The following is a 144,179-nucleotide window of genomic DNA, read 5'->3' on the forward strand; positions in this document are numbered from 1 at the left end:
CCAGCTGGGGCGCGTTAGCCGGAGAGCCGGCGAATCAAAGCGGAGCAGGAAAAGAGAGATGAGGCGGGCACTGGACCATCACACAGATGCGTAAAGAATCTGTTCCAGAACACTCCTGAACTAACATTCCTTCTAAAAATACGCGCTGCCGAGGTGAAGGTCCAGCAAGCGTCTTCACGTTTCGCACGGTGACGTGTTGAAATGATCGATATGGTGCCGAACCGCCGCCGTCGGCGACGCGCTAAAAACCGTGCGCCGCTTTGATCGTCCGATTACAAGAACCACAGCGCAACCGTTGTCCAAACAAGCGATGAAAGGGTTTATTTTACCACGAGGGGAAAATTCAATCTATCTCCATCTCCTGACCTGCAGGGGGCACTGCTTTGATCGGGCCCCTCAGGACGACGGCCCACTGGTAAGAAAAACAGAACGAGCTACGTTTGGAGGCCAGAATAAGCAGCTCCGCTGGACGAGGTGGGTCGTGATCTCAGAAGCTCCTGCAGCTCCACGCCTTGATGAAGTGTAAGCACAAGTAGGACAGCAGGTTCTGGAGGACCGGGTCTCCATTTGCTGAAGAAACACAGCCATCCAGAAACACACGCCCAATTTGCTCCCAGAATAACTAGAGTAAGCCCGCCGTGTGAGTCAGAGCACACTGTGATCACTTTCTGTGAACACTTTCTTACAAACACTCTTCAGGCTTCTCAGGTGACCATCTCGCTGTGCGGCTCTGATCTACAGAACCAGTCCGAAGTTTGGACCCGCCTGAGTGAGCTTACATGTTTCTCATTAACTGAAAAATCTCACATCACTGCAGGCCAAACTTTTCATTCTTCAGATTTTTAGAAACCTGAATTGCTTACAAATATGGTCTTATTAGAAAAGAGAGACTCAAGGAATCAAGGATACCTTTTACAGAGGTCTGAAAAGGTTTGGACACCCCTGATAATTTTCATGATTTTCCTTTATAAATCATTGTCTTGTTAGATCAGCAATTTCAGTTAAATATACCATATATCAGATGAACACAGTGATATTTGAGTAGTCAAAATGAAGTTTATAGGATTTACAGAAAGTGTTCAATAATTCTTTAAACTAAATTAGACTAAAGTAGGCTCATTGACCCTTGACCTGCATACACAGGTGAATCCTGAGAATTATAAGAAAGGGTTAATGTGGCCAATTGCAAGTTTTTCTCCTCTTTTTCTGCATCTTCTCTGAAGAGCAGCAGCACGGGAGCCTCAAAACACAAAACTCTCAAATGACCTAAAAACAAAGATTATTCAACATCATGGTGTAATTAGAGGAAGGATACAAAAAACTCAATAATCTTAGAGATTTCAGCTGCAGTTTCCACTGTGAGAAACAGAGTGAGGAAATGGAAGAACCACAGACACAGTTCTAGTTAAAGACCTGAAGCTGCAGAACAAGAAAAATCTCAGATAATCAGAGGAGAAGGATGGAGAGAACAGTCATAGTCAACCTACAGACCTCCAGACCAGCTACAAACACCTACATCATCATCCTGCAGCAGATGGAGTCACTGTGCATCGTTCACTATTCACTATTCAGCGCACTTTACACGAGGAGAGGCTGTATGAGAGAGAAATGCAGAAGAAGCCTTTTCTGCGCCAAAAACACAAAGAGTCGCTTGAGGTAAAGCTAATAAAGCTAAAGCACATTTAGACGAGCAGCTTCTGGAATTTTGGAATAAGGTTCTGTGGACTGATGAAACTAAAATTTGTAGAGTTATTTGGAGGGCGGTTATTTATGCATGGAGGAAAAAGAACACAGCATTCCAACACAAACACTTTACTGCTCCCCACAGTAAAATCTGGTGGTGGTTCCATCATGCTGTGGGGCTGTGGGATCAGTGCAGGTACTGGGAATCTTGTTAAAGTTGAGGGTCTCATGGATTCCAGTCAATATTAGCAGATTCTTCAGAACAATGTTGAAGAATCAGTGAGAAAGTTGAAGTTGAAGCGCCGGGGCTGGATACTTCAACAAGACAATGACCCTAAACACTAAACACTAATCACTAAACACTAAACACTAATCACTGCACTTCATCTCAGTCCCCAGACCTAAATATTATTGAAAATCTGACTGAGAATTTTTGACTGGTACTGTATCTGATCTCATAATGAATTTCTGAGCAGGAGCAGCTTGACAGATTGTAATTGTTTAGAGGATGTTACAGTGTGACAGTTAATTTATTGTGATCATTAAATCCCATTAAACTGTAACCTTTAAAACACCAGCCAGATAAAATCCTATACACACACTCTGAATACACACTCGCTCATTACCCTCACACACCCACACACACGTTTATATACGCTCTGTGCTTCTCCTGTTTATTCTGCTGGAAGCGGCGGACAGACAGGCTGATTAGCATTAAACAGTGTGTGGGTTAGGTTTATAACACACACTCACACTGTGGACTTCTTACACTATTGTAGTTTTAGGGTATTTTCACACTTCAGATCCCAAATGAAGTGAAGGCCAGCACATGCCTCCTCCGATACATGTGAAGTCCATGTGACTCCGCCTCTCTTTGAACTAGCGTAGCGTGGAGAAAATGCTCTCGGAGGAAAAGCGCAGCGACTCGGTTCTGATACATCAGCTCACAGATGCAGCCTTGTGCTGATTAACATCAACCTAGGGTGAGGAAAGAGAGGAAAGAAAGAGCACCATCTACTGTACCCACCCAGAGAGAGAGCAAGGCCAATTGTGCTCTATCAGAGCTCCAGCAGTTGATGGTAAGCTACATGATCAGGATTCAAAAAAGGCGACCTCCTGAATCTTAGGGTAGTTTTTTATTACTTACGTTTAACTGAGAGGTTTAATAGAGGAAAGAAATGCTAGTGTATCAGCATATTCTACCTTCAACAACCTGGAAATGTGCCATCAGCTGTGTGTGTGTGTGTGTGTTAAAGTGGGTTTGAGTGTGTGTGTGTGTGTGTGTGTGTGTAAGAGAGAGAGAGAGAGAGAGAGAGAGAGAGAGAGAACCTAGTATTCTTCAGTTCCTGGTTCTGGAACCTGCTTTTGTTGGTGGAAATGCGGTGAATGGGATTCAAAATTAGGTTCTCAAAGCAGAACGGTGCCGGTTTCACAACTTTAGAACCATAAGGACATCTCTTCTGTGGTCTCTTTTTCTCCCTCTGGGGAAAATGAAGGATGGTAACAGGATGGTAACAGGGTGGTAACAGTACATTAAGATAATATGTGTATATGATTTCAGACAATCTACTGCTTTAAGCTTCCACCAAACCTACGATAGACCTACCTCGATCAACTTGGGCGTGTCTGCAGTCTGAGGTTTGCTGCAGACCACAGTAGAAGACAGGGAGGAAACTGGCTGTGTTAGATGTTTGACCTCTGTACCAGTGAATCTGAACATTTCTGGCAGGAGATCTCCCACACTCTGTTTTCTATAGCCTCATTCATACACATCTGTTACGAGCCTCACTCTCAGCAGGGCCACATTTCACCCCCAGCGAAGACCCCTGACACCGTCATATTCAATTACAGGAGTCCAGTTTCTCCATCTGACTCACTATCACACATTTATTCCTCCTCTACAGCCAGAGTTACTCACTTAGTCAACAGACTGACACAGAAACGCCCTGCACCACTGGGGTTTCTAATAAAGTGGCCAGTGAGTGGAAGCACGGTGTCCATTTCTTCCCAAAAAGATCTGGGATACTGATTTGTATGACCACAATATACTGTGATTCCACTGTGTGATGGTCCATGCCAGACATGGTTAACATATAGCTTCTGAAGCCCAGGGTGCCCCGAGTGATCCAGGAGACTTTGAAGTCAGCAGGTTTGAATCCCGGTCATGCAGCTTGCCGGAGACCTGAGAGAGCGCAATTGGTCTTGCTCTCTCTGGGTGGGTACAGTACAGTAGATGGCGCTCTTTCATCCCCTCATCACTCCTAGGGTGATGTGGATTAGCACAAGGCTGCGTCTGTGAGCTGGTGTATCAGAACTGAGTTGCTACTCTGCAATGTTGCATCAGCAGCAGTTCAAAAAGAGAGCCTGACTTCACATGTATTGGAGGAGGCGTGTGCTTGTCTTTTTAGATTAAATATGTCATTATTATGATTACTATTATTATGATGTTTTTTACAAGCATGATTTTTTGTTGATTTCATTTAAATACCCATTATTAAAAGCTAAGTAGGAATAATTGTGATTAATCACACAATTCTGATGTAATTAATCCAGTAGATTTTTTATTCTAATCGATTGACAAACTAATATAAGTATATAATTAATTTATATTTAAATTCCTATAATTACACGCCTATTTTTAAGAAGAAGAAAAAAAGTGTGATTAATTGTGATTAAGTTTAGGAATACTGTAAATCTACACTGATGGATGAGTTGGTCTGGTAGGTAAATTTCTGCCGTGTTTCTATCTTGATGGTAGAAAACACAGGAGCTCCACTGACTGATTAAAACCCTGACAACAGTCAATCATCAGAGTCCACTTCTGTAAGTGCTCCCAGAGCTCTGTGTACACTGATTAATACTGATTAATTATCCCAAATATTCGACTGACCTCACAAATTAAGAACCCATTAGACTGATGCGATGACTGAATGACGTGCAGGTGTTTTGGTTCTTCACTCAGAAGCTCTGAAAGGTTTGAGAACGTCAGTTGGACTGTTTTGACGTTCCTCTCCTGTTTATTATGAAGAAACGAGGACCCTGAGGTTCCAACAATGGTGGGAACGGTGGGGGGAACACGGCTTTAATCAGCCCATCTCAGCAGCTGGAACAGAAAATTCCAGCTACTCTTTCTTTCCTGGAACTACGTAAATATTACCAGCAGCATCAAAGCCAAGCGTCTGGCTCTCGGATAGATGATGGACTGGTTCAGTTCTGAGTCAAATCCCCCTAGGAGACCCGGCCCGCTCGAGTGCAGCCGAGCTGGCCCAGTTCTAAGAGAAATAACCGCGTTCCAGGTCCGAAAAGACAGAAGCGGATTTCCTTTATTACTTCAAAACATGTCAGAGTGTAGCGGACCGTCCTGGACGTCTTTCCTCTGGTCCCGTCGTCCCTCAGCGCTCGTCTGGACTCGGACCTGTGACCTACAGTCTTTAAACTGAAACTAAAACAACACTCTGCTGTTACACCGAGTTCCAGAGAAACGATTCAGTGACAGGACCTTCATAGTCCATAAAAAAAAAATCACTAAATATCATTATTACTAATACAGCAGGCCTGTCACAATAAATTACTTTTTACTGTTAATTATTTATTTCTAATATCGTCCCTTTTGCTCCTTAATTTGGATTGCCCCTTTAGTTCTCCCCCATCACTGCAATGTTCCACTTGCAACACTAGGAGGTGAAGACCAGCACATGCCTCCTCTGATACATGTGAAGTCAGACTCCGCCTCTTTTCCATCTGCCACCAATCATCTGCAGCGTCAGTAAATGTTTCTACCAGGAGTAAAGCAGCATAAAGTTATCCAAAAGCAGTGTGTAAGACTGGTGGAGGAGAACATGATGCCGAGATGCATGAAAAAAAAAACTGTGATTAAAAACAAACCAGTGTTATTCCAACCAAATATTGATTTTTTTCCTTGCATTATTTAAAGTTCTCTGAAGGCGCTGCCTCTTTTTTTTTTTTTTTTGTTATTTTAGTCATTTCTCATTTTCTGTAAATAAATGCTCTAAATGACAATATTTTGATTTGGAATTTGGGAGAAATGTTGTCTGTAGTTTATAGAATAAAACAACAATGTTCTTTTTACTCAAACATAAACCTATAAATAGCAAAATCAGAGAAACTGGAGACCTGTGGTTCAGCCAGTCAGAGAGAGGCGGTTTAGACCAGTCCAGTCATACAAATATCCTCATACTACTGTAGCAAGGTAGCAAAATATGTGTGTGTGTGTGTGTGTGTGTGTGTGTGTATGTGTTTAGACACAGGCTTACATAAGCCCTCCAGAGCAGGCCTTAGCTGCTCTCGGCTAAAAGATGAGTTCACTTCAAAGAGAAACCGGCTTTTATCGAAGCAAATATTCAAAAATCTGATGTTTAATGACTCTCCTGGGCGTCATATTGATTCTCCCTCCCGTTTGGGTCGTAGCTCGACGGGAGGAGAGCAGCCTGTCAGCACTTCCAGCCCCCCCACACACTCCTCCGGCCTGAACACACACTGAAAAATCATACAATAATAAAAATACTCAGAGAAATAATCTCTCGCAGCGAACTCACGCCAACGCAAACCTTCACAAACGCTTTTCTCACGAGAACTGTTAATGAGGTACGTTTCATACGACCAGCTCCATCCACACCTACACAAAAACAACACCCTTCCACACTCTTAGACCAGCGTAAAAACACGGCATTACTCAACATAAAGGCCTCAAAACTTACAAAATAGCTGAATTGTCAGCAAAACTAGTGTTTTATTAAATATATATCAAAAACACTCATATATTCTCTCTGTAGATGAATAATTCTCAGCATATTATGTTAAAACCATAGGGTTCTCTCATTGCATCTATATAAATAAAGTATCAGTTATAAATTTGTAAAATTCTAAAATTCTGTGATTAAGCAAACAAGAATATGTTTTACATTTTAGTTTTATATGTTAGTAATTAATTACTTGAATTTCTTTTCTCTTAATATTAAAGTTTGAGAGCATCAGTTGTAAAGTTGTGAAGAGGTAGAGTTAGTACACAGTGAATAAAACTATTTGAGTAATGTTTTAATCCATATTAAGGCAAGAACTACTCAACTAAGTAAAGAAAAAATACTGAACAAAAAAAAAAAAGATCACTCACAAAGACAATCAAAAATGTTATGGTGAAACTGGCACTCATCAGGATCACCCAAGATAAGAGCATCTAAATGCTTCACAGAGTATTTTGGTTTGTTTTTAGATTGATGCTATTACATGATAATTGTGGAATATTGGGCCTTTAATGAATAATGACACACAATACACACACTTTCCTCACATCTCCTGATTCCCAGCAACACTGTGACCTTCACCACCAAATAAGTTACCAAAAATGATAACATACACACTCACAAACTGCACACACACACACACACACGCACACACAGTGATAATGTGGAATGCCGTGTTCTGTTCTGTGTGACTCAGGCTTATTATCGACTGTCCGCACAAACACCAGGATAAACAGGCCTCCTGTGAACAACACACACACACACACACGCACACACACACGCACACACACTAAACTATTACATTACAGTGAGTCACAGCAGCACATCTGCGTCAGTGTTGAGTTTAAAACCAATCAGTGTGTTATTAAACCGCAGGACAGATCATCTGTTGTAATTGGTGCTGCAATCGGAAACACACATAAAAATGTGAACCCCTACAGCGTCAGAGAAATGCAAAACAAATTAACATAAAAAAGAACAAAATTAAGATAAAGATAAAACCATATATACAGTGGTATGAAAAAGTTTAGGCACCTCTGATCATTTTTATGATTTTCCTTTATAATTTTTCAATCAACATTTATTTTAACTCAGATGTACATTGAGGGCAACCCTCATTTTCACAGTGGCCGAGCATTTACAAGGAATACAGAGATTGACATGACAAAGAAAATAATAGCTAAATTAAATTATTTTAAAATAACGGCAAATAAAATATAAAAATAGACAAAAAATACAAATAAAATTAGAAAAAAAAAAAATAATAATAATAATAATAACTACTACTACTACTACTGCTACTAATAATAATAATAATGCTTGGTTTAATTGATAAGAAATTAAGATCAAAAGAAGATAAGATTAATACAAATTTTAAAACTAATTTTTACATTTTACAATAAAAATATAAAATAAATAAATTAACTAAAAATAAAAAAAATAAAAGCAATAATAATAAAAAATATTAGTAATAATAAAAGAAAATCAAAAGAAGTTAAAAAGCAAAAATACAAAACTATTTAAAAATATAATAATAATAATTTTAAAAAGTAAGGAAAGAAATAAAAAAAGGAAATAAAGAACTAAAAGGTTGTTCAGATCAGCAACTTCAGTTTAATATATCATATAGCAGATAAACACAGTGATATTTGAGAAGTGAAATGAAGTTTACAGGATTTACAGAAAGTGTGCAATAATTATTTTATTGGCCAAATTTGTGCACCCCAGAAAAATGACATCAATATTTATTAGATCCTCCTTTTGCAGAAATAACAGCCTCTAAACTCTTTTTATAGCTTCCAATCAAGGTATTTTGGATTATTCTTCTTTACTAAACATCTCCACTTCAGTCAGGTTTGTTGGTTTCCGAGCATAATTAGTGAGGTATAAGTTTCGCATGTGTTTTAGCTTCATTAGCATCAGAGCTAGTATGCCTCAGCGCTGGGCTATTATCTTTCATTAGGCCTGTCACAATAACTACATTATCGACTTATCGTTCAATAAATGGACATGACCTTAATTAATTTAATGACTGTGATATTGTCCAATGTGTTTGCACTTACAAAATGCACTTACATATATTGTGAGTGTGGGTGTAGCTAGTTACCCTTTAAAAAAGCAACAAATACGTTTTGACTGATCAATTGCACCAATTAGAGAAAAAGGGGAAAACAGGGTTCTTTAACTTTTGCTTTAAAAACTTGGTAAAAAAAACTTTTATAAAGGGTTTATAAATGGTTTACAATTAGTTTATTAACGGTTACTAATTAGGTTGTAAATGCCTCAAAAATCATTAATAATCAGTTATAACACATAGACACGTAGAAAGGGCAATAATGAGCTGCTGTTTGCCAAATAGTGAACTCACAGCCATCTATATTATTGTCCTTTCTATGTATGTGTTATAACTGATTATTAATGATTTTTAAGGCATTTACAATCTAATTAGTAACCATTAATAAACTAATTGTAAACCATTTATAAACCCTTTATAAAGGTAGTCTTATTTTAAAGTGGTACCAAAAACTTGTAAATACATTCTGAATTGTTCCGAATGGCAGATCTACTAGAATCAGTGCTATTTGTTTGGGGCCAGAAGGAGAAATATATTTGAAGTCACGGGCCACAGACTCTGTAATAAAACAAATAATGAAATATACCACTTTAAATAATACATTTTCCTGATTATTTCATTTACACACCATTTTACTTAACTTAACTGCACTCTTTATATTTGACAGTGTTGTGTAAACAAAGATTTTTCAAATTGATGTTTAATTTCATGATGTCTCTTAATATTAAACTCCTTAATTACGGCAACTTTTAGACTCTTTGCCCCGATTTTCTGCTCTAGAAATGCGCACTCTCTGCTTTTAGACTCTTTGGCCCGTTTTTCTGCGCTAGAAATACGCACTCTCTCCGCTTTTAGACTCTTTGGCCCGTTTTCTGCTCTAGAAATGCGCACTCTCTCTGCTTTTAGACTCTTTGGCCTGTTTTTCTGCGCTAGAAATGCGCACTCTCTCCGCTTTTAGACTCTTTTGCCCGTTTTTCTGAGCTAGAAATGCGCACCCTCTCCGCTTTTAGACTCTTTGGCCCGTTTCTGACACCTAGCGTTCAAACTTTGAATCTCACATTATAAAAACCTGCTTAACAGCGGGCCAACTTTCATTCTATTTCTAAAATACCTCGCGGGGCGCTCCAAAAAAGAAAACACCCCTGTAGTTTGGACACCCCTGCTCTGTGGGTTCTGTTAGAACTGGACTGGTTGTGGGCCACCAGCAGAGCTGAGCTAAAGATGGAGGTGGAGGTGGAGCAGGAGTAGTGAAACGAACGAGGAGAAAGAGATAGCGGTAAGATGATTCCTCAGCCCAAACGGAGTTCGCTTTGATCCATCACACAGATTCACTCTCATCTGGTTTTAATACACCCCTCCAACCACACACACACCCTCATACACACCCACACACACACACACACACACACTCGGTCTCCTGCGGTGTGTTTTTGTTACTGATGTAGTGGAGAGCGAGTGCAGCTCCAGATGTTTGGAGGATCGCTGCTGAAAGCTTAAAAAAGGGCCTGAGGGCCTGAAAGTGCAGCAGCTCCAAAACACCTGAACCGAATCAGAACCTGCAGCTCCTCATAAACAACCAGCGACTCGGACTGAAACACACACTGCTGTTCTGAATTAGAGAGCTAAATACATTACAGTTACAATCATATATAAGAAGATCTAATTATAAAAGTTCCACATGAATATTTGGCAACCAGTCTTATAAATTGAAGTGAAAAGACTGAATATTTTATACCAAACAATGCAATACAACTGTGATGTGAGGTACTCTTCATTAATGCTTTAAAATTTTTTTAAGTTTCTTTTATATAAAAATATACAGTACAAGTCAAAAGTTTTTCTTTTTTTCCTTCATAGTAAATAAATAGTGAAGTGATTCAGACTATGAAGGAACACATAAGGAATCATGTAGTAACTTAAAAACAGTGTTAAACAAACCAAAATACTCTGTGAAGAAGCATTTTGGTGCTCTTATCTGGGGGCGATCCTGATGAGAGCCAGTTTCATCATAACGTTGTTTTTTTTTTGACACTGATAAATTGACGGACCTTCATTTCTTAAAGTCCTTAGTTGAGTAGTTCTTGCCATAATATGGATTACTCTGTAAAGCATTAGGAAGCTGTTAACTTGCGGTTTCTGAGGCTGGTAACTCTGAATAACTTATCCTGTACAACAGAGGAAACTCTAGCTCTTCCTTTCCTGGGCAGTCCTGATGAGTGCCAGTTTCATCATAATGTTTGTAATGGTCTGTGTGACTGCTCTTGAGGAGACTTTCAAAGTTCTTGAATTTTTTCGGATTGACTGACCTTCATTTTTTTAAGTATTTTTTTTTTCTTTATTTAGTTGAGTAGTTTTTGCTTCTCATAATCTGGATTAGAACATTACTCAAATATTCACTATACACTGTATACCTGTAACTCTACCTCTTCACTACTTTACTTTAACACTTTATTAAGAGACAAGAAATTCAAGTAATTAACTCTTGATGAGTTCAGCACAGCTGTTAACTGAAAGCCTGAACTTCAGGTGACTCTACCTCATAAAGCTGACTGGGAAAATGCAGCTTTTAAAGTTTAAACGTTTATTAAATGATTAAATCTACAATTATTCTACAATGCAGAACATTAACAACGATGAAAAACCACTGAATTTAAGGAGTGTCCAAACTTTTAACAATGTGTTTATTTCCTAGTAATGCTTTATATACAATCACACGATTTCTGTCCAAAACAACACAGCCTTTCACCTCACAGAGACAGAGAGACCGAAAGCAGTGTTTGGGTGAGGTCAGCAGAACTGGTCCAAAAATACCACCAGCACCACCACGCGCATTCCACAGAACTTCACCCCAAACGTTCTGTTCACTGTCCTCCTGATGTTCCTCCATCATCGCCTTCATTACGATACCTAACTCAGCACCTGCTCCCACCTTCTTCCCACAACCCATCTGTCCGTTATCTCCGCCGCCGCCTCCCAGCGATAAACATGTTGATTCTGGCTCAGTTCCACCTGAGATGAAAACAGAGGGATCTGCTCCAGTTCTGCAGAAACCTGATTTAGACCCAACTGAGTTAAACCTTACTTCACTGCACTGACTTTAGACTTGATAATAAAACACAGTGGATCAACAACAGCAGATATCAGACATGTCTCTCTAAACAAACCATCACTGATCATCAGTAAATTTTACATTTCATTTAAAGTAAATCAAGGGATCAGAGTCTGGAGGAAGAGTGGAGAGACACACAGTACAAACTGCTCGAGGTCTAGTGTGAAGTTTCCACCAATCAGTGATGGTTTGGATAAAGAGACATGTCTGATATCTGCTGGTGTTGATCCACTGTGTTTTATTATCAAGTCTAAAGTCAGTGCAGTTTTGTTTTCCCACAAAATCTTACAGCGCTTCACATCTTACAGCTTCCCTCTGCTACTGACAACTTTTATGGAGATGCAGATTTCATTTTCCAGCAGGACTTGGCACACTGCCCACACTGCCAAAAGTACCAATTGGTCTTATTTAACAATTTAACATGTCTGCAACTTTAGAAAATGCCAAGGATGGACACATGACAGGAATTAAAATGTAAAAAAATAATAATAAAGCTGGAAAATCTGATTTTTATGTAGACTAAAAATGTAATAAATAGTCAAAATAAAAAATAGTTAAAATAAATATAAAACATTTTGAGGCACAGTATTCTGATAATGACCATTCAAAGTGAAACTGAAATTCTGATAAAATTCCAGCCTGATCCTGTTACTCTCCCACCTGCTTCCACATCATCTACTCACTCATTCCACTGCAGTGAGACATTTCTAATCAGTTTAACTCTTTAACTTGATAAAGGCTACATTGAGAAACCCCAAAAGTTGCTCCTTTTTCCTACCAATTCTCCTCCTCTCCTCCTTCTGCCATTTCCAGATCAACACGCCCATCTGTGTACATTTATTCCTGAACTCAGATGCTATTTTAACAGCGTGGGTGCAAGGAAATAGACTAAAAATAGACTGTTCACAAGGTGTATATTAGCAAAGAGCATTGCGATGTGCCAATAGGGCCCATTAAGTAGTTGTACCTGCAAGTTTCTGTGGCAGAACCAAAGAGAAACCTTATTTTGTATTGTGTATTAAATGGTTATTTATGTAAAAGGAAAGCCTTGTTTAGAATATACATTTTAAAGGCGTGTGTATGTGTGTTGAAAGGGTGTAGACGATGCTGAAACAACTCACTGGTAAAAAATATGAATTGAAATATGAACTCAGAGTTTGGTTTACGGCTGTAGCAGCGAGACCGTGTCAAGGCCAGCACAGGCTGATAACACCGCAATAACATCACACGAACACCACGATAACACCCAGTAACACCCAGCGGGAGGCTTAACATCTGCCCAGTGCATGCTGGGAGAAGCTCCGCAGCTATTTCTGACCAGTTTCAGGAAAGATGAGTATGACAGTCCCACTGAGATACGATAAAACTTAGAGATAAAGTTTATATCTGCTCTAAACTGAACACACAGAACCGTCAGTTCATTACTACACTACTGTACTTAAGTACTAAAATACTGTATCTGTGCATCTACTGGAGTATTATTTTTACTACACTGCTATTCTTAAGTACTAAAATACTGTATCTGTGTATCTACTGGAGTATTATTTTTATTTCACTGCTGTACTTAAGTGCTAAAATACTGTATCTGTGTATCTACTGGAGTATTATTTTTACTTTACTACTGTACTTAAATATTAAAATTCTGTATCTGTGTATCTACTGGAGTATTATTTTTACTTCACTGCTGTACTTAAGTGCTAAAATACTGTATCTGTGTATCTACTGGAGTATTATTTTTACTTTACTACTGTACTTAAATATTAAAATTCTGTATCTGTGTATCTACTGGAGTATTATTTTTACTTCACTGCTGTACTTAAGTACTAAAATACTGTATCTGTGTATCTACTGGAGTATTATTTTTATTTCACTGCTGTACTTAAGTACTAAAACACTGTATCTGTATCTACTGGAGTATTATTTTTATTTGACTGCTGTACTTAAGTACTAAAATACTGTATCTGTGTATCTACTGGAGTATTATTTTTATTTCACTGCTGTACTTAAGTACTAAAACACTGTATTTGTATCTACTGGAGTATTATTTTTACTTCACTACTGTACTTAAGTACTAAAATACTGTATCTGTGTATCTACTGGAGTATTATTTTTATTTGACTGCTGTACTTAAGTACTAAAATACTGTATCTGTATCTACTGAAGTATTATTTTTACTTCACTGCTGTACTTAAGTACTAAAATACTGTATCTGTGTATCTACTGGAGTATTATTTTTACTTCACTACTGTACTTAAGTACTAAAATACTGTATCTGTATCTAGTGGAGTATTATTTTTACTTCATTACTGTTCTTAAGTATTAAAATGCTGTATCTGTGTATCTACTGGAGTATTATTTTTACTTCACTACTGTACTTAAGTACTAAAATACTGTATCTGTATCTAGTGGAGTATTATTTTTACTTCATTACTGTTCTTAAGTATTAAAATGCTGTATCTGTATCTACTGGGGTATAATTTTTACTTCACTACTGCACTTAATTATTAAAATGCTGTATCGTCAGTGCCTTATAGCCTTACAGCCCTATAATCCAGGAGTTTCAGTATAGCCAGAGGCACCGAAACTGGAGCAGTATTAGCATTAGCTGCTAACCTTGCTAGGCGTTAGCTCTTTCACTGTTCAGAGGTCAGTATATCGGACTGTAGTCTGTGTGTTTACCGTGTTAAAACAAGCTATGTGGGAGAAACTGCTAGCAAATATCGCCCTTGCTTTTTTTCAGATGACTCAGGGTTCCTCAGTGTTGTCCGGCATTTAATAGTGCTAGCGATTAGCCGCTAATGCTAATGCTGCTGCTTCCAGCCTCGGTGGAAATCAGGAAATGTAAGCTTACTGTAAACGAACAAAAGCGCTTTACTAAATAAACAGTTTTTTTTCAGGAGAGAAATCTGTGTAGATTAACATCAAGTGCTCATTTGACTGAATTATTTTTTTTTTATAAGAATTAGAAAAAAAAAACAGTTTAGTTTATTAGCTTAGCTTTTAGTTACCCAGGCGGCGAAACCTGCTGAAATAGAAGGAAAACATGGCGACACCCCTGTTCCTTACTAGTGTTGCATGATGTGCCTTATAATCCGGTGCGCCTTATGTATAAAAATAGACCAGAAAATAGATTTTATTGAAAATGCACCTTATAATGCGGTGCACCTTATAGTGCGAAAAATACTTTTTGCACACTTTAACTTCTACTCTATTATTTTTTTTGATAGAGCACTTGTATTTTTATTCAAGTCTGGGTCTCTCATGCTTTATTCATGTCTGGCTGTACTGTGTTGTGTAATAAAGTTCTCTGCAGTGAGTTTGGATCTGATCTGATTAAGATGGTGTGCGTTAGCCCATCTTCTTATCCAGGAGCAGAAGTGACCCGTACCTCAGCGACCCTCACTAAAGAGACGCGGTTCAGGAACAGGAACTGCGTGTTTGGACAACGCCGCAGGGCTCGGGTTCGATCCGCTCCCATTCGGAGGCTTTTCTCATTTCCTGACAAACAAAGAGAACCTCCAGGCTCGCAGCCCAGAACCCGGCGGGTCAGAGGTCACCCTCCGGCAGCCCGAGAGAAGACAGGTGGTCCCGAGAAGGAGGTGAAGGTCAGTTTGGCTCCGCCCACCCACACACAGAAGGGAGGATTTCAAACAGAAACCAGCTACCAAAACAATCACAGCGGATCATCCCGTCTGGACCAGCGCTGACCGGTGCGGTCCGGCAGGCCTCACTTGTTTTGATGTGTTTGCTAAACTGTTTTGGAGGAAATTAAAACTATATTTCAGTAATTCAGTTAAATATGTGAAGCGCATCTATTATATATATAGATGTATTACAGACAGAATTGTCTATTTTAAGCATTTATTTATTTTATTGTTGATGATTATGGCTTACAGCCAATGAAAATCCAAAAATCTGTGTCTCTAAAAATTTTTTTAATATTATATATAAGACCAATTGGTACTTTTTTTTTTTTATTGTGACCAGTGTGCCAAGTCCTGCTGGAAAATGAAATCCGCATCTCCATAAAAGTTGTCAGTAGCAGAGGGAAACTGTAAGAGATGAAGTGCTGTAAGATTTAGTGGGAAAACAAAACTGCACTGACTTTAGACTTGATAATAAAACACAGTGGATCAACACCAGCAGATGACAGACATGACTCTCTAAACAAACCATCACTGATCATCAGTAAATTTTACATTTCATTTAAAGGTAAATCAAGGATCAGAGTCTGGAGGAAGAGTGGAGAGACACACAGTCCAAACTGCTCGAGGTCTAGTGTGAAGTTTCCACCAATCAGTGATGGTTTGGAGAGACATGTCTGTCATCTGCTGGTGTTGATCCACTGTGTTGAAGATTTTGGTTTGTTTAGCTTGTTTTAAGTTACTATATGGTCCTTATGTGTTCATTCATAGTCTTGATGAGTTCAATATGCATTTAAGTACTAACAGTAAGAAACAGCTTGTCTACTAACTGTAGTTGAGAAGTATTGCCAATAGAATAGGACTCTGTGGAGCAGATAGACCAAACAAATATGAAGCTGTTGGCACCATGTCCAATGCCAGCTGTGAGCCAGAGGGGGTTAAAAACTCCAGCACTGGGCTGTGGAGGAACTGTGTTCTCTGGAATTATGTTATTTATTTTATAAACTAAGATTATGTTCTGGCCAAAAGTGTTGGGACACTTACAATAATTTTTTGTCTTATTGTAAAGAACTGATTTAATGTTACACTTCACAAGCCTAGATCTTTATTTAACTAAATTTTTACTTGTTTTCTTTTATACTTATTATTCTTTTATATTTCATTAACTTAGTTATGTTAAATTGTTTTTTTTGTGAATCTAAACTTTATTAAAATGTTTTTATTTCCTTTACTGTAAAGAGTGTAAAGTTGAATGTAAGCTTCACAGCATACGGAATCAAAATTGTGTAACACTGCCATCTTGAGGCTGCAGAACAGTAGGACACAGGATGTTTCCAATAAAGTGGCCAGTGAGTGGAAGCACAGTGTGAATGAGAGATATTTGAAAAAGATGCATTTATTAAGAAGCAGAAATTAACAAGTCAAACTTTTAGCCGCTACTTTAACACAGATCAACGTTTTCCAGAAATACTGATAATATATAAATGTTTAAACGAACAAAAACAATGCAAACTCTGATCCTCCGAGTTGTTCTTCGCAGGTTGTGATCCCAAAAAATTGTACAATTTATTAAGGAAGTCAGTCAGATTGCTGAAGAATATTTATAATTTCAAGATCCCAAGATTATCATCGATAAACATACTCGCACTCAGATTAAACCACGAACTGGAGGCATATAAACATGTAAAAGAGCTAAATCAACTTAAAATGAAAGGGGAACTCCACCACATAATCAATTTTCCTTCATTTATTTGTTTATTTTTGTAACAGCTAGGATTGTAAGATTTTAGCTACAAAACCTGATTATAAAGTTGCGTATCTTTAAAATGGTGAAAGAATATATGGTGGGGGTGAGGGGCGATAGTTGCTAAAAAACTTTTAGTTCTGACGTTACACCATTTTCCTCCTCTTTCTCCTCATTTTTTATAAACTCAGAAGACTGGTGTAGGAACACTGGTGGATTTGGACATCAAATAAGACGGCTATATTTGTGTTGTCATGTGATTAACACAATTTTAAACCCCCACGATAAACAAGTGTCTCAAATAGGCCTGTCACAATAATTGCGATATCGATTTATCGTACAATAAATGAACATGACCTTAATAATTTTTGTAATAATAATCGTGATATTGTCTATTGTGTTTATTCGTATGTTTGTTAGTTCACACATATAACAGTGAACAGTATTTTAGCCAGTCGTGCTTCAATAACTGTGACTCCATGACATACAGAAATAAGTATGTAATCCCCAAACTAATTATAATAAATGATTATTCAAATATCTGCTGTCTTAAAAAGTGTATAATTACTTTTTATGCTATTCTGTTATCATTATGTTAGTGGCATTTAATAGTCTTAAAAGTACAAACATATCGTGTATCGCAATCATTTCTGAAACAATACAGTGCAGGCCAAAAGTCAGGACACACCTTCTCTTTTTCAGTGCGTTTTCTTTATTTTCATGACTATTTACATTGTAGATTCTCACTGAAGCATCAAAACTATGAATGAACACATGTGGAGTTTTATGTACTTAACAAAAAAAGGTGAAATAACTAAAAACATGTTTTATATTCTAGTTTCTTCAAAATAGAGCCACTCTTTGCTCTGATTACTGCTTTGCACACTCTTGGCATCATTCTCTCAATGAGCTTCTTTAAGAGGTGGCCACCTGAAATGAAAAGTTTTCCAACAGTCTTGAAGGAAGGAAGGAAGGAGTTCCCAGAGGTGTTTATTAGCACTTGTTGCTCCTTTGTCTTCTTCACTCTGTGCTCCAGCTCACCCCAAACCTCAAATCTGGATTGGGTTCAGGTCTGGTGACTGTGGAGGATGGGTCATTTTTTTTGTTAAGTACATAAAACTCCACATGTGTTCATTCATAGTTTTGATGCTTCAGTGAGAATCTACAATGTAAATAGTAATGAAAATAAAGAAAACGCATTAAAAAAAAAAAGGTGTGTCCAAACTTTAGGCCTGTACTGTATATCCTCCATATAAAACTTATTGTGACAGGCCTAGTCTCAAACCCCGACTCTGACTCAAACTCTTTAGTTTGAAGTGAGCTCAATTAAATCCCCACTGTAAACGAGTTCATCTAAACCTCCCAGGCTTTAGTGGAGCTCCCCTTTATAAATCTATATTCAGATACACAATAGCCAAAATGATGTTAAACACTGAAAGCCCTTTAGAATAGAACACAAAAACATGTCCAATAAAATCAAGACAATTACAAAAACTTACTCTGAACTCAATATCGAGTTAAATAACTCAAATAATCCCATTCTTACACAAACAAGATCTCCTGTAGATACTGTGGTGAGGTTTTACAGGACAATTTTACAGGACAGCCCAATTTAACCCTAATGAGAGACTGTAGCTCCACCACCTCAGAGTGTATATCTCTCAGGTGTTGGGGCTACAGTCTCTCACTAGCTTAAATATACTAGTGCCTCTTTTGGATAAATTTGAATATCCTTGAAAAGTTACTTTATTTCAGTAATTCAGTACAAAATATGAAACTCATATAGATTTATTACACACAGTGATCTATTTATTATATTTTATTTCTTTTATTGTTGATAATTATGGCTTACAACCAATAAAAAAAAAATAATAATAAAAAAAACATGTCATCTCCTGGTGTGCAGTGCAGTGCTTTCCCGCCAAATCTTACAGCACTTCATGCTTCCCTCTGCTGACAACTTTTAAGAAGATGCGGATTTTATTTTCCAGCAGGACTTTGGCACACTGCTCACACTGCTTACCAAAAGTATCAATTGATCTGAATATAGTATTCAAATTTTCTGAGATACTGATTTTCTTTTTCTTTTTTTTTCCCCCATTCGCTGTAAGCCATAATCAATCAACAATAAAAGAAATAAACGCTTAAAATAGATCACTCTAATATACGAGTTTGAGTATATTTCAAACTGAATTACTGAATATCGATGATATACTTTTTTTGTTTGTTTTTTGAAGATGCACTAGTATATTAATAACACTAAATGTAGGTATTATGATGATGATATACACTCAAGACTCTTTGTCTGACCTCAACAGTTACTAAAAAACCATGGAAAAGCAAATAATGCAATATTCCAACCTGAACAGACTGGAACACCAACAAATCACCAACACATTTCCAAAAAGTAAAATGAAACAACATTAAAAGAACAAGTGATTGGAAAAACATGAAAAGGCTACATGTGGTTTTAGTGGTGCGATTAACGCACAAAGAAGTCTTTACTAGTGTCAAATGATCAAGAATTACAATTATAGACTGTTTGTTCTCAAAAAAATAACACTTTTACTTGGACACAAATGAAGAAAAAAGTAGGAAAAGTCAGGAATTCTGTCAGAATAGAAAGTGCTCAGAAGAAGGAAAGGACTGTTTAGAGAAATCTGACCAAATCTGTAACTTTTAAGTGCGAACTAGATCTAGTAATGACATTGATTTAGAGCAAAGTCAGCCTAAAAGCTCATGCACCAGGTGTGTTTTAGCCTTTAGCAGTGAATTAAATGTATTTATCCCAAAGCTGTAGCTTTCAGCTTACTGAAACGTGGCTTAGGGAAGATTAGAAGAAGTGTAGTGGTCATTCAGATAACCTTGGAGGAGCATTTTTTGTTAAGCTCAAGAAGCCCAAAACTTTGGCCCGAAAGAGAGGAACCTACACACACACACACACATCAGCTACAAGCCGAAGAGTGGGCAAGAACCTTTAGATACTATGCAACAGATTAAGACAATAAATGTGATAGAGAAAAAAAAAAAAAGTTACATTTAGCTGTTATTATTTAAAGGGCCCATATCACAGATTTTTTTTTTTTTTTTGCATTTTTAAGAGCTTGATAAGATATGTAAACACTGATATAGTCCAAAAAAAAAAAAAAATCCTCAGTCCATATACGAAAATACAACCCGTTTTGCATTCACTGTTCTTATGACATCACAAAAGCCAGCACATTCACCTACAGCAGTTTAGGCCCGCCTATTCGGTCATGCATTTAGTATTTAACACTGTTCTGAATGAGACACGATGCAGAGCAGCCAATCGTTTACAGTCGGTCAGTCTTATTAAAGGCACAGTGAGTTTAATTCTAAGGGATTTTGAGAGGGTTTTTACGTGTTAAAAAAAAAAAAAAAAACGTAAGTAAAGTAAATCCGGACTAATGTGGAAGCAAAGCGTGCATGAGAAATACGGGATATGGGCCGTTTAAATGGTCAGTCCGGTAATAAAAGGCCTCGGGTGAAAAGAAGGTAAACTAAAGCCCTTCCAAAGAGCAAGATTTTTAACAGGGTGGTAAACGTGTCAGCCAACCGCTCGCCAGTTCTTAACGGGAGGTAATAATAAGAGTGCATGTCCATAGAAGCCTTTTATGGCTGGGGATTTATACCAGTTTAAGGCAGAAGGGCATTGATGGAAATCACTAAAGGAGGAAGAGGAGAAGGAAATCTTCAATACCTAAACCTAAAACGAACAAAAAGACAAAAAGTACAGCCTACATACAGACCAAACAAAAAACAAAACTTAACCTTAATATAATCTAAACTAAACTTGGGAAAAGGGAAGAGAGGAGCAAATAAGAAGAGGAAAAAAAAAAAAGTAGGACAATTGATGCTTCCATGTACACTAAAACAAAATAACACTAAATAACCAACACACTCTCTTTTACAGGGAATGGAACAAACAGATCTTTATATATAAAAATATATATAACTGACTCAAATCTGTGGAAGGAATGATCGACCATAATTCTGGAATAAAGGAATGAAGATAAAGGGAAGATGTAAGAGGATGGAAGTGTGCGGGGGGGAGGACCTCTGTGATTTAGAAAAATGCCCATCAGCCAGAAGCCTGAGAGAGAGAGAGAGAGAGAAAAAGAGCGTGCGAGAAGGAGAGAGAGAGAGAGAGAGCGAGCGAGAGGGGCGTGGTTAAACAGGTGATTTGAGGTCTTTGGTGATGTTTTCGGAACCACAGCCTGGTCCTGCTTTATTTTGAGGTCATTGCTTTGATGGCCACGGCACACTCCTCTCCCATCGCAGACAGAACCGAGATCTGGAAGAGAAGATCAGAAAGAGTCAGAACTTCAAAATAAAAGCATCACCAGGTCACAATGACTTTTTTTTTTAGTCTTTTGGAAGGCTAGTCTCATTTTTGACTAAGGAATAATATTATGAATATCCACCAGCATTGACTAACACTTAAAAATAAGGTTGAAAGCTTTGATTTTGTCCAGTATTTAAAGGTTCATATGGCTTTTTGGACTATACAGAACATTAAGCGACACTAGTAAGCACCCAAAAAAGTCAAAAAAGTGCTGGATGTTAATCTACACAGATTTATCTCCTGAAAACTGTTCATTTGGGTGAGTAAAGCCCTTCCATTTATTTACAGTAAGCCTAGATTTCCAATATTTTGCCTAAGGGTGAGTTCTCAGTAAAATTTCTCCAGCACTAAGTCTAGGTGCAGCAGCATTAGCATTAGCCGCTAACCAGTGCACTAGCTGGACGTAGCTTTTTAACACGAAGCCTACAGTCAGATATACTCGCCTCTGAATGGTGAAAGAGCTAGCACTGCGGTTAGCGGCTAATGCTAACGCTTAGTTCTGTAGAAACTTCACTAAAAAAACTCCTGTATAATGCTGTACTTCAGCATTGGTAGAATGGTAGACATGCCGCGCTTAAAAGAACTACATAATAAAATAAAAATTAAAAAATTAAAAATAAAATTGATCCTGTATTTTTGCGAGAGTGCAGTTATATTGTGGTGTGGTTTAGGTCTGGCAGACTAGTGTTTTTCTTTGAACTGTATTAGATCATCTCATCTCAGGTCAGTATTACTACTTTTAAATGAGTTACTGAGTTTAACTGAGGGGTTTAATAAAGGAAATAAATGCTAGTGTAGATGCATATTCTCCCGTGAAAAGAGGAAACATGCCATTCAGATGTGTGCGCATGTGTATGTGTCGCTGAGAAAAATTAAATGTGGATAGAAATAGTTTCTAGGTAGCTAGTCTGCACAAAATTACATTCACAATTACAATATATGAAGAAATCAAACTTCACTAGCAGAACAACAGCTGAAGAATGCAAACAATAGGCCTAAAATATGGCTTATTTAAAGCACTTGAAATAACAAAGTCTAAACTGGCTCTTTCACACCCTTACACACATTAATGACCAACACCCTCAGCTCCTTACCAGTATCTCCTCTCCAGCATCAAACTTGCTTTCAATCTCCTTCCCCAGTTCAGAGTCCGGCAGCTTTAGGTCCTCTCGGATCTCCCCGTTATCCTTCATCAGGGACAGGTATCCTTCAGTCACTCCAACCAGCTGAGGAGAAAGAGACACGTTACTGTAGGAGAGCAGTATGTAAACGGATTATGATGTGCTGTTACAGTTGGGAACACCTGATCAGGTGATCAAGGCCAGGTGAATTATGGGAGTTGGAGTGTGGTCTGACGTTGGGTGCAGATGGGTCACGTGTACGCAATAAATACATCATAGAAGGCTAACCACACCATTACCATCTACGATGAACAGCAGTGCAGTGCATGGTAATGATGGTGACCAGCAGTGTCTTGATAGCATTGTCTAATATGGTTTGGGGGTTTAGGGCTGTATGGAGACGTTTTTGGCCATTGGGAAATTTTGTGCTTTTTGAATACAGTTTGGGACACTTGGAGACATGCTTGTCACTCTTTGGTTAATCTTTAATAAACTCAAAATCATCAAAATATCAAAATATATAATCAATAAGATGTTATTCCAGGGGCCCATGTATCTACTTTCACAGGAACCATTAACCACCAGGGTACAGTGCGTTTTAAAAAAACGAAATCTACGATGAACAGAGGGACCCTCAAAATTGCATTTTATGGCCACTGTGAAAAGGGGTCACGGTTTTGCATAAGTTCCTTTTTAAATGTGTTTGTAAAGTATGTAGTCTCTAAAGTCCTTAGTTAACAGGTTTTACATAACAAAAACAAACATATAAAACATGTCAAACAAAATATGGCCACTGGAACACAGTTGTAATTTAACACAGAAGTATAACATATATCAGCAGCACCGGATTATAAGGCGCACTATCAGTAAACGCCCATTTTCTAGTCCCATTAGAAGGGCTCCAAACTAGCTGTAGATTGGTTGCTGCTGGTTTAGTCATAGGTTACACTTGCTCAGGGGTTGGTTTAAATTTTTAGTAGCTAGTATATGTTTTTGTGGTGCAACCCACTTCGATTTCATAATGTTTAAATCTGAAGTCACGTTACAAGTAAGCTACATTTTGACTTACACACAACTGGTAAAACAGACACTTGGTCTCTAAACAAACTAAATAAAAACTAAAAATAAAAAAAGTAGAAAGTCCCACCTGATAGTCCAGCCTCTTGATGTTGGGAACATCCATGTTGTGAGTGGAAGGACAGATATCTTCATTCTTCTTTCCAGTGAAAATATCAATTCCAACCAAGTGCACCTGAAACAGATAAGGACTCTGGTTTACACCTCATCACCTAATGTTCGCCTTTCTAAACGCAATTCACAAACAGTGACCATCATTACAGGTTACAAACATTTTGACAAAACTCTGTACAGATCTGTCATTTAGATTAACTTTAAAAGTGCTCCATGTTCATATTGTGATTCCTAATCATCCTACTTAATTCCCAACGCAAAGCATTCTGGTATACATTACTGTAAAACATTGCACTAACTTTGGACTTGATATAACACAGTGAAGCAACACCAGCAGATAAAAAATCCAATTTAGCATCTCAGAGGCTTTAAATGTTTAAATTATTTGACAACAAGATGCAGAGTAGACTAAGCACTGTAGCTCGATATCAGTTTGGCTTCGATTAGGGAGGGGGTGGAATGGTCTGGGCCACAACCAGAGACCACAATGCCGACGCATCAACATTTTTACCTGAACTGTTGGTTCAGGTGTGGCCAAGCCAGATGATAACTTATGTACTAAAGACATGCACTTACTCAATAATGGGTGTGTCCGAACTGCATACTAGTTACTAATACTAACTAGTGTTGGATTTATATATACCCAATATCATTGTCTAGTAAGCTATTGGGATGCAGCCAATAATTAAGGACCTTTAAGATGATTTACAGTTCAAGAACTCCACTTCTGTCCTCCTCTTTACCTTTGCGTGTCCATGCTTGCCCGTTTTGGAGGTGGACATTTCCACTATTTTACACGGCCTCCCCTTCAGCACCACATGGCCGTTCTTACGCAGGGCGCTGCACTGCATGGGGTAAGTCATAGAAGCTCCAGCATCTCCACTGGTGAAGTCTACATCAGGATCAGACATTTTGGGACAGGAACAGGGTTCTAAAACATAAAGAAACAGATCACAAATTGTGAAAATGACCCCTCTAAACTTACATTGTCCATTTATAAACTGACAGGGTGCAGTCGGGCAGTTAAAGGGTCCACACGAGAGAAACTGATCATTTTATTAAGAACTGATGGAAACCACACAGTAATGTAAACAGTATTTGTGGTGCACCAAAGGTTAATGCATTATATATCCTGCATGACCAGGCTATAATAACTAAAACAGTGGATGATTGTCCTGACTTGATGATGGCTGTGGAGTGTAATGTATGCTTTTGATCTAAAATGCTTTCTAAGCCCAGAACTGAACCCCTGCTGTTTGCTGTGATTTGTATAAGGTGTTTTTACTTTTCGCACTTTCACACTGAGAGTTAGCGGTGCTGGAGGGAGGGGTCAGTGGTGGGATTACAGTAATGGAAAAGTGGACAACTCAGTGTGTATGTAATCATTGTGCTTGTTATACCAGATACTGTGACTTTTTAATAAATCTTTTAATTACAAATAAATCTTTATCACAATACATTTCTTAATTTAGGTCAATGTAATATAAACACCAGAGTTGTATGACCTGTATAAAATCCACTTTCTTTGGTATATGTAATTAGAAATGTAACAACTTCCCTTACTTTCTGTGATCACCACTGCTTTTTCACAAAGGCCTTAACAAAAGTGAGCCACATGATGTTACCCAAAGGCAACAAATACAAAAAACTGAACCTTAAAACAACAAGAATGTAAAAACATAGTAGGAACATAAACAACCAAATATACTTTTTTTAATATAAATATGTTTTTTTTATGACACGTTCGTAAACCTCATTGTACTGGAGATAGATATGCCTTGTAACATTATATTAAAAATAAAATAAATAAATATGGTATAAAATGGTGTAGTAACCAAAAGACGGTTTGTTGTCTGATGGCAATTTCATTCTATAGAGTTAAAATACAGGTTATTAAACTGTTATTTGAGTTACATCAGGATTATGAAAGAGCTGCACATTGGATTTATCAGATGTAGCATTAAATTAGAATTTAGTATCAATATTCAGCTAAAAAAAAAGAAATGTTGTGCTTATGAAGAAAAACATTAATTTGGGATCATTAGAAAAATAAAAGTAGAGATCATGAGATAACAGTACATAATATTAGCTAACCTAGACAGTTATATTTCCACCTCATGGCCTTTCTGCAACCCTATAAGCATTAGAGTTAATACCCTCTAACCAATAATTTAAACTAAAACACAGCTCTAAAGGGTGAAAACTTTTTTTTTTAATACAAAGTTTTACGAAAAAACATCTAAAAGTAAAAAGTTTCAGCTCAGACTTATTTGGGACAACTATCTGGCTGGCAAAGCTAAAGCAAGCAGGAGGCAGCTAAAGCTAACAGGCAGGTAAGCTAACTGCAGTTTCACAGTCATTGTAGCTAGCCTAGCCTCTTTCAGAATGTTAGCTTAGCATAGTTTACCAATATAGCTGGAAGCTAAGCTAACTAGCTCACTTTTTTGTTCAAATAAGATTTAAACCCCACACATACGACTCATAAAAATCATTATTATTATATTAAGATTGCCAATTTTGAGAAAAAAAAAGAAAAAAAAAGTTAGCAGACAAACTGTGGCTAGCTAACTAGCTAGCATAGCCACGTATTTTGTCAGTGTTCTGTCGATTTGTGGTAGCTTGCCAAAACGTGTTCCTTAGTGTCTAGTTAAGTTATAGGTAGCGGTAAATGTATTTAAGCTAAATTAAACTGCAGCTAGGATATTTTAATAAGTTGAACGCAACAAATCAGTGTCGAGAATGCTTCCAGTAGCTATAAACTATAATAAATATAATAATATATTGACTAATGTTAAATAATTAATATAACAAATGTGATGCAAGTTATATATTTAATTTAATTTAATTTTTTATTCATATTTTGAATTGATTAAATGTAATCCAAAATTGTGAAAGGCACCTTCAACTTTTTTTAAATCAAAATTATCACGAAAAACGTGAAAACGTTTGAAAAAAAAAAACTGACTAAGCAGCACATGTGGGTGGATATCACGACTGGACAGAACACCGGCTAAGCTAAAGAGCACACACTAGCTGCCACTAGTTTTCATCCACTGTAGGTTAGCTAAAATTGCTTAGCTTACCAACATAAAAAGCTAAATATCAGCTTATAAACGCCTACTACACTATTCGTTTTCCTATTCTAAGCTAGCTGGCTAGGACATTCAGAACTTTTATTAAAAATCAGAAAACATTGAATAGCTAGCTAGCATAGCCACGTATTTCGTCGGTGGTCTGTAGATATGTGCTAGCTTGCCAAAACGTGTTCCACAGCGTACAGTTAGGTATAGGTAATATATTTTTTTAGCTATATTTATTAAATGTAAATTTATGTATGTGAGTAAAAAAAATCACTTTTTTATTTTCATTCATTTGAACTAAGACAAACATCAAAAAGGCAGTCGATAAAACTTTTTAAATACAGAATTACCACTAAACACACGTGAAAACGTTGAAGATAGCGGCCCTACGCATGCGCAGAATGACTAAGCAGCGCGTATGGCTGGGTAGCACGACTGGACAGAACAGGCATGGCTAAAGATAACATGCTAACTAGCTAACTAATCTAGCTTAGCTTACAAACATAAAAGGGAACTATCAAGTTATAAACGCACACAAACAATCGATTAAGAGCTTTATTCTTTAAAATAAATCAGAGAAAACATGAAATAGCCAGTTAGTTAGCTAATTTAGCTTAGCCACGTAGCTAGCTAGCTAACAAGCTGTTGGCTAGCCATAGCTTAGCCATTTTGCCGGCTAGCTGTGGGCCCGGATACACTGATACAGCAGCTCACCAGTGTTCACTATCTAGTTTATCTATAATAGGATGTGGAACTGTCCCATTAAAGTGTGAACTAAATCCTTTTTCGTACCGAAAATAAGAGTTATTAACTACAAGATGTTGTTTTAATCGCCTAAAATCAATCAAGGTTCGTAAACTGTTGAGGAACAGCTGTTTATTCAGCTAAAGCCATCCATTTATACACTTTCAAAAGAGCTTAACACTTTTTTTCCAGTGTTAAACACAACTTATCAATGAATTAACAGTCTGTGGCGAGGTTTTATAGGCTCTAAACAGCTGTACATAATGTTTGCTAATATTCACAAGGCCCAATATTGCGCTGCCCTGGCTAAAGCTACACAGCGTTTACGTGCAAAGCTGGAGCAGTGCAAACGTGCAAATGCAGCGAGCGGGACCCATTGAAACTTGAGCAATGCAATGTAGCCCAACGCAAAAAGTCCAGTTCACTGCATTCATGCACAAACTGGATAATATCTGAACAAGCACATTGCGGCGCACTAAATAGCAGAAAAAAGCACGAGCCCGGTCGGTTCTTACCTTCTAACCAGAGAGAAAGACTGCAGCTACTGCTGGGCACACGCACGCGCTCGGCTCGCACTGCACAGGAAAGGGGCAGCACGAGAACTCCAGCTGCTCACAACCTAAAGCCTCACAGGCCACACCAGCACGAGGCCACACACTCACTCACTCACTGTGCGCGCGCGCGTGTGCGTTTGCACCATTGGAATGCACTATATTTGATTGCAGTAAAATAATATAACGTTATATTTTTTAATCTCTACATTTCAATACTTGCCGCACATAAAATTACAACCTGTAAAATATGAGGGCATATGACGATACAGTATATACAACACACACAGGAACATAAACGAATGTATAATATGTAATAAAACTAAATAAATAAGTAGAACTCGAAAATTAGAGCTATTTTTGCAACCTAAAATTATTTAACTACCTCAATAAAATGTGGAATACCATAAAATAGAGATTATACACATACACAAGCCATCTGCCATTAAAATGTGGAATAAAATAAAAATAAAATAGAGATTATACACATACACAAACTACTCCTATCAAAAATTTAAAATTAAATGAAATAAAATAAAATTAAATAGAGGCTATACACATACACGAAAAACTCCCATTAAAATGTAAAATAAATTAGTTTAGAAAATTAGCATGGTCTTATATTGGTCTAATATAATGTTCAAATTTTCTAGCTTAGTTAACCTGTAAGCCAAATTCATCAACAATAAAAAAATCACTTAAAACAGATCATTTTGTGTGTAATACATCTATGTAATATATATGAGTTTCATATTTTGAACTGAATTACTGAATTACTGAAATAAAATAATAATTTTTTTATAAAAAATAAACTAGCACTAGTATATTTGTGTATTTCTATACTTCTTTATACAGATTGTCTGGATAAAACTGAAAGGAAAAAAACATTTTTCATAGTTTATGTTTCTGTTTTATGATGAATCAACAATAATACGTCTCATTTTATGTACAAGATACTGATACCAGTTGATAATGCATTATACCGTATTCTGTGCATCCAAATGTAGTAGGATTAATATCGCTTTTCCAATTAAGGTCCTGTCCATGTTTTAGGCTCATTCTGGACCAGCTAATGTAACGTAAACAATAAACAGACATGTGCAAACTTACTGTCCTTACAGCTTTGCTGGCATGATATTATTTTAGAGCCATGTTATACCACCACTAATTTCCTATTTAGAATTTTTTTTTAATCTGATATCTGAGTTTGAGTGAAACACGCAGCCTAAGACTACAGGGTATTAAATATTGAAGACACAGAACCACAAAGGAGTTGTTTTTAGTCTTTAATTTTAATTTTAGGATGAAAACGCTTCACATTCTTAATTCACAAATTTATATTTTTCTTATTTTCTTCTAAAAACACATACACAAAAAGACATGAACAAACACACAACCTGCAACTTAACACACAGAAATGGGCCTAAAAGCCTCAGTAAGAAATACTGGCGACTGTAATTCCCTCGTTAGTCTTGCATAGATGTAAACAGTAATCTCAGCCCGAGCTCCACAGCTCGGCAGTCTGTGAACCGGGGCAGAATTGAGGTTTTGCTTTGCGTATATAAACTCAGGAGACTTAAGGAATACTCCAGCTAAATATTAAAGTACTGATGCAGCAGGCAGCTTGCTATCGGCTGCTGGAGCCCTGAGAGAGCATAATTGGCCTTGCTCTCTCTGGGAGGGTAGATGGTAAACCTCTTATCTCTCATTACTCCTAGGGTGATGTGGATCAGTACAAGGCGTCTGTGAGCTGATGTATCGAAACCGAGAATCTGTGCTTTTCCCCGGTTGCGCTGTGATGCTACTCAGCAATGCTACATCAGCAACTGTTTGAAAAGAGGCGGTGCCTGACTTCACTTCTTTGTGTTGTGGCATCACCTGTGATGGGAGATATACCGCTGAGTAGCGGCTGAATTAGGAAAAAATGATAAACATTTAAAATAAAAATATTTCAGCTGGAGTATTCCTACTGTGATAGTTTAGTTTGGTAAAATGAAAAGCTTATTTACCCAGTTTTACCTCATTTACCCCAATCAGTCAATCAGCCAAGACATGTCTTGTGCCTGAAGTTTCACATACCACTGTATTTTGCATCCAATGACTGTATATAAACATGGACGCTATGGTTCCAGTTCCATCCGTTCTATCGAAATAAAACCAAAAATATCCAATATCTAAGCAATCTTGTGTCTCAGACCACCTTTATTGAGCCAGGCCATCTTCAAAGATCAGAAGCAGAGCAGATTTTGACCCAGTATGTAATGTCCCAACAGTAAAAGTGCAGTTCATGTATTTTATTAACAAACCATTTACATTCCCATCAAGTTGCAGTACCAGAGCTCAGTTCTGTTTACCGCTGAGATGAAGCGAAAATACTGTAAATATGAGGAGATCGCTGACCTAGAGTACAAATACCAGGGCCAGGGCAATTAACTTCACTAGCGTTAGCTAACTGATCAACAACTAATTAAAGTTAGATCACATTGGACATTTTATAAATTATAAAAAATCCTAAGAACAAGGAAAGTCATAGAGAGTGTTGCAGATTTAATATGAACAACAGCACACTGATCATCACATGATCAATAATAATAGTACCATTGGTTGACTAGCTAGTTATGCATCTGACAGCTCAACTACAACTCAACAACACTGCTCCATGTAACGCAGAAAAAAATAATTGTTGGACTTTTTGGGCTACACATTATACTGCAACCAGCCAGCAGGGGCACTAGACCTTTGGTGGATTCACCTTTGAGAGACATTGAGATAATTTTGTGCTGTCTATGCTTTTCTACAGTCATTGTCAGGCAGCAATTAAAGGCTTGGATACACCAGCATTTAGCTGTTGAGTAGTGGAACTGTGTTCTGTGTAATGATAGTGTTCTGTCCAGGTCTATAATATAAGTTGGGGAGTTGGGGATGGGATCGGGTGATGATCATCATTCAGCATCTTGGGCTCACTAATATTGCTGTGGCTGAATGCAGTCAAATCCTCACAGCAATGCTTTAAAATCTGGTCTTCAAAGTCTTCTCTGGACATTAGATACATTTACACCAAACAAGAGCATGATGAATTCATTTTAATACCCTTGAATTCAGAAGAAACAGTGAATGTCTCCATACTTTTGTTAAGTCAGTCTGCAGAATGTCTTGGCTGATCGACTACATTCGGGGAAGTATGTAGTATGTAGTACTTTTGCTGAACTATCACTTAGTAAGAGGGCAGTAACAGGCTATGTTCCACCGTTAGCTCGCTCAGGCCTCCGTGGCTCCTTTCAGCTGCTCCAGTTCAGCCTCTACTATGGGCTGCGGGGCTCGTTTGCGCTGGAACAGTGCTGATATCTCCTCAAACGTTTTCCCCTCCGTCTCAGGAACTCGGAGAGCAGTAAACAGGGTGAAGAGGAAGAGCAGCACCACAAAGATTATAAAGACGTACTGCCCGCAGTATTTCTGCAGAGAAAAGGTAGAGTCAGACACCATGGACATAGAAGGTGGTTTATACATTTGCACATGTTATGATATGATTTACACTCATAATACTAGAATAAAATGTCATGGTAATCTGTGTGGGTTTAACATCCGAATTTGCCCACTGCCATTCCCCAGTCCCACTTCCACACCCGGGTTGCCAGGCATACAACACAAAAGCACAAAGAGTGTTGCAGCCATGGAAAAAATGGCTATTTCTCTTGTGACCAAGTAATCATTGAGCTTCAGTAAGGTTTGCTAACCAAAGCTAGGTCATTTGTAACCAACACTTGCATAGCAAGGATGGGCGTTTTAAGTAATTTCAACATTTAATTTTTGCATTGGTTATCAAGACAGCTAGAAATACAGGCAGTTTAAAACTTGCTGCAGGTGATAATAAATGTGTCTTTGCTGCAGGGAATGGGAGCCCATTCCATCATCATTCTTGCAGCTCTTGTCGTGTTAAGTGTAACCCAGCCCATTTCATTCACCACTCTACTTGATTCTTTGACTCAACTTGATTCAGGTTCACTAATGCTCATTGTGGCTCTGTACCACCAGGTTTGCTTAAAATTAGTAACTTAAAATAGTAACTTAAACAGTAACTTAAAAATTAGATTTCTATAAGTATATGGAAAAAAGGGATTATAACTCTAGAAATGGAGGTAGTGTCACAGTAGAATGGTTTTGTTATAGAAATTTTTGCTATTTGCATTTGTGCAACAACTGAATTGGTTATACCCATGGAAATATTCCATTGGTATGTGGATGGATGTTTACAAATCAGCTAATGTAATTATTTCAGATGTAATAATTCCAACATTGTGACATTTTAATTGCATCATTTGAACTTTAAAACCTTTCCATTGTCCTCAGAAGACTCTACGACACTATCTGACCCTATAAACCCTGATCCAAAGATGATAATCTGAAAGCTGGTGCAGACAGACAGCTCCTTTATAACCTTCTTTAATGAATGACTAGATCTGACCTGGCTAGATTTGACACCAACAAGGCAAATCCAACATTTCCTACCTCAATATAAGGGAAGGAGATGCCGATGATGAAGTTGCTGGTCCAGTTGCAGAAGCCGGCTAACGCGATAGCCGCAGGCCGAGGCCCCTGGCTAAAAAGCTCAGCCACGATGAACCATGGAATTGGCCCAGGCCCGATCTCAAAGAAGCACACGAACAGGAAGATGGCCGACATGCTTAGGTAGCTCATCCAGGGGTATGTGGACTGAAGAAGAAACATGAGAGACATTGTTAGACTCAGCTGGAACAGACAATTATAGAACCAACAGATTCTTTAAGACACTCACAGGACATCAAGAAGACATTAACATTAAAGTGTCAATAGGATGATGCGACAATGGAACAACTTGGGACAAATGGGTAGTACAATGGAGTAATAGGGTGAATGGTATTGAGATGATGAGAAGAAGAGTCAATAAAGCAATTGGGCAGAATGGTACTTTGATGAGGGGATGAGGGGAAGATTGGACAGTGGAGGGAAGGGTCAAAGGTATTTGGGCAGTGTGGTGATTTGGATATGGTGTGATGCCATGAAGGGGCAAATGAGCAACTGACCAATGGGAAGAATGGTCAATAATGCGATGGGAATAAGGGTCACAGCAATTGGGCAATGAGGTAATTTGGCAATGGTTTGAAGGAGAAGTAGGGTAATAGTGTGAAGGATCAATGAAGTGAGTAGGGTATGTGGTAGTAGTATAAAGTGGCAAAAGTGGAAGCAGAGGCAAGGGCACAAAGTGCCAATGGTGTGATGGAATAATGGGACAATGGGAAGATTTGGCAAAGAGCTAATGGAGTAAGTAAGGTATAAGGTAATTGTGCGAAGTGGTGATGGCGTAATTGAATGAATGAGAAAGGTGATGAGATGATTGCGAGATGAAGCAGTTGTGTGAAGGAGAGATTCGGCAAAGGGCTGATGGAGTGATGGGGTAATTAGAGTGAGGTTATTGGGAAATAAATGGTGCAAAGGGGTGGTGGGACAATTGGGAAATTATGTAAATGAGAATGGGGCTATGAATCGATTAAGAATGGGTGAAGAGCATATGGGACAAATGGGGTGATGAAAAATGGTTCAATGGGTAAATAGCATAAAGGCCCAGTTGGTGGATGGAACAGTAGGATGATAGGACAACTTGATATAGAGCTGTTGGAGCGATTGGGTGATTAGGCAATTGGCAACTGGCAAATAGGTGATCAGGTGGTGGTGAAATTGGGTGATGGGGAGAGTATGTGATGGATGAATGGCTTAAATTGATGATGGTACAAAAAATGGAAAAAGGAGCAAAGAGTAATGGGTGAATGTGCAAATAACTAAAGTAAGTAAAGATGCAATAGGGTGAAGTGACAAATGGGTGGTGGGGCAAGAATATTTTTTCAGAATATGTGGTAATTTAAATTTCTTTTAAATTTGTTTTCTGTAATGTTACCAGGTGAATAAGCCCAACAGTCATTCCTACTGCACACAGACACATCCCAGCCAGACCAGCCAACATCAGCGTCCGTCTGCCTGCCCGGTCCACCAAGACTACCTGCCACAAAAAGGATGCAAATATCAAAACATCAGTAAGCTGTTTTTTTTTTTTTTTTTTTTTGCAGTAATCATACATCAGTCTACATATATACTGTGTTACACAAAAAATCTGTTTATCTGAGTTTATAAACCATAATTCAGCTGACAACAATTTCCAAAACTCCTTTAGAATCAAACATAGTTGCTGCTGTAATCTGAATGGGCGTGGCTAAATTAACTGATGTAATCTAAATAGGCGGGGCCAACTGAACTGCTGTCGGCTCTGGCCTGGAGATCAGTGAGAGGTGTGTGCCCATTCACTGCCCTTGAACCAGTTCATAATTGGCCAGAGCTGCTGGCAGAAGCTGGCAGTGGTCCATGCGCGGTCAAAGAACAAACAGCACTCACCTACCTCTCTCTACACACTCTTACACAACTCCACACACATGTGGGATTAGCCTGGTTGCCAGGATGTTGATGCAGCATTAGCAAAGTTGGATGAGTCTGGTTGCTGGCATGTTAATGCCACATTTGATGATAGCCACTGATGGGACACCATGCACTGTCTTGTCCTGATTTAGTAACAGTGGAAATGGAAATATAAGCTGTAACCAAGTTTAAGTGGCCACACCGAATAGCAGCCTATGGGGCCCTATTTTAGCTATTTATTTGCAGGATGTCAATTGTGCACTTTGTAGCTGGATTTAGGGCATGTCAGTGTTTTTTAGTATCATGAGGGCAGCTTGAAATGTGCAAAAGGCATGAACTAATTCTCTTAATTAATGATACGTGTTTTGGGCGTAAAGTAAAATAAACCAATCAGTGTTTAGCTTGCCATTCCTTTGCACCAGGTGACTTTGGCATGTTGATATCTTAAGAGTGCAGCGCTTTTGCATACATTTCAGTAGAAAAAACTGACCTGCATGTTCATCACAGTCTTGGGTAAAACTACCAGTAGGTAGACAAGTATTAGAAGGATGGACATATGCAGTAGGCTACATTCACACAACTAGTGAGAGTTTTTGTGGCAGTGTGAACAACACAAAACACACTGAATCTGACATTTTCAATTCTGATTTAGGCCACTTCTATACATGAGCTGTAAAATTAAGTTAGGTGAGGTAAAAGTAGTTGAAATATGAATTTCTCACCAAATCCAATGTATATTTTCAGTGACAAGGACGGAACGAAACTTCAGTTTAAGCCTTTGCTGTTTAGCACATGTGCATCAGTTACGCAGTGTGAACTGTTCACATATGGGTCACATTAAAAAGAAAGTGTGAACAGCTTAAAATATTAATCGGATTTGATGGGGAAAATTTGATTTGGGTCACTTTCACTTGCTGTGTAAACGAAGCCAACATGAATTAAAGTGCAGATCCTTGGCTGGCTCTCTGTCTTCTATCTGTGGTCTATATAACTATGGGTGTCTCCATCCAGATTGGAAAGGAAAGCACTTCTCTGTTGCCCAGCAGCGAGTCCCAGTTCCCCGGCAGCAGTGTTTATCTTTGCATTAGCGTGTTCTCACCGAGACCAGGGTGAATATGGTGTTCACCACCCCCACTCCGATGGTGGCGTAGACTGGCTGTGCCACGCCTGCATTGTGGAAAATGGATGTGGAGTAATAAAAGATCTGGAAATAAAATAAAGGTTATGAACAAATGTTATTGTTGAGGAAAGAAAACTGCGGCCATAAACAAGCGATCAGAGCCAGTTGCTCCATAAAACAGGAGTATAAAAAAATCATACCGCATTGATCCCGGAGAACTGCTGCGACAGGTGCATCATCAGAGCCACGAAGAGCTGCTGGCGGTACGCCGTGGAGCGCACCAGCCGGGGGATGGACACGTGCGCCTCCTTCATGGCCTCCTCCTTCTCCTTCTGCATTTCCACCAGGTCTTTGGTGGTGTCGTAATCTGCTCCTTTTAGGCGCTTTAAACCTGCCGAGACATAGGAGATGTGAGACACAGGACTCTGGGGGTTACTGTCTTGTATGAACCTCAGTAGACATCAACACTACCTAAAACAATAAATCCCATGGATCTGCTCAGGTTTTAGATTGAAGCAGTTCCTGCTGTGAACTACTTATCCTCATATATTAATTTGTTACATATGTGAAGTGAAGTACACATAAAACCTCCAGGTGGCAGCACTCAGCAGCATCAATACGGCAGAAAATCTAGAAGAAAGGCTGTTGAATGAGGCATAAGGCAGGTGGTTGTAATGTTTTGGTTTATCTGAGTGTACAGCTGAAAGGACAACGCACTGTGTGGGGTTGAGTGATAAGCATGATATCATACTTTTGCAGGCCTCCTCCTTCTTGCCCAGTCTGATGTAGAGGTAGCGTGGGCTCTCTGGACAGAGGGGCAGCAGGACACTTTGCAGAACTGCGATTGATCCAGACAGACCCAACAATAAATGCCACATGTCATTATTTCCCAGTAGGAAGTCCAGGCCCAGCACCTACAGCAAACACAGATATAGACCATATATTACCATTTTAAGAACCTGTAGCTAATTATAATCCTTACCCTCACCCTGCCCCTAACTCTGATATCCGCTGGCTGCCAGCAGAGGGCAACATGTGAGGCACTGTCTCCCTGGGCATCATCAGGGTTAATCAGATACACACTCGTGTTGGTTGAGTGTATTGAAGGCTGTGGTTATTGCTTGCCTCTTATACCTTTGTTGAGGGATGACAGTCAAGTCAAGCCACAGCAAGTAAAGTCACAATAAGCCAAACCATGCCAACTCAAGTCACAAACAGCTTAGAAAAGTCCCATCAAGCCAAGCCAAGTTACAAAAAAGCCAAGCCAAGTCACAACAGGCCAAGCCAAGTCAAGTCAAAATAAACCAAACCTTGCCAAGTGAAGTCACAACATGCTGATCCAGATCAAGTTACAATAAGTCAAGCCATGCCAAACCAAGTCACAACAAGCCTTTTCCTGGGTTGGAGCTATGCAATTTAGGAGTCTCCTCTATCAGACCGGTGGGGGTAATGTGATGATGCTCAGACAGTAGTAGCATACCAATCCCTAGGCTGCATTAAAGGTGCATTTCTTGCTTGGCTGGCTTTTCCAAACTGAAGTATCCTTTGAATACAGTTGGCATTCAAAGTCATTTTAAGGACGCAACTGATGTATCCTTCCCACAATTTACCATCTATGACCAACGCATTAAAGGTGCATTACTTGCTTGGCTGGCTTTTCCAAACTGAAGTATCCTTTGAATATAGTTGGCATTCAAAGTCATTTTAAGGACGCAACTGATGTATCCTTCCCACAATTTACCATCTATGACCAAGAGAAAAAAATAAAAACTGGGCAAAAATAGTGACTGCAGAATTTGTTTTAAATGTTTTAAAAGATTAATAAATAAATTCTGCGAAGAAAAAAAATCACATGTGGTTCATGCAGCATGTCTGGCTTTGCGGTGATTATGCGTTTTCACCGCAAAGCTAGACTGTTCCATATGTGTGACCAACAGGCTACTGATAGTCCTACTGTGGACCTACCCCTTACCTTAGCTTTAGCCTAGACTTTGAAATGCAGTTTGTGTGTTTTAGATCTGTTATCTGTTCATCGATTCAAAGGGGAATTCAGCGTGAAGAATGACCAAATCGTTCCGCAGTAGGTTAGATAAGACACACCTTCACAGATGCGGCACCGCTGCCCTGTCAGAGATTAACCTGCATTCCTGCATTTTGCAAATCTTTACTACGCACTCGTCTAATCAGTGCTCTCCACACACAGACTTTGAACTCGGGTCCGAAAAGCATCCTGCAGATTCTGAACTCACCTGACTGATAAGGATCCCGGTAACGATGGCGAGCTGGTGTAGCGTTCCCAGAGCCCCTCTGTACTTCAGTGGGGCAATCTCCCCTATGTACATCGGGACCAGCCCTGACGACAGGCCTAAGCACAAAATAATACAATTTATAATAATAATTATAATAATAATATATAAATATAGTGATATCAGTACTGTTGTTAAGCACTTGTTTGGTGTCTCATATGTTTTGGTGTTGTATATGTTGTTCCAAGCTTGCTATGCTGTTGCTAGGTAATTGTTATGGTTTCCCATGTGATTGCTATTCATGCTAGGTGACTTCTATGCTGTTCCAAGTGGTTGCTATATTGTGCTAGGTGGTCACATTGCATATATGTGCAGCTGATACACTGTTCCCTGTGGTAATGGTGTCCCAAGTGGCTGCTATGCTGTTGATTGACAGTTGTAATGCTGTCCCAGGTGGTTGCTGTGCTGTTGCAAGTAGTTGCTATGCTGTTGGTAGACAATTATGGCATCTTATGTGGTCACTATGCATTTGCAATTGCAATGTTGTTCCAAATAGTTGCTCTCATGTTTGTGGTTGTTGCTATGTGGTTGCTATGTGTTTGACACAGTGTTTATCTTACCACAGTAGAAACCCATGATTGCCCGTCCAGCTATGACCATGATGTGAGGACTGCCCATCTTAGCCAAACCCATCAGCAGACTGGCCACTACAGCCAGGATGTTCAACACCAGCATCCCTTTAATCCTGAGAGAGATAATACACACAATAATGATTCACATTCGTTCATTCACACTTTACAATAATGATTCACATTTATTCACTGACTCTTAATAATGATTTATATTCAATCACTCTCTCTTCACAATAATGATTCACATTTGTTCATTCACACAAATAATGATTTACTCTTAATAATAATGATTCACATTCGTTCGTTCACTCTTAATAATGATTCAGTCTCATTTACTGATTCTTAGTAATAACTCACTTCCACTCACTTTTTTCACTCACAGTATCAGTTTTATCATTCACCCATTATTAATATTAACTTACACTGACTATAATAATTCCCCTTTATTCCATTTTTTTTAATAATAATTCATTAATTAATTCAATCATTTATTCATTAATTTATTTCTAATAATTATTTACTTTCATTTCTTTGTTCATAATAATGATTTACCTTTAGGCACTTACAGTATCTTTAATAATAATTCCCATTATTCATCCCTCCCCACCCACAGACACTAAGCCCCGCCTCCTAAGGAGCAAACTACTTAACCTTCCTCGGATGTCTGCAACGAAGCCCACCAGGAAGGAGGAGATGATCCCACCCACGGGAAACATGGCCACAGATAAGGACCAGTACATGGTCAGTGATGGGTGGGCGAAGTCAGAGCTGGGTTCAGCAGTCGTGATGTTAAATTCTTCATCAGACTCGAGTTCAGAGTAAAGTCCGAGAGAGCGAGCGTAGTGACCCTGAATGACCTGGAACACAAAACAGAACCTCTATCAACATCAACACAAAACAGTATGGTACTGGTTTAGCATCATGCTAATTGGTTGATTGCATGGACACCAAGGTTCTGTTCCCTTCTATTCTGTAGAAATGAAGTCAAAAATGTCCACCATGTTGTCAAATTTACATCCAGGGTGCTTTTGAAACCGGTGACCAGTGACTGTCTCAGGCTGCCCTCATTGAGCCTAAAATGCAGCATAAAAGTTTTCATGTATTTTATTACCAAACCATTAACATTTTTTTATCAAGTTGCAGTACTGGTGCTCAGCTCTGTATACTCTGTTTATCGCTGAGATTAACTAAAGCTACTACAGTCTTAACCCAAAATTTAACCCATGATGTAATATAAGAAAAATAGTGTTTTAAATACTGGACTATTTGGATAATTCTCTAAATGTGATGAGAGTGCTAACTGAGACCAAGTACGAATATTATAGCATGTGTGGCTAAGTACACTAGCATTAGCTAACAACTTACATCAAATTACATTGGCCATTCTACACTAACATCAGACTTATAAAAAAAAATTAACAACAGACAGTCATTGGGTGGGTATAAAGAGTATAAGTTAATTGTAAGGACTGTGATGTAACAGTTTTGGGGTTTTATATATTCCTGGGGTGTAGTCAGTGATTTCAGGTTGGAAATTTAAGAGTGATGCTGTGTGGGTAAGGCTGTGTGACCTCTGACCTCTTGGGGGGCATTGATGACCCCTAAGTTGTAGCCGTACTGCAGGGATCCAAGAGCAGCCGCAAACACAGCCAGGGCCAGAGTACCTGTCAGCTGCTGCAGGACAGAAACACACACACACACACACACACACACACACACACACACACACACACACACACACACAAAGAGGATCAATACACCACCAATCATAAACATTGATGATCCATTGTTGATCTCCTTATTCACTGTATATATTTCTCTGTCTGTCTGTTCTCCTTCTGTCTGTATATTAGTATGTGTATCTTTCTATATATCAAACTATGACAGTGCTACAACTGCTGCCACTACTACTATTACTACAACTAATAATACTAGTACACTACTACCACTGCTACTACTACCACAAGTACTACTATTACTATTACTAGTATCAGTACTACCAGCACAAATACTATTACTATTACCACTACTACAAATAATTCTATTACAACTGCTACTAAAACCACTAGTACTACTACTATCACTACAACTACTAGTACTGCTATTACTAGTATTACAACAATAACTGTTACTACTAATACCAATATTCCAACCAAAACTACTACTACTACTATAACTCCCACTAATACTATTCCTACTTCTACGACTGCTGTTACTACAATTACTACTAATATTTCTACTACTATTACAACTACTACCACTACAATTACTACTACTATTTCTAATGCTGCTACTACTACTATTAGTAGTATTACTATTACTATTACTACTGCTACCACAATTACTACTACTGTTCATGCTACTATTATGTAACCAAAACAAATAAATAAGTAATTAAATGTTAAAATAGTTCAATCAAATGAAACCATCATAAATAAGAAAATAGATGAATTCATAAAAAATAATTAATTCATATATTGGGAAAGAATTGAGATTAAAACATGTATTCATTTCAAATAATGACAGAAAAAGGGTTTATTTTTATTTTATTACTTTATTAAAACAGTGTACACTCTGATTCTTTGTTTCTGATTGGCTCACAAGCTTCCATAGAGAACGTGAGCCAATGAAATTGCACGATACATGCACGTGCAGTGAGTGATGACGCGGTTCGCGGCACCTTTCACCCACGTAAACGACGCAGGCGCGCGCGGTTCGGATGTCTCAGGCATAATCTGCAATAAAACAAAGAAAACGTTAATAAAAGTTCACTAAAACGCTTCAAAATACTCTTAATAAGCAGAATTACTCACCTAAGGCCGAATATGAAGTTTCTACGCCGTTAAAACCGTGAAAACAGGCTGTGAATTCCCCCGCACAGGTGAGCAACAAGTACAACCCGGTGCTATGATAGCTAATTAGCTAAAATGCTAACCGCTGTGTGGAAAGCCCATTAATTTTGCATTGGGTATAAGCCATTCTCTAGCGATCTAAAATGCTTGTGTTTTGGGTTAATTTGAGGTATTCTACTGTTAGGAAAGTGGTTATACATGTTAATGATGAGTTATGTTCGTGTTTATGTCGTGTTTTAAGGGTTTTGTTGGTTATTTCTGTCGCTAAATGTGGAACATTCTAGGCGCAGTGTAGCCACGAGCTGCAATCTCGTGTTAACAAATTCCTACAGTGCTAACCGAGAATGTTTGAGTCATGTAAATCTCATGTAAATACATTTAATGCTCCTTAATGGCGAAAAAAAAAGAAAATAAGTTAAATAAATAATAATTTAAACCAAGTAATAGGTAGGCGTATGCCATATCGTATCGTACGGAATAATATCGGCAACATTTTTAAATACAGTGAACCATATTATACTCTGCAACATCAGACCCCCCAAATTATCACATCAGGGTACTAATTTTTTGCTGTTTTAGCAAAAGAAAAAATCACTTTTCATTTTTCATTACATAACTACTAGAAACAGATTATATCTGTCCAGTATCATTGTTTTTACTTTAATCCTGGATATATGGAGATATTTGGAGTACATTATTAGTATCATGACATTTTGGATTATTGACCTCTGTTAGAATTCTGAAATCTGATACAATTCTTATATTTTTTAATATCTCAGTTAGGGGGGTGCTGTATTGTCGTATGCAATACTAAGAAAAATATTTCAATTCTGTTGCAGTTGTGTATACTTGAAATATATATTTTTTAATAAAGTGTTTTGTCATATCCTCTGAAAACAGTCATTGAAGTCAGATGTGAATCATATCAACCGGGCCGAGACCAGTCTGTGGAGGGGGTCTCGGTCCGGTCCCAAACAAACTCTAGAGTGGTGCTTGTGGTGAGAACGTGATATGGTCTCGATCCAATATCAAATATTATTCTTTTATTTAAGATAAACTGTAAACTGATAAAGTGCAGTTTAATCTGAGATATTAGCCAAATAACACTAATTATCACAACTATGAACAACCGCTGTCTTTGCTGCTCCATGCTGTGTACACGCGCAGTCTGTGCTGCGTTCACTGCTTGCAGCTGCGAAACTCCAGTCTGTGCTCCATTGAAAAAAATGTTTGAAAGCGCAGCGGCACATTTCCAGCGTTCTGTGTTAAAGCAGTTTCACACTGCACAGATATACGTGCTAGAAACATTGACTCTTCTCATTAGAAGAGACAATCCTCTCACAGAGGAGACAATGTGCTTACGTGGTTAATTGGTGCTCACATGGTCGCTCTATAAGTTAATCTGTACATTTCTGCATGATGTTTTTTTACACAGTTTCCTGATTCAGCTCAGGATGGGTTTGATCATTAGCTAATGAACTTGATTGTGTGTGTGTGAGAGGACTGACAGTCTGTACTCATTAATAACTATGCTCTAACACTGACCTATATCAGGACACCCACCCTTTATGATTGTGCAAGAGGTCAAAATAACTAGGTAAAACTCATTCAGCACTCCTGTCTTACAATCTATTTTATTTTTATAGTTAAAATGACACTTAAATCATACTGTTACATAATACATTCCTTTGCAGGTATTTTTAATCCTCAAGACATTAATACATTCTAGTCAAACAGCAGTATGAATTGTCCATGGCTGATTTGGATATTTATTGATCTCAGTGTGAAGAGCCAGACTGAATAAGTGTAGTAAAGAAAGAGCTGCAGCATTACTCCTGATTACAGGAACTCTGATCAGTGTGATGTCACTGATTTACCTGGATAAAGATACAATCTGATTGGTCGAAAGTTTCAGATATAGATCAGTTACTACAGTTAAAGTCCATTCACTGTCAGAAACAGCTCAGCTCCACATTACACACAACTTTAAATAGAACTTTAAACCGAACTTTAAGCAGAACGTTAGTTAGAACTTTAAGCTGAAATGTATGCAGATCATTAAGAACAACATTAACATAACTTTATATAACTTTCTAAAGCAATTAAAACAGACGTTTAAAGAACTTTATAAAGAGAAGTATAGGTAGAATAGTCTATAGAATTTCAAACAAACTTTGAAGAAAATGCTAAAAACATGAAATCTTCACAAAGAACCTCAGAAATGTAAAAGGAACTTAAAATATTTACCCTAAATTTTGAGCAGAAATTTTAAACAAATAAAGTTTATTAAAGTAGTACAGGTTTTCTAAATATAAACCATAATATATTTAATAAATTGTGTTGAAATTGAAGTAAAACTTTAAAAACAATCTAAATAACTTTAATAGAAAATTTCAATGTACATGTAAAATAATTCAACTTTAAGGAGAAATTTTACATGAATTATGAATATTAAAAGAACTTTAAATAAAAATGTATACTGAACATTAGATAAAACTTTCAGTGCTTTATATAGAAAAGAGAAACTTTTAATAGAACATAATTGTCCATTGTAGACTTAAGAGTTTGATTAGGGTTGTGAATTATATGAATGTTTTGGGCTTTATATATAGTAGGAATCAGGAAGAGAGTATATTTCAATTACACTTCACATTTTAACACTATATATTTAAAACTATCCAACCTTAACTGAAAAATTGCTGAAAAATTATATGAATTATAGTATTATGTATTTCAGCACTATTAAATAAACCATGACTTTCTGACTATAACTTAGAAAAATAAATATTATTTAAAGTATAATATTATACATGAAATTTCAGCACTGTAGAATAAATCATTCCTTTCTAACTAATTTAGAAAGAAATCATATTATTTAAATTATTACATATTTCATCACTAGAAAAAAAAACTTTTAAACTATAACATCAAAAAAATCATATTTATTTTTATATAATTTAGCACTATAGAAAAAACATAATTTTCTAACTATAACCTCATAAAAATATATTATTTATTTTTATATATTTTAGCACAATAAAAACATAACTTTCTGACTTACCTCATACAAAATCACATTATTTAAATTATTATATATTTCAGCACTGTAGAAAAAAAGCATATAACTTAAAAAAAAACATATAACTCTAACCATAACCAGAACTTACATAATATATTATTAAAATTATTATATAATAAATTACTAAATGAATGTCTCATTCTGACCAAGCTGTCTGAAATCACACTGCAGAAACTCAGATAACCCAACTCTTGTATGGTCCCATTTTCTGACCTCAGATCAATAAACAAAATTCTCACACACAGAAGCCAGTATATAATAATGGTGTAATTTTACCTTCTCCATGCCTGCAGGACGGGGCGGTGCGGTGCAGTGTGGAGCTGCTGAGCTGGAGATGACTGGTGCTCTCAGCTTCCCCTGCTCTGTTTTTCCAGTAGCAGGTAAATGATCAATCCGGGCTGGATCATGCCTCGGCCACTCTGAGCCCACGCTGACCGAGCTGCACATTGACCACCTGATAGCCGAGGATCATCCTCACCTCCATAAAGCACCTGCAGAACCAGACCTGCTCACTCACACAGGTGAGTGATGTAATATCTGTCTGCACACCTGGGAAGATCTATAGGAGATAATGTGTGTACCATACAGAGCATCACTTATATTAAATACAGGGGTGATAGCGTTCCGGCGCCGCGCCGGAAATCCGGCGTAGCGTGGCTCTATAAAAAAAAAAATATATATATAAATAAAATAAATAAATAAATAAATAGAGCCGGTTCAGGTATTAAGTCCCGCCTCTCAGTAGAAACAGCCAATCAGCTTGCTGTTTTTTTTTTTTTTTTTTTTTTGCGGAGGAGCGGGGGAAGCCCCTCCCTTGCTGTGAGATTTAGCAGCGGGATCGGACGCAGCAGCTTCAGCTGATTTAAAAACAGATCTGGATATACGGAGATTTTTCTCAAAAAAAGATAACGGTAGGCTAAACACGTAAACTGTGATGATATGTTTCTGATAGCTGGTTAAAAATACACTTCTTGTATCAGCACACAGATTAAACCCACTGTGATTAATAAACTGCAGCTGTGTTAGTGAGTTAGCTTGATAGGGAGTCAAGGTTTTAGAAAATAAATAAACTATATATGTAATGTTCAACTTGCCCTGTACCTGATCAGCTAATCACTATTTCACATATTTCACTGTCGTTATTAGTTTAGGATTACAGGAGAAAATGAATATAGCTAATTAGCTAGAAGCCAGATGTAGTGGATAGTCAGAATTTAGTACAGTACTTTATGTTTGTAGTTTAAAGCAGTTTCTTAACCCTGATCACTGAACTAAAATTGTGTTTTCCACAATTCCACAATCATTTCACCTAGATTTTCACCTGATCTTGATTTTCACCTAGAGTGACAGCTGTCACAGTGAAAATGAAGCGGAGTTATGAAAGTGGTTGTGCTAAACGAAAGAAACGGGCAGAGAGCAAAAGAATCGCAGATGCACTGCCAAAATTCACCTCCTTTTTTACACCTCCTGAACCGATCAGTGTTTTTGGGGCCGATTCCGATCGCCGGTCGTCTTTCACCACGATGGGCCGATCGCCGATACCGATCTTGGGCGGGGCCAAATGCCACATTAATGCCACACAGGTGCCTGGCAAACCTGGCTGGTACAGATTCCCCTAATTACATCCACACCAAAGCAAACACTGGTAATTTACGCTGCTAGTAAATAAACACGAGTGTTACTGACCAAAATAAACGCTTTTTATGAGAGATATAAGTTCTGTGTAAATATTTATAAGACAATACCTGACAAAATCAGTTTTAATGACGTTAAATAAACATCACTGTGACAGCGCTAGTCGCAGTTTCACCGCAGTAAAGGACGAGGAGGTGAATCACTTATCTAACCAGCGTTTACTGATTTCTGCTCCAATAACCCTTTCAATAACCTCCAATAGCCTTTAATAGTCTTCAGTAGCCTTCAACAGTCTAACCTTGCAGCCGTGGTGTGTCCACTAAACTCCGTAGTTATAAACATCATGAGGTTAGCAGCGCGCTAACTGACCTGTTTATAATGTAATCCGAGCAGTGCCTCCGTGACAACTGCTGCTGTTAGCTGCTTTGGCTGAAAGGTGAACTGTAGAGAGCTGTATTATCCGTTTTTAAAACCTTTTCCTACACAGATGAACTTAAAAAAAACGTGTAAAAAAAACGCTCCAGACTGGCTGAGCTGAGCTCTGTAGCCCGTGGCTGGGCTGTAGCTGTGACTGAGTAAAGACAGCGGGGGCTTGTGCTGCTGCAGCTCCGACTAGTGGTTGGATGAGGAACTGCAGCTTCTTGTAAGTGAGCAGTTTCACCGGTTTCACCAGTTTCATCCACACACAGCTCTGATAAACTGCTTAACCCTAAACTCCTGAATCAGATCGGCTAAAATCATAAGAATATCTGCAGAACAGTGTTAATATGCAGAAGAATATACAGAACAGTGTTAATATGCAGTAGAATATGCAGGATCAGGGTTGAGAAACACTGCTGTAATGTGACTTCTGTTCATTTGTAGTTCACAGTAAGACCACATGTCCTGACGTTTATAAAAATCTCTATGAAACATAAAGTTACATTATTTTACACAAGGACACCATCTTAAGAAGAGCTCTCAGTAGAAAAAAAGAGTGGAGAAAATGTAAATATGAAAATGAAAACGTTATCTAAAATGTGTCACTTGACAATAAGGTTATACACAGACTATTAAATGTTTGAATAATGTGTCAACATTTATGCCTATGTTACGTCACATATGCAGTCTGTTGTCCCTCCCCAACAACAACCCCCCCCCCCCCCTCCTCACCCTGTTGGAACAGGAAAAAAAAGTTCAGGCTCAGGATTTTTTTTCACTATCACCCCTGTAAATAACACACGCACTTTCCATGGAACTTTCAATGTTCCATACACATACACACACTGAATAAATAATATATTTTTATAGTAATAATATTAATAATATAGTAAAATACTGTTTCTGGTTGATTTTGCAATTTATAGGTTTATGTTTGAGTAAAATGAACATTGTTGTTTTATTCTAGAAGATACAGACAACATTTCTCCCAAATTTTAAATACAAATATTGTCATTAAGAGCATTTATTTGCAGAAAATGAAAAATGGCTGAAATAACAAAAAAAAGATTCCAAGCTTTCAGACCTCAAATAATGCAAAGAAAACAAATTCATGTTTATTAAGTTTTAGTTTGAGTTTGAGTTCAGAAATCAATATTTGGTGGAATAACCCTGGTTTTTAATCACGGTTTTTATGCATGTTGGCATCATGTTCTCCTCCACCAGTCTTACACACTGCTTTTGGATAACTTTATGGAACTCTTGGTGTAAAAATTCAAGTCTCTTATATATTTTCAGAACATATTTTACTATGTTATTGCAAAAACAATACCTAATTTTGTCTCATTTTATGAACCCAATAGTGTGACATTATGTTGCATTTAATTTTTATTTCTAAAGAATTAGTTTATTATTGCTTTAAAAATAAACTCAGCATAGTATTGTTTAATTTCAGTAAAGCTTTAAATTTAATTGAGTCAAAAATAACAAAGTAACATAACTATGCTCTGGTGAATAATTATAGCAAATTAAGCATTCCATTACAGGCCACCTACTAATATTACACTATAACAAGGTTATATTTTATTATGATTGTAACTAAATTGTACAGATTTATTCAGTTATGCTTCTTGCATAACATGCAGTTTTTTATGCAGTGTCATCAGAGTTTATTTTCCTAAATAAATTTATGTAATAGTTTTGGTTGCAACATTTATTTGCTTTGTTCTATATTTGACTTTTCCTCATCTTTTTTCTGTCTCTCTCTCTCACACACACACAAACAGACTAGACGTTTCCTATCAGTGTAAAAGTGCTGCACTAAGAAGAGTTAATAAATTACAGCTCAAAACAAGAGCAAAGTCTGAGGGTCGAGCTTCTGTTTACCCCAAACCCCCCGAGAGAGAAAGAGAGAGAGAGAGAGAGAGACACACACACAGACACACACAGACAGACAGACAGACAGAGAGATTAAAACAGGAAGAAGGAAAATAAGCACAGGTATGCAGATATATAGTTATAGTTTTACAGGTATATATGCTGATTAAGCATTACATTACATTCATCTTATCAGCTCAGTCGATCATATAGAAGACTTTATAGTTCTATAATTATAGACGCTGTAGTTCTGTATCTGTTTCTCTGTTTACTTTATTATTATCCTCCTGTCATTCTGTTCTTCAATACTTAGAACTCCACAGGAGAGAAAACCACCACAGAACAGCTATTAGTATTATTTGGGTGGTGGGTCATTATTCTCAGCATTGTAGTGAGTAACAGTGATTAGCAGTGATTAGCATGGTGGTGGTGTATGAGGTGTTAGTGTGTGTTGTGCTGGTGGTGCAGTAAGTGGATCAGTTGCAGCAGTGCTGCTGGAGTTTTTAAACACTGTGTTTAATCACTCACTGTCCTCCACTCTATTACACACTCCTACCTACAGCTGAAACACCCTGTAGATAAAGTAAAGTCACAGACAGAAGCTCTGAATCTGTTGCTGCACAGTTTACAGTGTTGCCCACAGGACCCTACCCACAAGATGCTGCCCATATGACCCTACCCACAGGATGACACCCATAGGATGCTGCCCACAGGACTCTGCCCATTGGACGCTACCCACAAGATGCTGGCCACATGATCCTACCCACAGAACTCTTTTCTGGTTGGTGGACAATTCTTCTTCTTCTTCTTCTTCTACATTTGTTTAGCCCCGCCCACATTCACATCACACTTATAATGAGTGTTTTTTTTTCTGCTTTTCAAACTAGGTACAATAGAGACAGCCAATCAGATCAAACTCATTTTTACATAAATTATATACAGCAGCTGTTCTTTACTTAACTTGGCAGATTCAATCCACACCATTCAGAAACACCAGTAGAAGAAGTTACTTAGTTTTATTTATTTTCTCCCTCATCATTTCATTTCTCCAACAAAATCAGTAACAAAAAAAAACGACAAATGCTTCAGTTAGCGTAAAAATAAAGTGTACACAGTTTAGGAGAAATAAAATTAGTAGCAAAGAACCCAAACAATAAAGTAGTCATAATCATAACATTTAATAATAACAATTATAATAACAAATAACAATAATAATATTAACAATAATAGAGAACGTGTCAAAGTGTCAGCGGCATTAATATCAGGACACTCTCAGTGAGGTGAGTGTTTTTTTTTTTTTTTTTTTTTTTTTTTTTTTTTGTTTGTTTTTAGGCCCAGCACCGGCAAACACAGTGTTTCCACCAAAATAAACTTTAAATCTCATTATTGCTACAAACCTTTCTTCTGCCTCACTTTAATCAAAATATCTACATCAGGCGTCCATATCTCTTATAAATATCTATTTAGTGTGCAAACAGTACAGGTGACCACCAGGAGAAACCTAAAGCATTCAAACCACGCCCTGAAACACTAAACCAATCAGAACATGTGATTTCACAACAGGAACTGATGTATTATGTGTTTTTTAAGCAAAATGCTGCTGAATCTACTGAAAATATTCTTCTATTCTTAAAAACAAAAGTTTAAAATGTACAGCTGTAAAACCTAAAATTAGTCATTGAGCACCATGTTTTCCACCGAAATGAATTAAAAACCTGTTAAACATGGTGGTGGTTGTTCTGAAACAAACAAAAAAAAAAACTACACACACAAAAAAATTGTGTAATCTTAATGTTTTTTTGATATATATTTAAAGGTCCATCAATGTTAAAATTGATCGAAATTTGATCTTAATGTTGAATAGTGAAAAAACATTCCCTTTTAAAATCAATATAACATATATAATTAGGATTTATGATTATATGTATATATAATTGCTGTCAACAATGTACAAATTTACAGGGGGAAAAAAAATAATAATTTGTAACTTTAGTAAAATTAGCGATGCACTGAATATTTGGCAACTGTAATTATTTGTCTGACAAGGGCAAAAAAATGGCAACATTTATTAAAAGCCTGCAGAAAAAAAAAAATCAGTATTCAATATTCAACATTCAGCCGAACACTTTCATTTCAGTGTATCCCTATTTTTAGTGAAAATCTATGCAAACTTTTTATTTTGTATCATTATAGAGCATTTCCATCAGATTTGGACACAAAATAAAGAACTGCCAGATTCACATTATAATAAAAAGCAAAAATCTTCTTTTTTCAGTGTAAGAATGATATTTACTATACATGTATGTATAGTAGGTATAAATGGTTAATAATAAAATCAGTGATTGACTTAAAAATACACCCTACATCCATGCAACAGCAAAAATTATGCCATTTTAATATACAGGTTTAGATTGTGCTAGGCACCAGTAATAATGCCTATTAAAGGCTCCTATAGAAACTTTACATCATTAATAGTCATTTTTTCATTGGCTCGTTAATAACATGAGTGTGCACAGTTACAGCCCATCATAAAAATCTGAATTAACTAGGCATTAAAGCCCCTACAACTCACACCCCATCCAATTGGCCATTAAAATAATTTATTTTAACTTTTGAACATAAAAATGCGTATATTAATTTTTTTTTTCACACCCCATCCAATTACCCATAAAATCTAAACTTTTTTAAAAGTTTTAAAACGAAATGAATGATTTTTGTACATTCCATCCTATTACCCATAAAAAAAGTATATTAACAATTTTTCACACCTAGTCCAATTATTCATTTAAAAAATGTATTTCAATTTGTGAAAAAAAAAAAATATATAATAACTTATATTAACAACCAATGCAATGTTTGCGGGTAAAGTTTTATAGACGGAAAAAATGCACATCAGTATTTAAAAACCAATGTGTATTAAATTGAATGTGTCCAAAACTGCTGTTAAAAATCTCGTCCATTTTTTCCATCCGAAAAAAATAAACTTGGTGTGAATAGGCCTTTACTCGAACAGATCCAGTGTGTGATGGTGGAGACAGTACTTTGGATATTTGTACAGTATAAGGATATCGCGTGAGGAAATACAAATGAGCACCAGAGCGAAAGTCGTTGATTGATGTGCGTATGTCGCTAACATCTGTACGTTAACATACATACAACATCGTGAAGTGAAAGCCTGAAGCTTGATGTCTAGAATTTTTTTTTTCTTCTTAATTAATGATTATTTTTAACGTTATTTTTTTGGCGTGGAACCGAAGTTCACATTTAAAGACAACATTATTTTGGAAGCAAAACAAGTTAAGCTGACTTTACCTCCACATCTTCTCTGTCACACAGAAACTAAACAAACAAAAAAAGTTGTTAATTTTTAAATTTTTACTTTTTGACATAATTTACGTCTCTAAAAGAGCAGCTTTACAGAAGAAGGGAAAAAAAGCCTTCTTAACTTTTAATGGAAGTCAATGTAAAAAAAGATTTAATTCCAAGTTATTTTGGAGCATTTCTACAATATCAGGAATTACATTATGGAGAAAATTGAAAAACTACAATAACAAAAAAATAACTAAACAAAATGGAGATTCAAGTTTTTGCGTGACAAAAATTATGTATGGTTTAACCCTTTAACCTGCAGATTTATTTTTTATTATTTTGATAATGAACCAATTAATCAATTGATCAATCAGTCATTTAGGAGCCAATGTACATTAATCAAATGACCTTTTTTCTTTTTAAGATTTATTAAGAGTGTGCTGATAAGGGAAAGCACTGATGCTGTAAATGATCAATTAAATATGATACATTTACACAATTATTTTGTGTAGTAATTATGTTCAGTACATCAATAATGTGTAAATTAAATTATTATTCTTTAAATTAATTAAACCCCACAAAATCCACTGAGATTCTGAATAAAATGCAGATATTTTAGTGCAGTAGTCCAGGCCTGGTTTTGATAAGATTCTGATATTTTAATTTGTCCCAGTCCATTGTTGCAGGATTAAAGTCTGAAATCTTGCAGGTTAAGGGGTTAAAAGTCTTCTTATAATCAGGGTAAATCTCTACGACTGTCCGGTAAATCCAGTTGGGCCAGAAAATAAAATCGGATGATCAGAACCAGCAGAAAACCCGTCTGAATGTGGTGAGAGAAGTGCTGTCTGGCTTCAGTACAGTCTACAGCGGTCTGTTAGTCCAGGTGGCGCCCCCTGTGGAAGCTAGGTGCCACTGCAGCGGACCTGATCCGCCATGACAGGTTTCAGGTCCAAACCCCGAAGTCTTGAACATGTCCGGCTCAGAGTCGTGTCTTTTGTGCCGCGAGATCAGAGACGCAGCAGCTGATTGGATGAAAGTGTCTGGTGGTTATCAGTCGTCCAGGTTTCACCAGTTCATCATGGAGTTCCTGTTCAACGTCATGAAGAAAACCTGACTGCTGCCTCCGGTGCGCACCGAGGCGAAGAACACCTGCAGAGGGAACCAAACAATGCCGTCAGGACCAGTAGCAGTACCAGTAGTGGTAAAACACAGGTACCAGCAACAGTAGAAGTAACAGCAGAAGTAGATGCAGAAGAAGCAGTAAGAGTAGCAGAAGCAGTCATCTTGTGACCTTACAACCACAACTGAAATGTATTTTATTAAGATTTTAAGTGATGCATGATAAATGGAGCCATCTTTTATTGCAGTTACAGCTACAAGTCTTTTGAAGTATGTCTCTACCAGCTTTGTTCATGTAGAGACTAAGATTTTTGCCGATTCTTCTTTGGATGTTGGATTTATCTCCATCTATCTTCCCATCAACTCTGACCAGCTTCCCTGTCCCTGCTAAGGAAAAGCATCCCCACAGCATGATGCTGCCACCAACATGTTTCACAGTGGGGATGGTGTCTTGAAGGGGGTGAGCAGTGTTTCTTTTCTGTCAAACACTGCCATTTGCATTTAGTCTCATCTGACCTCAGAACCTTCTTCAACCTGTTTGTTGTGCTCCTACATGGCTCGTGGCTACAAACAGCAAACAACCCTTATGCCTTTCTTTGAACAATTTTGCTTCTTGTCACTCTTTTATAAAGGCCAGATTTGTGGAGTGCATGACTTATAGTTTTCATGTGGACAGATTCTCCTCATCCACCTGAGCTGTGGATTTCTGCAGCTCCTCTAGAGTGATCTATCAGTTTGTGTGGACCACGGCTGTTTCTTGTTAGGTTTGCAGTTGTAGAATACTTTTTCTTTTTAAACAGTGCTCCTTGGGATGCACAAAGCGTAGGATGTGTTTTTATGACCTAACCCTGCTGTAAACTTCTTCTCCACAACTTTATCTTTTCTGACCTGTCTGGTGAGTTCCTTGGGGTTTATGATGCTGTTTGTTCACTAGTGTTTCAGAGTAAAGGGGGCTGAATACTTAATAGCAGTTGCAGTAGAAGTAGTAACAGCAATAACAATGAGAGAGCAGTTACAACAGAAGTAGCAACAGAGGTGGCAGCAGCGTTAGAAGTAGCACTAGCAGTAGTTACCTTGTCGTTTCTCTCGCAGAGAAACTTAAGTCTTTGAGCTCGTTTGTGCATGAAGACTCCGTCCAGGTGGCCCGTTTCCACCGACCTGATCTCTATGGCCTTCTCCCCCCAGCCCATAATCTGATTAGAGTGGATATAGGCTAAACAAACAGACAGACATTAGTATCCAGTCGCATATCCAAAAAAAACATTCAAGATATATTTACAATGTTTTATATACACTATATTGACAAAAGTTGGAAATGACTGACACAGCAGAAAGTTGGAGACCTTTGCGCACTATGCCCCTCAGCATCCACTGACCTCTCTCTGTTATTTTACACTGACAGTGCAAAGCAGTTGCTTTCGGTCCTAGTCGCTTCCACTGTGTTACAATATCACTGACAGTTGGCTGTGGAAATATTTAATAGTGTACCACAGTGGTGGAGTTCACTGCGCTCCTGAGAGCGACCCATTCTTTTACTATTCTTTGTAGAAGCAGTATCTGCATGACTAGCTGCTGCTTTTATTATATTATACACCTGTGTTCATGGAAGTGAATGGAACACCTGAATTCAATGATTTTTGGTAAAAGGATCCTTTTGCCAATATATTGTATACATGCACACTATATTTATAGACACTGCTTTTCTAGACTATGTAGTATATGGTGGTAGTGATTTGTATTTGACGTACCGACAGATGTGGGCATCTCCCCCCACTGCAGAACTACGTCTTTAGTGATGCGTCCGTACGTATTCACGTACACCCCCTCATCCTCGTAACACAGCAGCATCTCCATCCCGTCTGTCTTCGGCAGAACCACGATCGCGTGAGGCGTCACCGTGGCCTGAATCTGAACAGACAGAGAGAGAGAAATAATATATTGTGAGATTGTTTGTTTTATTTTTTCAGGTTAAACACAGTGTATTATCTGTGTAATAACTTTTTTCTTATAAACTCATAACGTAAAACCATTTTATTACTATTATTGTCTACATAATATCGCATAATTACAAAAGCATTCGATGATGTACTTTTGTACTTTTCAAATGATCAAATTAAGTAAAGGAAGTTTTATCAATAAGGTTTTATTGCTTTTCTAGTACACAGTAAAGAGTTTGTAAATACTGAGTTGATAGAGACTATATGTGTCGTACATGAGAGGGGACGTAGATGTCGTACGGATTTCCAGAGTCAACGTCAATCACGTGGAACCCAACACAGGAGCCGTAGATGACCTTCAGCCTCTGACCTTCCTCCACAGTCAGATCCACCAACTGAGGCCTGTGAGGGAGATCCGCAAACGACTGCAGGGCGAGAGAAATAGAGAGAGAGAGAGAAAGAGAGACAGTTTTTAAAAGGATATAGTTAAAAAAAATCATAACATATTTGTGTTTGTAAAATAAGAGTTATTGATATTTTCAAAATACCCCCATCCATATACAGAATCTATGCTGAATTCACTGATTCTATGAAATCATAAATATAAACTTTCACATTGATCAGCTCAAAACACACAAGTCATTTCCAATCAATTAATCAGTCAATTGTGCTCTGACTGGCATATTAGTATTTTAATGGTGCAGCACTTCTTGTTCATGCTTTAATATTTATTTAGTATGTTTATTGTTGACGTAAATGTTGGGTTTGTGCAGTGGGGCTTGTCCTTGTGTGTGTTGCCAAGATGGGTATGGATGTCTGACTGTTGTCAGGGTTAAAATCAGTCAGTGGCGCAGCTGTGTTTTCTGCCACCAAGATAGCAATACACCTAAAATTTACACCTGAAAATGAGCAGTCGCTTCTGAAAAACCTGAAGGTGTGTGTAGGTGTATGTGTGTGAGACAGAGTTATTTTTTATTTTATTTTTTTTACCTTAAAAGCCATAAATTTATGATATGGTTTGGGAGCCCAGGCGTAAATCTCCACAGCATTCTTCAGCGCGATCACCAGGAACTTTATTCGCTCATATTTTACTAAAAACAAACAAACAAAAAATAGAAATATAATAGAAATCAAATCAATTCCTAGTGAACACAGTGATTTAGAAAGACAAAATAATTCATAGTGGATACTGAGAATTTATAATAATCGCAGAATAATTAAAATTATATATGGAGTAATTCATAGTGGATACTAAAAAAATTTAAGTTATACAATAAGCAGTTTAATTTGGTTACAGTAGGTTGCGCTGTACGTACCGACTTTATAATGGACGCAGCCCTCTAGCTCCCCCACCGTGATCCAGCCCTGCTTCTTCTCCACCTCGGGGTCGTTATGCAATATCCTGTTTCTCAGCCAGGACAGGTAATACACCCTCAGCTTATTCTTCTTACCTGCACACACACACACAATACAAACCATCAATAAGAGAAAATTAAGGAGCTATCTTTAATATTTAGCTTAATATATACCAGTATTAGTTGAATGTAATAGAAAACACCCAGGTGAGGCATCCTGAGGTGCTACCTGACATTACCTGAGATGGTGACGAGGACGTTTAGGCCCTCCAAGACGTCCATCTGTAGGAAGCGACGGCGGGTAATGAGGTTGTAGACTTTACCCTGTCCACTGCGGTCCAGCAGCATCAGACCGTTCTCTGTTCCCACCAGCAGATTCACCCCTAAAACACCACAGACAATCAATCAACTATTCAACATAAACACATTATTCATTTAATAAAAGCTACATCCAGACGTGGACACATGCACTGTGTTTTAAGTAAAAGTACAGTTACAGATTTTGCAACACGTTCCAGTAAAAGTATGTCCGAGTCTTCAAGTAAGTATTCAGGCACAATTTAAGCTACAAGTACAGGTTTACCTACACGTATGTTTAGATACAATATGTGTTCAAATAAAAGTTTATAAAATCTACGTGTGTTGGTATAAGTAAAAAATTAAGTACAGGTTGACCTACAGGTAAACGTTTAGGCTCAAATGCATGCTACAAGTAAAGATTGAAGAAGAAGTACTGGCACTAGTTAGTGTGTTTAGGTTCAAGTAATCTGATACAAGCTCAGGTACGAGTTTACTCACCCCACAGTGCAGCACACAGGATTTCAGAGTTGAAGCGCTTCTTGTACTTGCGGATCTCGGGCGTGTCGCTGTGGGGTCGGATGTTTGTTGGGTTTACGTTCACTACCGAGATCTTTCGAGCTTCGCTCAGTTTAGCCTCCTCCTGACGCAAAAGTTCATCAGCAAAGAGAGCTGCAGAAGAAGGACAAGTACAGGTTCAGACGCATATAAATCTGAATAAAGTGTAAGTATAAGTATATATTCTGGTACAAGTACAGCTACAAGTTCAGGTTGTGATACTAGGTAGTTAGTGTTGTGTTGCTAATTTTTGTCCTATGATATCCAAGGAGGTTCTATTGCATTGCTAAGTGGTTGCTATGGTGTTGCTGGGTGGTTGCTAGGTTCTATGGTTTTACTACAAGGCTGCTTTGGTGTTAGTAGGTGTTTGCTAGGTAGTTGCTACCATATCCCATGTGTTCCCTTTTGTAATGCTAAGTGGTTGCTCGGTGATTGTTGTATTACTACATGACTGATATGGTGTTACTAGGTGGTTGGTATGGGGTTACTTTACTGTTGCTTCTGTATCTCATGTGTTTCCTTTTGTAATGTTAAGTGGTTGCTAGGTGCTTGCTATGGTGTTGCTAGGTGGTATATATTGTATTACTACATGGCTGATATGGTGCTACTAGGTGGCTGCATGTGTTTGCTATTATTATGCTGAGTGGTTGCTATGTAATTTCTATGATGTAACTGATATTGAATCATATGTAGCTGCTACTGTGTTGCTAAGTGATTAGGTAGGTAAATGCTATGATGTTACTACGTGATTTCTATTGTGTTACTTTGTTACTATGTAGCTGCTGTGGCATCCCATGTAGTTGCTGTTGTGTTAAGTGGTTGCTATGGTGTCATAGATGGTTTTGCTGATCTGAACTGTGTTTTAAGGTGCATGTGTGTACCTGCAGCAGACATCTCCTCACTGCCGTCGTTGGGGGAGGTCAGATACACATCGGGGTCCATAAATGGAGTGAAGGAGGCTTTGGATCCGCCACTCAGAGCATACTGCTTACACACACACACACACACACAAAAGCATACCGGTCAGAAACACTAATGGGCGAGGTTAAACTGCTGTAAACTAAATGGTAAACTGAATTGGTACCTCCTGTACCTCTGGAGAGTGGAGGTCCATCTGAGGCTCGGTGGGAGTACCTGAAGGCGACTGGCTTTCCTGAACCAAGTCTGGCAAATTACCATTACCAACAAACCCATTACTGTCACCAGTCTGAAAGAGAATGAGAGCGATAGGTTAATGACATGCTCTAAAGGTACGCTGTATTTCCAAAAGTATTTGCTGTATTCAACTTCAGCTTCAATATATTTGAGAAGCCTTTCCACAAGTTTTAGTAGAGGTCCTGAAAAATATATAATCCATAATCCTTTCTCAACTACGCGCCTTTGTTATGGTTGCTGTTGTTCCCAGTTGCTTCCACTTTGTTATAATATCACTGACAGTTGACTGGAATATTTAGTAATGAGGAAATTTCACGACTAGACTTGTTGCACAGGTGCTGCATTCAGTCACTGTACCACAGTGCTGGAGTTCACTTTTTAAGCTTTTTAAGAAGCTCTCTGTATGTCTAGATGCATGATTTTATACAATATACAAATATAGTCTTTTATTAGGGCAAATGGGATGTGTACTGACTGGTGTGGGTGGTGTGTAAGGGGTTGATTGCACAGTTACAGGTTCTCACCTCCCTCATGAGCAACGTTCCATCTTTAGAGCTGCTGTATGAATCTTCACGTCTGCTGCTGTAACCCTCACTGCTCTGCACTGATGGCCTGCATACACACAAAGTGCATGATATTAAAATTATACACTGAAAATAATGAGAATTACTGCAAAACTGTGAATGCAGTTGTGTCCCTGATTAAACAGTGGGTCTCGCCACAAGAGAACATTAAAGTGCTTCCCCCAATGTCCTATAAAAGGCTCTCAGAAGCTACTATTAGGTAGTGTACCTTTTGTGGGAGACCATTAAAGAAGTAATCATGTTTTTACGATGCACTTGAAGACATTTTGTCCAGTTGACAGAATTTGAGAGGGGGTGCATCACTGGACTGAGAGGAACAGGATGGTCATCCAGGCCACTAATGGGCTAGCAACTATCTCTTTTGATTGCAATGGTATCATGAATGAGACTCATGGACTGGAACCATATAGCCATACCAACTAATCAAGGTTTTGTTTGTGATCTATTGGGTTCAGGTTTAATCTTGCGTTTGTTGCGTTATGGAGCAACAAACACACTGTTTCAACTGATGGTGTGATGATCTGGGGAGCCATTGTATATGACAGTCAGTCAGACCTGTAGTGATAAAAGGCACACCAAAAGCTCGGTGATATATGCAGGGCATAGTTTGGCCATATTTGTTGCCACCAATGGCAGGGCTTCCAACTGCCAACAGCAAAGGTTTACCATAAATGTCTCGACTAAATTTCAACTTTCTTGGCCAGCACCAGATATATCACCAACTGAGCATTTATGGGAGCAGTTGGGATGCCAGCTTTGGCAATCTATAAGTGTTGAGCTGGATCTACAGGCCCAGCTGCAACAGCTGTGGGTAAATATGCTGCAGGATGAAATACAGAACATGTATACCTCCATGCTTAACCATATCTCATCTATTACAAAGTTTTTCCAGTTGTATTTTAAGACGTTTTGGTGTTGATACAGTTGGTAATCTGTCCCTGATGCACTTACATGATCCGAGGAATGTCACTGACGGGTACAGTGCCATCGTGTGCGACGTTAACTCCATCCTCATCCTCACTGCTGTCCTCATCCTCGCTGGACGAGGAGTAATCCGTCACTTTGATGGGCGGCCGGTGAGACTCGTCCACTCGCAGCTCGCGCAGCTCTTTAGCTAAAGCAGTTAAATCCTGCAGAGAGAGAGAAAGAGGCCAGTGAGTGAAAGCGCAAGGAGAAGGTAGGTTGGTGTTTCTAATAAAGTGGCCAATAGTGAGTGAAATCACAAGGAGGTAGGTTGGTGTTTCTAATAAATTGGCCAATGGTAGTAGGTAGGTCTTTTAATTAAAGTGGTCAGTAAGTGGCAGATGTGAACCTTGTATATTGTTAAGGATTTTTTGCCAAGGAAACAGCAGGAAATTTAAAAAACTGGCAAACAGAACTGTGTGTGTGTGTGTGATGTGAAAAAGTTTGAGGGTGAGAGAGGTCATAGACTGTTCTAGAGTAGCAGAGAGAGAGAGACACTGAAAAAGAGAGAGGTCAGAACAGATTGCAGGTCATCCAGCTTATTATGTAGACAAGGCCAACTCTGTTCACATGTTTGTCACAACTCAATAGAAGAACCTCCCTTAGAACGAGTGAGCTAAGCCAAATCAAGGCTCCTAAAAAAAATAAAAAAAACTGAAGAGTCTGAATACTTCACTGAAAGCAAAAAGAAAACCTAAAAGCCTGAAAAGAACTGAGCTTCAGCTGGAGAACATCCATATAGGCATGACGAAGGGGTTTACAGTATAAATAGAAGCTTATGTAGAGGCTACTTTTGGGTAGTGTACCTCTTGGTGAAAGGTCAGCCCAATGCATTTGAAGACATTTGGCTCAGTTGACAGACTTTTGATGAATTAGGTCATCTGTCAGCCAACCACCAGTGCCTTTGTTTGAATCTGGGCAGTCGGTTACCCCTAGTAGTGGTACGAGGAACTATCAATATGTGCAGGACATCCTGCAGCCACATGTGTTGCCTTTCATGGACAAGCTTCCAGATGCCATTTTGTTCAGCAGGATAATGCTCACCCACACACAGCAACGGTTTCCTAGGAATGTCGCCCCAGATTGCAACACTTCGTTGATCTGCCTGGTCGCCAGAAACATTAAAAAGTACCACTAAGAAGAAGTGAGTCTTAAAAGTACAACCAGACTCAACTGAAGAATCTAAACTTTATTCCTTATTTTCATTCAGAATTATTGATAGTTAGAATTTCACTATATTCTGGAATCAATTTAAGGGGATCAATAAATAAAAAAAAAAAAGGGTCATGATCCATCTAAGGCTCTGAGCTCTCTCCTCAGGTAACCCCGCAGTGTCCTAACGCTGCCGGTCCTGCAGCGAGAGCAGACAGCCGGAGAATAGTAAACACAGGGTTTTGTGTGTGGTGGTGGGAAACTCTGCACGGCTGCAGGATTTAGCGGCGGATGTGATTGGAATTTACAGCGGCGACATAAGAGACCCTGAGGCTTTAGAACCGCATAACCTCAAAACCTTTCCTCTCTAAAAAGATCCAGCAGTGTTGAAGGCATAATCCATTACTGCAAATGCTAAACATGCTAGAGTGGCTGTGCTCAGCATGCAGTTATATCGGGGTCTTGCCACTAGAGTGAGTAATTAATGCTTTTTGCCATAACGGACAGAAAGGAGCAGGATGGTCATTTAGACTACTTGCTTGACATCTAGACCTTTTGTCCAGATTCTATTATATCACACCTTTGTTTTTAAAAGTCACACTGCCCCAACTTCTAGTGTGATGATCTGGAGAGCACCGCATACGATAGTCGGTTACCCCAAGTAGTGATACGTGGGATACCAGCAGCTCAGTGATTTGTGCAGGACAACCTGAAGCCATACTTGTTGCTGGCAGGGCTTCCAAACAGCATTTTTCATACGCCAGCTTCAGCAACCTACAAGTGCAGAGCAGGATCTACAGACCCAGCTACTGCAACATCTGTGGGTAAATGTGCTGCAAGATGCCATAAGAAACTTGAATATCTCCATCCTGCCCAACCGTATTTCATCTTGTCTTCAGGTTTGAGGAAGGAAAAGTTGGGAATGAGGTAGGGTAATGATCATCCATCATCTTAACTTTTTGAACTTAAACTTTTGTTCTCATTGCTGAGTGCAAATCAGTTTCTTACAGCAATGCTAAAAAGTCTTCTCTTGATGGTGGCCGTATTTAATTAAGTGTGTGGTGTGTCTGGGTGTGTATTCACCGCTGGTCGGCTGGTCCTGGTCTCTCGGCTCTCTTCCTGTCGGGGTTTGGAGGTCTCCTGGGACTGAGATGTTACTGGAGAACCATCTGACTTACTAGGACCTACACACACATGCACAAACACATACACAATTAATTAAATTAATAATAAAAACAAGAAAAAAAAAGTGTATACCAGATATAGTTTTTTTTGTGTTTGTGCGTGCCCATACCCTGACTGTGTCTCCGGTCGGTTCTGTCGGGGTGTGTGTCGCTGTGTGAGCTGGGTGTGCTGGCACTGGAGGAGCTGTTACTGCCTCCCCTCTGTAGACCCACATCCAGAGAGAGCTCCGCCCTCCGCAGGTCAGGATTACTGCACACACACACATTTCCATAACTAAACTAAACTCCGTTCCATGAATTTCTTTGTTCTACAGTTAAAATACAGCTGTGGAAAAAGTTAAGAGAGCACTTCAGTTTCTGAATCAGTTTCTCTGATTTTGCTATTCATAGGTATTTATATATTTTAGTAAAATAAACATCCTTGTTTTACTCTATAAACTCTAGACATTTCACCCAAATTCCAAATAAAAATATTTTCATTTAGAGCATTTATTAGACCTCAAATAATGCAAAAAAAAAATAAGTTTTAAGAGTTCAGAAATCAATATTTGGTGGAATAACCCTGTTTTTAATCCTGTTTTCATGCATCTTGGCATCATGTTCTCCTCCACCAGTCTTACACACTGCTTTTGGATAACTTTATGCTGCTTTACTCCTGGTGCAAAAATTCAAGCAGTTCAGTTTGGTGGTTTGATGGCTTGTGATCATCCATCTTCCTCTTGATTATATTCCAGAGGTTTTCAATTTGGTAAAATCAAAGAAACTCATCATTTTTAAGTGGTCTCTTTTTTTTTTTTCAAGAGCTGTATAAGCATCTTCCATTTGGTTCAGCTAAAGTGTTCTGACCTGCTGCGTATCAGCTGAGACCCGGCCCGCGGTTTGAGCTCTCCTGGCACTGACCCATTTCCAGGTGAGTTCTTCCTCACCATCGCTGGGGAGATGGAGGCAGGTCGAGGGGGAGCTCCGGTCACCCCACTCAACTAGAACCATAAAAAAAGGTGGACAAACATCAGAGATATAAAGATATAAACCGAAACGGTTTATAATCCTCTATAATTCTGGAAAAGAATCTTTTGACCAAGCAAAAAAAGTTAAGCGTCCAAATTCATATGATTTGAGTTATATTATAATAAATGGTTTTGGTATAACCAAACCCAGTGTCTTAGTACTGACCTTGCCTCTCGTGTCGTCCTCCATCAGCCAGAGGGGGCTGCGCTCTGAACTCTGCTTCTCCTCACGACCTCGAGAAGGTACAGCGGACACAGCTGGCATCTCTGAGGTGGGGTCAGAGTTCTGACGAGGCATTTCGGGCCGGTGGGCCCCCAAGCCCTCCTGGAAAGCTGAAACTCCTTTAGAGGACTGGTCGTGTAGAGACGGAGAACCGGACAGCGAGGGACCATGAGACTTCATAGACACCAGATGGGCCATCTGAGAAAACACAGGTTTGATTTGTAAAGTTCTAGATCACAGTAAGCACTAATGTCACACTAATGTCAAGCAAGTAAGTAAAGTCTCTTGTCTAAATCTACAGTCTCCACAGTAAGGGGGGGTTCACAAAGTTTTGGGCCACTGTAAAGAAGTTTGTAAAACATTGGAGGTTGTCACGTTTTGGCCAACAGTAAGAGGATGTTGTAAAGATCTGAGCCACCAAAAAATGAGATTTGGGTTATAGCAAAGGGAGGATGTAAAATTCTAAAACACTGTAAGGGACGTTTAAAAAGTTCTGGAATACAATAAAAGATTTGTAAAGTTCTGGGCCTTGGGAAAGAGGGGTTGTAAAGTTTTAGGCCACAGTAAAGGGAGGTTGTAAAGGTATGGGCTACATTAAAGGGGGTTTGTAAAGTTATGGGCTTCAGTAAAGTTTTAGGCCACAGTAAAAGTTTTTTTTTAAAGGTATGGGCTACATAATAGGGGGGTTTGTAAAGTTATGGACTATAATAAGAGGGGTTTGTAAAGTTCTAGGCCACAGAAAAGGGGGTTTTGTAAAGGTGTGGGCATCATTAAAGGGGGTTTGTAAAGTTCTGGACTATAATAAGAGGGGTTCATAAAGTTCTAGGCCACAGTAAAGCGGGTTTTTAAAGTTACGGGACACAGTAAGGGCAGTTTGTAAAGGTATGGGCCACAGTCAAGGGGTTCGTAAAGTTCAAGGCCACAGTAAAAGGGATTTGTAAAGTTTTAGGCCACAGAGTAAAGGAGGTTTGTAAAGGTATGGGCTTCAGCAAAGGCTCTTTGTAAAGTTCTAGGCTACAGTAAAGTGGATTTGTAATGTTTTAGGCCAAAGAAAGGGGGTTTATAAAGGTATGGGTTATAGTAAAGAGGGCTTGTAAAGTTTAAAGCCACTGTAAGGCTTGTTTCTAAAGTTATGAGTTACAATAAGATCAGGGTCAGGGTAAGTCCTACCTGTGGTTCTACAGCTCTGTGCAACTGGGGTGTTCTTCCAGCCTGTACCCCTCCACTGCTGAAGGATTCAGAGCGGGTGGGCAGATTGGGGTCAGAAATCCGGTTGGCTGCTTTGTGCTGCAGGGCCGGAGAACTCTGGCGGTTCAGTCTCGATCGTTCCTCCACCTGTTCCACAAAATCAGAACCACATCAGAACTGGAACAGCCTAAAAACAACCCGATCACCAGCTAACACCAAAGCAGAACCCCAGCAGAGCCCAACAGTAATAGTGTAAATACGGTTAACACACGGCGGAACGCTACTCTAGAGTGTAGTATAAAGGAACAGTTTGATGAAATATTCAGACAGGAGGGTATTTAAATCCATTTCCTTGATAGAGTGACTAATACAGTCCATAAAATAATTTGGGCACAATGCCAATTGCTGTACCACTGGCTGACTGACTCAACTGTTATTAAACGTTTCCTTTACTGATTAAAGAACTACATTAGCCAAGACCATGATATCTTGATACATAAAATATTCTTAAATCAATTTTTTTTTTATTTAAATATATCCATCATTCAGAGATCATACTGTAAAATATTATATATTAAATAAGATAGTAAGATATACTTAGGCCTTACTTTATTGCATATTTTATTAAAAGGCATAACCTCAATATAATCTCAATGCTGACCTCAGTATAACCTATTATATTAATATATAGGGAACAACCAATTATTAAAAGTTTTCAATTATGCATGTTTTATTTCTTTAGGATATTCAAAACCAACAAATTATCATTACTGCCCTGATTAGAATTTAGCTTATTATTAAACAATCTACAAACAATTAATATAAATTAAATCTAAATATATAAATACATTTTCATATCATATAATTTAAAACAATTAATGTATAGACATAGACACGTTGAATTATATCATAATGTGTCAAATTAAATACCTTATTTTTTTTGGACTAAAAGGTGCACTTAAAATCCTTTTATTTATTTTTTTTTTAAATATAGTGTGCCTTATGTATGAATTCTACCAGTCAGGTATTAAAGAGCAGTAAAGCCACTCCGCAGAAGTTCAGCGCTATAAGGGTGAGTTTTCAGTGAAGTTTCTCCAGCACTAAGGCTGGGTGCAGCAGCATTAGCATTAGCCGCCAAATTCAGCACTAGCTGCAGACCAGAAAATGGACCGACATAATACGAAAGTTATGGTATTTAAATCATAAATCTTATCAAGATATCACTGGTTAAAATGTATAAACACAATAAAGTGCTTATTCACAGGTTCTAAATTAATGCATTATTATTCATGTTCATGTGTTCAGATTTACCATTATTCATTCATTCATCATTTTGAACTAGGTCTACAGATCTACAGACTGATTGGTGTTAGGCTAACAGCACTACTGACTACAATCATCAGAAGCTCTAATCACAGACTCCCAGCAAACAGGAAAGTGCAGGAAGATCCACCACCGACAGCCAGCAGAGGGCGCTGAGACTAAAGGCCGCAGTGCAACACTCACACACTGTGGGCTGGGGCAGCATGGGGTTCTTGCAGGGGCCGCGGGGCAGGAACAGGTAGGTGAAGGTGCTTTCAGAGGGCATTTGAGGGGCAGTTTTGGTTTGAATGACATGAGAGGCATTTTAGTGGCATTTAGAGATTTTCTTAAGTAGCAGCAGCAGCAGCAGGCGTTTACCAAGGGCATTGTTAAAGTCATTTAAAGATGCTTTTATTAAGGGGCATTTGGAGACGTATTTAGAAAGCATTTTAAAATAGGATTTTTGGAAAAGTGTTCGTTTTTCGGCATGTTGTTCCTCGGTTTGCATTGCTTAAAAAAAATACAAATATACAATAAACAAAAAACTAGGTTGTACAAAAAAGAAATATTCTCAGTATTTGGTTCAAAATGAATCTCAATAAAAAAAACTGTACAAGAAAGGTTCTGTCACCATAAAGTGAACAAATATTTACACAGGCTGACAGGCTGTACACTACTGTCCAATTGTTTACACTCACGATTATCAATCATATAAAACCAATTCAGTTACAGATCACTGTTTACAATAGTTGTTCAAGGGTTCTATTTGTGCATAAAAATAATAAAGTTTCTACTAAAATGAATTGCTACAATAAATATCTTCTACACAGAAATGAATTTGGATAAAATGGAAACTTTGAATTAATTTCTACTAAAATGTACAATTCAGAAATGAATTTGTATAAAAATGTAAATTCATAATACAATGAATTGCTAGAAAACATTTCTATTAAAATTACTGTCCAGAAATGAAATTGTATATAAAAAAAAAAAAAAAAATTCTCGAACAATTACAATCCAGACATGAATTTGTATAAAAAATAATATACAGTATAAATTTGGGGTATTTTATATATTATTTATATATTGTATCAGCTATATTTAATTATATATTTAAATAATAGTAGTCATGATCACATATTATATATATGTAACAAAACAAACTGAAATATGTTCTAAAAACACATTTGATTGATGGTTTACAAAATGTCAGTATATTTAGTAAACTGCTACTGAATTATTGAATAAAATTGATAGATTTATTGATTGACTGATTGATTGATTGTAAACCTTTGAACAGCAGTGTAGCAGTGTCTGCACTGAGATCAGATTAGCGAATGTGGGCCCCGGGCCTCATGGTCCAGTCATCCAGGAAGGCCGAGTCTAACAGGGGGGGTGAGAGGGAGAATGCGGGAGAGTGCGAGTTGGGCGACGGAGACCGCGAGGACCTCGGGCTGTGATTGGGTGATCCGCGTGGGCTCAGACCAAACCAGCGGATCACAGAATTAAATATACGGCGAGGGCTCCGAGGCTTTTTATTAGGCCTGCCCAGCAGCCCCCCCTGACCGCTGGTGGACCTGGAGCGGTAGAGGTTGGAATCGTAAAAGAGCGGCCAGAAATGACCCGGGGAGGACGAGAGGTTCAGGGACGAAGAGCAGAGGCCACCATCATATTCATCACTGTCGCTTTGCTCTTCGTCCAAACTTCGGCGAAACTGGGGGACCTGCAACTGCTGCTGGGGAACCATTAGCTGGTTACTGGTGGGAATGGAGTAAGAGCGTCTCTCTCTGGGGACCATCAGCTGTTTGAGGACGCCGGCCGGGGCAGAGGAGGACAGATCGATCCTGTCTTGTCTGGACAGACATTCCTGACTGCTGGCCGTCCGCATTCGCCTTAGATTAGAGCCTAATTCTTCATCGTCTACCTCTATTTCTACTCTACGGCAGGGCGAGTGCGAGGCGGCTCGGGGTTTGAACTCCGAGGCCGAGGACAGACTGAAAACCTTGTGGGCGGAGGGTCCGGGGCTGCGGCCGCGGGGCCGCTCCTGAGCGCGGAGCTGCTGGATCTGGAGGTTAAGCTTGCGCTCCAAAGCTTTGCTGTCTTTGCTCTCTGAGATCTGGATTTGGGGGAGGGGCATCGACTTCGGCTTCGGCTGGCCGCGGTGCTGAGGGAAATGCCTCAGTGCCCGCGAGCGCCCGGACAGGGGCAGGTTTATAGGGTTGGAGGGGGTGAAGCGGGGCATGTTTTGGCGTGAGGATGGAGAGGAGGATGAATGCTCCTTGCTGCGGACATTTTTCAGGTGAGAAAGAGGAGAGTTGTTGTGGGCTCTCTGAAAGAATTATAATTGAAAATACATTATTTTAAGAAAAAAAAAAGAAAAAAAAGTTGTTTTAAAAGACACACATACAGCTCTGGAAAAAAAAAAAAAAAAACAGAAGAGACCGCTTAATGATGATGTTTTTCCTTGATTTTACCAAATTGAAAACCTCTGGAATATAATCAAGAGGAAGATGGATGATCACAAACCATCAAACCACCAAACTGAACTGCTTGATTTTTTGCACCAGGAGTAAAGCAGCATAAAGTTATCCAAAAGCAGTGTGTACGACTGGTGGAGGAGAACATGATGCCAAGATGCATGAAAAAAACTGAGTAAAAACCAACCAGGGTTATCAACTTGTTATCTTTGCATTATTTGAGGTCTGAAATTTCTGCATCTTTTTTGTTATTTCAGCCATTTCTCATTTTCTGCAAATAAATGCTCTAAATGTCAATATTTTTATTGGGAATTTTGGAGAAATGTTGTCTGTAGTTTATAGAATAAAACAACAATGTTCATTTTACTCAAACATAAACCGATAAATAGCAAAATCAGAGAAACTGATTCTGAAACTGAAGTTGTCTCTTATTTCTTTTTGTTCCAGAGCTGTATATAATAAACATCCTTTTTTTTAATCACGTGTTCTTTTCCCCATAGCCTACCTTTCAAATGTTTCTATAAAAAATATAAAATATGATAAAGGTATTGATAACTGCACATCACATTATGGACGTGGCATCACCATAGACCCAATATTTATGCCCTAGCATTCCAAAAAGATCTGACCTCCTATCTGATCCTAATCCATTGTATATATGTAAATATGCTGTTTGTAATTATTATTAATAATGCACTATTATAAAATTAAATTGTAAATTAGAAAAATATATATATATATATATGTTATCAAATATAAACAAATACATTTTTATAATGAATATTGATAACATAAGTCATGGACAACGCAGTTAAAAAGATGATGGTAAAATAACATTTTTAATCTAAGAAATTAATGCAAATAAAAAAAAGTATTTTTATCAAAAATTATTTTCTTAAATACAGTAAAGTAGTATTATGTTTCTTCTCATAATATAAATTAGAACATTACTCAAATAGAGTTATTCACTGTATACCAACTCTACCTCTTCACAATTTTATAACTTTATAACTTTGATGCTCTCATACACATTAAGAGACAAGAAGCTCAAATAATTAACTCTTGACAAGTTCAGCACAGCTGTTAACTGAAAATGTACAAAACATGTTATAACACTTTTTTGTTTAGTAAATAATTACATATGTTTTTCTTCGTAGTTCGGATGACTTTAAGGTGTATTCAATATTTTCACTGGTACTGTATGTCCTAATGTTCAGAGTGAGAGTGATGGTCAGGTTTACCTCTTTGGCCCAGGCTGGTTTGTCGCTGGGGTTGACCTGGTCGATATAGTGGTACAGTGCGGGGCGGGGCTCCGGCTGCTGTTGCTGTTTTTGTTGGAGGGAGACGAGGTAGGCTCGCTCCTGCTCGAGCTGCCGCTGGAGTCTCTCAGCCTGCCGCTGCTCCTCCACCTGCTTCTTCTTGTACTCCTACAGAAAGAGGAAAGAGAGAGATGGAGAGAGAAATTTAGAGATATATAAATAAAAAAATATATAAAGTGTATTTTAGGGCTCTGTGATACTGCACATTTTTTTATCTTGATATTCTTCATTTATATGAGCAATTCTTAATTATGAAGCTATCAAATATGCATATTAATGATTCTTTTACATTTTACATTGGCTTTAAAAGCATTCATGACCCCTTTAACTTTTTTACATTTTGTCACCTTACAACCACAAATTTAAATGCAGTATATTGAGATTTTAGGTGACAGACCAACACAAAGTAGCACATAACTGTGAAGTGGAACAGAAACAATACATGGTTTTCAATTTTTTTTACAGGAAGTGTGACTTACAAAAGTTTTCAGCCTTATTTCCCCTGAAACCTCTAAATAAAATCAAGTGCAAGCTATTTACTGCTTTCAGAAGTCACTGAATTAGTTAATAGAGTCCTGCAGCTGTTTGTAATTTAGTCTCAGTAGAAATACAGCTGTTATGTGAAGTACTCAGTGATTTGTTAATGAACATTAGTTAACAAACAGCATCTTAAAGACCAAAGAACAAAGAAGAAAAAGTTGTGGAGAAGAAGTTTAAAGCAGAGTTAGATTATTAAAGCATATCCCAAGCTTTGAGCATCTCAAAGAGCACTGTTCCCCAATCAATCATTCGAAAGTGAAAAAAAAATATGGCCATGGTTCACCTAAACTAAGCAGCCAAGAGGCCCATGGTCACTCTAGAGGAGCTGCAGAGATCCCCAGCTCAGATTGAAGTATCTATGTGCTACTATCTATGTGCTGGTCTATCACTTAAAATCTCAGTAAAATACATTTAAGATAGTCATTGCAAGGTGACAAAACGTGAAAATGTTTTAAGTGTATATATTTTATTAAGCATAGCAAGCAGCACCCTTCAATCTCATAAACTAAAATATTTCTTTAAGGGTTTTTGACTGAAGCACAAGCCTATCTACTGCGATTCCCTCTGGTTGGATTCTATTTGGAAAGATCTACACACTCCATTATACCGTTTTGAAAATCATATTAAAACAAACTTTGAATTAACTGAATTAATTGGAAATTAACCACCCAGAGCTGTGGTCTATAAAAATCGAATTGGGTCAGAATCAGAATCCAGTACTACATACTAGATAGGTACATATAACACTCAATCCAGCAAACTCCAGCCAACACAACGCACACGTCCAGGTGGCTCAAGTGCTTTCCCACAGGTGTATCAGTACAGGTGTGAGCTCTTTAGTGGGCTCAGGCATGGGGGCGGGGTTTACCAGCAGTAGAGCCTGCTCCTGAAGGAGCTGCTGCTGCAGGATCTCTAACTGCCTCTGTTCCTCCTCCAACTGCAGCCGAATATACTCCTACACACACACACACCAGCAGAGAGAGAGAAAAGAAAAGGAAAGAGCAGAGGTAGAGCGAGGAGCTGGTTAGTTAGTGTTAGTTAGAGTGAAGTCTGAAAGTTTGTTAGTGATCTAATGTAGTAAACTAACGACCGTGATGAGCAGAGACAAAGAAATAAAGACAGAGAAACTCAGAGCTCAGACTGTAACGACTGTCCTGGGTGGTCCTGATGAGAGCCAGTTTCATCATAACGTTTTGAAGATGCGTTTAAAGTTCTTGAAAAGTTTCTAATTGACTGTAATCTCTTAAAAGTATTTTTTTCTTGCCATAATCTGGATTAGAACATTACTCAAATATTCACTATTCACTGTATACCTGTAACTCTACCTCTTCACTACTTTACTTTAACTGATGCTCTCAAACACTTTATTAAGAGACAAGAGTTCAGCACAGCTGTTAACTGAAAGCCTTGATTCCAGGTGACTCTACCTCATAAAACTGACTGAGAAAATCCAGCCTATGCTGTGCAAAACTGTCTAATCTAAGCAAGAGGTGCTACTTCGAAGAATGTAAAATATAAAACATATTCTGCTTTGTTTATCACGTTTACTGAATATTTCAATAACTGTGAATTATATATATTTTTTTTATTTTTGTTTAATATATTCTAGATATATATGGTCTTGTTTCACTGCTGACACAAATAATCGTAGAAATTGACTTTAACTAAAGGTAAACTAATATAAATAAAGACAGTTGTAGACAATAAACTAACAATTAACAGAAACATTATTAAAGGTGGCCTAAGGAACAGTTTAGGCTAGCTAAAGGTTAAAACATTAGCTTGCGATAGACAAACAAACTTCAAATTTCAAGACTATAGTCAAACCTATTTCAAGACGAAAGGATAAAGACATTACCAAACAATCTAACTTCAAGCTATACAAACAAATGTCAACAACAAAAGATTTTTCTACGTGAAACAACTGACCAAAACCTGCTCACACTTACACTCACATTTACCACCAGTGACATTAAGAACATCCAGAAGATCTAGAGTGATGTTTTTCAAAACTGGTTCTGCTCTCTCATTAAAGCAGAGCGTGACTGATTCTGGACCAATAGGAAAGCTGCTTTAGTTAAATCTGCCAAAATACCAGCCCTGATGTGAAACATGTTTCATACACGGACTACATGCGATATAAGGGGTTTGATCATCATTTATGTAAGTGTGTGTGTGTGTGTGTGTGTGCGCATGCCAATATACCTGTTCTCTCTCAGCCTGTCTTCTCTGCTCAAACTGCTTCCTCAACTCATGCTCACGGACATGTTGCTGAAATACACACAAATTTACCCATTTATAAACACATACATATATATATATATGTATGTTATATGTAACTTATATTTACACACACACTATACTGTATACCTCCTCTAGTCTGCGCCTTTGCTCCTTCTGCTGCTCAATGCGCTTCTGCCTTTCAGCCAGTAGCTGGCGCTTGTGTTCCTCGTTCTGCTGCTCCTGCTGCTGCCTCCGTATGAGGACAGAACGCTCCTTATTGGCCAACTGCAGCCGCAGGAAGTCCCGCCTCAGAGTGGACTCACCAGGGACATTAATGATGGAACTGTGGAGGACCAATCAGAAGTTTGTTATATTAATTAATTACTGTACTAAGAAAAGACATAACGAAAAAAGTAATTAGTTAAATATTCATGCCTAAGTAAAGAAACTAATTTAATTTAACTGCTTCTTAAATAGAATTAACTTCTTAAATAATATACTGGTTATTTTTTTTTAAATAAATTAAACAACAATGACCTATACATTTATTCAAACAATAAGATCAATAAAATTTGTCTCATGTCTAGCCTGGATGACTTAACAATATGTATAGCATTTAAAAAAAAAAAAAAAAAGAAAAACATTGAACGAGAAGGTGTTTCCAAACTTTTGACTGGTATATTCCATTATTACAATATTTTAGTTTTTATAATTAATTATAATTTTTTTTTTTTCATATGAGCAAATAGTGCTATCACAAATTGATTTTGATTTACATAATAACTTAAGCACAATAAATGATTAAACTACATACATTTTGTGATGATTTAAACAATAGAAATGGTCAAAATGATTGGAGACAAACTCTATACACTGAGTTTCACTGACGGTTTAGAGAGTGTGCTTTTTCTTCTGATTCTGGTAATTAGAGATACAAGGTTTTGGTCCAATTAAATCAAAATGCTTTATAACATTCCCTAATTAGCTCACATAGAGTACATACAGGAAAATGCTAAGTAACAGGGCTGCTATATCAGTACTGTGTGTGTGTGTATTTTTCATATGTGTAATACGGAGTGTGTGTGTGTGTGTGTGAGGTGGGTCAGGTGGGTCAGTACCTTGGTTCTCCTACATCTCCTTCTTCCTCCTCTTCCTCGCTCCCGCTGTACTCGTACTCAGTCTCATCTGAAACAGCAGCAAAATCAGATTCACTGCAGCCTTACAATCATTTAGTTGCTGTTTTTGGTGTATGAGGACCTTAGACCTAGAGGACCTAGAATATACACCTGCATTATGGGGACCTTTGTGAATATGGGGACAGGGACGGTTGTTTCTCATAATTCCAGCCCTGTCTTCTGTACATGCACAGATTAATGCCCACACAAAACCAGCTTTACTACAGCGCCCCCTGTGGCCTGGTGTTGCATTCACACAGTGTCCTTACAGAGGCATAGGCTAGATGTTTCAAATAAAGTGGCCAGTGTTTGAATACACAAGTTGGTAGGTAGGTGAACAACAGCGTGACCAGTGAATGGATTCACAAGAGAGTAGGTAGGCATTTCTAATAGTGTCTTATGTACGCTGACCTCTTTCTCCTCTCTTCTTCTTGGTGCGGTCGATGTGGTCTTTCAGGTGGATGCGGATCTGTCGTTCGTTCTGCAGATCTCGGATGAAGGGGTGCTTCAGGAGCTGTTCGGTAGTCGGCCTCTGGGTGTGATTCTTCACTAAACAGCTCTCGATAAACGACTGGAACTTCTTAGACCTGCGGAGAACCACACAGAGAACAACCCAAGAGACCCAGAGCGTTAAAAATAAACCTATAGAGAAAAAGAGAAAGCAAAAGAGAGAGAGAGGGCGATCAAGACTCACCACTTCTTGGACTTTAATCGAGGGGCTGTACTGCGGGGGATCAGGAACAGAGCCCTCATGGGGTGCATATCACACAGGGCTGGAAGGAGAGAGAGTGAGTGAAAAAGTGAGAAAAGAAGATGCTAATGTGTGTACAGGTACATTGTACAGGTGGGTTATTATTAGAATTATTAGAATACTGTGCTGTTTTGCAATATCATGCTTAAATTAATTAAGAGTTTTAATTCTTTTGCCAGATCTCACTCACCTGAGTGCTGATTCCATTCACCTGTGTCATTACTACTTGTATATATAAAGCACTACAGTGATATTTTACCACAACAGTGTGGACAACTTAGGCTTAAACCTAAACATTTGTAGGTGTATGTACAGTGTGTTATTTTTTTTTTTTACTTACGTGGAGCTCCTTCGGCCATCTCAATAGCAGTTATTCCAAGTGACCACAGATCACTCTGAAAGACAAATGAAACACTGATATTGTAAATCACAATAAATTAGGAACTATTAGTTTTAAAATAAAGTAGTAAAACGTTTTTTTAATGCCAGTTGGATTGGCTGCAATTGTTCTTTCCAGTCCCCTTCCCTTCCCTTTACCTCACTCTACCGCGATTTACCTTGCACTATTTCACTCTACCTCACTTTACTACCTCTTTCTATCTAGCTTTACCTCACTCAAATTATTCTACCTCACTCTGCCTCCAACGTTATGTAAAATGAGCATGTCTGCAGTGTGAAGAGCTCCCTCTGTAGCTGTTTACAGGTAGTGCAGTTTGAGTTTGCTGGTATTCACAATGATATTGCAGTTCTTTCAATGTGCATCATAAAAACTCATCTAGAATATTATTTATTGCGCAGCTTTATTTGGTATATTAATATTATGGCTGAGTTTATTGAATCTAACTGATTTTGAGAAGTCTCTCTGTTCATACACACATCTGTCCTCCAGTCAGTATCGTTACACAAACACTGCATTTGGCCTGGAATCTAAAAACAGCCTCTGTCACAGCGTCCGTCTCGTCTGCTGCTGTTACATAATCCCTGCTGGCGGAATCACAGTTCCACACCTCCGGCTCGCTCACTTCACACCAACACAGTACGGCTGTACTTCACACTGATAAAGCATGCATATAAAAATATTATAAAAAATATTAAAAATTCACTGCTCTTCAAAAGGGGTGTAATTTCATAATAATACTATTATACTATCAGTGGCTTAAAATTATTATAAAATAACAATAATATAATTGAACCCCAATATATATGGTAAAGGAATCTCAGTAAAGAGTGGATATACTCAACACTGATTCCACTGTTGAGAGAGAGAGAGAGAGAGAGAGAGAGAGAAGGAGGCGGGGGCGAGAAAAACTGAGAGAACAGTGTCAGACATACAGCACTTCTAAAGCACTTCACCACAACAGCCTGTCTGAGTCTGAGTGGTTCAGCACTGGAGAAAAAAAAAACAACAGAAGAATAGACGAAAAGAAATAAAGAGAAAAAAAAAGACTTCTCTAACCAAAACATAAACGAGAATATATAACATATAATATATATACTTTTATAAATGGGACAAAAAAACAATTATTCTAATTATTATCTTTATTCACTGTCATTGTCACTTATTTTGTGTACTTGTCACTGTTGTAATGCTTTGGCAATATGAATCCATTTCTCATAAACACTTATACCCATCAATAGCCAGCAGTCAGTCTTAAGATCTCACTCACCTGAGTGCTAATTCCATTCACCTGTTCATTACTACTTATATATAAAGGCAGTTATTTTGCGCTACCTTTTTTAGAGTATTGCCGCAGCCTAGGTCTGTGCAGTGTGTTTTCAGTATTATTTATTTTAGTTACTTTAGTTGCAGAATAATCACTGTTTTTTTTCACAGTTTTTCACTCATTTTTGGTCGCTAAAGTGCTGTTACTCTGGTTTGATGTTTTTGCCTATACCTTGAGTGTTTTGTTGATTAATCCTGTGGCTAAATCTCTTTATTAATGTAAACTTCAAAACTAATGGTAAATGATATTTAGTAAAAATGTTGCACCTTAAAATCATATGTAGCCTCTGGATTTTCATCACAGGCGATTACTTCTGGGGCCATCCAGTAGGGGGTGCCGATAAACGTGTTTCTCCGACTGACTGTGCGATCCAGTTGGGCACTAACGCCAAAGTCCACTGCAAACCAGAAACATATATATATCAAAAACACATCAAACAAAAACCAAACACACCAAACATAAACACACAACAAACACGTCAAAGACTCAATCATAAACCCAAACACATTATATACACACAAACACACATCAAACACATTAAAACACACATCAGAGACAGAAACATGAAAGGTGAATCAGTGCATTTAATTGTATTTTAAAATCGCACAATTTAGAGATGTCCACATTTCATGTCTATCAGTGTTTTCTAGTGCCAGTCGTTATTGTGAACCTGATGAGTACCGGCTGTAACAGCAGTACTCCAGGCCAGCAGGGCGGCGCTCTCACCTAGTTTCACCTCTGCGTTCTCTGTGAGCAGCACGTTCTGGCCTTTGATGTCTCTGTGGATGACCTTTTGTTGGTGGAGGTGAGTCAGACCCTGAAAAAAGATAGGGGGTTTATATGGTATACAAGTATGTTTAAGGAATGCCCAAGGTATCCGCCCCATCCACCCCTCCCCACCAAATGGCCAGACTCGGAGGCCACAGCCCACAGTTCTAATAAGAAAATACTGGCTAAAGCTCTGCTGACACTAGCTATCGGTGCGTTATGAGTTACTAAAGAACATAAATTCCATATAATAGGTTTATATATGGAATATAGACATGTCACCTGCTGGTGTTGGTCCACTGTGTTTTATTATCAAGTCTAAAGTCAGTGCAGTTTTGTTTTCCCACAAAATCTTACAGCACTTCATATCTTACAGCTTCCCTCTGCTACTGACAACTTTTATGAAGATGCAGATTTCATTTTCCAGCAGGACTTGGCACACTGCCAAAAGTACCAATTGGTCTTGTATAATAATCTAATTTTCTGAGACACTGATTTTTGGGTTTTCATTGGCTGTAATCTATAATCATCAATAATAAAAGGAATAGATGCTTAATATAGATCACTCTGTGTGTAATACCTCTATATAATATATGAGTTTCACATTTTGAACTGAATTACTGAAATAAAGTAACTCATTTTTTAGATGCGCCTGTAATCTATGTAATATAATGTTTAGATTATATTCACCATAACACCCCCCATACATTAACTGTTTAACAAGTTGTTGTAACTCCAAATTCAAATCCGTTAGTTAACTGGTTTTAGAACTAATTTGTAAATAAAGATGTGTGTAATAAATAAATGGTATTATAATAAATGGTATAAAATGTGTGTGTAGTGGGGTGTGTGTGTTTACCCGGAGGATCTCTCGGCTGATGTAGGCGATCCAGTCCTCCTTCAGAGAGTTCCCCTTAGTGTTCTTAATCAGATCCGTTACAGAACCCGCTCCACAGAACTCCATCACCAACTACACACACACACACACACACACACCAATCTGGAGGTTAATATAAACGATACAAATGGAGAAGTGTGCAGAAATCAATTCTCAGTGTATTACAACATCTGCACTACAGCTGTGCAGTACATACTGTACTTCACTGGAGTAATTATTTATTTATTTTTTTATTTATTTTTTTTGCCTCGTTTTTCATATTTAATTTCAGCTTTTTAAAATTCCGGCTTCCCATCGTTCAATAAAACCCTAATCCAGATAAATCTCTCCTCCATCCAGATCAGTGAATCTGATTGTGATTGGATGTAGAGAAGTATAAACCTATACCATTCGACTCCCTATTGGTTTATACTGTGATCCATCACACCTGCACACGCCTGATTGGATACTTCTTCAACTTCTACAGAAGTATTTTAAACCCTAGTGTCTATACTATCTATACTACAGAGTAATGAATGGGAATACTATACCTCACACTTCTACACGGAGTGTAGAATCACAGCTGTCCATCAGCCATTAAACGGTTTTTATTATTAGAAGTAGTAGAGCAAATAAACTTAGATAATATAATAATATGAATTTATATATATTTAAGGATTCTATAATCATGCTGTATATAATTATAGGGTGGGTATGTTAGAGTAACTGCAGCTCTAATTCAAAGACTTTGCAAAAAGTTGTAAAAAAAAAAAAAAAAAACCCTGTTCCATCTGACGGCTGCCCTTTACACACACCAGTAACCCAGTAACACAACTCTCTGTGAGCGTGTGTGTGTGAATGTGCGAGACAGTGGGCTGCAGGGTGTAATTAGAGAGAGTGTTATTATAATTCTGATTAAAGTGTGTAATATTAAAAATCTAAATGTCACCCATACGAGACTCCCATATCAGTCTACAGCAAGTCTGACCTTATTTAACACAGCAGAAAACAAAAATAACTAATAACACAATCAACACTAAATCAAATCACTTTTCTCTCAAAAGAATCATTAATGAATCCTAAAATACCTAGAATACATAAAATATACACTAATCTCAAATATCTAAATACTGTTAAATTATTTCAATTCAAATAATCATAACTTAAACATACCATTAGTGATTTATGACCAATGACTAATCCAATCCAGTCTAATCAAAACAAAATGTTTGATAAGTGCAGTTAAATCAAAGCAAAATTATATATCAGAGAAATCAATCAACTTACATCTACATCATGGCAATTTTTTTTTTTACAAATGAATCACAATAAACAAACAGATTCCTAAAGAGTCATAATTAAAAGTACAGCAATCAAATCAAATTGATTCCTAAAGAATTATAATAAAATCTACTGCCACTAATAGCACAAATTAATTCCTAAAGAGTCATAATTGAATCTATTGCGAATTAATCCAATTGATTCCTTAAAAATCATAATTGAATCTACTGCAATCAAATCTAATCAAATTGATTCCTAAAGAATCATAATTGAATCAATTGCAATAAAATCAAATGAATTCCTAAAGAATCATTACTGAATCTATTGCAATCAAATCAAATTGATTCCTATAGATTCATAATAAAATTTACTGCATTTGTTCATAATTCTTATTAAACCACATTTAGTCATAAATAATCATAATTGCCTCTATTTAAATGAAATTGTAAAATTTGTAAATTTAAATTTGTAAAATTAAATGGTAATTGATCATAAATCGCAATTTAATCAATATGGTCATGTAGCGTATGAATGAGACTGTGTGTGTGTGTGTGTGTCTATGTGTGTTTGTTTGTGTATGTTTTTCTACTCCTGAAAGGACTAGATGTCCTCACAAGTGGAATGTCATGTTGTCGGTTTGTGAGGATGAGGGATTTATTTCATTATTTCATTAGAAAATATAAAAAGTTAAATTATTTACTTTTGGATGCTGAGGTCAAACTTGGGGTTAAATGTAGTGTATGTTAGTTAACTGTATGTGTGTGTGTGTGTGTGTGTGTGTGTGTGTGTACACTCACCCACAGCTGGTCGTCCACTCCGGGTGGGTTTCTCTTGATGAAGGCTCCGTAGTAAGTGGCGATGTTTCGGTGGTAGGAATATTTCTTCAGCATGTTGATCTCCCCTTTAATCTCCTCCTCTTCATCCTGAACCCACAACACACTCACTCAATCACTTCCTGTCTGATTAAAGGGATACTTCACACTCCACCAGTTAGCACTGGAACTACAATGATTAAGTTTTGCCTTGGTGATTTAATACTAAAGTCATCCAAACTATACAGAGAAAATTATATGGAATTGTTTAGTAAAGAAAAAAGTTTTTGTATTTTAGATTAGACAGTTTTGCACATCTTGGCTGGATTTTCTCAGTCAGTTTTATGAGGTAGAGTCACCTGGAATTCAGGCTTTCAGTTAACAGCTGTGCTGAACTCATCAAGAGTTAATTACTTGAATTTCTTGTCTCTTAATAAAGTTAGTTTGAGAGCATCAGTTAAAGTAAAGTAGTGAAGAGATAGAGTTACAGGTATACAGTGAATAGTGAATATTTGAGTAATGTTCGAATCCAGATTATGAGAAGCAACAGCTACTCAACTAAGTAAAAAATATACTTTTAGAAAAAATGAAGGTCAGTCAATCTGGAACATTTCAAGAACTTTAAAACATTTTTATTTTTTTTGTGGTGACTGCACTAGAGGAGACTTTTAATGATGGAACTGGCACTCATCAGGACTGCTTAGAAAAGGAAGAGCAAAAGTCATCTCAGAGCCTTATAAACCACAAGTATTTTGGTTTGTTTAACACTTTTGAGTTACTACATGATTCCTTATGCGTCCCTTCATAGTCTGAATTACTTTAGTATTTATTTACAATGTAAGAAATAAATAATTAAATTAAACATTAATAGAGAAACTATTGACTGGTACTGTACATTAGCTTTTTAGCTCCAGTTTTAATTGGTGGGGTAAAGTTTATTCACCAAACTTAATTTTCCAACAAACTATCACTTTAATGCAAAATACATTTCTAATACAAAATATATTAGTAGAAAAAAGCAAATAAAAGAGTGTAAAACAGAGTGTGTGTGTGTGTGTGTGTGTGTGTGTGTGTGAGTGAGAGAGTGAGAGAGAGAGAGAGAGAGAGAGACAGAGAGAGTGTGTGTTTGTGAGTCAGATAAGGGTGTGTGTGATGGTGTGGTGTTGTGGGTGAAAGCAGGTCAGTGGGTCAGTCTGAATCATCTGCATCATTATATACAGTAATATGGAGATAATGACGGACATCTGACGTGGGCGGGGCTTATGACACAACTGCGTTATGGTAGAAACGAGTCCCGTCAGCTGGGCATGACTGTCCTGCAGTCCCGCAGCATGTGACCCGTCCAGTCATCAGGACCAGAAGATCTCAGAGGAGCTCTGTGATCAGGGTCAGCTCGTGTGTTCATATTAGAACTATAATATGAACTCAATACTATAATACTCACACAAAGCTATAATACTCACTATAATACTATACTAATACTATACTATAATACTCACACAAAGCAATCCAGACTGTTCTCATACAGAGTTCCCCAATGGTGGAACAAACTACCTTCCACTACCAGATCAGGAGAATCTCTCACTATCTTTAATAAACTCCTGAAGACAGAGCTCTTCAAAGAGCACTTACTCTCCTAACACCTCTAACTAACTACCTTCTACTACCAGATCAGGAGAATCTCTCACTATCTTTAATAAACTGCTGAAGACAGAGCTCTTCAAAGAGCACTTACTCTCCTAACACCTCTAACTAACTACCTTCTACTACCAGATCAGGAGAATCTCTCACTATCTTTAATAAACTCCTGAAGACAGAGCTCTTCAAAGAGCTCTTACTCTCCTAACACCTCTAACAAACTAACTAATTCTAACCTCATTTCCTTCTTCCCCTCCTTCACTCCTCTATCCTATTATTTCCCTCTGACCTCCTTAAGGCCCTATCTATAGATGCTTTATTTTTACCTTTTTTTTTTTCAAAAAATTTTATTTTTGTACTTAACCTCTTCTATTATTTGCACTTCAATATTGTAAGTCGCTTTGGACAAAAGCGTCTGCCAAATGTAATGTAATGTAATGTAATGTAATGTAATGTAATAATAAACTTTAACACCATAAAATCCCCAGTTCATATATAGTGACTTTACATATTCTACATTCTACATTCTACATACATATTCCAGAATATTTCATTAAAAATACTAAATATTCCATTCAAATACTTAATATTGTATTACATATACTGAATATTTCATTAAAAATACAGATTTTTTAAAGATTCTAAAGATTTAATTGAAGATACTGAATAATGAATTAAGATACTAAATATCTAATTAAATATTTTGAATATTTCATTAAAAATACAGGATATTTCATAGAAGATACTGAATAATGAATTGAAATACTGAACATTTCATTATATATACAAAATATTTCATTGAATACACAGGATAATTCTAAGTGGACATAAAATCAACTATAATAGAAATTGGATTATATAAAGTGGACAGTAAGTAATTCTAATAAAGAATATATAAATATTTATGATTGCAATACAATAAATAATAATAGTGGATATTAAATAATTCATAGTTAATACAAAATATTTATAATATATACAAACTTATGTACAGTATATGCAAAATATTTCACGTTTAATTTTTAAATATTATTTATTACTATTTTTGGAATGTATAGTATTTACAAAATGTTATAATACACTGAATGATTCATAGTGAATACTGGTGTTTTGTGTATTGTCAATTGAGGATATTGACCAGCAAATAGTAATTGTGAATAATCTATGGCAGATACTGAATAATTCATAGTACTCTGTATGATACTATGTCATTCTTAGTTTATAGTAAAAATATAGTTTTATAGACTGAATATTCATATAGACTGACACATTCTTGGTGAATATTTTTTTTCTACGTTGTATAGTTTTATAGTTTTTAATTATAATAATTTCTATTGTGTTTTCTATTCTTACAGCAGTAGCAGTGATTTTAAGTCACTCTTAGGATTTGTACAGACGTAAATACTGAAGCTGATGAGAGTGGAACTGTGAGATCAGCTTAGAGTGAGGATCAGGTGAGGCTGAGTGAAGGTGCTGCTCAGTGTGGGAGGAGCTTGTGAAGAAGTTTAATAAGAGAACAGAAGCTCACCCCTGATACGTCCATCACCTTGATGGCAGCGAGCTGACCGGTTTTCACATGTCGACCCTGCAGAGAAAACAACAAGAGCCATAAACAATGAGGAATGAGAGTCTATGAGTTCCAGCAGAACCAGAACACACACCCACATAGTTCCTGTCTAACACACCTGTACACCTGTTCACAGATTAGCCTAATGACTGTTCCCCAGAAGAGCTCAGATCAGTTCCTGTAAAGCCGGCAATTAAAAAGTCCAGTATGCAGAGGAGATGACAGCAGGGTAGGTCAGGTGAAAGTAGGTGAGAATAGGTGAGCTCAGGTGAGTACAGGTAAGAACAGGTAAGCACAGGTGAGAGCTGATGAGAACAGGGGAGCTTAGGTGAGAGCAGGGGAGATCAGGTGAGCTTAGGTGAATGCACGTAAGCACAAGTAAGAGCAGATGAGAACAGGTGAGCGCAGGAGGTATGCACAGGTGAGTGCAGGTAAGAGTAGATAAAAGCAGGTAAGCAAAGCTAAGAGCAAGTGAGCACAGGTAAGCACAGGTGAACACAGACAAGATCAGTGGAGAGCAAGTAAGCGCAGATGAGCACAGGTGAGCACAAGTTAGCGTAGGTGACAAAAGATGAGAACAAGTGAGAGCAGGTGAGCACAGGTAAGCGTAGATGAGAACAGGTGGGCTTAGATAAGCGCAAGTAAGGACAGGTTACAGTAGAGGAGGTCAGGTGAGAGCAGGCAAGTGCAGGTAAGCACAGGTGAGCCGGTGAGCACAGGTAAATCACAGGTGAGAGCAGGTAAGGTCAAGTGAAAATAGGTGAGTGTAGATGAGAGCAAGTGAGCGCAGGTAAGGACAGGTTACAGTACAGGAGGTCAGGTGAGAGCAGGGGAGTGCAGGTAAGTGCAAAGTGAGAGCAGGTAAGGTCAAGTGAAAATAGGTGAGAGCAGGTGAGCACAGGTAAGCACAGGTGAGAGCAGATGAGAGCAAGTGAGCACAGGTAAGCGCAGGTGAACATAGATGAAAGCAGTTGAGAGCAGGTAAGCGCAGATAAGCATAGGTGAGCACAGTTGAGAAGAAATGTCTGTGTTTACTTTATAAACTTTATAAACCATTTACTATACAGAGGAAAGAGTAAAGTCATGTAACCTGTAGATCCTGTAGGTCCTGTAATGTAATTATGTTTATTGTAGGTTATAAAAACCTGGAAGGCCTGTTTATTCTGCACTGCACTGAATCCCTAATCACAACATTAAAACCCACAAATCTCAGGATTCTGCTTAATCCAGCCCATGTGCTAGCATTAGCTGGGCGCTAGCTCCGCTAACCCACTTTCTGCAGGCTCTTCGGTCACATGGAGATTTACAGAGTGGCGGGATCAACCCGAAACAATCCGTCACCACCAGGGTCTTTATTTACAGATCAAAACAAATAAGCTTTATTATTACAGGAGAATTTCATAACCGCTAAACCCTGCTAACCCAATCTCCAGTACCGGCCAGTGGACCGAGCCAACAGAGCCAAGGAGCGTTCCTCAGGACTATAAACACAATCACACAAATTAATCACTTCAATTAATCATTAAAATATAAAAAAAAACACAGATTCAAAACTGTCCAGACACCCTGTAAACTCATCAGATTAGTCTGGATTCCCACATAACATTTCATGTTTTATGTTTAGAGTTTTTAAAGTTTATTTTTTTAAAGAACAACTGAAATCAATCAATTAAAATTCACAGATATTTAGATATAAAATACAATATACGTCCAAATAATTGTGATTAGTTCTGCAAGATTTTTGAATTAAATTCCCCTGTTTATCTGTAAATGAGATTATGATTGGTTCTGTGGAGATGATTGACCACACCCCTTGTCTGTAATTGAGATTATGATTGGTTCTGAAGCAAAGATTGACCACGCCCCTTACCTAAAACTGAGGTTGAGACCGAAGATTGTGATTGGTTATGTATAAAAGTTATTTACAAAAAACTGTCCTATATGGAGTTTCATCCCTCCAGAAACCAAACCATGTCCACAAAAAACTCATGTGTTAAATTGCACACAAATTAAAATTTGCACAGCAGGTACAATATTTTAGCATGGTGACTTTTTATATCTTTATAAAAAATAAAACAATCTTAAATACACTAATTTTTTCTATGTATATAGAAAAAATTACCAAATTGAAAACCTCTGGAATATAATCAAGAGGAAGATGGATGATCACAAGCCATCAAACCACCAAACTGATATGCTTGATTTTTTGCACCAGGAGTAAAGCAGCATAAAGTTATCCAAAAGCAGTGTGTAAGACTGGTGGAGGAGAACATGATGCCAAGATGCATGAAGAAAAAACTGTGATTAAAAACCAACCAGGGTTATTCCACCAAATATTGATTTCTGAACTCTTTATGAACTTTATGAATATGAACTTGTTTTCTTTGCATTATTTGAGGTCTGAAAGCTCTGCGTCTTTTTTTGTTATTTCAGTCATTTCTCATTTTCTGCAAATAAATGCTCTAAATGAGAATATTTTTATTTGGAATTTGGGAGAAATGTTGTCTGTAGTTTATAGAATAAAACAACAATGTTCATTTTACTTAAACATAAACTTATAAACAGCAAAATCAGAGAAATTGATTCAGAAACTGATGGTCTAGTTACAGCAAAGACGAGAGCTCCAAAACCAGCACAAACAAAGCATGAAGCATTCTGGTAAGAATAGGTAATTGCATAGAGCATGCGGAAGAATCATTTTAAACTGGTGGGTGTCTCCTTTCAGAGCGGATGAATCCGACTCCAGGTTATGCTCAGTCAGAGATCGAGAGAGCACACTGAATCAGAAACTTCACTCCTTCGTTTCTTTGGTTTTACTATGAGCGAAGGAGCTACTGAGCTCTGAGTTTCCTCTTCTGAAGTCCCCATTGCTCCACGAGCCGCTCGCGTTCAGTAAAACTGAGCCGGATCCTCTTTTAGAGGCTGTACGTGTGACGCAAGCACTTAAAGACGCGTGACGTGGCCAGAAGAATAAGATCTCCCATGAAAAGCGACTCGACAACCCAGTTTTTAGATTGAATATTAATAGGCTTAGCAGGGATGGTGGTTCAGAACACTGGTACCATTAAACACAATACTGTATCCATATTCTTCTCCACTCAGACATGCTTTTGCTTTCAGTTTAGAAACAAAATAATACAGACTGTCACTTTAATAAATTAAACTTATTTTGGGTTCCTACTGTCTGCAATCAAATAAATGTGACAGGAAATGTTAAAAAGGCTGCATTTTTTATTTATTAGATTAGTTAGATTTTATATATATATTTTATATTATATATATATATATATATATATATATAATCAGTATCAGCCAGCACCGCAGGGTTCTGCAGTGTTTGTTCCGTTAAAACCCATAAAGCATCTGCAGCCTCCTGCCGGCCCGGCAGCTCCAGCGGCAGCTGGCAGCCCCGGCAGCAGGCAGTGGCAGGTGTGTGTTATAGATAAGCCCAAACTGCGGCTATTATCACTCCTCCAGCTGCGGCGTTCAGTCCATTACACACAGCCCTGACCTTCTGACCCCTGCCAGATAACTGATTTGTGATGAAGTGTTTTTACTGACCAATAAAAAAACTGCACCGCAATTCTGCAGCTGCACCTTGTGACCAGCAGGAGGCGCTGATTCATACACATTTAGAAACACGGCCCTCGCCAGCACAGTGATAGTAAGGGATGGGCGATATGGCTCTAAATCAATATCACAATATTTTAGGGAATTTCAATCACAAAAATATATTTTATAAATTTCAGGAATAAATTACTACAAAACAAAATAGAATTTCATATACACAGTTTGATACATTCAACAGCAACAAAAAAAAAACATTTGAGCAACTGATTGGCTAAGCAACCCATCAATCAAGCAACTGACGGAGCAAGGGATCAACTAATCACATGCTATTTGCTATTTATGCAAGACAATGTAAAACTACACACTGCACACACAACTTTACAAAGACATTAATTAATAATGTAAAAAAAACAAATCAAATATGCTTAAATGTTATAGTATTTTTGCAATATTGATATTCTTGGTTATGTAAAAAAAATATTTTATTAGTTTTAAAAATACACTACTGCAAAAAATAAACATTATGTTTATGTTTTATTTAGTATAAATATAACAGTTTAAATCCTTCAGAAACCAAATATAATCTTTATAGTTGTGTCTATTTTGTAAACAACAGTAACGTACCAAAAGCCTTACATAATAATTTAATAATTTAACAACAAATCTTAACGTATATATACATATATATTTAGATTATAGACTGCCAACCCAAATCTGATTTAAAATCAAAATATACATGTAGACTTTTTTGTTTGTTAGTTTTTTTTGCTGCATTGGAGTATTGGAGTATTTATGGATGCATATCTAGATTGCATCCATATTCAGTTTTTAGCCAGAAACAGAAACATAAAATCACCTCCAAATTGATTTTGCAAATCAGACCCAAACTACATGTGGAGGTGGTTTGAAATGTGATTACAATAATCAGATTTTAACAGATGTTTGTCTGGATGCTCTGAACAGTCAGATTGGATTTTAACTAGTATTTTAACTTGCATAGGCAAGAATTAATACAGGAATTATAATTCAATTTATTTAATATATATTACGCAATATAAGTCGATTCTGTAAGCAAGGCAGTCAAATTACAAATAGTATATTTTACTATTTACAGTTTTTCATCAAATCTGAGTACAAAGAATGGGGGCCTGAACCATCAATGAACCACTTCTGACACCAATCTTTACATGTAAACTAATAATTAAATATATATACTGTGTTTTTGAGAATCCATGCAGTCTCAGAAAACAACATATCACATCATGTCAATATATCAATACAAAGTGTATTTTTCATCACTCACAACATGATAAACAACAACCTCATCAAATTCAGAGTGAGGGAAGTGACCTCCAAACCACAGCAACCCATTCAGCTACTCTTGTGATGTCCAGACAGGCAAATCCGATCTGATCACTTGCAAATTCCAGTGTTGACCATCAACTCAACAGAGACGTAGGAAGTGTGATGCATGCAGATTAAAATCTCGATCACGATTCGAACAAACATGACAGAATGCATTTGAATGACAGTGATATTTATTAAGTATAACTGCGCCAGCAGCCCAGTCTGCCAACCACAGCTGGTCAGCAGCTAAACACTGGATTAGCCGTGGAGGAGATGAGCAGAAGCTGCTGAGATGTGGAGAAAATCCCAGCAGAACCCAGAACAGCAGGACCGTCTAACAGCACCACCCTCGCCCATTAGAGAGAGAGAGAGCTTATTTACAGCTCAGCTGGATACAGTCTGGGTGTGAAACAAATACACTCACACACACATACTGACGAAAACAACAAACAACAATGTGCTATAAACAAGCCTGACTCCTCCAGAGAGAAAGATAGACAGGACACGGGAGACTGACTGACCAAACGACTGACTAAACCTTTCAGTCAAGCAACCAACTGAGCAAACAAGCAACAGACTGACCCAGTCACCAAGTCACGAACTGTCTAATCAAGCAACCAACAAAGTGTTTGAGAAACCAACCAAGCCACAAAGTGCTCGAGTGACCAAGCGATGGACCATTCAAGTGTCCAACTGAGCAACAAAACAACTGACCAACCAGGCAATTGAGCCATCGGCTATTCAAGAGTCCAACTGAATGACTAAGCAACTGACCAACCAAGCAATGGAATGACTAAGTAGTCAAGCAACTTAAAAAAACGAGCATCTAAGCATTTAACCACAGAAAGTACAAGTGTCCAACTAAGAGACAAAGTAACTGACTGACCAAGCAACCAAGCAACTAACCAACCATGCAATTGAGTGAACGAGTAGCCAATTGAAAGATCATTCCAACTAAGTGACCAGGAAGCCTAGTGACCAAGCAATCAAATCATGTAACCTTCCAAAGTGTCCAACTGGGCAACTGGATGACTGAGCAAAAAGCAACTGACTGGTGAAGCACTTGGGCAATGGATTGATTAAGCATCAAACTGAGCAACCAAAAGTCCAATCAAGTGGCAAACTGAGTGACTGAGAGACCGAGCAACTGACCAACTAAGCAATTGAGTGACAGAGCAGCCTAGCGAAAGACTGTTTAGGTGAACAAAGAAGTAACCAAGTGACTGAATGATTGGATGATTCAAGCAATTAAGCGTACAAGTGAGCAATTGAGTGAGCAACCGACAAAGACAACAATAACATGTCCGAGCAACCAATAACTAACTGGCTGAGCAACCAAGCAACCAACTGACCAAGCAATCAACTCAGTGAGCAATTGATCGAGCCGACAACTGAGCAACTAATCAACCAAGCAACTGACTAAGCAATCAACCTAGTGACCAACTGAGGAAGCCAGCAACTAAGCAACTGACCGACCAACTAACTGACCAAGCAATCAAACCAGTGACCAACTAAGTAAGCCAGCAACTGACCGACCAAGCAACTGACTGAGCAAACAAGCAACCAAAATATTTTCCATTCTGTTCAACATCTGGTACAATATATACTATATACTGTATGCTTATTGTGACAGACTGAGTTATTATTGTGATTATTATATACTGTGTATATAATATATATATATATATATATATATATATATATATATATATATATATATATATATATATATATATATATATATAATACCAAGTTGAAAACCTCTGGAATATAATCAATAGGAAGATGGATGATCACAAACCATCAAACCAGCAAACTGAACTGCTTGAATTTTTGCACCAGGAGTGAAGCAGCATAATGTTATCCAAAAGCAGTGTGTAAGACTGGTGGAGAGAGGAGAACATGATGCCAGGATGCATGAAAACTGTGATTAAAAAACAGAGTTATTCCACCAAATATTGATTTCTGAACTTTTAAAACTTTATGAATGTGAACATTTTTTTTTTATAATTTGAGGTCTAAAGGTTCTAAAAGCTCTGCATATTTTTTGTTATTTCAGCCATTTCTCATTTTCTGCAAATAAATGCTGTAAATGACAATATTTTTACTTGAAATTTGGGAGAAATGTCTGTAGTTTATATAGAATAAAACAACAATGTTCATTTTACTCAAACATAAACCTATAAATAGCAAAATCAGAGAGACTACATAATTTATATTTAGGTAAAAGGTCAGATTGGGAACAGGGAACACAGAGAGCTGGTTTAATAACTGTGTTGAGCTGAAGCGGGCTGTGAACGCAGGGTCTTTTCTCTCCGCAGTATTGTTAAGAGTTCCAGCTCCACTCCAGTCTGAGTGCATGAAGCTCCAGTAAATCAGCCCCAGCTCAGGGTTCCTCAGAGCAGAGCCGGGTTTAAACACACTGCACCTCCCCTGCATACCAATGCAGCTAAACCCCTGCACAACGAGATGCGACGGGGAAATGCACAGCGCTCCACTAACGCAGCCTAGCAACCCCTCAGCCCCGGGAACAAGCTGGAACCACCTCCACTGTTCAACCACTTCATTAGCTGTGGTTCTATTCTTCAATACAACCCTATACTGCTTTTAACAGACCAGCTTTCCCACCCGTAGAGAATATATTGAAAATATATTGAAAAATTTAGTAAAGTTTACTAAAAGAAAGGATTGATTCAGCAAAAATAAATGAAGTAAAGTTTACTAAAAGAAAGGATTGATTCAGTAAAAATAAATGAAGTAACGTTTACTAAAAGGAAGGATTGATTCAGTAAAAATAAATGAAGTAAACTTTACTAAAAGGAAGGATTGATTCAGTAAAAATAAATGAAGTAAACTTTACTAAAAGAAAGGATTGATTCAGTAAAAATAAATGAAGTAAAGTTTACTAAAAGAAAGGATTGATTCAGTAAAAATAAATGAAGTAAAGTTTATTAAAAGAAAGGATTGATTCAGTAAAATAAATGAAGTAAAGTTTACTAAAAGAAAGGATTGATTCAGCAAAAATAAATGAAGTAAAGTTTACTAAAAGAAAGGATTGATTCAGCAAAAATAAATGAAGTAAAGTTTACTAAAAGAAAGGATTGATTCAGCAAAAATAAATGAAGTAAAGTTTACTAAAAGAAAGGATTGATTCAGTAAAAATAAATGAAGTAAACTTTACTAAAAGGAAGGATTGATTCAGTAAAAATAAATGAAGTAACGTTTACTAAAAGGAAGGATTGATTCAGTTAAAATAAATGAAGTAAACTTTACTAAAAGGAAGGATTGATTCAGTAAAAATAAATGAAGTAAACTTTACTAAAAGAAAGGATTGATTCAGTAAAAATAAATGAAGTACAGTTTACTAAAAGAAAGGATTGATTCAGTAAAAATAAATGAAGTACAGTTTACTAAAAGAAAGGATTGATTCAGTAAAAATAAATGAAGTAAACTTTACTAAAAGAAAGGATTGATTCAGTAAAAATAAATGAAGTAAAGTTTATTAAAAGAAAGGATTGATTCAGTAAAATAAATGAAGTAAAGTTTACTAAAAGAAAGGATTGATTCAGCAAAAATAAATGAAGTAAAGTTTACTAAAAGAAAGGATTGATTCAGCAAAAATAAATGAAGTAAAGTTTACTAAAAGAAAGGATTGATTCAGCAAAAATAAATGAAGTAAAGTTTACTAAAAGAAAGGATTGATTCAGTAAAAATAAATGAAGTAAAGTTTACTAAAAGAAAGGATTGAGTCAGTAAAAATAAATGAAGTAAAGTTTACTAAAAGAAAGGATTGATTCAGTAAAAATAAATGAAGTAAAGTTTACTAAAAGAAAGGATTGATTCAGTAAAAATAAATGAAGTAAAGTTTACTAAAAGAAAGGATTGATTCAGCAAAAATAAATGAAGTAAAGTTTATTAAAAGAAAGGATTGATTCAGCAAAATAAATTAAGTAAAGTTTACTAAAAGAAAGGATTGATTCAGTAAAAATAAATGAAGTAAAGTTTATTAAATGAAAGGATTGATTCAGCAAAAATAAATTAAGTAAAGTTTAATAAAAGAAAGGATTGATTCAGTAAAAATAAATGAAGTAAAGTTTACTAAAATAAAGGATTGCGTTCAGTTCACTTATTTACTCTGTGTAACATTTAAGTCTTGAAATCGAGTTGAAGTTACTTAAATTTATCTGAAATTAAATTTACTTCAAAAAAGCAAATGCAGAAAGTTGCGAAACTTTATTAAAGTAAATTTTACTCATCATTTTTTTTCAGTATACTGGATGGAACAATTAAGAGACTAATGGCACTTTTCCTCTGCATAGTACTCTACACCACTCAACTCTACATGTGGTTTGATACCTAGTTCATTTAAAGTTGCATGAAACGGCAAAGATATGATGCACAGCAAGGTTCATTTTAACAGAAGTGAATTTAACCCTCTATAGAGGGATATTTGTATTTGTTGGAGCTTGGGCATCCGGTGTTTTGGGAACCACTGCGTCAGAAAGACTGCCTAGTGATCTATTGTGTAATGTTGCCCTGAGGCAACAAATAAAAAAATACCTTTTTTAAGAGGTAACTGAAAACAAAACAACCCAAAAAACAGGCTTTAAACTATGCTTCAAAATATGCTTTTTTACGTAATGAAACCTCTTGGGTATAGTATAACAATCAATAAAGTTGATTTGTTGCCTGAGGGCAACATCGTGCTATAGATCAGTGGTTCTCATACATTTTAGACCATGTACCACCCGCAATCAAACAAAAAAAAAAAAATCAACGTACATAAAGGTACCGAAAAGTCATCCACAGGAACATTTGCAATATATATACATTGCATATCCTGATGTCCACACAATGTGAAACTAAATAAATCCTTCAAAATCAAATAAAAAAGCTGCAAAATGACTGACATTTTCAAGTTCTTGACATTTGTGCGACAGTGAATATATGTTTTGGTCTCCAATGAAACCAGGTAAATTCTTAAGATCCAGAGATTTGGATACCCCCTTGTGCACACATGCATTTGCTTGTATAATCTTTTATATATATATATATATATATATATATATATATATATATATATATATATATATATATATATATATATATATATATATATATATATATTTGTTGGCGTACCACCTTGACGTGCTTCACGTACCACTATTGGAACAGGTACCACAGTTTAAGAACCTCTGCTATAGAGGGTTAATAAAAAAAGGGGCCGCTAAATCATAAGCACTATATACAATTTCACATATTATTTATATAAGAGGAAATTAATAAAAAAAAATATATATATAATATCAATCTACTAATACCTAATATTTAAATGCTAGTAAATTTCAGTCTCACAGAAACTTATTACACCATGAAAGCTGGAAGCTTTGCCAACACACACACACACACACACACACACACACACACACACACACACACACACACTGCATTCATTCCACAACACACACTCAAACCCCAGCTGACCTACATGGAGAAGGAAACCATGCCAAAGAGAGAGAGAGAGAGGGGGGGGGTGGGTGTGTGTGTGTGTGTGTGTGTGTGTGTGTGTGTGTCTGGGTATACTCTAAGGACTGAAGATATGGGCCAGTCCAGATCCCCCGAGAACACAGATCTCCAGAGAGACATTCAGAGACAATGAGAAAAGAAGGTAAAAGTAGAGAGAAAACAAGACATGAAGACATGAGATAAGCTGAGATCAGGACAGCTGGCATGACACGAGTCATGATGAGACAAGACTAAGATGGCATGAGACATAAGAAGCTGAGACAAGACTTGACTAGATGACACCAAGACAAGATGAAATCAAAAGTGATTACAAGTGAGACAAGACGAGACAACGTGACGATGTGTGTGTCGTGTTCTCGGCGGCGTGTGTTTAGATTATCTACTGGATGAAAATTCCTTCTGGCTTCATTTTACTCAAACAAGTTCCGGCCTTCCGCCACCCGCCGGAGAACCTCCTCCACCCCCCACCCCCACCCTCACGCCCCCGTCATCTCTCCTTATCTCCTGGTTTCTCTTCCTTTCTCGTTTTCATTCTTCCTCTCCTGGGAGAGTTCCTCCCTCCGTCCTGCACGCCACCCTGCCGGTTCCACCGCTCCGAGGGTAGAGCGCGGTTCTCTGGTTATATATAGGGGCTTAAAAGTTCCAGATATAGGTTCTGCGGTAGAGAGTGAATAATTTAAAGCTGATAAATTGTTAATGATTCTGATTCTGAAGTTCTGCTCAAATATAGTCGCTTTCTGCTGCTCAGCTCCTTCATATGGATTCTCCATCGGTTCCTCAGTCTTAAAGGTGTGGAGAGCGTTGGGTTTGATGTTGGGTCTTTAATTATGGTTTCTGAGATATAAGATAAGGCTGCACAATATACGATTAAAACTTCGTCATCGTGATGTGTGCATGTGCAATAGTCAACATTGTAGGACGCGCGATGTCACTGTTTTGATTCCTGAAACAATAAGTAGATACACAGCGCTGTCTCTGTGTCTGTGTGAGTGACAGGCAGCTGCTGCCTGAGAAGTGCAAAATTGGGGCTCTCCTTCCACATGGTTGGGTAAATTCTTGTAAACACATGTGCTAAAAGCTGTGCACCAATCCAGTAAAGTTTTGTGCAGATATTTCCAGTTACAGCCTTTATTTCTTGCCTTTAATTCCAGAAAAACGCTCTTATTTACTGTTTAAAAAGTCATTTAAATGCCTGATTAAAGGGTCGATTACTGTTGTTTTGCTGTTTTTTTTTGGTCCGGACACGAGACAGCGTGCGGGTTGGGTCAGGGCTGGTGACGTCATGGGCCCTGCATTGTTTAATATTGCTAAATATATTTATATTGCCGAAAAAATTATATATTATAGCTACAACTAATTATAATTTTGGTTGTTAACTAATCTGATGGTTATTTTTTCGATTAGTGGATTAGTCGATTAGTCAACGCCATGATCTTCCAATGGCCGCCATCACTTTAATACAATAGAAACAGCTGAATTTGGGATTTAAATGCCCTTTAAATGCTTAGAAGATGTTTAAAAGGACCCTATTTTAAGAGATTAAGGATTATATTTTGTGTACTGAACTCATAACATGGTCAGGATGTATAATCAGATATATAGGGAAACTTTGGCCAGTATTTTCTTATTAGAACAGTATGTTACAGAGATCTGTATATAATCTGTATTTGCCTCTGAATCTGCCTACTGCCTACATTCATTCTCCAAGTCCCATTTCCACACTCAGGATTGCCAGGTATAGACAGCAGTTTGCAAACAATGTGCTGCAGCCATGGAAACAAGGGAGCTGGCTATTTTTATTTTTTATGCAGAACATGTAATCACTGAGCTTCAGTAAGGTTGCTAAGCATTACTAGGTAATTTACCAAAATCACTTGCATAGTAGAGATGGGAATTTTGACATTGAAACAAGTGTATATATATATATATATATATATATTTACTGAAAGCTACAGATTAAAAATTTTCTTCGCTTGCCAGTGTGTGACAATCTGGCAACCCGCATAAACTTTTTCAGTGCAGTTGGAGGAAAAGGATGGATCATCAAGTTCATCATACTTACAGGATGATCTAGTTTAGAGTGTGTATGAGTGTGTGTGTGTGTGTGTGTGTGTGTTTGAGAGTGTGTGTGTGTGTGTGCGCTGGGCTCTGAGCGGAGTGTGTGTGTGTGTGTGTGTGTCTATGTAAGGCAGTAGAGCTGATCTGAGTTTACAGTAGAGCTGCCATTAGCACAGAGCCGTTAAACCGCAAACTGAAGCCCCGCCCACTTCTGCTGCAGACGTTAGCCTTTAGCCGTTAGCCCTTCAGAACATTCTTCATGTTTCTGAGGGTGGATTAAAGATTACAGTGTTAATGTAACGGTTATAAACACCAGTTTGGATCAGGGCTGAGTTCCAATTCTTGTTTCAGACAGTGTTTCAGTGCAGCTGTGCTAAGGCTACGTTCACACAGCAGGAAAATGTGGCCTAAATCTAATCTTTTAATTCATATATCTAATTAGCTATAGCTCCATATTATCTCTTGAACATCAACACTGAACATGTGCCCATCAAATACTTATAATACTTATAAATACATAACTTATAACTTGTTTCTACATTAGCTATAGCTCCACGTTATCTCTGTGTACTGTACTATACAACAATTGTAGTAAAAAAAAAAACACTATATACATTTAAAAAAATAATTGAATTTATACAGAGGGGTAGTTGTTCACACAATCGTTGTAATATGATCTATATCTCACATTTGCAGAATTGCCGAGTAGCATCATCACAGCGCTAACGCTCGGAGGAAAGCACAGCGACTCTGTTCTGATACATCAGCTCACAGACGCAGCCTCGTTCTAATCCACATCACCCTAGGAGTGTTGAGAGAAAAGAGCGCCACCTACTGTACCCACCCAGAGAGGGCAAGGCCAACTGTGCTCTCTCAGGGCTCCGGCAGCTGATGGCAAGGTGCATGACCAGGATTAAAACCAGCAATCACCTAGTCAAAGAGGCAGCGCTTTAGACTGCTGTACAACTTAGCGTCCTGTGAGCCCTTTTTATAAACTTTATTTTGAGTATGAGTGTGTTTGTGTGTGTGTGTGTGTGAGAGAGAAAGAGAGAAAGAGAGAGAGAGAGAGTTTCGGTACGTGTGTGTGTGTGTGTGTGTGTGGTTGCACTTGTAAACAAACTAACAATGAATACGTATGGTGAGGCATGACCAGACAAGAACTCCTGATCTTATCATTCTGAGGATTCTTCTCTCTCTCTCTCTCTCTCTTCTTTCTCTCTCTCCTCTCTTTCTCTCTCTTCTTTCTGTCTCTGTCTCTCTGTCTCTCTCTCTGTCTCTCTCTCTCTCTTCTTTCTCTCTCTCTTCTTTCTCTCTCTCTTCTTTCTCTCTCTCTTCTTTCTCTCTCTTCTCTCTCTCTCTTCTCTCTCTCCTTTCTTTCTCTGTCTCTCTCTCTTCTTTCTCTCTCTGTCTCTCTGTCTCTCTCTCTCTCTCTCTTTCTCTCTCTTCTCTTTCTCTCTCTTCTTTCTCTCTCTCTCTCCTTTCTTTCTCTCTCTGTCTCTCTCTCTCTCTTTCTCTCTCTTCTTTCTCTCTCTTCTTTCTCTCTCTCTCTGTCTCTCTGTCACTCTCTCTCCTTTCTTTCTCTCTCTGTCTCTCTCTCTCTCTTCTTTCTGTCTCTGTCTCTCTGTCTCTGTCTCTCTGTCTCTGTCTCTCTGTCTCTCTCTCTCTTTCTCTCTCTTCTCTTTCTCTCTCTTCTCTTTCTCTCTCTTCTTTCTCTCTCTTCTTTCTCTCTCTTCTTTCTCTCTCTTCTTTCTCTCTCTTCTTTCTCTCTCTGTCTCTGTCTCTCTCTTCTCTGTCTCTGTCTCTCTCTTCTTTCTGCCCTCACTCTCTCTCTCTCTCTCTCTCTCTCTCTCTCTCTCTCTCTCTCTCTCTCTCCCTCTCTCTCTCCCTCTCTCTCTCCCTCTCTCTCTCCCTCTCCCCAGACTGACAGACACAGAGGCACTAGTTCAGGGTTCTATTTATGAATGCAATAAATATTATTTAAAATAAAATATAAAAAGACAGATCTAAGTATGATAATAAAACGTATAGGATCTACAAGAAAAGATAGAAGAACTGAATCAAATTAAAGTATTAGCCAGTTAAAGTTCAATTAAATTTTTTTAACTCTGATACTTTTATGTCTATGTATTTTAAGAAGAAACAAATAAAATAAAATAAATAATCTCTAAAACAGAAACTTTACAGAAGAGAGGAAAAAAAACCTTGTAAACTTTCAATGGAAGTCGATGTAAAAAGAGTTTATTTCAGGTCATTTTGAAGAGTTTCTATTGGTTCGTTCATCAAGAAATTTTGGCACAGTGTAAGGGACAGTTTGTCTGTTTAAATTATGTAGTAAACTAAAAATCGACCAAAATGGAGATACTTGTTTTTCATAGGACAGCGACGATATACATTCAATTAGATTTGGAAATTAAATGATTACAAAACCTGATGACTTAAATAAAATAATTTAAAACATTGTGTGAGGAAATGTATGTAGCAGAAGTTTCCTCTGCGATAAAATAGTATTTTTATTTGAAATTTATTAAAGAACTTTCTCTAATTTTAACACGGGTATAAAATGAAGGGCTCTGAAACGGGTGTATGCACAACTCCTTTTATGAGGTGTCTTAACTCTTTTGCACAAAAAGGCGCAAAAGTCAGATATTAATCATAATAGACATTTAACCTTAATGAATATTAATTATAAAATGTTTGCTAAAATTATTATGAAAAGACTAGAAGATTTGTTAAACCCGATTATTGTAAAAGAAGAAACGTGCTGTAAAAATGTTCATATGTGGGATAATTTAAATACATTAAAAGAGCTTTTTTTATACACAATAAAGGAAAAAAGGGATTTTTATATAGCTGCTCTAGACCAATAAAAGCATTTGATTCAGTTTCCAGTAGGTATATTTTTACTACTCTTGAGAATTTTTTTTTCTTTTTTTTTTTCAGAAAAGGCCTGGCTGTGGAAGAGGAAGGTACTGTATAGATATGTGTACTGAGCGAGGAGTCTGCCTGCAGTCCTGACCTTTCTTCAGTAGAGAGTGTGTGGAGAAGTGTGTGTGTGTGTGTGTGTGTGTGAGATAAAATGGAAATGGACTCTGTTGTCAGTTCTATTTGCTGGCTGGCTGACTCCAGTGTGAGTGTGTGAGCAGCACTGTTTGTGTTTAACTGAGCTGAACAGCACCGCTGAAGTGGTACCATGTGTGTGTGTGTGTGTGTGTGATTACTGCTTAATGCTGCTGGTAATCACTCAGGGATTGTAGCCGGTCCAGTTTGATTGGGATGTGATATCACTTGTTGCGATGCTTTGCTTCTAATTCCTTCTAATTTCCAAAAGAAGAACAATCTGTCAGTAGGAGAACATCACAGCTAACAACTGTCGAGAAGGAAGCATCATAACTCAAATTTTATCAGAAGGAGAGCATCACAACTCAAATTCTACCGAGAGGAAATAATCACGACTCAAATTACATCGAAAGGAGTGCATCCCAATAAAAATTTCACGAATAGAAAAGCATCACAACTCAAGCTTAACCTTCTTGAAACATCACAACTCAGATTTCATCAATAGAAGAACATCACAACTCAACCTACAAATAGGAGAACATCACATCTTTTACCAGTAGCAGATCTTTACAGCTAAACTTTCATCAAGAGAAGAGCATACTAACTCAAATTCTATCAATAGAAGATCATCACTGCTAAACATTTACCAAGAGGAGAGCATAATAACTCAAATTCTATCATTAGGAGAGCATCAGAGCTAAGCAATCACCAAGGAAATATCATAATAACTCAAATTCTATTATTAGGAGAGCATCACAGCTAAACTTTCTTCAATAAAAGAGCATAATAACTCAAACTCTATCATTACTAGAGCATCACAGCTAAACTTTCTACAAGAAAAGAGCATAATAACTCAAATTCTATCAATAGAAGATCATCACTGCTAAACATTTACCAAGAGGAGAGCATAATAACTCAAATTCTATCATTAGGAGAGCATCAGAGTTAAGCAATCACCAAGAAAATATCATAATAACTCAAATTCTATTATTAGGACACCATTACAGGTAAACATTCACCAAGAGGAGAGCATAATAACTCAAATTATGTCATTAGCAGAGCATCACAGCTAAACGTCCTACAAGAGGAGAGCATAATAACTCAAACTTCATCATTAGAAGAGCATCACAGCTGAACATGCACAAAGAAAAGAGCGTAATAATTCAAATTCCATCATTAGGAGATCATCACAGTTAAACATTCATAAAGAGGAAAGCATAATAACTCAAATTCTATCATTAGAAGAGCATCACAGCTAAACATTCATCAAGAGAAGAGCATAATAACTCAAATTCTTGATACTAGAGGATGTTCTTAATGTGAACTGTGTGGTAGTGCAACATGGAAATCTGTGTGGGATTTAGCCTAGTCCCATTTCCACACCCAGGGTTGCCAAGTATAAGGAACAGCATAGAACTTAGAAATGTAGGTTAATTTTGCTGCTGAACAGGTAATCACTGAGCTACAGTAAGGTTGCTATATACATATACTCATCAGCTACAAAGTAAGACTCGTCCTCACTTGCCAGGGTGTCAATCTGGCAACCTGTATGATGTTCTTAGGGATTCAAGGGATGAGTGGACGGGGCAAAAAACTCTATCCATTGTTTGGAAAGTGGACTTGTGTAGCCATTTCACACGGTCGCTCACTAATTTATTACTTTTCTTATATCATAATACATTATATATTTTTATTATAACCGTAATTGTAGACACAAAGCATCTCAGTACCTGAGAAATGACCTTATAAATCCACTCCATTCATTCACAGTGCAGAGAGTAAATACACTGGAACTCTTTAAGCTTAAACACACACTTACAGATTAAAGCTGTATTTACCCCTAACAGCCACACCTGCCCCGCCTCCAGCCACCAGCCACAAGCACCCGTCACAAGCACCCGTCACCTGTGTGTGCGCTGTCAACAACAAATCCAGACCTGCACTCGATACACAGGTACTGCGTTGCGCTTCCAGTGAAGTGTGGGAGGAATGGTGGGAATGAGCGCAGTCTTTCACACTTTACTGATTGATTTATTTCGGTTGAGTGTTTCCAGGTTTACGACGTAAATAAACCCAGCCGTCTGAGAACGCCCACACTAATAAAGATCAGCTGAACTGGCTGCAAACAGTCATGAAGTAGCTATAAAAAAAACATGGAAATGGGAAGTTTAAAACTGTAGGTTGTGGTTAAAATCAGTCACTTTAGCTGTTTTATACTCTATTACTCACCGGCTCAGTTGGCTCAGTGGGTTTCTGTGACTCAGAGATGTAGAAGCATGACTAATCCCTTTCCCTAATAACTCAAAACCATAAACATTAAACCAGTAGGTCCACAAATCCACCAATCATACATAAAAGCTAAAATACAATAAAGCTAAATATCCACCAATAAAAGAAAGGCATGGACAGAATCTACCGATAGAAGAACATCAAACTTATACATCCACCAAAAAGAGAACATCACAACTCAAGTTCCACCCAAAAAGAGAACATTACAACACAAATTTCACCATTAGCAGAACATCACAACTCAAATTCCACCAAAAATAGAACATTACAACTCAAATTCCACCAAAAATAGAACATTACAACTCAAATTCCACCAAAAGGAGAAGATCAAAACTCAAATTTCACCATTAGGAGAACATCACAACTCAAATTCCACCAAAAATAGAACATCACAACTCAAATTCCACCAAAAATAGAACATTACAACTCAAATTCCACCAAAAAGAGAACATTACAACTCAAATTCCACCAAGAATAGAACATTACAACTCAAATTCCACCAAAAAGAGAACATTACAACTCAAATTCCACCAAAAGGAGAACATTACAACTCAAATTCCACCAAAAGGAGAACATTACAACTCAAATTCCACCAAAAGGAGATCAAAACTCAAATTTCACCATTAGGAGAACATCACAACTCAAATTCCACCAAAAATAGAACATCACAACTCTAGTTCCACCAAAAAAAGAGCAGAATAACTCAAATTCTACCAAAAGGACAATATCACAATTCAAATTCCACCAAAAAGGGAACGAAATCCACATAAAAATATTCTCATTTAGAGCATTTATTTGCAGAAAATGAGAAATGACTGAAATAACAAAGAAGATGCAGAGCTTTCAGATCTCAAATAATCAATATTTGGTGGAATAACCCTGGTTTTTAATCACAGTTTTCATGCATCTTGGCATCATGTTCTCCTCCACCAGTCTTACACACTGCTTTTGGATAACTTTATGCTGCTTTACTCCTGGTGGTTTAATGGCTTGTGATCATCCATCTTCCTCTTGATTATATTCCAGAGGTTTTCAATTTGGTAAAATCAAAGAAACTAATTTCTCATTTTTAAGTAACTACAGCCCTTTTAAATGTATTAATACAGTAGCTTGAAGGATGATTTTAATGTATTTTTTTGACTGAAGTAAGAAGGGAATTGTAGCTGATTTAAATACGTAATGCCTATAATGAGAGTGTCTGTATGTTAGTTTGTAAAGAATGAACCAGTAGTCCTTGTAGAACTGTTAGAACTAAAGGTTGGAAAGCAGGTCGCAGTTCTCGCGAGCGTTGGTCGCGGCCGCCTCGGAAAACTTACAGAGTCTGGTTTGAGCTCAGAGGAGCTCCGGCACAGACACGAGAGCACCGCCATTCCTCCTATTAGACCTCAATGCAGCGCTGCAGCGAGTTTAAAGCTGTAATTTTACTTCTTTAAAAAGATCAAAAATCAAGGAAATCCTACCTAGTGCTGCTTTAAACATTGAGTATTTTAGGTTCGTTTATAGTGTTTCAAAGCCTTAATTTAAAGCCTTGGTTTTTATATGACAGTAAACAGTAAAGTAACACACAAACCTATATTAAAGCCCAGTCATGCAAAAAAAAATTATAATAAAAAATGATAAAAATATCATTATATACCATATAACTGTCAGAATCTTGAAAAATACAGTGAAATACATTTTTGGCCATACAGCCCAGCACTAATTTAACGTAATTCGACGTTTCGCGTACACTGAGCCGCGGTTTGACTGCAAGCGCTTTGAGTCATGGTGTGGTTTGATGGCAGCGGGTTCGAGGTGTTGCAGCTGAACGCTGCTGAGGCGTATGACTCACAGGAGAACGTTGGGTTTAATAACGGTGAGAACCGCGGTGTTTACTGCTGATATTAACACTCAGCGCGGGGCTGGAATGCTGTAGCATGACAAGGAAGGAGGAAATGGATTTAAAACATCAATCAAAACACACAAACGCCTTCACTAGAAATATTAAAGCTAACTGTGAGTAATAAAATAGCTCTGCCTGCTGGGTCTTTGTTCGGCATTCCAGTGAAAACACACACACAGTTAAACATCACTGAAAAACAAAAGTACAACCTTAGTCTCACCTGCAGGGAAACTGCAGTGCTGTTCTGTTTGCGTTACATTTAAAAAAAAAAAGGCTACTCACAAAAGTGTGAGTCGTTTGCTAGAATCAGATGTGTGTTTGACTGCAAAAACACCAATAACAGTACAGTTTTACTGCTGCTGTTGTCTTTCACACTGTTTAATCGAGCAATTCACAACCATCTGTAACTTCTGTTCAAATTAGGGGTGTCACGATTCTCTAAATCCTCGATCCGATTTTAGGGTCACGATTCGATTCGATTCTCGATTTTTTTTTTATTATTTCAAAAGGTGGGCTTGATATAAGTGATGCAAAGTGATACAAGTGATCTGTAATACACCACTTTAGGCACTAATGGTCAAATTTAAATAATTTAATTAAGACATATATGTAATGCCATCTAGTGGCGTTTTTTGGTAGCAGCAGTGTGCACTATTAAAACATCAGTGTGCAACATAACAAAATAAATAATAAAAAAATACAGGAACAGTCATGTACAAAATAATAGAACAATTAGAGCCTTAACAAACTGAACTCTATCCTACTATAACAGTTACACATGAAAAATAAGACTAAGACTTTTTCGGTCCCTGAGAATGAGAAGTTTTTTTTCTTTAATAAAGATATATTATTAACTTTATCTGAGAGAAAGATGCTCCTTAAGGTACCAAAGGTAACATATTTGAGGCTAGACAAAACAACTGTTATTTTTATATTTTCAAGTTTTTCTTTAAGAAGATGAGAATGTTCACATTCTCTGGAGAAAGGGCTGCTCTTTGAGCAGTCACAATGCGGCTACAGTGTGCTGCTCCATTTGCCAATCCTCTTTTTGACTTCGAGGCTCGAGACCATGACATAATTTCGATCGATTTCGATGAAATATCGAAATCGTGACACCCCTAGTTCAAATGCAAGACAAACCAATAAAAGTAATCTGCGTAAAACCTGTGAAATAGAGGCACAAGCAAGTTATCCCTAACTTAGTTTAATAATAGAGTTTAATAGAGTTTTTAGTGCTGGATAAGCATTTATTTTCTGGGTTGTGTTATTTTTAAGCTCCACAGTTTACAGGTTCTGTATGGGGATTCATGTTTCTCTAGAGCTGAGCGATATTGGAAATATTTTACATTGCAAATTTTACATTGATCTTTTTTTTCAGCTATATATATATATATATATATATATATATATATATATATCGCAATATTAAACAATGTGCCTAACGTGCCTAACCATGTGGATGGAGGCCATGCATGCGGTTACCTCGTGTTTATTCCTGCACCTCGCCCTCATCCTTCTCAGGCAGCAGCAGCCTGTCTCTCACACAGACACAGAGACAGCGCTGTGTATCTACTTCTTGTGTCAAGAATAAAAACATTGCAACATGACATGTTTGATTTAATTGCCTTAAGTGACATCACACGTCCTAGTTACACCACATTTTTAATGTGGTTAAATCTAAAATGTAAACTATACTTAATCTTAAAAGGGAATGCAGAATGTTGCAGAAGCCCTGCATGACGATGCATTAGCACGTTTACTTAGAAATGGTTTTTTTAGCTGCAACAGCTGTATCCTGTAATTCCAGTGAGTTAATCTTAAATCATAGGGAAGCAGTAGAAAGAAAAACAAGCAAAAATAAAATGAAAGTGAGTCAGGTTTCAAACAGGTCCTTATCTTAACTGTCCTCTGAATGCAATTCAACCTCAGACTCATGCAGATAACGACAGGAAAACAGACAGAGAGAGAGAGAGAGATACAGAGAGATAGAGAGAGAGAGAGAGAGAGAAAAAAAAGAAAAGAGTAAAAGAAAAACAGCTGATGAGTTTCTTTGATTTTACCAAATTAAAAGCCCTCTGGAATATAATCAAGAGGAAGATGGATGATCACAAGCTGATCATCAAACCACCAAGCTGAACTGCTTGAATTAATTTTTGCACCAGGAGTAAAGCAGCATAAAGTTATCCAAAAGCAGTGTGTAAGACTGGTGGAGGAGAACATGCCAAGATGCATGAAAAAAAACTGTGATTAAAAACCAGGGTTATTCCACCAAATATTGATTTTTGAACTATTAAAACTTTATGAATATGAACTTGTTGTTTTCTTTGCATTATTTGAGGTCTGAAAGCTCTGCATCTTTTTTGTTATTTCAGCCATTTCTCATTTTCTGTAAATAAATGCTCTAAATGAGAATATTTTTATTTGGAATTTGGGAGAAATGTTGTCTGTAGTTTATAAAATAAAACAACATTCATTTTACTCAAATATATACCTATAAATAGCTAAATTGAAGTGGTGAATTTTTGGGTTAAAGTGTACATCTCACAAGATAACATTTACAGTATCTGATACCAATCACACCAATAATTAATTTAGATTCATGTGCTTTTCTTTACAAATGCCTGGAAAACAGAGGCACGGGAAAGCTACCCCTCTCCAGAGTGCACCTTTCAGCCCATACAGTGATAAAATAAAGGTAATGTAAGATTAGTTGGATTGATGTAATTATAATGCATTCCTACTGCTCTGTTACTCATATTATATTATTTACACAGTAACGTCTGTAACATTAATAGGCCCCAAAATAGAACCCTGTAGCACTCCATAAGAAATACAAATAAATAGGATTATTATCTGTATAATAAACAATTGGTCAATGGTTTAAGATTAAATTATGTGTCATAATGCGTCATAAAGTAAAACTGTATTTATTTTTAACACTCAAAAAAAATTGGGAATATTTTGCCTGGATTATGAATAATGAAAAATCATTTTATTTTGGTACAAGCTGCTTGAGTTGCTCAGTATGTTTGGTGTTAAATTCTCCTTAATGTTTTCATAATAATAAAAATAATATCATATTAACAACTACACAGGGGCGGAGTCACATGACTACATATGCAATAATATGTTTTTAAGAAGAAAAAAAAAACATCCACACAGTTGGAAGTGTAGTAAAAAATATATATATATATCTGATCAACAAGATTGCCAGTTACTGTCATTGTGCAAGATTATGGACCCTATTTTAGTGATCTATAGGCTAGCCATCAACTGCGCAGCATGGTTTAGGGAGTGTCAGCCTGTCTTTGCTATCGTAACAACTAGAAAAGTATTTCTTGTGTGCAGCTCGAAACGTGCAAAGGGCATTTACTAGTTCTCTTACTTATTTATGCGGTGTGTTTTGTGCGTAACGTGAAATAAACCAATCAGTGTGTGTCACTTGCTATTCCCTGTAGAAGCCAGGTGTACTCTGACTTTGGCGGATTGGTATTTTAATAGCGCAGTGCTTCTGAGCAGAGGAAACTGACCTTGAGAAGCTCATTTACAAGAACGGCAATGTTGTTTTATTTTGTATTCTGTTTATTGGTTGTTGGTGTAAATGTTGGCTTTGTGCACTTCTGCGTGTCCGTGTGTGCAGTGCCAAGCTTGCAATGAACGTATGACTGTTGATTGTTGTCAGGGTTCTGATCAGTCAGTGGCGTACCTGTGTTTTCCGTTGCCAAGATAGCAATACACCGGAAATTACACCAGAAGCGTTGTTTGTGGTATTTAAACGACACAGGTGCAAGGTGTGAAAATAGACTGTTGGAGGGTTGTAAGATAGCAATGAGCATCATTGCTATGTTTTTAAATACTGTAATTCTATTCTAACACATGCAAACCAGTTCATTTGTGAATAACTGAACGTTCTCTTCTCCTTTGTGCTCCTGAGCCGTTTCTGTCTCATCTGTTGGACCTACAGATGCTACCAGGTACAAGTACCAAGCATAGCAACAGTAACTAAGGGGGGCGGGACTTGTCTGCATTTTTTTAAACAACGAATTTCAGTTTAAATATCGTTCAGCTGTGGACGTCGTTGAACGCCGACCTCCAGCAGACCTGCACTGACCACATCCTGACTGTCACATCAGGTGTCTCTCTCTCTCTCTCTGTCTCTGTCTCTTTCTTTCTCTCTCTCTCTCTCTCTCTCTCTCCCTGCAGACGCACAGCGAGGGATTTTTATAGCAGCGCCAGAGCCAGAAATAGGTCAATGTCATCCAAAATAACTTAAAAGCGAGCTGCGTCTGCTCTGAGATCAGCTGCTACAGCGCCGTTTCAGGGCCAACATCCTCTTTTTTTTCATTCCTTGCTGCTGCAGTCGAACCAAGGAGACAGATCTGCCCCATCCTCACAACACAACCAGCTCCAGCACCTCCACCTCCTTTACCAGCCTACACCTGAAGAAGTTCAGCACTCTGTACCTTTAGTACATTCTATATATATATACAGTACAGGCCAAAAGTTTGGACACACCTTCTCTTTTTCAATGTGTTTTCTTTATTTTCATGACTTTTTACATGTAACACATGTAGAGTTTTATGTACTTAACAAAAAATGAGCTGAACCTCCACAGTCACCGGACCTGAACCCAATCCAGATTTGAGGTTTGGGGTGAGCTGGAGCACAGAGTGAAGAAGGCAAAGGAGCAACAAGTGCTAATAAACAAACACCTCTGGGAACTCCTTCCTTCCTTCAAGACTGTTGGAAAACTTTTCATTTCAGGTGGCCACCTCTTAAAGAAGCTCATTGATAGAATGATGCCAAGAATGTTCAAAGCAGTAATCAGAGCAAAGGGGGGCTATTTTGAAGAAACTAGAATATAAATTTATTTTTGTATTCTACTATACTACAGCAACTAATTATTGTTGCCTGTTCCTTAATTCCTCTGTGATGGGGAGCTGAAATGAGCTTTTATTAGCTTTTATTAGCTTTCATTTTCCATTCCACCTTTAATGCTGCAGCCTCTACCACCTGTTGCACCATTTAAGGTGGAACGGAGAAATTAGTTAGTTAGCTAGCTACTGAGATAAACTACTAGAGACGTTTTATGCTTGTTATAAAGATAAAAATGGTCACAAAACATTAAAACTACACAATAAACTATGGTATTATAGTAATTATTGTCATTTTTAACAAGGAAAATACTCAATATTGTGGGTTTCCTCGGTTGCTTCTTTGGCCGCCATCTTGCCAGTGATTCTCAAAGCCCTCTGTTTTAAGTGTGCCTCCGATTTCATTAGCATAAAAACAGAAGAATGTAAACAATAGACCTTGAAAAGAGATACGCCAACAACTTTAACATGACTTTCTTTAAAAAACTAAAATCAATTAAATTTAATAAAAATTAAATTAAATTAAATAGTTCCAAAAACACTGTAAACAGACCTAAAATACTAATTTTTTAGTATTTAAAAGAGATGCAAGACACAAGTTTAATATCAATTTACAATATATTATTCTTGAAACCATTACAGTATTAAAATCTGCTGCAATTCTCTTCTTTCTCCAGTTAACAAATAAATTCAATTTAGCGTGCATTGATCCTAAATGATCCTATAAGCTACAGTATTAATATATTTAAAAGGACTATAGTTACTGCTCTTAATGTATCACCCAGCTGTAGTGTAATGCTGTATATCAGCAGGGTACAGTGGTCAGATTTGTCCCTACAGCTGTTATTATGCTCAGGTCTCGCAGGGTTAAACAAGTGTGGGGTGAAAAGTGTCCAATCAGCAGAAAGCCGGCAGAGACCAGGACGCCACCACAGCTCGAGGTGACTCAGCAGAGGCGAGGTGATGATGATGGAGGCAAGAACGGTAAAAAAAAAAAAAAAAAAAAAAATTATTTATTTATTTATTTATTTGAATATATACACCATTTAAGGTGGACTGGGGAAGATCTGAGTCTGAGATAAACTACTAGTGATTTTTTTTAATGCTTGTTATGAAGAAAATCAACCTTTATTTTAAACTCGGAGTACATTGAGGGTGGCCTCATAGGGAAGGGATTGACAAAAAAATAAATAAATAAATAAAATATATAGTTAATAATAAAAAAAAATGAATTTTAATAAGATAATGTATGATAAAACAGATATAAATAAAGTAAGGTAAAACAAATTAAGAGTAGGAATCATAAAATCATATGTAAAAAAAAACCCAAAGGAATTAAAACTAATAAACCCCAACTACAGATTAAAAAATAGGATTAATCACATTAAAGAGTCAAATAAAAATAAACAATAACTTAAAACAATAAAAGAAAGAAACAATAAAAGAAATGTGACAAAAACTGCTAAAACAAACCAAAATTAAAGTTAAAAAAAAAAATACAAAGAAAATACAAAAAAATAAAAATAAAAATCGTCATTTTTACAAGAAAAAAAATTCTGTTTTGCATGTGCCTCTGAAAAATCTCAGTGTGACACTTCCCCTACTTACAAAGCAGAGGGGTAGGGATAAGAGTTGAAATAGGATTATGCCTAAATGAACCACTTCTGACACCAATTTTTACATGCAAAGTAAATATGATTCAATATCAATATCACCATTTTTTACCCCCATAATATGTACTTGTTCAAAAGTTACTGTAAGGTGCGTGATACAGACCACCAGATTTGGGGTTATTTTGTTTTTTTGGAGTGATAATGGAACTCTGTCCCAAAATACATTCAGGACGAGAAGCAGATTCACCTCACTGTTCTCTCCCAGCTCTCCTTCTGCTCTCCAGTGTGTGGTTTTATAGTCTATAATGGAGTGAGCAGCTTTGCAGTAGAGGCAGAGTGTGTGTGTGTGTGTGTGTGTGTGTGTGTGCTGTAAATGTGCTGAGCTGAATTATCTGAATTATTTAACACTACTCTCACAGCCTCGGGCCGCTCCAGCCTGGCTTCCTCTCTAATGCTGTCCGTCCAAACCGCTTACACCGGACACACTTTAATCTCTCACACACACACACACTCACACACACACACTCACACACATACTTATCCTAAAATATTTAGACAGACAAATCCAGATATTTGGGACTTTTAGGATAAACAATTCTATGCTTCCTGCAGTGTATTACAGGAATGAGCCTGTCAGAATGAGAGTATGGATCATATAAACAATATAGAGCATTATGGAGCGCCCCCTACACTTCCTGTAGTGTATTACAGTCTGTCAGAATTAGCGTATAGATCATGTGAACATCACAAAGCATTATGGAGTGCCCCCTACACTTCCTGTGGTGTATTACAGTCTGTCAGAATGAGCATATGGATCATATAAACAATATAGAGCATTATGGAGCGCCCCCTACACTTCCTGTAGTGTATTACAGTCTGTCAGAATGAACGTATGGATCATATGAACATTATAGAGCATTATAGAGCGCCCCTTACACTTCCTGTAGAGTATTACAGTCTGTCAGAATGATTAAAATATGCTTGTATGCATAATCAGGTCATTATTAGTGGCTCAATAAAACAGGTATAGAGTCTTACCTTGTAAACCTGACCATATGTGCCGTTGCCCACCAGCTCCACCAACTCGAAGACCCCAGCAGGGTCCTGCAGAGAGAAGAGCATGAGGATCAGCGGTTATTATAACAAGTAATGCTCATAATTCACAGTGGATACTAAAAAAATTCATTGTAGATACTGATACGTAAATATATAAAAAATAATGCACAGTGGATCCTCGATAATTTATAGTGGATATTGAAAAGTAAATATGACTTGTAGTTGATACTGAATTTTTTAAAGTGGATGCTAAATAATTCATAATAGATATTGAATAAGTCATAATGGATACTAAATTATCCATAGCAGTTACTAAATTACTGAATACATTGAATACATCAAATACATAATGTACATTAATTAATTTGTAGTGGATATTGAACAGTGCAAAGGAGATGCTGAATAATTCATAGTGGATACTATATATATATATATATATATATATATATATATATATATATATATATATATATATATATATATATAGTCCATAGTAGTTATGGAATGATTTGTGGAAAAAAAACACTGTATAAGCAATAGCAGATATTTAATAATTCAAATGAAATGCTTAACATTTCATAGTGGATGATCAATCATTCATAGTGCATATTGAATACTTTGGTCTGGATGCTAAATTGTCTATAGACAGTATTTTAAAAATATATAGTAAAACCTGAATAATTAATAGAAACAAATTATAAATAATTCATAGTGGATACTTCAGAACTTATAGTGAATGCTAAATATTTTACAGAGAATACCAGATGAAAAATACATAGTGGACAGTATAAAATACATGGTGGGTGATGAATAGTTCACAGTAATTCATAGTGGATGCAGATTTTTTATTTTATTTTATGATTTTATACTGTTTACTATTAGCTTACACAAGATTTATCTGAGATAATTACCCAGAAAGAAAGAGAAAGAGAGAGAAAGAGAGAGAAAGAGAAATAGAGAGAGAAATAGAGAGATAGAGAGAGAGAGAGAAATAGAGAGAGAAATAGAGAGAGAAATGGAGAGAGAAATGGAGAGAGAAATGGAGAGAGAAATGGAGAGAGAGAGAGAAATAGAGAGAGAAATAGAGAGAGAAATAGAGAGAGAAATAGAGAGAGAGAGAGAAATAGAGAGAGAAATAGAGAGAGAGAGAGAAATAGAGAGAGAAATAGAGAGAGAAATAGAGAGAGAGAGAGAAATAGAGAGAGATAGAGAGAGAAATAGAGAGAGAGAGAAATAGAGAGAGAAATAGAGAGAGAGAGAGAGAGAGAGAGAGAGAGAGAAATAGAGAGAGAGAGAGAGAGAGAGAAATAGAGAGAGAGAGAGAGAGAGAAATAGAGAGAGAGAGAGAGAGAGAAATAGAGAGAGAGAGAGAGAAATAGAGAGAGAGAGAGAGAAATAGAGAGAGAGAGAGAGAGAGAGAGAGATAGAGAGCTATATGTAGATATATTATAGGGTGAGTGGTTATCTGTGTTTTCCACATGTGAATTTCTGTCATTTCTGTAACACAACTCAGCAGTTTTACTGACCACATCCTTCACACACACACACACACACACACACCCAGGCACACATACTAACACGTATTCACACACATATATATATATATATATATATATATATTTATGCTCTCAAGCGATAAAAAAAAAACAAATTAATATCATGCTATGTGATAAAATGATATGATAAATGTTACAAATTTAATAAAATAGTCAGAATAAAATAAAAGTGAAACATTAAAAGAACGAGGGTGTGGAAGAATAAGGTGGATGAACAGCTTCTGTTTCTCATGGAGTCTGTGTGAGTGTGTGTGTGTGTGTGTGTGTGTGTGAGTGCATGCCCAAGCATGCATATAACTGTGTATCTGTGCATATTTGTATGTTTGTATTCATATTATGTGTGTGTGTGTGTGTGTGTGTGTGTTGTGCTTCTATAACATTATTAAACCCTCCCCCCCCTCAGTGCCCTGGGCCGTGCCCTGCTGACCCACTTCCTGTCCTGTCTGCACCCTGAGTGTGAACTTTCTTATTAATATTATCATTGTATTATTATTATTATTATTATTATAGTTTTTGGCTGATTTCTCTTGGATTTTTAAGGGTTAATTGTGACTAATATTTGGCTTTTAGCTGCACACACACACACACACACTTACACACTTATACACACTTGCACACTTATAATGGGCATGCCAGCCGCACCTGCAGAACCTTTCACACCCCTGCTGTCCCACCCAGAGAGGAGTGCGAGAGTGACCTCACTATCCTCTCACACTGCAGTGGGGTGTGTGTGTGTGTGTCTGTGTGTGTGTGTGTTGGAGGGGGTGTTAGGCAGGTGAGGAGGTAGCAGATGGAAAAGCAGCTGCAGCACGAGGACACACACTGATACTGCTGAGAGAGACTGAAGACACACACACACACACACACTTGTAATTGGACAAAAGTACACTACAGACAAAAAAAGTGCTACTGTCTTCAGTTCTGTTCTGTACTGCAGTTCGTATTTTAATAATATTTATTTACAATTATTAAACTCAATCGATTAAAAAGATGTATCAAATTAATCACAGTAGAATTCTGTGATTAATCACGATTAATCACACTTTGCCTTCTTTAAGACTAAGCTTTTGATAATGGGTATTTAAACGTGAGTAAAATAATCAGTGGTAGAAACACTTAAGATTTGTATTAATGTTGCAAAAAAAAAACCCAGAATTAAATAATAAATAATTGTATTAATCAAAACATTATTTATTATTTTAAATCACTGATAAATTCATACACTTTTTAAAATTATAATAATTATGGGAAGGTGACAGTAATAATGCTGTAGTTGGTGGTTTAAACCCGTCAGATTAGATCCTTTTTAGCGTATTATAATAAATAATTTTAAGGTAAATTTACTGTATTTGTATATGTATGAGAGTTTTAATGGAGAAAATAAACACTAGTCTAGCTCCATATTCCACAATCAACAGCTTTAAAAGAGGAAACGTGCCATCAGCTGTGTGTGCAGAGGTGGAAAGAGTACTAAAAATTGTAATTAAGTAAAAGTACCTTTACTTTGCTACAATTCTACTCAAGTAAAAGTAAAAAGTACCCATCTAAAAATCTACTCGAGTAAAAGTAAACAAGTACTCATTTTAAAATGTACTTTGAGTAAAAGTTACGTAGTTACTTTTAATTATTTGATGTAAAAAAGTAAAAACAAATAAATTAAATTGTTTTTAATTAACTATTATTCCACATAATAATTTAGATCTTTCAGGCAGTATTTGTTCAGATCACCCCATAAAATAAGTAGAATAGGTTTCTATGATCCATTTGTTTCTTTAATGTTAAAAAGTTATGGTCATAAATGTTTTTTAAACTAGTTTTATAGTTTTACAGTTCATTATTATTTATTTAACTTGCCATCGCTGTGTTTTAACTACTATTTACATGTTTTTTTTTTATATTTAAGCAGATTGTTTAATGATAAAAGTACCTACACCACATGCTTTCTCAGGTTTGATGTGGAAGTTTTGATAGCTAACAGGTCTGTCCAAATTTGTTTTCAGACAATTGTTTTTTTTTTTTTTTTTTACTCAGTAATTGGGAGTTTTCCAATGTAGTGAAGTAAATTACTTGTGTCAAAATGTACTTGAGTAAAAGTAAAATGACCTATTCATAAAACTACTTTAAAAATTACAAATTACTCATAAAATCTACTCAATTACAGTAACTTGAGTAAATGTAATTCATTACTTTCCACCTCTGTGTGTGTGTGTGTGTGTGTGTGTGGAACCACATGAGTGCGAGAGAGAGAGAGAGAGAGAGAGAGAGAGAGAGAGAGAGAGAGAGAGCATTATCTACTTTCTGAACTCAACTGTAAGCATTGTTGTGTTACATCACTAAATAAAACTGCTAATGCATCATCAGCCTCTGTTAATTTTGTCACGTGATTAATTGGCTTTAAAGTTGTCAGATTAACTGAATGCATTAATACGTTAATATTGACAGTTCTATTATTTATATTTATTTTAATATATAATAATAAAACTAACAATAATAACAATAAAACAGTATTAATCATAATAATAAGAATATATGTACTCATATACACAATTCTTTTTGTTTTTTTGGTGTATCATTAAACTATCACTTTAATTCAGACCCAGAGCAGCAGCAGATCAGTAGTGCTGGCTTATGTCAATGTGTGTGTGTGTGTGTGTGTGTTTATGAATGGTGGGGGTGCATCATTCAAACGTTTCTCCTCCTCATGCATCAGTGATTCATTTCTCAATGACCCATTTCTCTGCTCTCAAACACACACACACACACACACACACACACACACACACACTCACAGGGCTACACACAGCTTGGCCGATACTATGATTAATTAAACTCCTTCTACACTTCTTCTATGCCAGAAGTCATGGGACAGTAACTAGTTATCTAGTTGTGTCCCATGACTTTTGTCATGTCCCATGGAAGCTAAAGGACACTGCACTGAGCTGTGGTAAATGTGTGTGTGAGGTCTCCTAATGTTCACATGGACAGTTCTAGCCAGAAAGAGAACCTGAATAAATAGAAAAATCAATTTTTAAATGATATTTTTATAATTAATTTTATTTATTAAAAGAAAAAAAATATCCGAACTAATCTAGCCCTGTGTGATAAAGTGTTTTTTTAGCCCTCTAAACCTAATAAATGCAATCAAGCTTTAACGAATAACTGGCAACGAGCTTTTCACATCTCTGTGGAGGAATTTTGTTTCACTCTTCTTTACAGAATTTTAATTTATTTTAATTCACATTGGAGGAGTTTACAGCATAAACATCCTGTTTAAGATCATCCACAGCATCTCAATCAATCAGACTTTGATACTAGCTCACTCCAAAACCTGAATTTAGTTTTTATTTTAAGCCATTTAGAGGTGAACTTGTTTGTGTGTTTTGGGTCATTGTCCTGCTGCAGAACCCAAGAACACCTGAGCTTAAGGTCACAAACAGATAATCTGAAAAATGTATTAATGACAAAAAGTTATGACTCCATTGTATAATCTGATGATTCAAAATCGATACAGTGTTTTTGAAAACTGTTACAGTACTGAAAAATAAAAATAGCAAAACAATAGGGAGATTTTTCTTTCCAATCTTAACACACACACACACACACACACAGAGCATGTATGGAAAGTAGTGTATTCTATGCTTCGTTGGAATTCTCAGGAACTTCTCAGGTAAACAAAAGCATTGCCAGATTGTGAAGATGCTGATGGCCCAGTCACATGCACAGCCCACATACACACATCACACACCAGCACAGAGTGTGTGTGTGTGTGTTTATGTGTGTGACACATTGTGGCAGAATGTAAAAGAGGAAAATAAAGGAAGGTCAAGGGGAGTCCATTTATTTCCCCTCACTGTCTCAATCCCACACACACACACAGACACACACATACACACGACACACACACACACACACAGACACACACACACAGAGACACACACACACACAGACACACACACACACAGACACACACACACACAGACACACACACACACAGACACACACACACACAGACACACACACACACAGGTGGCAGCCGGTCTGATTTAAAATCACACCAGAATTCATGCATATCAAAAAATGTGGTGTAAAAACCATCAAAGACCAGCAGGGGGCGTGGCACTGTATTTATATAATACTGCTAATAGCGTTAGCTGTAGTAGATATATTAATAAATGTAATAGTGGTAATACATGTAATACATTCACTGGCCACTTTATTAGAAACACCCACCAACCACATCATGCTACCATTCACTGGCCACTTTATTAGAAACACCCACCAACCACATCATGGTACCATTCACTGGCCACTTTATTAGAAACACCTACCCAAAAAGACCCTATGCTTCCACTAACTGGCCACTTTATTAGAAACACCTACCCAACAACACCTTTTGCTTCCACGCACTGGCCACTTTATTGGAAACACCTTCCAAACACCATATAAGCCAGATTATTAAAAACACCTGCCTACTACCTTCTACTTCCACTCACTGGCCACTTTATTAGAAACACCTACCAACCACCTCATGCTACCACTCATTAGCCACATTATTAGGAACACCTCCCAACCTCCTAGCATTCCCACTCGCTGGCCACTTTATTAGAAACACCTACTCAACAACACCTTGTGCTTCCACACACTGGCCACTTTATTAGAAACACTTATGCAACACATTGTACCTTCATTTTCTGGACACTTTATTAGAAACACCTACCCAAATCCCTGTACCTCCACTCAATGGACACTTTATTAGAAACACCTACCCAACACCTTATTAGCCAAATTATTAGAAACACCTGCCTACTAACGTCTACTTCCATTCACTGGCCACTTTATTAGAAACACCTACCCAAAACCCTGTACCTCCACTCAATGGCCACTTTATGAGAAACACCTACCAACCACCTCATGCTACAACTCATTAGCCACATTATTAGAAACACCTACCCAACATCTTATTAGCCAAATTATTAGAAACACCTGCCTACTAACGTCTACTGCCATTCAAAGTGGCCACTTTATTAGAAACACCTACTCAAACAACACCTTGTGCTTCCACTCACTGGCCACTTTATTAGAAACACCTACCCAACACCTTGTGCTACCACTCATTAGCCACATTATTAGGAACACCTCCCAACCTCCTTGCATTTATACTAACTGGCCACTTTACTAGAAACACCTACCCAACAACACCTTGTGCTTCCACTCACTGGCCACTTTATTAGAAACACCTACCCAACACCTTGTGCTACCACTCATTTGCCACATTATTAGGAACACCTCCCAACCTCCTAGCATTCCCACTAACTGGCCACATGATTAGAAACACCTACTCAACACCTTTTGTTTCCACTCATTAGCCATATTATTAGGAACACCTACCAACCTCCTAGCATTCCCAGTCACTGGCCACTTTATTGGAAACACCTACCTAACGCCTTTTACCTTCACTTATTAGAAACACCATACCTCCTTGATCCTCCATTTATTAGCCACTTTATTGGAAACACCACCAGCAGGTCTGAGGTCCTGATTAAGGACTATATATAAGCTAACACAGACCCTGCATCAACAGATGGGACACAGTCTCCGACACCATACTAGCAAGGTGTTTCCGATAAATTGTCCAAGCAGTGTATGTGCTGGAGTGTGCACAGTGATGCTGCATAGCAGGATAGCTGTGCTCTACACTACAGCAGGCCTGACTGTGGAGCTGCAGCTGACTCTGCAATAGACATATATACTGCAGAATAAAACCCACAATGGGGACACACTGCACTGTTTAAAATATTAAATATTTTTAATATATAAGCAATAATCAATAATGCAGATTACCCACAGCTGCAGGTTGCTACCTATAAATGGGTGTAATCATGCTTGTAAATGAATAAAGGGCTATTATTATTATATAAGTGCTATCTACTATATTATATGGTTTATAGCACAGCCTAATAATCCTAATAATCAATAGTATTGATTGGAAACTCACCCTCAGGGCAGAGAGGTCGATGCCGTCCAGACTTCGAGCTGGAGAATCACTCGCCATGTCGGTGCTGAGCTCCAAACAAATCGATTTAACGTTAATTCACTTGTTCTCGTCACAAATAATTCGCTTCAGTCCGCACTGTGTCTCTATTCCTCCGCGAGAAGAAGCTGCTACTCCGCAGCGGGCTCCGTGCTGCTGTACGCCGGGCTGAGTGCGCTACAGCTCGGCACGCTGAGCCGCGATGTGCCGCTGAATGACTGGCACTCCAGCGGGCTTAGTGCTCTTCTACAGGATGAGCAGGCCACGCCCACCCGCGCTGCGATTGGCCGACGGAGGCTTCCAGACTCCAGAGACTCCAGCCACAGTGAGATATGCAAATCAGCAGACTGCTTGTGTAGCCAATCAGAGAGCGATATATAAAAAAAAGAGATTTTCTTATGAATAAAACGTTGTAGTTTATAACCACAAAGCATTCATAGCTAAAGGTATTCTATATAACTACACTAAAAATAGTTTACGATGAAACCTGTAATAATTTTATTAATTAATGTGTTTACCCAAATGAACATAAAGTTTCTAACTTTATTATATCATTTATATTTTTATATAAATTAACCTGTGTAAAACTTATATTAAAATTTTGTAATTTTTAAACAGTTTCACAGCTGTTTTTTTATTTTTTAGCTCCAAAAAACTCTGACATGCATTCGAGCTAGTTTTATTAAAAAATAAATAAATACAAAATTAATGTGAAAAATAATATAATATATATATATATATATATATATATATATATATATATATATATATATATATATATATATATATATATATATAGTTGTTGTTTGAGGAAATTGAGGCCTCAAAATAATTCAGATTGCATTAATGGGCTAATGTAGAATATCATTGAAAATCATATGAAAATATTCATATATTATATAGCTGTATTACACACACAGTGATCTATGTTTGTTTATTTTATTGTTGTTTAATATGGCTTACAAACCCAAAAATCAGTGTCTTAGTAAATCTGAATGTTATATAAGACCAATTGGTACTTTTGGCAGTGTGGGCAGTGAGCCAAGTCTTGCTGGAAAATGAAATCTGCATCTCCATAAAAGTGGACCAACACCAGCAGATGATATGGCTCTCCAAACCATCACTGAAGCAAAATTTACTGATGATCAGTGATGGTTTGGAGAGTCATGTCTGATATCTGCTGGTGTTGATCCACTGTGTTTTATTATCAAGTTTAAAGTCAGTGCAGTTTTGTTTTCCCGCAAAGCAGCACTTACAGCACTTCATGCTTCCCTCTGCTACTGACAACTTTTATAGAGATGCAGATTTCACTTTCCCGCAGGACTTGGCACACTGCCCACACTGTAAAAAAAAAAGTACCAATTGCTCTTATATAACATTCTATTTTTTTTAAATACTGACTGTTTTTTAGTATTTTTTGTATTTTAGTATCTTTGTTTTCTTAGTTTTTCTTTAAATTCATATAAAGTATTTTTTAATTTCTCTACAAATTTATGAATATTAACTATTGTATATGTGACAGGACTGTAAGCTTCCCCACTCCTCACCCTTCACCTACTTGATCACTGTTTCCATTCATTAGCTCTGCAGGTTTTGTTTTTATAAAGCTGAAAGGGAGAACACACATCTAGACTGCTTTCATTTTTATTAATAGCTTCGTTCCTCTTAAGGAAGTGGAGGCCCTGTCTCAAAAATACTTTCAGACAGACTGGAATCCAGAATAAACCAGTCTGCAGCCGGAGATCTGATAATATCATGTTTATCACAGATAATCACTGATAAACATCTGCTGATACAGATAGATTCTCAGGCTCTCTCTCTCTTTGAGACCTACAAAAAGGATTCTTCACTTATTACTAAATAATTTATTTATTATATATTGTTGTTTAGACTTATTTACTTTAGTATGAAATCTGACTGTGTCAGAAGATCAACTAACAGGACATTTTGTCTGCATTTTTGATGTACTATGGACTATATGTCCTAATATTATTGGACTATGTGTCCAGAAGTATTGGGACACCTGTTCAGTTTCTTCTGAAATCAAAAGTATTAACCCTTTCAGACCTGATTTATATGCCAATATTGAAACATATTATTATTATTATTATTATTATTATTATTATTATTATTATTATTATTATATATAAAAAATAATGCAATAATAGTTTTCTTTCTGCAATGCACATAAAGGAATACTCTAATATTATAATATAAAATTTATAACAACATTAAATCCAACTAACTAAAATAAGTAACTGTTTTTTATGTCTATTGGATTGGAAGCCTGTGCTTAATATTAATATGTATTTTAGATTTGATATTCACCTTTTTGTTCACAAGCCATCTCTATACGCTAAAGTTAACATGAAAAAAAAGTGTTCTAAATTACATACAATTAGAAAAAAAAAGCCCTTTTAATTTGCCTCTTTGGCTCTAGTGCTGTTTTTTGTCCTTTTTTTTTCCAGTGCCGTGGGCGCGGTTAAGCTATTGTTTTATTGGCTTATAATTTGATTTGATTTGGCTCATTTTTAGTCTGTTCTGATTAAAAACAGGTCTTATTGCATGTAATTAGTGTTACATGCAAAAAAAAACATTAAAACAAATAAGAAAATGCATGATGGTAATGGACGCAGGGTCTGAAAAGGTTCAAATTGATATCAGTCCCTCTCTACAGTCCAGAGAAGACTTTTTTTTTATAGTAGATTTTGGTAAAACATTGCTGTGAGAAATTGATTGCATTCAGCCACAATACTTTTAGGCCGCTTATAGAAGTTCTAGAGAGCTGGAATTAACAAAGGTTCAGTACAACATGTGACTGATCACTCAAACCAATCAGATTCAGAGGTGATTAAAGACGCGTGTAACTACCCACGTTAACCACATCACTGCCCCTGCTGAAACATACGCAATAACCGTAACACCACACCATCCACCATCCAGAGGGGTTAGTTAAGCACTACGGTGGCCGAGAAAGCCCAGCGCAGTGCAAATTGAAAAGCGCTGCAAAAGCACAAAACACATCCATCAAAATTACAACACAGGCGCAGCAAATAGAAAAACGCGCTGCAAATAGAACCACAACACAACGGAAGTGAGTCACAACACAACGGAATTTTCCCGGGGGACCTTAAAAGATGCTGTACCAGCTGTATACAAAGGACAATAAGTGGCAAACAAGCTTCTGAAAAGTAAGTTATGTTTATTAAAAGTTCTGCTTCACAAAACGCCTTGTTTGCCACTTATTGTCCTTTGTACACATAGTGAAGTCCGAGGCGTTACTGAAGACGCAGCTTAGCTGGTACAGCATCTTTTAAGGTCCCCCGGGAAAATTCTGTTGTGTTGTGACTCACTTCCGTTGTGTTGTGGTTGTATTTGCAGCGCGTTTTTCTATTTGCTGCGCGTTTTTCTATTTGCAGCGCGTTTTTCTATTTGCAGCGCGTTTTTCTATTTGCTGCGCCTGTGTTGTAATTTTGATGGATGTGTTTTGTGCTTTTGCAGCGCTTTTCAATTTGCACTGCGTTGGGCTTTCTCGGCCACCGTAAAGCACGCTACAATAACAAATTAAAGAAAGGGTAAAGGTTATACTCACTGTTTATGAATTAGTCTAGATTTAGCCTAAATTCAATAAAATAAAAGTATTTATTTGTTGAAAATTAGATTATTATATAAGATCAACTGGTACTTTTCGCAGTGTGCCAAGTCCTGCTGGAAAATGAAATCCGCATCTCCATAAAAGTTGTTTTCAGGAGAGCGACGCATGAAGTGCTGTAAGATTTTCTGAGGGAAACAAAACTGCACTGACTTTCGACTTGATTGAGCCTGAACTCATGGAATAGAAAAATAATTATTTGTTGCAAACCATGCAGATTTTAGACATTTAACGTGCTAGTCATTACAGCAGAAAAAACTTAAAAGAACACGGAGTGACACGTTTTGACATATTTGTAAGATTTGCAATTCCAATTTGCTCAAAAGAGGCTATTTATTTGTGTAGTTTGTTGTTTTTCTTATTTAATTTAATTATTTGTTAACTAATTCATGAATTAAAGTTATTTTCTTGTCTTTGTAATTTATAAATGTATGCTGGAATTACAATACCTGCTTTAATAATGATGTTTCACAGCAATACAGGCATGTTGTAACTATTTCTGATGTGTAAAGAAAAGTGAATGATGTTCTACGTTACCAGTTTTGTAAATATTTCAAAATAACATTGTTATAAAATCTTAAAGTCTTAGGACTTTTTCTTCTTTGTGAAGCTCTGTGGAATTGTGTTATGTACTCGAGTACTGTGGTAAATCCAGCCAGCAAAGAAACACACTATTCTAAAGAGCAGTATACGAGATTCTGTGGTAATAACTGAGTATTATAAAGCTTTGATGGAGTTATGATGGAGGAGTTATGGGAGATTATGAAAGCACGTGTCCCCTGCGGCGCTGCGTCTACCCAAACAGGTTTCAGAGGAAATCTCTCTGCGCTGTTCTCTGGAATCCTGGCAGCGCGTCAGGAGCCGGGACGCTGTAATCTTTAACTTCTGGCCTTTAGAAAGTCTTTCAGAGTAAAACTCAGCACTTCAGGAACTTCCTGCTACTGGATGCATGTGAGTGGGTCAGTGCATGTAGCCTTTAGCACTGTATTCTACTTCCTGTTTCTCTGGATACTATATTACTATCCTCCATTTTTACCACGTTCTTATTATGCTGAGCCCTGCAGTGATTAGCATGGTGGTGGTGTATGAGGTGTTAGTGAGTGTTGAGCTGGTGGTACAGTGAGTGGATCAGATACAGCAGTGATTAGCAGTGATTAGCATGCTGGTGGTGTATGAGGTGTTAGTGTGTGTTGAGCTGGTGGTACAGTGAGTGGATCAGATACAGCAGTGATTAGCATGGTGGTGGTGTATGAGGTGTTAGTGAGTGTTGAGCTGGTGGTACAGTGAGTGGATCAGATACAGCAGTGATTAGCAGTGATTAGCATGGTGGTGGTGTATGAGGTGTTAGTGAGTGTTGAGCTGGTGGTACAGTGAGTGGATAAGATACAGCAGTGATTAGCAGTGATTAGCATGCTGGTGGTGTATGAGGTGTTAGTGTGTGTTGTTGTGCTGATGGTACAGTGAGTGGATCAGACACTGCAGCAGTGCTGCTGGAGATTTTAAACACCTCAGCGTCACTGCTGCACTGAGAATAGTCCACTAACAGCATCCTGAGGGTGGCGTCCTACACCCTGTAAGCACGGATAAGTTGAATTTACTTAAAAAAAAAAAAAAAAACAGTTGCCTTAAAAAAGTTAAGTAATGGGTAATGAAAACTTAAGTTAGCATAACTTAAAACATCAAGTTATTACAACTAAAGGGGAAGTTGATTTAACTTATTTTATTTTTGTTATACTGTAAGACCGGATAAGTTGAATTTACTTTACTTTTTTAAGGCAGCTGGTTTGCTCAAATTTTTGAGTAGAATTTACTTTAAGAAATTGAGGAAACCGGTTGCCTTAAAAAAGTTTAATTATGGGTAATGAAAACTTAAGTTAGCATAACTTAAAACATCAAGTTTTTACAACTAAAGGGGAAGTTGATTTAACTTTTTTTTATTTTTGTTATACTGTAAGACCGGATAAGTTGAGTTTACTTAACTTTTTTTTTTAAGGCAGACGATTTGCTCAAAATTTTTAAGTAATGGGGAATAAAAACATCAAGTTATCACAACTAGGGGAACTAAGGGCAAGTTGATTTATTTGTAAAGTAGCCCAGGGGGAATCACACTACACACAGATGGTGAGTGTCTGTCAGAAACTGTTGGACACACCCAGTATGCAAATAGATTGTGACAGAAGCCAATAGAAAAGAAGCTGCCAATGGAAACAGACTAAACTCAGTTATTATAAGTTGGTTCAACTCAAAGATCTCAGTTTGAATAGTACAGTATATGTGCCCACAAATGTTCAAATAACTCAAAATAGTTGAGTATTGTTTAGAAATATCCAATTTTATGTAAAACAGACTTAAATCATTTGCATTTAAACAACAAATTGTTTTACAGTGTATGAGCACTGATAAAGGGCTAAGGCAGGGGTTGGCACGTGAGGTTGTTTGAACTATAATGAACGATAATATTAAAAAAATAAAAATAAAATGCTTCTCTGGTGAGCTTGTGTTTACATTCCTCCCCCTATCTCTCTGTCGTGCTTGGTGTGACTTTAGTTTCCGCCCATTCTCGTTTTTACGCCCGTTCTTGGGCTCCCTATTTCCTTATAATGGCGTGTCCCAATTCACTAGCTGGGGGAGTGACAGTCTATTGGACCGCGACCCTGACGACACGAGTTTGATCCTGCGGTGTGTTCATTTATTCATCATTTCCTTTTTTCTTGAGTTTACCTGCTTTAAGATGAACTGTTCTGTAATTGGGTTCAACAACCCTCTGGGCTGAAGAGCTCACACTCCCATTACACATCATTTTCCAAAACAGATTTTAAAGAGTTTATTGCAAGAAAAGGTTACATAGTTACATAATCTTTTTTGCCACTCTAGAGGGCACTTTTTCAACCATGGGGTCACTGAAGGGGGGCTGTTGCCCTCCCCGGCACCCTCTCCCTCTTTATGTCCACCAATGCACCAATGCATCTACTCCAGGTTGCAGGACGACTCTTTGACCTCCTCTCTCGTCCGTCGCTCTGCAAGCCCAGCGCTCTGCAGGATGTTCAACAGCCAAAGGTCAGTGTTTGCTTTGCTTGTCATTATGAGAAGAGTAGGAACGAGATGAGAGAGTCCCTCCCTGCGTTTTAAGTTGGATTGTGTCGGACACGCCGGCGCTCCAGCTGAATCCAGACTTATTTCACACCTGAGTGACGCGGGGATCAGGGATCAGCGGGTCCGGGCCGAGGTCCAGCGCTGCACTGCTGCTCCTCAGCTGCTTTCAAGGCCATCAAACTGGTGGGGGAGACAGAAACATCTGTTATGAAACAGCATGCGTCCCTCTCTCTCTCTGGCTGTTCGATAATGACAGAGTATCACTCTGGCAACCCGGCCTTGACTCCCGTCTGAGAGCGAGGGTCTCTGTTTTTGAAGAGGCTGACACTGAGCTGAGAGAGCAGAGGGGGCTGCTGGCTCTGGTGCAACATAAACTCCGGCCAACAGCCAAGCCATCAGCGGCTGACCACTGGCTGAAACCGGCTCAAATCGACAGAACCCGCTTAGTGGCTGTAAAGCATGATGCAGGTAGGATTGAAAGTGCCAAATAGTAAAAATAATATCCAAAATCAGCATCAGACAGTTCAGCATACAACAACGATGAAAACTAGAGTTTTGGTATCAATCCAATACCAAGTAAACGCAGTGCCAGTATTGCCGATACCGCTACCGATACTTTTTTAATATTTAAGCTTAATAGATCCAAAGGATTCAAAAGACGTAAGATAGAATTTCGCCTAACATTGTACTTTATTATCACAATCAACACTTTTGTTTAGAAAAAATGGAACAGTAACAAAACAAAGTTTGCCTTAACATTAGCTTAACATTAACTTGAGTATTGATCTTTTTACATGAGTATTGCTCAATATCAATACCAGCGTTGGTATCACTATTATCGATATTTGGATCGGTCCGCCCACCTCCAAATAAAACCAAGGAAGTGGGCATGGCCAAAGTGAGCATGGACGTGTCTCAATACGGAGTACACAAGTTTGGACAAGAAAATAATTCGATAAGTTCAGGAGGATGCGGAACTTTTATTCTGTAATTGGAACTGCTGCTTATTTGATGACATCACTTCCTCAGGGCACGGAAAGCGTTGTTTCAAAAACGTAGATGTACATTTTCAAATAGCTGCTTTTTTAACAAATAAACTGTATAAAAATATCTGAAGGCTAAACCCCTACCTTCTCGAGTTAATTCTAAAATTAACTCATAACCCAATTAAGCCTTGAACAACTATATCCCACAGAATTGCCTTCAGCTTTTAGACTTCCAATCTCATCCACAAGAGGGCGCTGCTGCAGTATCAAAGGAAAAGAAAAAACATGTGCGCAAACCAAAGAAGTGAGCATGGGCAAATCTTGAACATATTCTGGTAATCTTGAAAATGTTCTCGATTATAATCCCTGCTGCAGACACTAGAACTGCTTGATAGCTCCTGCGATGCTGGAAAAGATGAAACCGAAACTTCATGTGAAGCTCTGCTCTGTTGTGTTTGAGTATCAGTTTAGGAAAGTGAACTATTTAGACCAATTTTGTAAATAGATCACACTAAAAAGATAGTGTGAACAGGCTAAAATAAACATCGGATTAGGTGAGAAGGACAGATTTGGTACACTTTTTTTAACCTGCTATGAAAATAACCCAATATCGTATTAGTGCATACTGTGTGTAATAAATGTAATAACTATGTAGTTATAACATTGTGAACAAACTATGATAATAAGACTAACAGTGCAACTGCTTATGATGTTGATGACACTGTTATAGATAACAATAATCCCAGCTGTAGACACTGGAACTCCTTGATAGCTCCTGTGATGCTGGAGAAGATGAAACCGAAACTTCACGTGAAGCTCGTGCACTATTTAGCCCAATGTTGGAAATAGATCCCACTAAAAAGACAAAATAAACATCAAATTTGGTGATAATATCAGATTTGGGCCACTTTAGTACCTGCTGTGAATATAACCTTATATCATGATAATACATACTGTGTGTAATAATACTGTAATAACTATGGTAATAAGACTAACAGTGTAACTGCAGGTGATGTTGATGCTCTGTTATATATAAGGCAGAAATACAGTTTATACAAATACACAATTCACGCATCTTGACTCATGCAATAACAACTGCTAAATAAACAGCTGTAAAATAGTTAATGATTAGCAGCAGGTAAATATTATTCTCATTTTATTATATTTTATTGCATTCAGCCACGAGAGCTGAGCATTGTGTTTCCTAGCTGTAATATAAGGAAGTGTGTGGAGGAACGTGTCTGAGTGCTGATAATCAGACTTCACAGGAAGTGAGGCAGGTCTGACTGACAGTTATAATTACTTTAATAACTTCACTCTAACACACCTTTAGAAACGACTGTATCCTTACAACCCTCAGTGTTAAAATTCAACTCCCCACAGTGTTAAAATTTTAAACCCCCCAAAACCTTAAATCTCTACATAGAATTAAATTAACCACAGAATTAAAAATTCAACTCCTAGAGTTCAAATTCAACTTCCCACAATGCCCCACATCTCCTCACAGACTTCAAACTTCATACAGGCAAAAGTCAACTCAACACAACGGCAAAATTTCAACTCCCCACAATGTAACATTTTACTTTCCACATAGTTCAAATTCAATTCCCCACTAGATCATCATTTGTCTTCCGACAAAGTCGGAAAATGAAACTGCATACAGGCAAAATTCAACTCAACACAAAGTCAGAATTCAACTCCCTAGAGAGTTAAATTTCAACTCTGCACAAAGTCAGAATTCAACTCCCTAGAGAGTTAAATTTCAACTCTGCACAAAGTCAGAATTCAACTCCCAAGAGAGTTAAATTTCAACTCTGCACAAAGTCAGAATTCAACTCCCAAGAGAGTTAAATTTCAACTCTGCACAAAGTCAGAATTCAACTCCCTAGAGAGTTAAATTTCAACTCTGCACAAAGTCAGAATTCAACTTCTTATACAGTTAAAATTCTACTCAACAGAAAGTCAAAATTCAGCTCAACACAGTTAAAATTCTACTCAACAGAAAGTCAAAACTTCAACTCCCTACACAGTCAAAATTCAACTCGACACAAAGTCAAAATTCAGCTCAACACAGTCGAAATTCAACTCAACACAGTCAAAATTCAACTCACCACACAATTAAAATTCAGCTCAACACAGTCGAAATTCAGCTCAACACAGTCGAAATTCAACCAAACACAAAGTCAAAATTCAACTCCTCACAATGTAAAATTTTAAATCCCCAAGGAATTAAAATTTAACTCACCACAGAGTTAAAATTCAACTCTCCACAATGGCAATCTTCATCTCCCCATACTTAACTTTCATCTCCATACAGTCAAAATTCAAACCCCCAGTGAGGTAAAATTGAACTCTGCACAGTCACAGTTCAACTCCTCAGAGAGTTAAAATTCAACTCAGAACAGGATTAAAATTCAACTCCTCAGAGAGTTAAAATTCAACTCAGAACAGGATTAAAATTCAACTCCTCAGAGAGTTAAAATTTCGAATATCTAACAGTAGATATTGAATAATTAAATGTAGATAATGAATAGTTTATAATAGATACTGAATACTGTGTTGCAGATACTAAAATAATTGAGAGTATGAAGGTTTTCTGATGTGTATCATAGATGTTTTTTGCTGTGAGGGATGATGCTGAAGGAGATGAAGAGCTTTGATGTTGTATCTGATCTACATGGTTCTGATCCAGCAGTTGATGGAAAGGTGCTGGAAGGCCTGAGGCTCAGAGCTCAAAACAGGAAAACAGGTCTAACCACAGTCTGATCTGCTGAACGTCAGACTAACGCAGAACTACTGATCCTGCTGCACCAGGAAACAGGGAACAGACATTATTCCATTTATAAAAACGTTTAGCACTCCCCTCATTTTCCCCTAAAGTTCAAAAGATGTTGGAAATATGCAACAGCCTGATTTGATGGAATAGACTCACATTATTCCACATGAGTTATTTTAGGTACGTTTGCCAGTTCAGCTCAGGAAGCAACTATTAATAACTGTTTGTTAGGTGAAGTGAATGTATCCACACAACACCATCCAAACACCAACCAAACACCATCCAAACACCATCCAAACACCAACCAAACACCAGCCCAACATCATCCAAACACCAACCAAACACCAATCAAACACCAACCAAACACCAGCCCAACACCAGCCCAACACCAGCCCAACACCAACCAAAAACCAGCCCAACACCAACCAAACACCAATCAAACACCAACCAAACACCAGCCCAACACCAGCCCAACACCAACCAAAAACCAGCCCAACACCAACCAAACACCAACCAAACACCAACCAAACACCAGCCCAACACATCCAAAGACCAGCCCAACACCAACCAAACACCAGCCCAACACCAACCAAACACCAACCAAACACCAGCCCAACACATCCAAAGACCAGCCCAACACCAACCAAACACCAGCCCAACACCAACCAAACACCAGCCAAACACCAACCAAACACCAGCCAAACACCAGCCCAACAATAACCAAACATCAACCAAACACCAGCCCAACACCAACCAAACACCAACCAAACACCAGCCAAACACCAACCAAACACCAGCCAAACACCAGCCAAACACCAGCCCAACACTAACCAAACACCAACCAAAAACCAACCAAACACCAACCAAACACCAGCCCAACACCAGCCCAACACCAACCAAAAACCAGCCCAACACCAACCAAACACCAGCCCAACACCATCCCAACACCATTATTTGTCCATAATCTGCAGGCAGAATTCTGGACTGTAAGCGATGCAGAAGAGACTGGTTAATCTTGATGTGTAAAGAATTACAGTAGTTTATTCATTAAGAGAAAAAAGCCTGAATAACTTTCTCAAGGTCAGAAAAACAGAGAAAAGGCTTGAGTTTTTCAGCGTTTGTGAGCTGGAAGAAACTCCTTTTTACCACAGAGTGGATTTGATTTGTTGAGCACCCAGATGGTGCTTAAATCAGAAAGAGATTTTGGTTTATTTAGTTTGCGTGTTTTATAAAACAATCGACCCAAACACCCAAACAGTGCTTCTGTCGAGCTCCTAAATGTACTGGATGTAGTTTAGGGAATGGTAGATGATCCATTATGGTCTAGATGTGCAGAAACAGTGAGTGGTAGAGCGAGGAGAAGAAGAGAGAGAGAGAGAGAGAGAGAGAGAGAGAGAGTTTGACCACAATAAGGACGTCTTTGAGCCGAACTCTGAGGGAATTAATGAGTGAATAGACTCAGCCCATCCACTCCAATACATATTAATACCAGCACACAATGAGTCCAGTCAATTCTGAGAGCAGAGGATTGTGCAGGAGAACAGAGAGAAGAAAGACAGAGAGAAGAAAAGAGGCATTTTACAAAGAAAGAGAGAGAGAGAGAGAGAGAGAGAGAGAGAGAGAGAGAGAGAGAGAGAGGGAGGGAGGGAGTGAGGGAGAACCACGAGATATGAGTGGTTCAGCTTTACATCTAACTTGTCTGGTCTTGACTTTTGGACTTTTCAGTTTGGTCTAAACTAAAAGACGTTTTTTTTTTTTCCCATTTTTTCCCCAATTTACACAGCCAATTACCCAACCCACTCACTAGGACTCCCCCAACACACCAGGAGGGTGAAGACTAACACATGCCTCCTCCGATACATGTGAAGCCAGCCACTTCTTCTTTTTTGAACTGCTGCTGATGCAGCGACTCGGTTTCGATACATCAGCTCACAGACGCCCTGTGCTGTGGACATCACCCTAGGAGTGATGTGGGGAGAGAGCGCCATCTACCCACCGGGAGGGAGCAGGGCCAATTGTGCTCCCTCTGAGCGCCGGCAGCTTGATGGCAAAGCTGCATGAGCGGGGGTTCAAACCTGCGACCTCCTGCTCATAGTGGCAGCGCTTTAGACCGCTGGACCACTGGGTGCCCAAAAAAAAAAAACATGTTTTAAAAGGCAAAGGTGTTTGTGTTTATTTATTTATTAACATGTCTCTATGCCTGTCTTTCTCTCTCTCTGTCTGACTGTCTTTCTCTTTGTATGTGTTTATTTATATTTATGTCTGTTTGTTAATTTATTATACTGAATGTCTATGTTTATTTTTGTGTCTCTTTGTCTGTTTTTCTCTCTTTCTGTATGTTTATTCATGTGTCTCTCTGTCTTTCTCTCTGTGTTTATTTATATTTATACCTGTCCCTCTCTCTCTCTCTGTTTATTTATTTATTAACCTGTCTCTATGTCTGTCTTTCTCTCTTTCTGTATGTTTTCTATGTGTCCCCCTGTCTGACTGTCTTTCTCTCTTTCTGTATGTTTACTTATGTGTCTCTCTGTCTTTCTGTTTTTATCTCTGTATGTGTTTATTAGTGTGATTGCAGTAATGCAATCACAGTATTGTTCTTCTTAAGTCTTATTCTTCTTCTTCTTATTAGTGTGATTGCAGTAATGCAATCACAGTATTGTTCTTCTTAAGTCTTATTCTTCTTCTTCTTATTATTATTATTAGTGTGATTGCAGTAATGCAATCACAGTATTGATCTTCTTAAGTCTTATTCTTCTTCTTCTTCTTCTTCTTCTTCTTATTATTATTATTATTATTCCACCTGTTTTTTGTCCGGTTAACTAGTGCCGCAGTTTTCGAAATATCGACTTCGTTCAAAAGAGAAAACGTGCGTCCATATCGGGAATGGTGGGCTTGTATACAGCTTTCCGATCGGACTTACGTTTTTCGTAAAAACTTCGTAAGTACGCGTTTTTTTGCCCATTGAAAATGAATGGGCAGAACTTTGCACGCCCGTGGACGTCGCAATTTTTGAAATACGAAGATGAAACCAATTGAGGACCTGTAGAACTTATTGAGCTCTTTCCGAAAATATGCGTTACGAAAAGTTACGACGTACGGATTTCGTACGATTGTCGTACGAAGTGGCCCCATTGGAATGAATGGGGCAAATCGGAGGACGGCAGCTAGATCGAAGGACAGGTAGCTAGAACTCCAGTACTGTGTGTAATGGAGCAGCTATGGGATAAAACAGCATTAGGTCAAAAGTTTGGACACCCCGGCCCCCCAGTACTGTGTGTAATGGAGCCACGGGTCAAAAGTTTGGACACCCCAGAGCCCCAGTACTGTGTGTAATGGAGCCACGGGTCAAAAGTTTGGACACCCCCGAACGGCCAGAGCAACCTAGCGTGCATAGCTGATTGATGTATTTGCACGTTGCGTAGCAACGTGCAAACACCATTTAATCAAATTTATGCATATACATCAACTAGCAACCACCTAGAAACACCATAGCAACCACCGCGGATACCATAGCAACACCTTAGCAACCACCTAGCAACTGCTTAGGAGTGACCTACCAACCACTTAGCAACACCATAGCAACCACCCTGGATACCATAGCAACACCTTAGCAACCACCTAGCAACCATCTAGCAACACCTTAGCAACCACCCCAGATACCATAGCAACACCTTAGCAACCGCCTAGCAACACCCTAGCAACCACCTAGCAACCACCTAGCAACACCTTAGCAACCACCCCGGATACCATAGCAACACCTTAGCAACCGCCTAGCAACACCCTAGCAACCACCTAGCAACCACCTAGCAACACCTTAACAACCACCCCGGATACCATAGCAACACCTTAGCAACCGCCTAGCAACACCCTAGCAACCACCTAGCAACCACCTAGCAACACCTTAGCAACCACCCCGGATACCATAGCAACACCTTAGCAACCGCCTAGCAACACCCTAGCAACCACCTAGCAACACCTTAGCAACCACCCCGGATACCATAGCAACACCTTAGCAACCGCCTAGCAACACCCTAGCAACCACCTAGCAACACCTTAGCAACCACCCCGGATACCATAGCAACACCTTAGCAACCGCCTAGCAACACCTTAGCAACCACCTAGCAACCACCTAGCAACACCTTAGCAACCACCCCGGATACCATAGCAACACCTTAGCAACCGCCTAGCAACACCTTAGCAACCACCTAGCAACACCTTAGCAACCACCCCAGATACCATAGCAACACCTTAGCAACCGCCTAGCAACACCTTAGCAACCACCTAGCAACCACTTAGCAACACCTTAGCAACCATCCCGGATACCATAGCAACACCTTAGCAACCGCCTAGCAATACCTTAGCAACCACCTAGCAACCACCTACCAACATCTTAGCAACCACCCCGGATACCATAGCAACACCTTAGCAACCACCTAGCAACACCTTAGCAACCACCTAGCAACACCTTAGCAGATACCAGCCAGCACTGCAATCACACTCGCAGTTTCTGCAGGAACTGCAATCTAGTTCCACCTGTTTTTTGTCCGGTTAACTAGTGCCGCAGTTTTCGAAATATCGACTTCGTTCAAAAGAGAAAACGTGCGTCCATATCGGGAATGGTGGGCTTGTATACAGCTTTCCGATCGGACTTACGTTTTTCGTAAAAACTTCGTAAGTACGCGTTTTTTTGCCCATTGAAAATGAATGGGCAGAACTTTGCACGCCCGTGGACGTCGCAATTTTTGAAATACTAAGATGAAACCAATTGAGGACCTGTAGAACTTATTGAGCTCTTTCCGAAAATATGCGTTACGAAAAGTTACGAAGTACGGATTTCGTACGAATGTCGTACGAAGTGGCCCCATTGGAATGAATGGGGCCAATCGGAGGACGGCAGCTAGATCGAAGGACAGGTAGCTAGAACTCCACTACTGTGTGTAATGGAGCAGCTATGGGATAAATCAGCGTTAGGTCAAAAGTTTGGACACCCCGGCCCCCCAGTACTGTGTGTAATGGAGCCACGGGTCAAAAGTTTGGACACCCCGGCCCCCCAGTACTGTGTGTAATGGAGCCACGGGTCAAAAGTTTGGACACCCCCGAACGGCCAGAGCAACCTAGCGTGCATAGCTGATTGATGTATTTGCACGTTGCGTAGCAACGTGCAAACACCATTTAATCAAATTTATGCATATACATCACCTAGCAACCACCTAGAAACACCATAGCAACCACCCCGGATACCATAGCAACACCTTAGCAACCGCCTAGCAACACCATAGCAACCACCTAGCAACCATCTAGCAACACCTTAGCAACCACCCCAGATACCATAGCAACACCTTAGCAACCCCCTAGCAACACCCTAGCAACCACCTAGCAACCACCTAGCAACACCTTAGCAACCACCCCGGATACCATAGCAACACCTTAGCAACCGCCTAGCAACACCCTAGCAACCACCTAGCAACCACCTAGCAACACCTTAGCAACCACCCCGGATACCATAGCAACACCTTAGCAACCGCCTAGCAACACCCTAGCAACCACCTAGCAACCACCTAGCAACACCTTAGCAACCACCCCGGATACCATAGCAACACCTTAGCAACCGCCTAGCAACACCCTAGCAACCACCTAGCAACCACCTAGCAACACCTTAGCAACCACCCCGGATACCATAGCAACACCTTAGCAACCGCCTAGCAACACCCTAGCAACCACCTAGCAACCACCTAGCAACACCTTAGCAACCACCCCGGATACCTTAGCAACACCTTAGCAACCGCCTAGCAACACCCTAGCAACCACCTAGCAACACCTTAGCAACCACCCCGGATACCATAGCAACACCTTAGCAACCGCCTAGCAACACCCTAGCAACCACCTAGCAACACCTTAGCAACCACCCCGGATACCATAGCAACACCTTAGCAACCGCCTAGCAACACCTTAGCAACCACCTAGCAACACCTTAGCAACCACCCCGGATACCATAGCAACACCTTAGCAACCGCCTAGCAACACCTTAGCAACCACCTAGCAACACCTTAGCAACCACCCCGGATACCATAGCAACACCTTAGCAACCGCCTAGCAACACCCTAGCAACCACCTAGCAACCACCTAGCAACACCTTAGCAACCACCCCGGATACCATAGCAACACCCTAGCAACCACCTAGCAACACCTTAGCAACCACCCCGGATACCATAGCAACACCTTAGCAACCGCCTAGCAACACCTTAGCAACCACCTAGCAACCACCTAGCAACACCTTAGCAACCACCCCGGATACCATAGCAACACCTTAGCAACCGCCTAGCAACACCTTAGCAACCACCTAGCAACCACCTAGCAACACCTTAGCAACCACCCTGGATACCATAGCAACACCTTAGCAACCGCCTAGCAACACCTTAGCAACCACCTAGCAACACCTTAGCAACCACCCCAGATACCATAGCAACACCTTAGCAACCGCCTAGCAACACCTTAGCAACCACCTAGCAACCACTTAGCAACACCTTAGCAACCACCCCGGATACCATAGCCACACCTTAGCAACCACTTAGCAACACCTTAGCAACACCATAGCAGATACCAGCCAGCACTGCAATCACACTCGCAGTTTCTGTAGGAACTGCAATCTAGTTATTAGTGTGATTGCAGATCACACTATTGATCTTCTTAAGTCTGTTTCTTATTATTATTATTATTATTATTCCACCTGTTTTTTGTCCGGTTAACTAGTGCCGCAGTTTTCGAAATATCGACTTCGTTCAAAAGAGAAAACGTGCGTCCATATCGGGAATGGTGGGCTTGTATACAGCTTTCCGATCGGACTTACGTTTTTCGTAAAAACTTCGTAAGTACGCGTTTTTTTGACCATTGAAAATGAATGGGCAGAACTTTGCACGCCCGTGGACGTCGCAATTTTTGAAATACGAAGATGAAACCAATTGAGGACCTGTAGAACTTATTGAGCTCTTTCCGAAAATATGCGTTACGAAAAGTTACGACGTACGGATTTCGTACGATTGTCGTACGAAGTGGCCCCATTGGAATGAATGGGGCCAATCGGAGGACGGCAGCTAGATCGAAGGACAGGTAGCTAGAACTCCAGTACTGTGTGTAATGGAGCAGCTATGGGATAAAACAGCATTAGGTCAAAAGTTTGGACACCCCGGCCCCCCAGTACTGTGTGTAATGGAGCCACGGGTCAAAAGTTTGGACACCCCGGCCCCCCAGTACTGTGTGTAATGGAGCCACGGGTCAAAAGTTTGGACACCCCCGAACGGCCAGAGCAACCTAGCGTGCATAGCTGATTGATGTATTTGCACGTTGCGTAGCAACGTGCAAACACCATTTAATCTAATTTATGCATATAAATCACCTAGCAACCACCTAGAAACACCATAGCAACCACCCCGGATACCATAGCAACACCTTAGCAACCGCCTAGCAACACCCTAGCAACCACCTAGCAACCACCTAGCAACACCTTAGCAACCATCCCGGATACCATAGCAACACCTTAGCAACCGCCTAGCAACACCCTAGCAACCACCTAGCAACCACCTAGCAACACCTTAGCAACCACCCCGGATACCATAGCAACACCTTAGCAACCGCCTGGCAACACCTTAGCAACCACCTAGCAACAACCTAGCAACACCTTAGCAACCACCCCGGATACCATAGCAACACCTTAGCAACCGCCTAGCAACACCTTAGCAACCACCTACCAACCACTTAGCAACACCTTAGCAACCACCCCGGATACCATAGCAACACCTTAGCAACCGCCTAGCAACACCCTAGCAACCACCTAGCAACCACCTAGCAACACCTTAGCAACCACCCCGGATACCATAGCAACACCTTAGCAACCGCCTAGCAACACCCTAGCAACCACCTAGCAACCACCTAGCAACACCATAGCAACCACGCCAAATACCATAGCAACACCTTAGCAACCGCCTAGCAACACCTTAGCAACCGCCTAGCAACACCTTAGCAACCACCTAGCAACCACCTAGCAACACCTTAGCAACCACCCCGGATACCATAGCAACACCTTAGCAACCGCCTAGCAACACCCTAGCAACCACCTAGCAACCACCTAGCAACACCTTAGCAACCACCCCGGATACCATAGCAACACCTTAGCAACCGCCTAGCAACACCTTAGCAACCACCTAGCAACCACCTAGCAACACCTTAGCAACCACCCCGGATACCATAGCAACACCTTAGCAACCGCCTAGCAACACCTTAGCAACCACCTAGCAACCACCTAGCAACACCTTAGCAACCACCCCGGATACCATAGCAACACCTTAGCAACCGCCTAGCAACACCTTAGCAACCACCTAGCAACACCTTAGCAACCACCCCGGATACCATAGCAACACCTTAGCAACCGCCTAGCAACACCCTAGCAACCACCTAGCAACCACCTAGAAACACCATAGCAACCACCACAGATACCATAGCAACACCTTAGCAACCGCCTAGCAACACCTTAGCAACCACCTAGCAACCACCTAGCAACACCTTAGCAACCTCCCCGGATACCATAGCAACACCTTAGCAACCGCCTAGCAACACCTTAGCAACCGCATAGCAACCACTTAGCAACACCTTAGCAACCACCCCGGATACCATAGCAACACCTTAGCAACCGCCTAGCAACCACCTAGCAACACCTTAGCAACCACCCCGGATACCATAGCAACACCTTAGCAACCGCCTAGCAACACCCTAGCAACCACCTAGCAACACCTTAGCAGATACCAGCCAGCACTGCAATCACACTCGCAGTTTCTGCAGGAACTGCAATCTAGTTATTATTATTATTATTCCACCTGTTTTTTGTCCGGTTAACTAGTGCCGCAGTTTTCGAAATATCGACTTCGTTCAAAAGAGAAAACGTGCGTCCATATCGGGAATGGTGGGCTTGTATACAGCTTTCCGATCGGACTTACGTTTTTCGTAAAAACTTCGTAAGTACGCGTTTTTTTGCCCATAGAAAATGAATGGGCAGAACTTTGCACGTCCGTGGACGTCGCAATTTTTGAAATACTAAGATGAAACCAATTGAGGACCTGTAGAACTTATTGAGCTCTTTCCGAAAATATGCGTTACGAAAAGTTACGACGTACGGATTTCGTACGAATGTCGTACGAAGTGGCCCCATTGGAATGAATGGGGCCAATCGGAGGACGGCAGCTAGATCGAAGGACAGGTAGCTAGAACTCCAGTACTGTGAGTGTATGGAGCAGCTATGGGATAAAACAGCATTAGGTCAAAAGTTTGGACACCCCGGCCCCCCAGTACTGTGTGTAATGGAGCCACGGGTCAAAAGTTTGGACACCCCGGCCCCCCAGTACTGTGTGTAATGGAGCCACGGGTCAAAAGTTTGGACACCCCCGAACGGCCAGAGCAACCTAGCGTGCATAGCTGATTGATGTATTTGCACGTTGCGTAGCAACGTGCAAACACCATTTAATCAAATTTATGCATATACATCACCTAGCAACCACCTAGAAACACCATAGCAACCACCCCAGATACCATAGCAACACCTTAGCAACCGCCTAGCAACACCCTAGCAACCACCTAGCAACCACCTAGCAACACCTTAGCAACCACCCCGGATACCATAGCAACACCTTAGCAACCGCCTAGCAACACCCTAGCAACCACCTAGCAACACCTTAGCAACCACCCCGGATACCATAGCAACACCTTAGCAACCGCCTAGCAACACCCTAGCAACCACCTAGCAACACCTAAGCAACCACCCCGGATACCATAGCAACACCTTAGCAACCGCCTAGCAACACCCTAGCAACCACCTAGCAACCACCTAGCAACACCTTAGCAACCACCCCGGATACCATAGCAACACCTTAGCAACCGCCTAGCAACACCCTAGCAACCACCTAGCAACCACCTAGCAACACCTTAGCAACCACCCCGGATACCATAGCAACACCTTAGCAACCGCCTAGCAACACCCTAGCAACCACCTAGCAACCACCTAGCAACACCTTAGCAACCACCCCGGATACCATAGCAACACCTTAGCAACCGCCTAGCAACACCCTAGCAACCACCTAGCAACACCTTAGCAACCACCCTGGATACCATAGCAACACCTTAGCAACCGCCTAGCAACACCCTAGCAACCACCTAGCAACCACCTAGCAACACCTTAGCAACCACCCCGGATACCATAGCAACACCTTAGCAACCGCCTAGCAACACCCTAGCAACCACCTAGCAACCACCTAGCAACACCTTAGCAACCACCCCGGATACCATAGCAACACCTTAGCAACCGCCTAGCAACACCCTAGCAACCACCTAGCAACACCTTAGCAACCACCCCGGATACCATAGCAACACCTTAGCAACCGCCTAGCAACACCCTAGCAACCACCTAGCAACACCTTAGCAACCACCCCGGATACCATAGCAACACCTTAGCAACCGCCTAGCAACACCTTAGCAACCACCTAGCAACCACCTAGCAACACCTTAGCAACCACCCCGGATACCATAGCAACACCTTAGCAACCGCCTAGCAACACTCTAGCAACCACATAGCAACCACCTAGCAACACCTTAGCAACTGCCTAGCAACACCTTAGCAACCACCTAGCAACCACTTAGCAACACCTTAGCAACCACCCCGGATACCATAGCAACACCTTAGCAACCGCCTAGCAACACCCTAGCAACCACCTAGCAACCACCTAGCAACACCTTAGCAACCACCCCGGATACCATAGCAACACCTTAGCAACCGCCTAGCAACACCCTAGCAACCACCTAGCAACACCTTAGCAACCACCCTGGATACCGTAGCAACACCTTAGCAACCACCTAGCAACCACTTAGCAACAACTTAGCAACCACCCTGGATACCATAGCAACACCTTAGCAACCGCCTAGCAACCACCTAGCAACCACCTAGCAACACCTTAGCAACCACCCCGGATACCATAGCAACACCTTAGCAACCGCCTAGCAACCACCTAGCAACCACCTAGCAACACCTTAGCAACCACCCCGGATACCATAGCAACACCTTAGCAACCGCCTAGCAATACCTTAGCAACCACCTAGCAACATCTTAGCAACCACCCCGGATACCATAGCAACACCTTAGCAACCACCTAGCAACACCTTAGCAACCACCTAGCAACACCTTAGCAGATACCAGCCAGCACTGCAATCACACTCGCAGTTTCTGCAGGAACTGCAATCTAGTTATTATTATTATTATTATTATTATTATTATTATTCCACCTGTTTTTTGTCCGGTTAACTAGTGCCGCAGTTTTCGAAATATCAACTTCGTTCAAAAGAGAAAACGTGCGTCCATATCGGGAATGGTGGGCTTGTATACAGCTTTCCGATCGGACTTACGTTTTTCGTAAAAACTTCGTAAGTACGCGTTTTTTTGACCATTGAAAATGAATGGGCAGAACTTTGCACGCCCGTGGACGTCGCAATTTTTGAAATACGAAGATGAAACCAATTGAGGACCTGTAGAACTTATTGAGCTCTTTCCGAAAATATGCGTTACGAAAAGTTACGACGTACGGATTTCGTACGAATGTCGTACGAAGTGGCCCCATTGGAATGAATGGGGCCAATCGGAGGACGGCAGCTAGATCGAAGGACAGGTAGCTAGAACTCCAGTACTGTGAGTGTATGGAGCAGCTATGGGATAAATCAGCGTTAGGTCAAAAGTTTGGACACCCCGGCCCCCCCCCAGTACTGTGTGTAATGGAGCCATGGGTCAAAAGTTTGGACACCCCGGCCCCCCAGTACTGTGTGTAATGGAGCCACGGGTCAAAAGTTTGGACACCCCCGAACGGCCAGAGCAACCTAGCGTGCATAGCTGATTGATGTATTTGCACGTTGCGTAGCAACGTGCAAACACCATTTAATCTAATTGATGCATATACATCACCTAGCAACCACCTAGAAACACCATAGCAACCACCCCGGATACCATAGCAACACCTTAGCAACCGCCTAGCAACACCCTAGCAACCACCTAGCAACCACCTAGCAACACCTTGGCAACCATCCCGGATACCATAGCAACACCTTAGCAACCGCCTAGCAACACCCTAGCAACCACCTAGCAACCACCTAGCAACACCTTAGCAACCACCCCAGATACCATAGCAACACCTTAGCAACCGCCTGGCAACACCTTAGCAACCACCTAGCAACCACCTAGCAACACCTTAGTAACCACCCCAGATACCATAGCAACACCTTAGCAACCGCCTAGCAACACCTTAGCAACCACCTACCAACCACTTAGCAACACCTTAGCAACCACCCCGGATACCATAGCAACACCTTAGCAACCGCCTAGCAACACCCTAGCAACCACCTAGCAACCACCTAGCAACACCTTAGCAACCACCCCGGATACCATAGCAACACCTTAGCAACCGCCTAGCAACACCCTAGCAACCACCTAGCAACACCTTAGCAACCACCCCGGATACCATAGCAACACCTTAGCAACCGCCTAGCAACACCCTAGCAACCACCTAGCAACCACCTAGCAACACCTTAGCAACCACCCCGGATACCATAGCAACACCTTAGCAACCGCCTAGCAACACCCTAGCAACCACCTAGCAACACCTTAGCAACCACCCCGGATACCATAGCAACACCTTAGCAACCGCCTAGCAACACCTTAGCAACCACTTAGCAACACCTTAGCAACCACCCCGGATACCATAGCAACACCTTAGCAACACCATAGCAGATACCAGCCAGCACTGCAATCACACTCGCAGTTTCTGTAGGAACTGCAATCTAGTTATTATTATTATTCCACCTGTTTTTTGTCCGGTTAACTAGTGCCGCAGTTTTCGAAATATCGACTTCGTTCAAAAGAGAAAACGTGCGTCCATATCGGGAATGGTGGGCTTGTATACAGCTTTCCGATCGGACTTACGTTTTTCGTAAAAACTTCGTAAGTACGCGTTTTTTTGCCCATTGAAAATGAATGGGCAGAACTTTGCACGCCCGTGGACGTCGCAATTTTTGAAATACTAAGATGAAACCAATTGAGGACCTGTAGAACTTATTGAGCTCTTTCCGAAAATATGCGTTACGAAAAGTTACGACGTACGGATTTCGTACGAATGTCGTACGAAGTGGCCCCATTGGAATGAATGGGGCCAATCGGAGGACGGCAGCTAGATCGAAGGACAGGTAGCTAGAACTCCAGTACTGTGTGTAATGGAGCAGCTATGGGATAAATCAGCGTTAGGTCAAAAGTTTGGACACCCCGGCCCCCCAGTACTGTGTGTAATGGAGCCACGGGTCAAAAGTTTGGACACCCCGGCCCCCCAGTACTGTGTGTAATGGAGCCACGGGTCAAAAGTTTGGACACCCCCGAACGGCCAGAGCAACCTAGCGTGCATAGCTGATTGATGTATTTGCACGTTGCGTAGCAACGTGCAAACACCATTTAATCAAATTTATGCATATACATCACCTAGCAACCACCTAGAAACACCATAGCAACCACCCCGGATACCATAGCAACACCTTAGCAACCGCCTAGCAACACCATAGCAACCACCTAGCAACCATCTAGCAACACCTTAGCAACCACCCCAGATACCATAGCAACACCTTAGCAACCCCCTAGCAACACCCTAGCAACCACCTAGCAACACCTTAGCAACCACCCCGGATACCATAGCAACACCTTAGCAACCGCCTAGCAACACCCTAGCAACCACCTAGCAACCACCTAGCAACACCTTAGCAAACACCCCGGATACCATAGCAACACCTTAGCAACCGCCTAGCAACACCCTAGCAACCACCTAGCAACCACCTAGCAACACCTTAGCAACCACCCCGGATACCATAGCAACACCTTAGCAACCGCCTAGCAACACCCTAGCAACCACCTAGCAACACCTTAGCAACCACCCCGGATACCATAGCAACACCTTAGCAACCGCCTAGCAACACCCTAGCAACCACCTAGCAACACCTTAGCAACCACCCCGGATACCATAGCAACACCTTAGCAACCGCCTAGCAACACCTTAGCAACCACCTAGCAACACCTTAGCAACCACCCCGGATACCATAGCAACACCTTAGCAACCGCCTAGCAACACCTTAGCAACCACCTAGCAACACCTTAGCAACCACCCCGGATACCATAGCAACACCTTAGCAACCGCCTAGCAACACCCTAGCAACCACCTAGCAACCACCTAGCAACACCTTAGCAACCACCCCGGATACCATAGCAACACCCTAGCAACCGCCTAGCAACACCTTAGCAACCACCCCGGATACCATAGCAACACCTTAGCAACCGCCTAGCAACACCTTAGCAACCACTTAGCAACCACCTAGCAACACCTTAGCAACCACCCCGGATACCATAGCAACACCTTAGCAACCGCCTAGCAACACCTTAGCAACCACCTAGCAACCACCTAGCAACACCTTAGCAACCACCCTGGATACCATAGCAACACCTTAGCAACCGCCTAGCAACACCTTAGCAACCACCTAGCAATACCTTAGCAACCACCCCAGATACCATAGCAACACCTTAGCAACCGCCTAGCAACACCTTAGCAACCACCTAGCAACCACTTAGCAACACCTTAGCAACCACCCCGGATACCATAGCCACACCTTAGCAACCACTTAGCAACACCTTAGCAACTCCATAGCAGATACCAGCCAGCACTGCAATCACACTCGCAGTTTCTGTAGGAACTGCAATCTAGTTATTATTATTATTCCACCTGTTTTTTGTCCGGTTAACTAGTGCCGCAGTTTTCGAAATATCGACTTCGTCCAAAAGAGAAAACGTGCGTCCTTATCGGGAATGGTGGGCTTGTATACAGCTTTCCGATCGGACTTACGTTTTTCGTAAAAACTTCGTAAGTACGCGTTTTTTTGCCCATTGAAAATGAATGGGCAGAACTTTGCACGCCCGTGGACGTCGCAATTTTTGAAATACGAAGATGAAACCAATTGAGGACCTGTAGAACTTATTGAGCTCTTTCCGAAAATATGCGTTACGAAAAGTTACGACGTACGGATTTCGTACGATTGTCGTACGAAGTGGCCCCATTGGAATGAATGGGGCCAATCGGAGGACGGCAGCTAGATCGAAGGACAGGTAGCTAGAACTCCAGTACTGTGTGTAATGGAGCAGCTATGGGATAAAACAGCATTAGGTCAAAAGTTTGGACACCCCGGCCCCCCAGTACTGTGTGTAATGGAGCCATGGGTCAAAAGTTTGGACACCCCGGCCCCCCAGTACTGTGTGTAATGGAGCCACGGGTCAAAAGTTTGGACACCCCCGAACGGCCAAAGCAACCTAGCGTGCATAGCTGATTGATGTATTTGCACGTTGCGTAGCAACGTGCAAACACCATTTAATCTAATTTATGCATATAAATCACCTAGCAACCACCTAGAAACACCATAGCAACCACCCCGGATACCATAGCAACACCTTAGCAACCGCCTAGCAACACCCTAGCAACCACCTAGCAACCACCTAGCAACACCTTAGCAACCATCCCGGATACCATAGCAACACCTTAGCAACCGCCTAGCAACACCCTAGCAACCACCTAGCAACCACCTAGCAACACCTTAGCAACCACCCCAGATACCATAGCAACACCTTAGCAACCGCCTAGCAACACCCTAGCAACCACCTAGCAACCACCTAGCAACACCTTAGCAACCACCCAAGATACCATAGCATCACCTTAGCAACCGCCTAGCAACACCCTAGCAACCACCTAGCAACCACCTAGCAACACCTTAGCAACCACCCCGGATACCATAGCAACACCTTAGCAACCACCCCGGATACCATAGCAACACCTTAGCAACCGCCTAGCAACACCTTAGC

The 144,179-nt window shown here is 38.7% G+C and overlaps 3 protein-coding genes and 1 long non-coding RNA gene across 9 annotated transcripts; 1 reads left to right on the plus strand and 3 right to left on the minus strand.

Moving 5' to 3' along the window:
- Positions 1 to 19,482: 19,482 nt before the first annotated feature.
- On the minus strand, positions 19,483 to 28,198 carry eif5a2 (eukaryotic translation initiation factor 5A2). Its single transcript, XM_007245118.4, has 5 exons — positions 28,032 to 28,198; positions 24,436 to 24,623; positions 23,649 to 23,753; positions 22,475 to 22,606; positions 19,483 to 21,329 (listed from the first exon to the last, which is right to left on the minus strand). Exons 2-5 carry the CDS (start codon positions 24,601 to 24,603, stop codon positions 21,264 to 21,266), a joined length of 471 nt encoding a protein of 156 aa, XP_007245180.1. The 5' UTR covers positions 24,604 to 24,623; positions 28,032 to 28,198; the 3' UTR covers positions 19,483 to 21,263.
- A 1,142-nt stretch (positions 28,199 to 29,340) lies between these two features.
- On the minus strand, positions 29,341 to 44,884 carry slc2a2 (solute carrier family 2 member 2). Its single transcript, XM_007245119.4, has 11 exons — positions 44,714 to 44,884; positions 40,085 to 40,180; positions 39,158 to 39,363; positions 38,495 to 38,619; positions 37,878 to 37,993; positions 36,380 to 36,542; positions 35,829 to 36,019; positions 35,608 to 35,712; positions 33,997 to 34,098; positions 32,574 to 32,777; positions 29,341 to 31,520 (listed from the first exon to the last, which is right to left on the minus strand). The coding sequence occupies exons 1-11, from the start codon at positions 44,882 to 44,884 to the stop codon at positions 31,326 to 31,328; spliced, it is 1,674 nt and encodes a 557-aa protein (XP_007245181.3). The 3' UTR covers positions 29,341 to 31,325.
- Positions 41,125 to 77,495, plus strand: LOC111191897 (uncharacterized). 2 transcript variants are annotated; one of them, XR_002649749.2, is made up of 8 exons: positions 41,125 to 41,387; positions 44,731 to 44,958; positions 62,063 to 62,220; positions 62,782 to 62,890; positions 63,181 to 63,422; positions 65,741 to 65,959; positions 73,892 to 74,278; positions 77,054 to 77,495. It is a non-coding gene; the product is annotated as an uncharacterized LOC111191897 (long non-coding RNA). The 2 variants fall into 2 exon arrangements; XR_007425379.1 differs by lacking the exon at positions 77,054 to 77,495 and having other exon boundaries at positions 73,892 to 76,651.
- On the minus strand, positions 49,974 to 117,924 carry tnika (TRAF2 and NCK interacting kinase a). 5 transcript variants are annotated; one of them, XM_049467369.1, is made up of 33 exons: positions 117,676 to 117,924; positions 110,107 to 110,172; positions 82,814 to 82,870; positions 79,633 to 79,758; positions 77,537 to 77,647; positions 76,636 to 76,726; positions 76,176 to 76,306; positions 74,526 to 74,580; positions 74,129 to 74,207; positions 73,846 to 74,021; positions 73,378 to 73,444; positions 72,407 to 72,602; positions 72,242 to 72,307; positions 70,905 to 70,991; positions 69,419 to 69,604; positions 67,703 to 68,029; positions 64,381 to 64,545; positions 63,154 to 63,408; positions 62,827 to 62,960; positions 62,091 to 62,230; positions 61,880 to 61,980; positions 59,633 to 59,811; positions 58,622 to 58,709; positions 58,036 to 58,149; positions 57,824 to 57,926; positions 56,886 to 57,056; positions 56,327 to 56,470; positions 56,049 to 56,183; positions 55,723 to 55,823; positions 55,008 to 55,157; positions 54,544 to 54,703; positions 53,869 to 54,008; positions 49,974 to 52,825 (listed from the first exon to the last, which is right to left on the minus strand). In XM_049467369.1, the coding sequence occupies exons 1-33, from the start codon at positions 117,730 to 117,732 to the stop codon at positions 52,742 to 52,744; spliced, it is 4,242 nt and encodes a 1,413-aa protein (XP_049323326.1). In that variant the 5' UTR covers positions 117,733 to 117,924; the 3' UTR covers positions 49,974 to 52,741. The 5 variants fall into 5 exon arrangements, with proteins under 5 accessions (XP_049323326.1, XP_049323325.1, XP_049323327.1 ...); XM_049467368.1 differs by having other exon boundaries at positions 58,027 to 58,149; XM_049467370.1 differs by lacking the exon at positions 70,905 to 70,991 and having other exon boundaries at positions 58,027 to 58,149.
- Positions 117,925 to 144,179: the final 26,255 nt, after the last annotated feature.

This window comes from Astyanax mexicanus, chromosome 18 (assembly GCF_023375975.1).
Source record: "Astyanax mexicanus isolate ESR-SI-001 chromosome 18, AstMex3_surface, whole genome shotgun sequence".
NCBI lineage: Eukaryota > Metazoa > Chordata > Actinopteri > Characiformes > Acestrorhamphidae > Astyanax > Astyanax mexicanus.

Excerpts from the sequence above, each read along its gene's own strand:
- tnika (XM_049467368.1), bottom strand. The coding sequence starts at position 117,732 with ATGGCGAGTGATTCTCCAGCTCGAAGTCTGGACGGCATCGACCTCTCT. Across the intron at positions 61,981-62,090 it reads CGACCGGAGACACAGTCAGG|GTCCTAGTAAGTCAGATGGT; the intron begins GTATGGGCACGC and ends ATGTGTGTGTAG. Across the intron at positions 55,824-56,048 it reads CTGCGTCCATTATAAAGTCG|TAAAATATGAGCGAATAAAG; the intron begins GTACGTACAGCG and ends GTTTGTTTTTAG.
- slc2a2 (XM_007245119.4), bottom strand. The coding sequence starts at position 44,884 with ATGTGCAGCTCGGTCAGCGTGGGCTCAGAGTGGCCGAGGCATGATCCA. Across the intron at positions 38,620-39,157 it reads GTTGCAGACATCCGAGGAAG|GATTAAAGGGATGCTGGTGT; the intron begins GTTAAGTAGTTT and ends TATCTCTCTCAG. Across the intron at positions 36,020-36,379 it reads GAAGGAGGAGGCCTGCAAAA|GTTTAAAGCGCCTAAAAGGA; the intron begins GTATGATATCAT and ends ATGTCTCGGCAG.
- eif5a2 (XM_007245118.4), bottom strand. The coding sequence starts at position 24,603 with ATGTCTGATCCTGATGTAGACTTCACCAGTGGAGATGCTGGAGCTTCT. Across the intron at positions 23,754-24,435 it reads GCAAGCATGGACACGCAAAG|GTGCACTTGGTTGGAATTGA; the intron begins GTAAAGAGGAGG and ends TATCTGTTTCAG. Across the intron at positions 21,330-22,474 it reads ATGCTGGAGAGGAGATACTG|ATCTCGGTTCTGTCTGCGAT; the intron begins GTAAGGAGCTGA and ends CTTCTCTTCCAG.